The sequence below is a fragment of the Ischnura elegans genome, chromosome 6, assembly GCF_921293095.1.
Source record: "Ischnura elegans chromosome 6, ioIscEleg1.1, whole genome shotgun sequence".
In the NCBI taxonomy this organism is placed as follows: domain Eukaryota; kingdom Metazoa; phylum Arthropoda; class Insecta; order Odonata; family Coenagrionidae; genus Ischnura; species Ischnura elegans.
The window spans coordinates 32,992,715-33,136,893 of NC_060251.1; the positions used below are offsets into that span (position 1 = coordinate 32,992,715).

General features: G+C 37.8%; 3 protein-coding genes across 3 annotated transcripts; 2 read left to right on the top strand and 1 right to left on the bottom strand.

Moving 5' to 3' along the window:
- Positions 1-7,107: 7,107 nt before the first annotated feature.
- Positions 7,108-57,158, top strand: LOC124160230. Its single transcript, XM_046536043.1, has 5 exons — positions 7,108-7,192; positions 23,579-23,701; positions 25,341-25,513; positions 36,011-36,404; positions 56,828-57,158. The coding sequence occupies exons 1-5, from the start codon at positions 7,178-7,180 to the stop codon at positions 57,038-57,040; spliced, it is 918 nt and encodes a 305-aa protein (XP_046391999.1). The 5' UTR covers positions 7,108-7,177; the 3' UTR covers positions 57,041-57,158.
- A 2,443-nt stretch (positions 57,159-59,601) lies between these two features.
- LOC124160288 lies at positions 59,602-87,393 on the bottom strand. The gene is made up of 4 exons (XM_046536117.1): positions 87,198-87,393; positions 84,863-85,180; positions 75,080-75,470; positions 59,602-60,196 (listed from the first exon to the last, which is right to left on the bottom strand). The coding sequence occupies exons 1-4, from the start codon at positions 87,299-87,301 to the stop codon at positions 59,927-59,929; spliced, it is 1,083 nt and encodes a 360-aa protein (XP_046392073.1). The 5' UTR covers positions 87,302-87,393; the 3' UTR covers positions 59,602-59,926.
- A 47,291-nt stretch (positions 87,394-134,684) lies between these two features.
- Positions 134,685-141,490, top strand: LOC124160897 (cuticle protein 7-like). Its single transcript, XM_046537014.1, has 3 exons — positions 134,685-134,833; positions 138,259-138,312; positions 140,624-141,490. Exons 1-3 carry the CDS (start codon positions 134,816-134,818, stop codon positions 141,152-141,154), a joined length of 603 nt encoding a protein of 200 aa, XP_046392970.1. The 5' UTR covers positions 134,685-134,815; the 3' UTR covers positions 141,155-141,490.
- The last annotated feature ends 2,689 nt before the right edge of the window (positions 141,491-144,179 follow it).

A 144,179-nucleotide genomic window follows, 5' to 3' on the forward strand; every position in this document is an offset into this window, starting at 1 on the left:
GTATTTGCCTGAAATGGGTTGAATCAATGAAGAGGATAAAAATACTGAATGGTAAACCGAAAGAGATTGAATGAATCTTTTGGTTCCCCCGACCATCTTATTCAACTGACAATTTATTGATGAGCTATACCAAAATGTATTTTCGCATAGTTTTTTTAACAAAATGAAATTTTCAATTTTTAAACTCCTATTTAAATCACGGCAGTCTTGGGATTGGTTGAAATTTGAATTTTTTAAGGCCAATTAAAATCTAAATTAAAAGAATTCAAGAAGAGTACTGGGATAATGTAATCTATTCAAAATTGGATTACCTATATTATCAATGATATAATTCGAGCAGAAAAATTTGAAATCAGATTCTAGATAAGCATAGCACACTAATTTATAGATGACATTTAGCATGCATCAACAGATAATGCAGAGATTGCAGATGCATAAGATCGATTTGCTGTCTGTTATGGGTAGATATTTAACAGCATCCTTTCTCATGACGGCTTATTGCGGATTGGATATTGATGAGATAAAATATAAGGAAACGAGTCATAGTATATTAAGTCAAGTTGTAGGATAATTTGAGTCCAATTCATACTAATAAATCCGTTTGAGTAAAACAGACCTTTGAAGAACGGGAGAGCCGGGTGCCAAATGGGCTGTCTAAAATACCAGGGAATAATGAATGCTTCCAAATCAGATTTCCGTGTGGAAAGCTTGAATACAAATGTAAGGGTAGAAAGACAAATGAGCTTTCATTCAAATCATCCGAAGAGGAACGTACTCAATGCAGAGGATAATATACTATCGGTTAAAACACAAAGGATCGGAGAAAAAGTTATCAACAACATTCAATATATATCAACAGGTAATACAGAGAATAGAAGATTAATTGCCTGGCTGCTTTGGGTATATTTTTAGTTGCATCCTACAGTAATAATATCATTACTTATGCTCAGGTTGTATTGAATTATATACAGATATTGCTGTACGCTCAAATCACTGGGACTAACAAACAAATTTTTTTTCAATAAGTAGCTAGGTTCAATAATCACACATCTATTAACTCGGGACAGAAATCATCTAAAACTGCAGGCAAAAGGTTATTAAGTAAAATGCAGGGAGAAATCATCGACGGTATTATTTATCGCTAGATCAAATAATAATTTATACTTCACTGGCATTATGAAGTACTCGTAATAGAGAAAACCACTCAAGTTTAGATCTCGCCAAAAACGAAAAATGGATTAGACCATTAAACCATAAGTAATTAAAACATGATATCAAAACTGATAATTTACAAATATATTATCATGCCAGTATCAATCCTTTAGAATAAGGGGAGCATCAAAACAAATAACTTGCATAAGCGTTGGAGGCAGTGAATGATATCTTTGGAAAAAATATAAAATCGAAGGGTAGAAGAAAATCATGCTGATTCTGGAAGAGAACGATTATAAATTTCCCCTTAGATCATTTGTGCGAAAAATACTCACGTAGGAAGCTGAAAACCGGTCAGAATTAGGAATATAACGCAGTTTTTGGATATTTTAGAAATAAAAAAAATCGATTTGAGGAAATACCAAGCGAATGGAGTAGGCAGCGGAAAATGCATAAGACAATGATGTCGGAGAAGATTTAAGGAAAAGGACTCCTGAAAGAAGGGTACAGATATTTCTTTTTTAAAGAGATAAATGAAATGGAAAATTAGTTGTTCACAGTCAGCAACTTTCATTACAGGCAAAAAAAATATATACTGCCTTGTCTCTTCCTTTGGTGTAAAATTATTTCACCATCGGATGCAATAAATACCTACAACCAATGTGGGTTAATTTCAAGGTTAAGTTTTGTTTTCACTATGCATCAAAAAATAAAATTGTTTCGCGCATGATTTGAATTTTTTAACATCATAGGAGACAAAACCAAGAAGAAAGTCTCAAGAAATGTTAGATTAATCTCTGAACCGCTTACTGCGGCCATGAAGTTCCATGAAGGTGACTTGAGTTATAATGATAGGAAGTGCAAGTCAATAAAAATCGGGCAAGAACTATTCTGAGGCCAGATTGCACGACAGAGGACAACAGAATGTTTCCCACTTAAGGCCATAGCGTTGAACGAAGCAAAGATGAGGGTGCTTAAGAATGCAAAACGCTGGCCGGTGTATTTGACCGAAATACCACTTCCCAAGGTGTGCATATTCTTAATAGAAGAGTAATTCATCATCTACCACGTATATTGGAAATATACTGAAAGCAAAAACTGATTCTTCGAATTAGGACGTTTCAAATTGATAAACATCTTATAATTTCTGTTGTTAAAAATGTACTGATTGTGCATCGGAAGAGAACTTTGATGAATTTCAGGGAAAAAAACTACTACTTCGTAAACGTCTCTTCGATTGAAATTGGGTAAAAGAGTCACTGAGGGAAATTAGTACATCAAAATTAAGAGTAAAAAAGGAGCACTACTGCCACAAAAAATGCAATAATAAACAACAAAAGAACTTCCGTACCCAAAATTATTTGCTCCCTCACCAACATAAACTAATGTGAGCAGAGCCTGTCGAAAGAAGAATAAATTTGCATACAATAGAGTAGTATTCAAATTGAGAACCTCAAACTATTGGTAGAAATGTTTGCACTGAAATACTATAAAAAACTACGCAAAGAGTATGCGATTGCCCAAAAGTTTAGGCATTTTCTTAGGGGATAATAATGGCACTATAGTTTATTCAAATTCATGTAAGAGAATTCATTTTACAATTAGAAAACAATATTACGTCTAATATTATCTCCAAGTTAATGCTACCATTATTACTTATGACTTCAGCGATAGCAGAATATTATTTGAGTAATAGCTATCCATTGGTTATAACTGGAAAATTTTGGATAAATAATTATTTTTTTTAACCGACAACTGAATGCAATGAGTATAACAAATGTAAGTCAACTGCCGAGGTTGCATTTGTTTACAATATGTACCTCGGAAAAGTTATCCTTTACATCCAATTCAACCTGTGACTCACTTATGCGCCCAATATTTCTATTTCACAAAGGGTTTCATAATTAGAATATCATTTTCAGAATGCAAGTAGCGGGGTAGAAATTAGGGTGAGGTTTTATTTTCATATGCTAATATTCTTCCTTAAGTAATTGTACTATTAAGGAAGGTTTAAACCAACGGTCGTATATTAGAACGGTACAGAAGTCTTGATCGAGAATCAAACTTCTCCGTTGCTTTTTCGTAATTTTGGTGTTACAAGAGCTCAACCGAACCTCAAATCTCGCTGAAACTATACTCTGCAGTTGACAAGTTGAGTGCCACCTCAAACTGAGGCAAGTTACAATATATCCTCGACCGCCGTGTTGCCTTACGTATTTAAATGAGCTGCCTCTCGTAAAAACACTTTCACGTGTTGTAATGCACTCCAACAATGCTAATTTTTTGATGGATGGATGACAATGAATGAAAAGAGTTAAGGTTAATGAATTTTTTTTATTTTTACCACCGAACTTTTTCACAGTTACTCTTGCTCAATTGAGTTGAGTTGTAGCTAGTTTCTGTAATAATAATTCTTACTCAAATTCATCTTGAGTCTGAGATCCGAACTACCGCGGAAATGGAAAAGCAAATCAATTATAACTGGGGAGACTTGGTTGCTTACATGTTGGCTTCTTTAGTGCAAGGACTATTTATCGAGTCAGGTTATAGAAAACGGTTTAAAAAATTCGATGGATAAATTAGCCGTACTTGAGAATTAGAATAAAAATCATTTATCGTCGAAAAATGAGAATTTATATATATAAAGTTACCTCCACATTTCCTGTCAAAAAAGGGGATTCTTAAAGATTTTCAACCAAATTTAATTTTTCCTTTGACGAACTCCTTGTTTCATTGAACTATCTAGGCCAAGCTTATCACGGATTTTACAGAAAATTACTTTCTACCAATAAGGTTGCTTAAATGCTTCATTTTCTAAAAACGAATTCCACACACCTTATTCAACATGTACTCAAGACATTAGGATTGAGCTTTATGCCTTACATCAAACCATATGGATATGGAATGCAATGATCACGTAAAAAAAGACATTATTACACAATTTTCATCATCCTTTATTGGCAAAAATGGTCGTGACTCGACAACTCATCATCATTGAAAATAATGAGAGCAAGGTCGACACATGATTTTTAAAGCAATCTTCAATCAGCTAGATTGGATCAATAAAAAGTTGGCCTAATTTATAAAAGGAGTTATGAAATGTGAAAATAACCAACACACGACTCAAAATAGAGATGATGTACTATCTTTTGGTAATAGCCCAATAATGACATCTTTACAACACCTCTAATATGAAGTCCTCATGAGCATTCATTTATTCTGTGCTATTTTAAACTGCAAAAACCTTGACGTAATAGGATCTATTCTAATGAAAAAAGCGCCCTAATGCTGTTCACCAGGCAAATAGAAACAGTTTACATTCTCCTTAAAGGTCATATTGATTAGCAGCATTTAGGGGTAGGAAACTATCTCGGGAGAAATGAGCATAATAATTAAAGTGCGATGCAATTTTATTTGACTTGGAAACCGTTATTCGTCTCTAAATTATTTCTCATTTCAATCTGTTACCATACTCCGGAAAGGGAATTTTCACTTGAATTGTGAAATAAACCTAAAATATGCCATTTGAATTTGCTGATTTGCAAGTTTTTGGAATGCTAACCACATGAGAGATAGAATAAAAAAATGTGCCCAAATATTTGCGGCTATCCATAGAGCAGGGCCCAAAATCCAACCAAAGACAAAAAGATGAGACTCACGATGAAAGAATAAAACGCCCAGAAAGCGGCCAAATGCGGAAATGCGGAAGAAGAAGAGAGACAAGAAATTTAGAAAGGAGGAAGTGGACATAGGAGACGTTTAAAACGCGTGAGAAGATGACGTTTGGGATCGGGAGGAGTAATACAACATTTGGAAGCGAAGAGGCGAGAATGAGACAAGCGAAAGGTGGAGATATTTAGATTGTAGGAGAGAAGGGGAATGGAATCCCCTTAAAAATCGGAGAAAGGCTGAGGCGAAGCAGATGAAGCGACCATAATCTTAGGTGTCACATCAAATAAATGTCGCGTCGAATTTCCAAACGGATGAAGAAGCCAACCCACTCATGTTCTTAGTGGTAGAGCTTCTCCGATCGCCACCCTAATTTTATGTGTGCATAATTTCGGCCAAAAATTATTATTTTACCGTTTTGATAGCAGGTTTTACCATTGCACCCAGGAAATGTATCCTCTAGAGTAATTTTAAGATAAAACTACCGCTGCACGTGAGGGATAGAATCCAGATCAGAGAGTCCGGAGTTTAACTCCCAGGTATCCAAATGAAAAAAAATGGCGAAAAGCCTTGCGTTGGATATTTTATATTAGGATAAACTTCAATCTCATGTGTCCAGGTATTCTTTGAAGGCGTGAAGTGCCGTCGTTTTACAAGCATAGAAGACCTAAAAAGAAATCGCTGACAGAGAAAAGGGCTATCCCAAAGATGGATTTAATGAAGCGTTTCGAGGATTGAAAGATGGTTCTCAAGTGTTAACTGGAGGAATTCGTTGGATTTAGACTCAAATTGGAAAAAAACCGTTTGCGTTTAGCAAAAGCCTGGAAAAGACTGGACTGGAAGATATGGAAAAGTAAAAGCATTGAATGCAATTTTTTAGATGATGATAGAAATTTATTTTACGCAAAGGAAGAATAGGGCAAGATCCAATGTTTTCCGGCAGATATAAGCCATTTAATTTAGAATGTTTTTCCATTAAAAGGCTATTGCCGTCGGTTTAAGGGTGTTGGTTTATTATTTATATGGCCATAGTGCGGTCTTAAATTATTAGGATATAATTCAACTTAGGAACAGATAATATGTTCCTTAATTTGTAACTAAGATTGAAATGGTCCTAAAAAGTACCATTGAACTTGTAAGGGAGTGAATTTTCGCAATAAATCTTTCATTAAATTATACTAAGAAACGCTCACCACCAGTAAGTCGATTGGTGGCAAGATTGAAGCAATAGAAAAAAAAAATGAAACCGATTGATATTCCTCAAACAGAAATAGCAAGTGTACAGAAGGTGAGACTTGGCAGGTATTTACGTGGGGGTAATTTCGGATAAGGGGGCCAGATAGGAACATGGCGCAGTCAGAAATAATTCACGATACAAAACAATTATCCAGCCGTTTAAAAAAAAATAATTTCCTTTAAAATATTCCAAAACTACATCATTCAAACTTATCAACTAAATCAACGAAAATATGATGAATTCACTTCCATATGGTTAAAAAATACGAAAAGTTAATTAAGTAGATAGATATCCAGCATGGCAAGAGGTAAATTACCATCTAATATTTATAAATATCACCCCACCTACGATAATGCGTAAAATCACGCAATTATTGCCGGATAGGGATTTTCTAATTGGCTCCATATGTTTTGGCAAGAATGATAACAATAATGGAATTTGCTTTTCCTAGTGAGCACTTATTTTGATATGGAACAACGACTTTCAATGAAGCCCAACATATTTTTATCATGATCAGAGAAAAATCGAGAAAGATACATTCGCCACTGCGAATTAAATGGTGGCTTTACAGATATCCGCAAACATGTAATTTGCATATCCTGGACAAAATGTTGGATTTTTTTCAGATCGCCGCCCAACGCCGCCCGGGTAACGAGAGCAATTAGGTTCATGGGAATCGATGACAAGGTCAAACCTCTGTGAACACGTAATAAAGTACCGGAGCCAAGGGCGATCCCTCCTTGAGGCATGGCCATTGAAGAGAGGCGGTGATACGGGAGGTATTCGCGGGGACTCCTGCACATAGGCGGGCCGGATAAAGTGCTCCGCGTATCTATATGGGGTGTGAGGTGAACTCGAGTTCAAGTGGGTGGTTAGGGTGGACGCGGATTGGAACACTACAACCCATCCCACCACCATTCCCCCTTTACACCCCACACTCCTTACCCTACGAACCTCACCCCACTGCACCCTGCCCTCAGGAAGAGTACCCCACACCCCTATAAAAACACGTGTCCTTCCCCCTCCATGCAGGCAGACCACCACCCACGAGCATCAACTCGTCCTAACCACGGCGTTCCGTCGCTCCAACAGACAGTCTTCCGCCGAACATCCCGCGAGATGCAGTTTCCCAAGGTGAGTCTCTCCCTAGGGTCACAGGGTGTCCCGCTACTATTCTATCTAACCGCACTAATAGCTCTCATATCTAGCATCTAGCCTCGCGTATCTGGGAGTCTTGCCTGAATAAAACCTGTAATGTTTCCATACTGAAAGAAACACTTTTCCACGATGATAAACTAATATTCCAGCCTAGGTTTAAATGCTCCTACACCATCTTCAAAAAATCGGAATCATTTAGAACCTTGAAGATGATGGAATAACATCATAACCTAGGTTGGAATGAAAGTTTATGATCGTTGAAAATTGCAATTTTTTCTTTCAATCTGGATGAATAGTTAGCTCACTACGGTGAGCTCTTCCCAAATTTTCTGCCATACTGACATCAAGGAAGCCGAATTGTTAGTGATATTATCAGTAATCCTTTTTTCTTCGTTTTTGTTTTTATATAACGATTAAATCATTTTCAAAAGTACTTCTCTCCCTCGACGGGCCGTGCTTTGTCATTTTTGGTAGCTTATCATTGTGATCTCCTTAGTAGTTATTTCCTTGAGTATTACAAGGCAAGGGTCAGTTTTTACAATATTGCTGATATTTTTCCGGATAATTTTCTAGCTGGTTAAGGGTAGAACGCAATTTTATTTTCCGCCAAATCACCAAAAGGAATATTTCTCTCCATGCAATATTTTGCTGATTTCTTACTGCTCCATTCCTCTGCGACAGCTAAAGAATAACAACTTTAGAGAAATATGCAAGTAACGTTAAGGAACTTCAGTGAAATAGCAGTTATAATATCAGTTATAAAAGCTGTAAGATTGCCGAATATTTTTTCCGTATACTACCTACAGGGAAATAATCGATCTAGAATCGATTGATCAAAGCCATTGAACCAGCATCATATATCATGAATACTAGAATTCAACGCGGAGTTACCAGTAATTTAACCTATAGGTCGCTGTGAAGTTAAACAAAAATATCCAGTAGATTGAACGCTCCATTGCCTTTTGACTCTATGTGAATAAAAAAGGAAAAAAAGTGATGGAAACGTTAAATTCAAATTAACGCAGTAATTTCATGGGAAGGACAAATCTCTCCAACTCTCCTATGCGTGATGTGCGATAGTAAAGTATTGCCAGTTTCAATGGAAAGTCATCGAAATAATATCTCAAACTCACTCACAGAAGTTTGGAATATATCCGATGTTTAACGAACCGTGTTTACCCGTTTGCAATTCATCGATTTTATTTCACGAATAATTAACTTTCCACCCATCTTCTTTGCGACCGCTTGTGGTATGACTCTTTATATTTTACACTACTTGATTCTTTTCCCTGAATTTGAATCGGTTCTTGATAGAAATACCGATACCAAACATTAGTATTCTATTTCTTTGCCATAGAAACATTTATTTTCTCAGGAAAAATCATTTTTCAGCAATATTGTTTCCTATCTTTAGTATGCAATCCTTCTTCACGCCTTAGAATGGGTTCCATACTTTTACTTTCACGTACGCATAACCTATTTTTTATGGTAATCAGAGTATGTAAATGCGCACCTACCCTCATATTCAATTACATCGTTTCCTGGCCTCCAAACACTTTTTACCCACCTTCTTTCTTGAAATTATCTTTTTTCGCCAGACCCCATCGAATATGCTTTTAATCCAATCATATTTTCAATCGTTCTCTACGCACTCCGCCAAAATGCAGATAGCATCGTCATCTCTTCTCACAATATAAGCCAATAGTTCGCTTCCAATTCCAAATCCCCATCACACCCTTATGCCTCCACATCGACACGTATGAGAAGCTAAAAATTAGGGTGTATTGCAGTGCATCTCACATTAAAAGGCAATAATTATGAAGTATTTTACAAAATTTAATTTAAATTATCAGCCATACTTCATCCAATTCACCATATGAGGCGTACAAAAGTATTTCTCGTAGCAGGCATTGGCTATATCCATCTAAATAATAAAATAAGCGAAATTAATTTTCAAGGAAATTTGATTTCTTTACAGACCAATTTCTTGATAGTCCTTATAAATACCGTGGTCGCCTAAAAAAATAATTTTTGTGTGAAGTAAAGTTTAAAATTTTTGTGAAGTTTTTTATTTCGAGATAGCCACTGTTTTACCAGGTTCTAATATGGATCTTTTGTCAGCAATATCACAAGTATTCTCAATATTTGACTTCAATTTGAATATTAAATGCTCATCATGTAAGGTAAATGCAAATATTTGCATTCAACAAGGCATATTTCTGACGTTTCACTTCGGTACACAATTTTATCCCTGATAATTAACTCGTTAATTATTTTCACACTTCCTGTTTTTAATGTCTACGTATCCATTTTACATTGTACTTTTCGATCCTTTAATTTTCCGGAATAATTTTTGGTTTTGGCACCTCCACTACATGACATGTATACCATTTCACATAATACTGAATGACATCTATTTTCTATCATTATTTTCAAAAAAAATTTATTAATAACAATATTTAATAGTTTCGTCACGTATTAAACTTAAGACCCCAAATTATTCTTTGCTTTTTTATTTCCTACGATGAAGACTAATATCAAAATAATTATGGATTAAAAACCACAGAGTTATGTCGTAAGTTAGATGAGGTCTGATCTTTCATTGATTCCAGGCGTAATACAGTCTTAAAATTGGCTCTGGGATGAAGCGAAACTTTCATACCTTTTCGAGGGGGATACAAAATGTAAATGGCTTTGATATATAATGTAATAGTTATTTCGACGATACTACTAAAATATTTCTTTCAAGTTGCTCTGTGACTATATTCCATAGGAACTGATATATATTATAATTTTTTCATAAAAAAATGTTATATCTCACAAATATTCTAAAGCCCACGGGATCAAATTCAGTTTGCGTCAAGGCCTACATTTGAACAAAATTCAATTATATTCGCAGGTACTTGAAACACAAATTAAACTCGATATGTTCTCAATCTCACGGAATGCACATTGCAAGACGGAGAAGATAACAATGCAGTTCCCTCAGCATTGCTTGGGCAGGATTTCCCATCAACAAATGTGTTATTGCTGTTTGACGTTTGCAGTGGGCGTAAATTAAATTAAACACTCCATAAAAGCAATCAAGGACAGCAATCGCTGCTGTAATGCACCACCATCGCAAATCACCACACCCATTTGGTTGTATTTACCAATTCTTGACTCGTTCAGGGCCTCGGTCACATAAATTTCCTATCGCGCGGAAGACAAGTCATTAAAGTGGGCTGTGGCCTCACCCCTTTAGTTTCATATGACCACATGAAATGAAGGTGGGAAGCTGTTATTATTATTAATATCATGCGTGGCATGCTTATCAAGTTTCCACAAAAAATATTTAATGGTACCTTACAGGTAAAAATGTATTAAATATGAAAGAGACAGTATTGTTGGGCTATACAGAATATCCATTTATTTTGCCACAGAGGTAAATGAATACAATCATCCGGTAATAAACATTGAGAAATATTTCGTCTCAAAACAAACGTAGAGTAACTCACCGAGGAGCAGCGAGGATTAATTATAAGTTTTTTTATTTAAATACTTGATTTTTTTCTCTTGACCTCAATTTTTAACGTTTATTAGTGGCTTGGCGTGTAGGTTTTACCTTGTCTGTCAACAGCATATGTTAGTATGAGTGATGTTCAGAAAAATTTGCTTAAAAATCAGAAAATTTAAACTATCATCTGAAAAGACGCTTATTGCATATTGAAGCCCGAAATAAGGTATAAGAATGTAGCCAAACTTTGGCCAAATATTTTGCATTTAATTATTAAGGGGGTACACTTCAAAATACTAATGAATATTATTAATATCATGAAAATATGGCTTCTAGCTACCTTCATTATTACAAAATCTTGCGGTGACTTTTAAAACACACGACGTATGAAGAAACAAGTATTTTGGTACCGAAAGTTCCTCAATGTGCTGAAAACCGTGGCAAAAAATGCGATCACCTTTTGATGATTGCCACAAAATATATACGTCCTTAAAACGTCCGTATGGTAGTAGCGAATACAGAATCGAAAACCTTAAGTAAACAACTCAAAAGCCAATGTGGTCGTATTTCTTCATCGCCATAAAAATCCACTTTCCTCGCGAATAGCATATATGACAGATACTAAGGAGAAAGCATAATTCATTCACGCCTTCTTCGGACCTTGAAAAAACGATACAACATTGGATGGATCCATATGGCCAACAGAAAGCAAAACGATGTTCGGGAAATTCATTCTTAACTGATATTGCGAAACCTTCCAACTGTCGAGATTATTGGGACAAACGTTCTTAATTTTCGATTCATTATCATTCATTAAGGAAGCGATTTCATTGAGAAAATATAGGAACTAACTTCGTTCTATCGGTCGAGGCACACCATGCTGGGATCCATTTGCGAAAAATAAATAAATTATATTTCGAAAAAAATGAAAAATCGGAATAAAATATATTCCAATCGGGTTTGAGAGAATGGAATGGTGAAGGCGGAACGGTCCCTCATGTGGGCGCGAGGATAATGAACTTGGGCGAAAAAACACCTGTGTGCCGAAAACCAAGTTGGATGAATGATATTCGCTAAAAGTTTGAACACGGGGACCGCTAAAACACGCTAGCTACGCGGTTGAGACTGCGTTACATCTCTCAGAAGAACAGCTTTCCTCAAAGTGGGAGATTAGGATAGAAATTAATTGCAAAGTGTGGGATGTGATCGCGCTCCATTCAATAATTGGTCTTCATTTCTAGTGATGAAACTTATTTTTTCACTACCACACGAGACAGCCACAGCCTTCCGCTTGATCGGGCTTTTTTCATCTCTTCAACTAGATTAAATCGAAATTTGAAGCACGTATTGGGGTGGAAGGGCTCCATATTAATAATGAAAGACACTTTGTTTCTCCCACAAGTTTGTAAAAATTTCTATTTTATTACCGGTTTCGGCTGTTACACCATTATCATTAACAGCCGAAAACGGCAATAAAATAGAAATTTTTACAAACTTGTGGAAGAAACAAGGTGTCTTTCATTATTAATCTTCAACTAGATATTAAATATTGGTTAATTTCTATATCAATGGCTTAAGCTTCTCATGAAGTCCCACCTTCCATATAGTTCTGAATTAAGTGATAAAAATCACGAATCACGAAATAAATATGCACAATGATAGCTGAGAGATTTTATTCTTTGCCAATGATATGGCGTAACTCTATTCCTTCCTGGTTCACTACACCTAATGAGAATGTTTCTCACTATAAGTAAATTTATTATTCTATCTCCCTCAAAAATTTATTGTCAATATGATACTCCATTTTTCATCCCATCCGCTTAATAATTCTTACTCAACTTAGCAAAATAAACATAGATCAATGCTCTACAAGAGACCAAGAAGAAAAATTTTATTATGATATCAATGAGACCCCAATGATTCTTCTCGAATTGATAATTCTAAACAGTGTCATAGGGTCATTTATATGATATTTTAAATTTTCGTTGGTACCTTAGCGAATGAAAATGGGAAAATTATTAAAAAATTAAGTACCGTAAACCGATTTATTCCAGGAAAGTATCCATCTAGTATTACAATCGCAATACCGTTATTTTTTTGCGAATCTGCATGTAAGTCATCATAAAAGTCTTTAGTTAAATTAAATTAACCTAACTATACTTGGATTTAGCCTTCCCGCCTCCCCTCAGGAAATAAACTATGCTGGCCACCGCTTTGGCATCCCAAATCAAACAACGAGACTTTATTGAAGACTTTTCGGCTATCGTCCATCTGAGCTGACGGTGCTACAAAGACGTAGGTCTCCTGATTTGGAGTCCGACGCGATATAAAAAGAGAAAAAACCAAAGTAAAATAAATCGAGCAAAATACAGAACAGCTTGGACTCGGCGTGGGGCCACCAGTCGGGGAAGAACAAGTGCCCTTGGATGTCCGTGTAAAGAATGACAAGCTGTTGGACGAAGGCGGGGTCACTTTTCCGAAGCTCTTTCGGAACTTTTTGCCTATATAATTTTGCGCAAACCCGAATTGAACAGGCTTAAGTTTCCTTCGCGAGGTAATTGCTCATAACTGTTTCGCAAATAACAATAATTAGTATGGGCGGATGATCACCTACCAAATCCCTGTCCCATATAATTCTTATCAACGACATCAAGTGTTGGAAACTCAAAACATCCATTACACCGATCTAAAATAAAATTGTTTGCGTCGAAAATATAGATAATAATTACACGAGTCGCCAAGGATTTATACCACGTACCTTTTTATTATCAAAGTCAATCCATTTACCGGCGATTGTAGGTTCACATGGAATGTTTTGAGAATCATTCCAACCAGCCCTTCCTTCCTCATCGGCCTTCCGTCATCAACTCATTAAAGATTCCATCATCCATCTCATTTCATCTATGAACGTCATTATCTTTCTCCCCCTTCCCGCCTCTTTTTAGTCTCACATTTTTCTCTCTAACAATGTTGTTAGCATCTCTTTCCGGATTTACCTTGCTTCATCCTAACCCTGCCTTCTCTCTTTCCCCAAGATGTGGAAAAATTCCTCTTTTCCACCTTTAGCTATTATCCCGAAATAATATCCTGAACACTATAAGGTAGCAAGATATTTTGATCGAGAGCGTAACGACTTAATGTTTTATTGGAGATAAGTTCTACTGGCCGAGCGGTACAACATAATGAAGCCGTTAAGCATTATTTAGTGATTTGATCATAGGTTTGTTTACTCTGCGATTATCTTTTCCTTCGGTCGATTCGGAAGCAAATCCATAGCGTGAAACACTATTATTTGCTTCAATTTCTAAATTTTCTACCTCACAACAAAAATGGTGCTTGTATATCGTGATATTTTTCATTTGGAGTTGTAAGAGGGAGGAATAGTATTAAAAAAGCTCAGGCAGATTGAAAATCTTCCTTTCAAAGTTTTGTAGACTAAGAAGGGGTTTTACACTGTCAGCAGAGATTCATTAAATAGCCCAAAAAGGTGGCGGCGATTGGCTGCCAAATTAGAGATCGCGCATTCGAGTCCCTCCGGGGCGTATCCAGCGCATGGTTGTTCGTGTAAGTGTAGCTGTTTACTTTGTAGGGTACTCCGATATAAAATGGCCAATATGAGCTGTATTCGATGTTTCGGAATAAAATAAATAACATGATATTGAAATTGCTGGGTTTGTGTTGAGCGTCGAGCAGTTTTTGAATAGACATTCCCGAATTCCTCGACACACCTCATTCAAGGAAGGGCAAGGTCAACGAAAAGAGCCACTCCCGTTTGTATTTTACCCTCGAAACTCCCAAGACAATGCTAATATTAATATTTCATTACTTAACCAAGTCTAATATATTTCTCTCAAATAATGATAATCACCTTCACCAAGGCAATTTAATTTACTCTTGCCCTACATTCCTTTTAGTTCCACGAAATAATACGTCTGCTGACTTCTCTTGGGTGAATTTTCCTGTTTGAAATCTATGATGTCTCATTGCGTACATGCTGTCTCAAGTGATGTGCTAAACCAACTGTATTTTTCATCAGCGCTACTCTTCCCTAATATTTACATGCAATAGGCTACTTCTTTCCTGCGCCGTTCCGCACGGAAAAGATTTTATTATGGATTTTCCATAGAATTCACGCGGAATTTAAACCCGAAACCATTTAACTTAAAGTTAACATCCTAAAAATCGCAGATTTCCAAATTAGAATTTTGGATCACAAATTTCCAGAATGTCAATTTAAATCAAGAATAGAAAATTTGACCATTTCCGTGATATCGATATATTTGCCGTGCAAAGTCTTTTCCAACTGTTATTTCTTTTCGCAAACGCTTTAGCATCCATCACTGTACTTAAACGTCCTCAGGACAGCAGGGAAAGAAACTGACCAACCTACCCCGGATGTGAGGAATTCACACGCCAGTGGTCAAATTCGGGGACGGCCCTGAATGAGTTACATAGGACACGTTATAAAGGATGTATAAGAGATGAAATACGTAGCTATGAAAAGGTTAGCGGATAGGAGAGAGATATGAAGAGCTGCGTCAAACCAGTCTCACGATTGTTGACGAATGATGATGAGTGGTCAAATACGGTGTGACCTCAACCTTCACAATGAATCATAAACTCGGATAATTCTAATCTACGTCTTTGTTATATAAGTCAAGCTTCCCATATGGATGTTTTTTTTTAAGTTTCCAGTCTCATACACTGTGAGCCAATTAGTGACCTTTCCGCTTAGAAGGCCTTGTAAGGCTATTTTTAACTTCACCCTTATTCCATTCCATGCGATGATGCCAACAAGAAATGTTGATGATTATCAACCAATTCCATATAAAAATTATCCATATACCTAATTCATATCAAAAAGCATGGATTAACCGCGAACCAATGACACTGGTAGGAGTTATAAACCCGGAAAGGAGGGAGCCCAACTACCTTCGGTGTCCAACATAATGCGGAATCCCCTCTGGGAATGGTCGAAAAAGGTTGGTCCTGAGAGTGTGCTATTATCCGCGAGTCCCTTCTTAACGAATTTCTAGCAAAAATGCTCTGTACAGATGAGACGGAAGATTCTCCTGGGGCTTAGTCCACCAGTCGTGCTAAGGAGAGAACTCCATCGTCTAGAAAGGGTTAATTGGTAACAGATGTTTCAACCCGAAATTTGGTATAGAAAAGTGAGGATAAAGATCACCTCAGGCTAAGCCACGGTCGCATAAATTACACACAGCTCAGTAGGTAGGCTAATTTCTATCCCTAGGGCCACCTCACAGGGAAAGGATTTTTATGCCATGAAAATTATTTCATTTTTCGTTAATCGGTTTATAATTACCTAGATGATCGTAAATTCATTATTTTTTATACAATCGTTAATATTTGGCGTATTGCACCTCGAAAATATATTATTCATCCGAATGACTCACGGGAAATTTTCATCCATTCTTCTCATGTAGCTGAGAATATAATGGGACTAGATGTAAAACATTAAGACGAAATTATTACTTAAAAGCATCTGAATTAAGAAAACCAACATAAGACAATCAGAAAAAAATAAATTTTAACCTAAAAAATACTCTTATTTACTTTCAACTTTAATCAAGGGGTTTTAAAGAAAATTTTGTATGCATTTCAACTAGTATTCATTTCTAGAGACAACCTTAAATTTAACTCAGTTAATTTTTTTTTGACCCAAAGTATTGAAGCCAAACGCCGTACTAATTGCTAGTCTACTGTGCTTCCCAAGTTGATGTGATAAAAAAGTAAAAATTAGTACGCGCCGACAACACTTGCATTTCGGACTGCGAAAGCAAAACCGCAACTGATTGACACCTACTAATTGTTCCTGTTGTCGGCTCATCGGAGAGAAGCAGTTAATTGTTCCCACGACGCCCTCAATGTGTACTCAATGCGTGTATTGGTGCAACGCCCACATAATTCGGAGTGTGGAGGCCATCCACCGCCGTGAGGCTCGAGACGAGACAGTTCAGCGTTTCGTGGGTGACCTAATATCCACCAGTCGGTGACGTCGAGGAACGATTATCACAGTCCACATGCACACCTGTCTCGCTACGTTCACGCGACGCAGGTTTTTGCACGGGTGAGCTCTCAACAGAGGAAATGATCGCAGAAATATCCTAAGGAAAAAAAGTATTTATTCAATCATTCTATCGGTCAAACACGGGCGCGGGTAGAAAAAAATGCTAGAGGAGTGCATTAAGTGCCGCTCCTGGGGCGTTATGTTGGAAAGTTTGGCGATTGATCAAAATCCTTGAATCAGAATCCTTTAATTTCTGAATCAGCACTTCAGTGGACCTGGACAATATTGAGGAGTTCTCTCTTTAGCTTACAATTATGCCCACCCTTTCACACCATCTAAAAATTCTGTTACCTTCTTTCCTCTCCCACACTTACTAAACAAACTTCTAATATTTTTTCAACATCACCTACTCCTCATTTTTTCAACATCATCACAAAACTTGCTTCATCAAAACCTTCTGTCGCCTCCGTATCTCATCTTGAAGCTTCCGCTCCTAAGCCACCTTGTGCAGTACTTCACCTTCTCCATTCAACTGGAACGTTGGCGAAATATGGTCCACAAAAATGTATAAACGCGGTAGAAAACCCAGAGAAATTACTGCCTACAGTCAAAATCTCCGCGGAAGCCTACTTGGAAACTTGGCAATTTATTTTCGATTCGATTATTACTCTCTCTTGATTCTGACTTGGTGATAAACTCATCATATACTTTATTCACCGGTTACTTTTTGGTGTTTTGAGGTTACAAAAGCACTTCCCGTACTTAACAGGGAGGGTGCAAGTGCACCCCCTTACCCCGCTCTTCCGGCGCCATGCAAACCTGGTCAAGATAGGTATACATGAAGCATTTTTCCAGTCACTCCTTCCCCTCTCCCCTCCTGACTTGGATTTCTCTATTTAATTTACTATTAGACCCATTCTTACCCTCTATCGAAAAATTCTGCAGTCTTCTTTCCCCTCCCACGCTTACTAAACATTCTTCTCACATTTTTTCAACATGTGGTTGAAAGCTTGTGGTTGAAAACCATAGAAATAAGAATATTCGTCAAATTCAGTTCATTGGTAATTCGACGCTTCTATTTTGCCCTCTCACGCGCACCCTATTTAGCAATAACTCAAGATAATACAATATCTCGTCGCACAAAACTCGCTGCATCGTAACCTTCTATCTCATCTTGAAGCTAGCGCTCCTCAGCCACCATTCTCGCAGCACTTTACATTCTCCATTCTTCCTCACATCCACATTTCAAACGCCTCCAATCATCTCTATTCCTCCGTCCTAAATGTCCACATTTCCATACCGTAAAGCGCTACACTCCTCTCCATTCTTCTCCATTGGATAAATATCAGAAAGCACGATTTTTCGCTTCCGTGAATTCATCTAGTATTGAATTTGAAAACCCTTTTATCATGTAACCCTCAACCCTCTCCCTCTCCACCCTTTCTCTATCTGGTAAGATTTCAGCTTGGCTGGTTTCAACGACGATATTGTTTGAATGGCTTTGAAGCAGCGAGTTTGCTTATATGTTGATTACTTCGATTGAAAATACCACTCCAATATAATATGACATTCACAATGGAGGAGATAAATCTGGGTTTTAATTAAATTTAACTTTATGCAATTAACTTTCCAACTTGCTTCCATTTCCCAGCGTACATTTAAATGCAAGGTTTCAATATTGCCCACAGTCTGGTCATACAACTTGACCGGTCTGCTTGCATTTATCTTATTATGATACAACCACCTCGGAGGCTATTGTAACCCTTTGTGGAGTCTATTGCAAGGTGCACTACAATTGCTAAAATTCAATAGAGGAACCTATTATTGCTGAAGTTTTTTCGGGTTTCCGACCGGATGAGGTTCTCCATCTCGGCAGAGATGGAGAACCTCATCTAGGCAGAGATGGAGAATCTCATCCGGCGGGAAACCCAAAACAACTTCAACATCATCATTCGCCGTGAAAACCTCAAAACCTTCGAACCTATTATTGATTCTGAACGGGATTTGAACCAGGATCCCTTGAGATAGCACCGCTTGCCTTAATCGCTTCAACTTACTAAGGTGCTATCTAAACAGGTGGATTTTTGTGTGACTTTAGAGGAGGCAGTTGACGCAAATTCGAAGGAAATACGACTACCATGCGTTCGATACGGTTTCGAGACAAGGTGGCCGAAATGGTTAATGCGTCATGGAATTTCCTTAATTTAAGTGTACTCAGTAAGAGTGTTCTTGCGGGCAACTTCGTAAAGATTATCCGGTGACTAGTCCACAGTTTTGTTTGCCAAGTGTATGAGAGATATCATTACGTATGTAGCATCTGAGCAGAGGTTCTGTGTGTACAGTTCAACTGCCTAGTGGCAGTTAATGTACATCAGCATATACAACCTTCTTTCCTAAGGCTGTCAAAAAACCTAAGCGACCACATCTTCATCGGTAGAATGTTCGCAATAACGCATTATTTTATATTAATCATTTTCTATAATTTTTACGCTCCCGAATTCGATAAAAATACATCTTTCTCAAGTGTATCTATTACATGAAGTAAAAATACTATTTCATTGCCACCGATATCGATATCGTAGGCACTGCTAAATATACACTGCTCTCAGACTCCTATAATCAGCAAAACTTCAATCTTACTTTAAAGCAAGAACTGCTTAGTATCTTACACTCACTCAATTTCTGGTCACAATTTAGAAATTATATCATTTTCCCATTCATACTTGCTCCACGTTAGGATATTTCTGCTTGCAAACAATTGAGAGAATATTGTACCAAAAATATTGTAGTAGAAATAAATTTCAGATAAACCGCTGTAATTACCCATATATACCGGTAGGTTCAGTGGCAGCAGAGTAAGTAAATATATTTTCTCTTTACTTCGCCTTTCATATAAACGATTCATTTATACTATAGGAATTTAGAATTCATTAAGCCATGAGTAAATATAATGTGCAACATGTAAAATTTCACGGTTGAATTTTTCGTAAATGGTTTTGGCCGCACACCATCTTCGTGCTATTCACGGGGCGTGCCTCTTGTCCATCACAGCGTGAACACTTAGAAGAAGGCGTGCCTCTAAGATAACGCCTCCTTGCCACCGCGAGACTATTTGCATTCGTTGCAGGCGCTCCGTGCCATCCCTAGCTGTTGACGCCGCCGCCAAATGACATGCTATCCGCTTTCAATCTCGTATAAATATGTTGGACGGCGATCAAAGCGTAACACCAGCTCGTGGGAAGTAATCCACTTAAATTGTCATTTATCGTGACAGGAATTCGACCTCTAACCTCTTAATTGCTAGATTTTTCTGTCAACTTGCTTCATAATGACGTATCTTTAGTTATTGTGAACTACAGAAAAATTGGTGTTATCGCCTAGTCGTAGCATGGATAAGATGGCTTCGCTGCTATAAAATTTGATTATAGTCATGCGTAGCCATTTAAACATGGAAATTTTTACCAAATATACATTTAACATCCCTAATACTAATGGATAAAATAAAAAGATTACAATTATTAATTTTCCCTATAATCATAAGATGGAAAAAATCCGGTTAGTTATATATCCATTATGCATATGTAGTGAACCCTATCAACAGTAGGTGTAATACTTTCATTTTCCATGATGGAAATATACTATAATTTAAAGCCAGAAGTAAATATTAAATATTTAGACTAAAAATGTTTGGTTTGATCAAAAAATATTTTTACGCCTTTGTAAGTGATATCAACATAGAAGTAATAATATTTCGCAATTCTCAAATTGATGATTAACTGCAAACGAACATTTTATTCAATGCATTTAAGGCTGCACGATAAATACGTAGATAGCAGGTAGTGCAGTAAAAAGATATCCTCTAGGAATGTATATCCTAAAATGCAGCTGTAACTGCAGTTTAATTTGGATTATTACATATTCAACTACATTCACTATCTCTCGTTTAAAATTTCTGGGAAATCGAAATTATGATGACAAGTACTACTAAACTAAAATAGTCTTTTATCGCAACGTTAATGTTTAAATGGCTCAATCTTTTTCATGTATTCAATTCTCACAAGACAGATAAACCGTACTTACGGTCTAACATACAAATATCTCTCCAAAATTGAAAAATAAGATCTTTTAAATGAATCGCGGAGTGAGATGCCAACGAAATAAAATGTAATAACCATCCATTAAGTACTGTAATAAACTCGAGGATGCAATGCGAAATACCTATGATGATACAAAATTATTTTAGAACAAGGTATTTTAAAATCAAATATTAGAAAATTATTTGCATTTCCATAGTATTACTAATATTATTTTTTTTACATAGATTCATATTCAAAATAATCGATAGCTAAAATGAGACAACATTTATGGCGAATATTTGTAGGTGAAATGAGCCACAAAAAAAGTTCCTCGTAAGCTCATAGGAATGAATCTGTGAGGGTTTCTTTGGTTCGCGGCATTTTTAGTACATCAAAAATCATATTCTATCGTGGAAAGAGCTGTAATCCTGAGTAAGAGCAGCTTCCGAGACGTTTAGTGATTCGTAAAAAATAAACAGATTGTTAAATGACTTGAGAAATGAATGTAGCGTTATTTACGGACAGTGATTAATGCAAATTAATTCAAGACACCGTTTTAAATAGAAGCACGATGAATGAGTAAACATCGGAGGCCAAAGACGGCTTTCACTGCTTCACAGTTGTCTGAGAAGTATGCCCAAATCTTGAAATGCGCTAATGCACTTCCGGATGACAAAAGGGATTCAAACCCTCGTATAAAACCGAGGCGTCATTTCAAACACGCTGATTCATGATGTCACGCAAGGCGTCTTTTGATACAGGGGATATGGTTGGCAATCAAAGTGCTTAGGTACAGTTAGTTTTCTTATGAGCTGCACTTAAGTTTTCGAAGTAGTCGTACAGCTAAGCTTTCAAGAAATGAGGAATGAAATTGTTTTCTAACAAACAGCTGGACCATAAATATGGCATTGGATTTGAGATAATAAATAATGAGTTGGTGTAATTTGGCCAAATAAAAATAAAGGCTATTTAGATATCTCTATCTAGCAATGATTTTGAGCCTATATAATAACAGGTGGTCAATAAAATTAAGACTAAATAATTTATTTTTGGATTGTTGGATCAATCTTCTACCGAATTTAAAACTTCCTTCATAAGCGCGTTTTAATCGAGATAATTATTGTAGCGCAACGTGAGTACAACGTTCTTGTTAATAAAATTCAAGAAAAACTTGATCAACTTGAACATCATTTATGGGAGATAGTAGACAGATCAATTGGCTTCAGGAAAGTATTCTTAGCCTTCAGGATAGAAGCGATAAATTAAAATTTTAACAAAGCTCACATTATTAAAGTAGGGGAGGCAAGGTAGATCATTCAAATGGCATGAATGCGCGTCTTAAAAATCACTACTCTTATTTTCGAAAATTTATAGACTAATATCAGTTATGGAAATTGCTTCTAGTGATACATTACGTGATATATATAGAATCAATAGAATGTAAATATTTAAAATGCAGTCGTTCCATTTGTATCGGACATATATCTTAAAATTGCAAAATTAAAATGACAATGCAAAAAAGAGACTGATTAAGATATAAGTCACAAATGAAGAAACAGCTCATTTGATGTTTAGGTGTATAGTACACCCATTGTTTTCATTTTTACGCAACCGATAACAATTTATAATTTATGAAGACAGTGAAACTATTTGTATTTGAAGACCATATATTATGATCAGTTATTAATAATTATATTATTTCCGCATTTATACATTCAAAGCCCACGACCATTCATGGAAAGCACATTCATGGACATATACATACCGATATCTAACATATGATGCAAAAGTCAATACAGGCATTATGAACGTTCTCCGAGACTGGAAACTAAAAGTTTTCTGATCACAGAATTTGAACTAATAAAATAATTCGATGCATCAAGAGACTTCATTATAATTTTCGGTCATATCGTCTTCCTTCGCTTTCATTTGGCTCCGTGATTAATGGGTCAAAGAAGCCTCTCGCGTTGAGATATCATAAATTAGCGAAGCCCACGTACTCACTCTTTTGACTTATTAACCTCAACGACTTTCCCGTCATCAATAGCCATAGCCGTAAAAACCCTTCCTCAATTATTAACAAATAATTGACAGATGTCTCGAAGGAAGATTTTCAGACATTAATTAGTCTTACTCACTCTGCGAATTTTTCTCAGCCAGCCTGACCACGAACAGCTCACCACAACATTAAAGGTTGGCGTGAGGTTGAAATTATCTCACCTTGATATATGAGCCAAGTCATTGAATACTGGAATTAATTTTAATGAACAGTTCAATAAAGTAGGGGAATGGAAAAAATACTTCATAAAGCCTTCGAGATATTTCGAAATACTGAAATGTTTGAAGTGGTCAATATTTTTCTCAATCGTTACTACTGCAATTTGGTAAGCATCCGAAAAATTGTGTGATTGTAAAAATGATTATGTTGTACTGGTGGATACATTAAAATTGGCAGCAAGGGTATAATTTATGACTGCTAAAAATGTTTCAAAAGATAATAGTACGCCATACCATGCTTTAATATTATCTTCTATTTGGTACGTATTGTTTGATCGTCCGATATGCTTGGGTAAAAACATTGCAGAACATTCTGAAATAGCGGTAAGAATCCACAGAAATGTTTTAGTATTTTTATTCTTCACAATCGTGGTAAGAATCAGTAAAAATAATAATTACTGAGTGATAAAATTTGAAAAGGCAATTTTTAAATTTTATGAAGGTTTCCGATCTAATGATAACCAATTCATTTCCATTTTCAGAGATATTACACTAAGCACTTCATCGCATTCGTTGTTTTGCTGCAAACCACCAACTCGGCGCCAAGGAGGCCTCGACTATCGCTCGCAGACTGGGGACAGGCATACCACGAACATGGCCATGAGGTAAGTTTCATTCTTTGTCAGTATACTCAGTATACGCAGTGTGTACTCAGTGTTTCAAACGGAAGGTAGTTTTGTACAGGTGATGTAACAGCTCACTCCAGAACAAGCCATAGGCACGTGAATCCCTTTCTACCCTTTCGATGGAGGGGCAGTTTCTTTCCCTGGGAATACGTCGCATTTCAATAATTATATTGCTTACCAGATCAGCCTAAACTGTCGCCTCAAATTGACAGGCTTTTTCGTAGAAAATAACTTTTCTTTAATATAAACACGTTTGATCACAACCTATAACTCCAGTTGCTGCTAAAAAGCTAATGGTATTTGATTATTTTTCGCTCTCTGAGCATCTTTTGATGATCTCTCTTTTCCATTCCAATATTATTTTCGTCGAACATATGCAGGTAAGGATCAAACGTTGAACTCCTCAAGGGGTCCAGAAGAGCAAAGTTTGCTAAAACCTGCGGATCTCAAACAGTGCATGGGCAGCTCATTACAACTCGGATTTTTTAATGCATGCTTGCATTGCATAAATAACGTGATATGCTTCATGTTATTCCAATTTCACACTCAAGTGATTGAAAAATGTAAAAAGAGATGTGAAAGTGAAAACTATTTGCAGTACAAACTTTCGCGATTAAAAAAACCACCAGCATTAGACATTAGAATCGGGTTCCCGGGGCGGGTCCACTAAGGCTAAACTCGTGATTCCCGGAATCCAAGTCCAAATCCTTTAAACCCGCGCTACCTCAGGAGGGGAAGGACAGACGAAGAAAAATAAGGAAAGTAGGCGCCGCGCTGCGCCGCCGCCGCGATGAGAGCCCGACGACGTCTCCAGGGTAAGGATAGGGAAGGAAGAATAGAACCTACGCCGTCATTAAGGCCTACACATGCGAAAGCAAGCTTTGATGTTTCTACAGATATAAAAGAATATTCTATGATTAAGAATACGCCACAGATTTTTCCGTCGATACCAGCATAAGATATGTGGAACGAGACACCAGGGCGGGATCGAAGGGTTACACTCTCGGGGCACTGTCTTTAAGCTTTCGCTTTTCACTCCTGCACCGCGGAAGGAAGAAGACGAGGAAGGAAAAATAGGATGAAAGCGATAGGAGCCCTACCACCCCCCTAGGAGTGGATAGGGATGGAACGGAGGGGATGAGGAATCCCGACATTGGGACGGTGGGGCCCACTACTAGCGAAACCATTACTTGCGGATCGTAAAAAAATCCCTATGCGGAACGAAATTTCTAAGATTTTACGTAGATTACCAGCATAAGACAGTAAAAAAGAGTAAAGAGACAATAGTTCGTAAATCGACGAGAGAATTTCTTCGGTCCATTCCAATACCAACGCTACGTTAAGCAGTCACCGTAACCTTCCACGCAGAAATCTATGAGTAATATATCTGGCCACTCATTATCAGTGAATAAAATTGATGTAAAACATATTGTATTGTTTAAGATGTAGGCGGCGCGGCGGATCGATAAACGTAAAAATATTGGTGCCTATTTTTGAAACATTATCACAACCGGTAATAAAATAAAATTAGTGAACGATTCGATTGCTCGCAAGACGGAAAACAACGGTAGATTCTTCCAAAATACCGCGATCAAACAATCTCACTGTAAATTTTCAGGGTCAAGGTACTTACGCTTTCGGCTACGACGTGGATGATCCAGAGACGGGAAACACGCAGTTCCGGGACGAGCAGAGGCACGCCAATGGCACGGTGACCGGATCCTACGGCCTCCTGGAACCGGACGGAAACGTTAGGGTGGTCCACTACATAGCCGACGAAAAAGGATTCAGGTAAGGATCAAAATAATTAAGCTGAGCCACTAATTGGCTAAATAGTACACGTCCGAAGACAGGGAATAAAAGTTATACCAGTTACACTTAGAATGAAAAAATACCTCCGAAATAGGTTTTTCGATAGCCTCAGGCAATCATCAATGGGGAGAACAGGCTCTTTAGTCTATAGCTCGACGGGTTTATATCACTTCTCCTCCCTGTTAATGGCTGCCTGAGACCATCGAAAAACTTGTTACGGAGATATTATTACCTTCCAACTGTCATTAGGATTTGGATTTCCTATCTTCGGACATCTTCAGGTAAGGATCAAACATCGGCCTGCACATGGGCCCCGGAAGACCAAAGTTTGCTAAAATCTTCGTATCTCAAACAGTACAGGGGCTGCTCATGACATCTCGGATTTTTAATGCATGATTGTATTCTATAAATAACGTGATATGCCTTACGCTGTTCCAGTTTCACTCTCAAGTGAAAAAAATGTTAAAAGAGATGTTTAAGTGAAAATTATTTACAGTAAAATGATGGCCATACGAAAAAATCACAACTTTAATGATGAAGGTATCCCTGTATCAAATACTCCCATATTGATAACACTACAGCTGACAATAAGAATAATATTCTCAATTATGAAATAGTCCATGAAATGTGCTGCTCTAACTACTGTATTTGTTCAACCAACTGAGTATTAAACCGGTTTTATGGAAAGAAATTGCTTAATATCTAGAATAGCCAGTACTCATGAAATAACATTCTTTGTCAATCATTGACGTATTTTTGAGATTATCAGCATAAATACTAACTTTATAATGTAAAGGATGTTAATTGAAAGATCAAAATTTCAAAACTAAAGCAAACAAATAGAGACAAGACTTGACAAAAATAATTTGAAATAAGTATCATGTCAGGTGAAAAAATCTAAATTTTGAATATGTCTAATCTTAAACATGAAAAATATGGGAAATGTTGTCGAATCAACTTTGTTAACGCCTTTTGCATAGACTTTTTCTTACAATTTTATTTCTTTTTTTAAAAGAATAGAAAGGATTTTTTTATTACAATGGTCGACACTCCCCTTTAAATTACCCAACTCAAGGATAGTTATTATTCTTAAAGCCCTGAACGCAAACAACGCAGCTAGTATATCAATATTTTGCCAATATTTCACTACTCAGTTTTGAGAGAACCACAGACTGCAGTGTATCAATAATTTAAGCGAAGGTAAAGGGAGCTTTTTATATTGGTATTGGAGTCATATTAGAACTACGCTATTTATAAAAATGTTAGTTTCAAACCTCGTTTCTAAGTAACTTCGTCTCTGAATTTTTTGGAAAGTAATGAAACTCAAGAAATATTCTCAGAGAAGTGGAAAACTAAGAACTTGAAATTCATGGTCATATGGAAGGTTTTTTTTAGGTAAAGGAGCAAAGCAGGTATGATGGTGGTACACATGTAACAGCAAATAATGGAAAAAATGATTTTCTTATACCGCGCACGGGATAAGCTTACGCCCCGCTCCATATAGTAATGGGTGCAGAAAAAAACAAGGGGATGCACAAAAGATACTTTGAGCTACCTATACCTTTATCGTAATGAAAAATAATCAAGTTACATACAAAATTTAAGAGTTTTTGAAAACAGATTATACGCATATCCAAGACAATGCTATCTTATAACATAAAAAAGATACAATGGGGAAAATGGATGAAATTTGTTCATCATGCTAGTTAGTCTCATTGCATAGAATATTTTCTCACGAGTCCAAATATGTAAACCAAAACTCTCCCAGTACTCCACAAACGTCAATAAATGCTAATTAAAAATGCTCGAATATCGCTTGAAGTCACGTGACCTGAAACGCCTTCTGACGTCATCGCACGATACGCTATTCACTTCGCTAAGAGAGAAGAGTGGTAGAGCTTTCAATGGAAGACATCGAAGTAAAAATCTTCGTCGAGCTTTTAGTAGATCTCAAAAGGACAAATTGACTTAGAAGGGATTTAAGAAAGCAAAATACCTCAGTTTACTTTCGGTCGACTTCCTTATGGCGGCTGATTTTCTGAAAAACAGTGATTGCTTTGTCACTAGCGCGATGCGGGAGTAAAATAAGGCAGGCAAATAATTATGCGATTAATGAAAATTATTTTACAAATGTTTTTAAATGTTTATTTATTGTCCATTAATATTTATTACACCCATTGCTAGCTGAAAATCTTCCTAATGTATTCACTCAGTTACCTACCATGCGGAACTTAGATAGTTTTTTTCCCTAAACGGCCGAAGTTGAGATCCAAATAATCGTGAAAAGGTAAAAAAAAGTATTTGATAGACACAGAAATAAGTTTCAAGTACTATTTACGCTGTACTTACTCAAGTTCCTGTTTTTGAACAGAAATCCCTGCAGAAACGAGACGAAATTTTAGATTTGGCGTTGACATGCAGCGAACTTTATGGGCATCACAACAGAGAGTACTTAGTTTACCTTACCAAAAGCCACATATTTCTCGTATACTCCTTATTTTTCCCCGTAGTTTAATCGTAATCAGTATTTATTCTCATGAACACCTTACCTTATGTATATTACCACCTTACTTTATGTATATAATCCTAAAATCGGTGGACTAATAGGTACATGTCTAGGGTTATTTACAAGGTGAAATGAGTGATACATCTTAAATTTTGTGGGCAACTGCGAAATACTGGCGATTTGATAAAACCCTATACGGTAACCCTGATTCAAGAGTGTACTTACGTTGAAAAATATCCCGTTGACAATGTAAATAAAGTATTTAACTCCGTTCCGTAGGTCATCAACCATTTTTTTCTCTTCTTTTTGTCCTTTGGGGCACAAGCAAAAACCTTTTCCGGTGAGAAAATAGAGGCACTAGAGTGGCGGGGCACTAAATACGATACATATGGTTTTCACACGTTTGTCTATTGAATATGCATGCTGCAATGCACTTATTCCACTAACCAAATGATGTGGGTGTCCAACGTAGATCACAATCTGCAACCAACCTCTTTAATATTTTCATTTAATCTTTCCAAATCTCCCCAAACAATCCCCTTTATTTGTTTCAACAACGCCTTTGCAACCCAAAATATTCACAGTCTGCATTTTGTCATTAAAACAGCAATTATTTTCGCCAAATTTGCATTTGAGCCCTCGCAGATCGATTTTCTATCCACTTCCTCAGTCTGTCATCAGTGGATACCGTGCCGTGACGTCACGACCCGATGACGTCGTGTTTTCAAGCAACCAAGAACATTTGAGGTAGAGGCCTTCTTATTTCAGTATTTAAAAAAAAATTGTGCATGTTCCCCATTGCGGTTCTACTATGTTCAGCAATGTTGGCAGCCCCGCAAGGGGGGGGGGGGGGCGCCCCCCATATGTATCCACATCTGGCTCCACAAAATTTATCGTGAAGTGTGTCGGTACTTGCGTAGGTCAAAAACTTCGTGTGACCGCATACCCCAGCAAAAAGATTTTAGCCAAGTAGATTAATAGTTAAGGGTAGATTCCCATTGTTTTTCTTTTGAGCTTGTGAATGTGTGTGCCTACGCGGCAGGATGTCCTACCACAGAAGTTTTATGACGTGACGTAACAAACGGTAATGAGAAAACAACGAGAAGGACGCGTAGGACACAACCAAAAGTAGTAATACGTACTTTATGAGCATTAAATGCACCTACGTACCAACTTTGGTTGCAATCCGTACAGCCGTATGGAAATACATAGCGGACAGACAAACATACATCCTCTTATATGTATACATACCGCTGTATACATATAGGGGGATATAGAAAGAAGAAAAATAGAGAGGCGAAATCAACGAAGCAAGGTTCTGATGTGTTTTCAGTCGACTTATGATTAACTTTCACAGGTTCTCTCATTTTGAATTTTATAGGGCCATTGGCCGATTCCTGAACGCGAAGGACAGCTGTATTAAAGACTTAAATATAGCAGACAGATGATTGCGAGGAAAGGTGTGGGGAACGACCGAAATTAAATGACGGGCAATTAAGGTCAAGATCAATCATTGAAATTCACGCTGACGGTCAATTTCGCAATTGGCGAATTTCGGATTTCGATTTCCTAGCGACACGGCAGCAAGCGATTCTTCGTGGCCTATTGACCCAGTTCTGAAATCATGTATACCTCATCATAATAGTTAATGACCAATCCTAAGATTGTTTGGACGCACTTCTACGCTCAATTATCCACTTCCTCTCGACCATCTTTTCTTTTCCTTTCTATGGCTTTCTATTCTTTTAAATCTTTAATATTCCTCATCTTCTTGGGATCTTCTTTGAATCTAGCTCAGAGAATTATTATTGCAACATTTTAAATTTTAATTTGACATAATTTAAACATTCCTCTGGAATTTATTTACGCATTGACCTCATTTTTAAAGTATGTTTTTCCCCTAAATTCTTTAAAAATGTAAATATTTGCCCAGGGTCACTTTCAGTGGGCTGTGCAGTACTAAATCTTTTCCGAACATGCTTCAGTTCTGGCAGAATTACATCCATCTTTCGCTCGTTACATTTGAATTATCAAGGTCCTTCTGGGCATAATTAAGAGAAAAAAATATAGGGACAAATGAAAAAACGTTCTTCGAATAAAACAGAAAGTTTTACGTGAGAATGGTAAAAGGAAAGCATAGTCCTGTATTGTGATCTTTGCGGGAATACAGCCGATTAGCACAGTAACATTACGTTAATAATATAATTAACGACTTTGCGTATCACGTTTAACGTTGTGACAGTGAAGGGACGGATTTGGAGTGTAGCACTTTATCGTGTGGAAAAGTGGACGCTGAGAAAGAAAGACAAGAAACGACAGGAAGCACTTGTGATGAGAGTTGGGAGGAGAATAGGCAGGGTAACACGGAGGAACGAGTAAGAGTGATAGGTTGCAATGGCAGGCGAGGAAAAGACATCTCAGGCAAAAAAATCTGTACTCTAAATAAGCTAAAGCTATACTCTAACTGCACTTAATATCTGGACTGGGAATGCACTTAAGACTGCACTTAATTGAAACAATACAGCACAGTTGCCATAGTACAGTAAAGTACAGTTACCAAAGCACAGTCAGAGTGCAGTGGCCACAGCACAGTCAGAGTGCAGTGGCCATAGCACGGTCAGAGTGCAGTGGCCACAGCACAGTCAGAGTGCAGTGGCCATAGCACGGTCAGAGTGCAGTCGCCTCAGCACAGTCAGAGTGCAGTCACCACAGTACAGTCTAAGTGATTTCTTTGGGTCTTCTTCCGTTTTATCCATGGCTCTATGAAAAATCACCAACATTCCAGCTGGCTTCATCAGATCCACTGAAGTAGCGATGCAGATTTGGCCAGACTGATATTTATGTCCAACCGAATCCTCTTTGACACTTCAATGCATAGGCGGATCCAGGGGGGGGGGCACGGGGGCACGTGCCCCCCCCCCCAGACCCTTAAAAATATGCTAGATTTTTAATACGGTCCCATTATCATTTCGTTCATTTTGTATAACAAGGTATCCTTGTGCCCCCCCCCCCCCTGAACAAAATCCTGGATACGGCCTTGCTTATGCCCCTCCCAGAAAGAAATCCTGGATCCGCCCCTGCTTCAATGAACACAAAGAAGCTGACTGGAAGTTTGACTAAATTTCATCCAAAGCAATGGATAAACTCTGAACAAGACCCAAAAAACTAGCTGGAAAAGGGAATGATCTAAACCCTGTTTTGATATTGGATACAAATGACATGAAAGCCAATTCAGATATAAAATCATTTAATATAAAGTGTAATATCTTACAATGAAATTCAATAATACATGGTGAATTTTACATGGTGTTTCATTTTACATAAATTCATGGTGTTACATTTCGCGGAGGTTTTCCGTAAAGTGGCCGAGTGGGACTTTAACGTATCATCCTCTGTTGGCCTAAGGGCCTGCAGTGTCTCTCACCTGCCTACACCGTCTTTAGCTCACCGGTGCACTGTCGTGCGTGGAGTGAGGTAGTGTCCTTCAATCTGGTACGCTATGGTGAGCAAAAACAAGTCACCAGCAACGGGGTCGGACAGGAGTCGATTCGCGGGTTCTGAGTAGTGAGGACGGAGGTCCACAGCAGCAAGTTCAACTCAAAAATCACTAAAATTTGAAAAATGATTTGTCGGCCTCCTAATAAACACAAAACGTTCGGAATAACACCAGCAGGGTTATTCCACTAATCGTATGGCCGGGCCATAAGTCGAAATCGACCATAACTACGGCCTCGAGACATACGTATGGCTTCGAGCGATTCTACTCTGAGCGAAAGGCCATAAGTCGGGCGGTAGCTATGACCTAAAGGCCGTAATAATATGGCCTGCCTAAGAGGCGGTCATAACTCGGGCCATACGAAATAACATTGCTCGCCTAAGGTGTTATAAAAGAAACTTACGAAGTGTCATCGATTACATAGCGATTGTTTCAAGAAATATATGAATATTGTGGGTGAGCACATACGGATTCAATGGGCATTGGCTAGATATATTCAAAAAAGACGTCGATTTCATAAGAGGATACGGGATACGTGTAGGCAATCCGTTCGCATACGATGACGATATTTTCATTAACTATTTCCGTGCGTCAAAAGTTGTTACTTAATTTTTAAGTAGATATAGCGGATGAGCTAAAAGTTCGCTTGTAGTTAAAAAGTTAGGAATACTTTTAACGGATGCTCTGCTAAAGTGAACGGAGGAACGGACCCGTTCCTCTTCCCGGAGCCGGCTTTTATTTGCTTTCTGTGCTACATTTGCTAGCAGATTCCTTACTTGTTTCGAAAAGCTGTAGGTAGTTTGAAATATCCGCTATTAAATGTTTTATATTTTAAGATTTTCGTAGCATAACGGTTCATGAGGGAGGATATCTAAGAAACATAGGGCAAGAAATTTTTTTGGCAGTAAGGCAATCTTCACAGTAAGTCGATGCGTAAAGGACAAATGTCGTCCACAAATCAAGGAAAGAATGATAGTCTCATATTGATGTTTTAACTTTATACAGCTACCGAAACATAAGCCTCTGATAATAAAATTAATGAAACTTAAAGTTTCAATTTCATCTTTAGATTTCGTGCATTGGCTGGATTTATAAGGCTTTTGGGGGCAAATGATTGCAGCCATGAGACAATAGTTACACCATTGGAAGGAGAGGAAGGGGGTTAGAACTACAATAGGATGTCATGTTCTAACTCTATCCATTACATGCACAATTCACGAATATTATAATACTGTACGGTACAAATTTCTTCTGCTTCTTCTCGCCCGTGATTTGCGTTCTTCACTTGTTTTAAAGATCTTCAGAGTCTGCCGCTAGATTAGTGTTTAAAGAAAATCCAAATTTATCCTTTAATAAGAGTCCATTTCGGTTAAGGAACATATAATTAATTTTTTATTCACGTTGGAACAAACTTCCTTCTCAAAAAAATGACTAGTATATAAAAAAGTGAACCAAACTTATAGTACCAATTATAATTCTCATACTCGCCTGCAGAAAGGGCGTTAAGACTTTTGGCCGGGCCATACGATATGGCCCCTCGAGAGTGGAATCGGTTTAGGCCGTAATTTCGGGTCAGACCATAAGAAACTTACGGCCGGCCATACGTATGGCCCCGTTTAGTAGAATAGCCCTGCAGGACCTTGACAATCCGATCCGGAACACAATTTTTGGGTTCTAAAGGGAGGTTATAAGGAGACACCAGTCGACAAAAACAAAGGACGATCGCCTTCACTACGAAAAACATCAAAAAATAACCCCAGAATTTCACTTTTCGAGATAAAAGGCACACAGAATAGTATAATTAGATAATATTGATATTCTACACTGGATATAAACACTTGGAAATGCACTGATAAGAAATAATAACGTATTATTGGAACACGATCGACAACTCGTCACATGTTCAAGCGTGAAACACAAAACTTCAACTTCAAAAATAACTAAAAATAAGGCATAGAATGTCACTGAAGGGGTGAAATATAAAGGAAAAGTAACTCCGAAACACTGATTAACCTCAATCAGGACGGATTTTCAATAACACAGGGAATTATAACACAAAAACCAACTCGGTATAACTGAAAACTTAAAACACTTGTAATTGAAAGAAAAATGCACGTAGGGAAACGAAACTTTCACAGGAGCAGTAGAATAAATGGCACTAGAAGCACATAGAATCACAAGGTGGGCAAAGCCACCCCCTAAGATTGGTGGGACTTTGAAATTTCTCGGCAGCGGCTAGATTGAGGCAAACACTAAAAACGCCACAAAAAAGCCAAAATTGGTTCGATCTTGAATATTTTCACAGTAGGCGGCAGCGGGAACATTCACGGACGTTACTGACATGATCAGCGTCAGTTAATCAATGATTTAGCCACTAAAACTGAGGTTATACGGGAGCGGCACATAGACACGTGTCCTGCTGTGGACCCCCGTCCTCCATACTAAATATAGGAAATACTTTCTCCCGTCAATGACTAGTTTAAGTCCAGCCCTGTCAGAGTGCAGTTTGAGCCATAGTACAGTTCCAGTCCAGTTACCCAGCCCAGTAACAGTCCACTTTTAGCCACAGTACACTTCCAGTCATGTTTTCTAGCCCTGTCACAGTCCAGTTTGAGCTATAGTACAGTTCCAGTCCAGTTACCCAGCCCAGTCACAGTCCACTTTTTGCCACAGTACACTTCCAGTCATGTTTTCTAGCCCTGTCACAGTCCAGTTTGAGCTATAGTACAGTTCCAGTCATGTTACCCAGCCCAGTCACAGTGCAGTCTGAGCTCTAGCACAGTTCAAGCACAGTGATCCAGCACTGTTACAGTACAGTTCTTCTCAAATTCTAGCTGCCATAGTACAGTCTAGTACAGAAGAGTGTACTGTGACTGTGCTAAACGCAAAGTTTAGTCCAGTTACAGTGCAGATTTAGTGCAGTCACAGCACAGATTTTTTTGCCTGTAATTTGTAAAAGCTGAAGATCTGCACTTATAGAGGAGATACATAGGATTTAGTGGGGATGGATCCAGTTCTGATCGAAATGGGTGCTGAAAACCGTGTCTAGAAGGAAAAGCAAGGTATCGAGTTAGGTAAGCGAGGAAGGAAGAGGAATAAACTAGGATTGATAAACAGAATGAAAACAAGCAGACGTAATTGTGAATCTAAGGGAGATATTCAATCTTGGAGGGGGGACGGATCTGAGAGATTCTTATAAATTCTAAATTATTCTATTATTTTTCCTTGAAAGCAGGGGCGCAGCTAGGAAATAAGGCTTGGGGGAGTTTAAAAAGCAACTAATACTGGGGGGTGTCTGGGGGTATGGAATACCCGCCAGGGTAAGTGGGAGGTACGGGGGCCCTCCCCCAGAAAAAGTTTAAGATAAATGGTTCCAAATGGTGAGTTTTACGGCTTTCGGAGGGATATTTTATTTATATTTCCACTATTCTGTAAGCAATATAAATTCAATTACGTAAAATAATATAACTTAAAAATTTCTCTGAGGCATTTGGGGGGGGGGGGGGGGGGAGTTAATCCTCAAAAATCCCCCTTGCTGCGCCACTATCAGGGAGATTTTATTTTAATAAATACAATTATAATTCAAGACCCATTGAAGTCGTTGATATTATGCTTAATAGAAATCTCAAGTTTTCTAAATCTTACATTTTATGCAAGAAAGTATCTGTCCAGCCACACAAGTGTGTAGCGAAAGATACTATTCTGGAGGTAGTAATACTGCAACATGGAGACGTCAAAACCTGCTAACTGAGCATGTTGAAAAATTGGTTTTTCTCCATTAGAATTTGATAGGATCACATATTACATGATTTATTACGTATGCAATCTTAATTACGATTGTGAAAATCCCTTTACTTGGGGCTCTTCCTAGCAGTTTGGATACATGTATTAATTAAATTGAAGATATATTATAGAGGGTTAATTCATTTCAATGTTACTTATGGATTTGTTTAAAACAGATTAATTAATTTTCATTAATCTCCTGATTCTGACCCAGCTACCATCAGCATTCCTCATTATCTTTTCCTCTACACATCAAGCTAAGGATTCAAAATAGAAAATTTACAAGGGGATTGGAGAAATGAGAATATATTGGAGCAAGCATGGTTGTATTGCCTGGCCCAGAATTTACCATACTCGACTCGATACTCGCGAGTAGTTTTCAACTTGACTCGAGGTCAAAATGTACCTACTGCTCGCATATCCCTTTTACGTGACCTTTATCGACGATAATTTTTGTTATTAATTTGGTGATCTACCTTTTTTCACATTTTAAGCAGTAGAAAGAGTTGGCGTCAATATCTGTCATTCATTGCAAAATCGTACCATAAAATTTATTTTTTTCAATGTGTTTCTTTCCTATACGTTTCCAATAATCCGCCATTTTCTATAATCCGGCTTTTCCACGTCTGCGTACGCGTCGGATTACCGAATTCGCACTGTATACAGATTAATTCGTTTATTTGCCCTGCAGAGTTCGCATCGTCAACAGCGAGAAACCCAACGCGGAGTTCCCCGCCACTCCGACCGCACCGCTAGTCGTCGCCTCGGAGAGCGAGGACCTCGAACAACAGCAACAGCTGCAAGGGGAACTGGAGACGGAGCTTCTGGAGGAGAACGCGGATCTGCCGCCTCGTCCTTCGCAGCGTCCGCCCGCAGCGACGCCCGGTGACGCCGACAACGGTCCCGTGCTGTTCGTGGAGGGCGACAGCGCCGTGGTGGCCGAGGCGCCAGACCCACCGTCCGCTCCTCCGCCCACGCCGGCAAATACCGTCGTCATCCCCGGCGGCTTCGTCATCGAGATACCCCCGGATGACCCAGAGGACGATGGAGGCTACGATCCCGGGACAGGGTATAGCGGCAATGAGGTGAGTTAACACTAAACGTAGGACCTCATGCTAGGGGGGGCCGAGATTCTTTCCCCCTGAAATGAGGAAAATCAAGTACCGTCCTATTCAGTAGCGTAACTTGGAATATGCTTTGGGGTATAAGAGGGGCAACCCCCTACATGGCTACTTGGGTGTGGGGTTAGTCACCAGTTGGTATCAAGTGACTCGTCTCTCTGGCATGATATTAATAAATAATCTTTAGCTTTAAGCAGATCTTCAGCTTTTAGCTTGAGGTACTAACAAGAAATGCAGAGGGTATTTTCAAAAAATTTAACAACTACGAAAAAAAAAACAATACAAAGCTATTTTATTGCATATCCATAAGCCGTTTTTTATAAATAGAGGTGAAACTCGTTAATACTGACAAAATATGTCTATGTTTCCTGAAATGAAATATATCAATGTAATAAGTTATAGCATATTAAATAATTTACTACACATATAAGAGCCGATATATTGGCCCACCACACTTTTTGGCCGAGCCGCAACAGCCGATATATTGGCCTGCCGCACTAAAAGGGATACATTTTTTTTTCTCTGAGGCTTTGGGGGGATCTATCCCATCATCCCTCCCATAGTTATGCCATTGGTACCATCTATATACAGTAAAACCTCTATGTAGTGAACCTCTTTATATCATAAACCTCCATACATCATACCATCCCTACGGTCCCCTCTGATTTACATGTAAATTTATAGCCAAACCTCTTTGTAGTGAACCTCTTTATGTCGTAAAACCTCCACTTATCATACCAAGGAGATACCCCCGAGACGGCCTAACTACCTCCGCAAATTGTACCGAGACAACAAGAGACCATTAATGCAGCCGTGATTACGTATGTGGAATGACATTTTCAGCAATAAATGTTGCACTCTTTTTTTTCTTATATACCTTATTATGCTGTAATTTTCACGTTAATCATTAAATGTGGCCATTTTGTCCAATATGAGAGCATACCTAACAGTAAATAAGAAAAAAGGTATCCAACTATCCCAATCATTTTAAGTGACTGTTAATTGAGAGAGATCACATCATTTTCTCTCGAATCATGGTAAAAAGTCATGTGATAGGGCTTGCTTTCTGTAATTATTAAATAATAAATATATGTTCACTGATGCATGCATGTGTGTTTAGACACATAAATATAATGCTTTAAAAGACAACATTTCCGAAGGATATGAAAAAATGGTGTCTATCACTAAAACCTCTCCTGTAGTAATCCTGTAGTATTCACAGGAACGACTTAAAGAAGGAAAGCACAAGACTTAATGCCATTTAGAGCAGGAGTTGGGATCTCCTGATTGAAAGTGAAGACTAACTGATGAGATAGAAGGAGTACCTTTAGGATTTATACAAGAGAATTAATCTCGCACCACTAACACGTAATAGAAATGGGAAAGTAAAGTTAAAAGAGATGGTGTAGGAACTTCAATTTTAAATTCAAAACATAACACTCTAATTAAGGATCAACAGAAAATAAAAGCAGCTGGAATTAAAAATATTCTGGCAGAGTTTATTAAAAATGAAGGGGAAAAGACAATTAGCTCATTTGCTGAGGAACCATTTTTGAGGAAAGTTGTCAGAATCAGATAATTTTTTTTTTGGAAACGGTATATCAAATGGCTTGGTCGATAAATCAGCTTGGACAGACCTGCATTGATTTACATTCTCCCAGGTAAATGAGTTAACTCAGCTCTGTAAAACTATCTGTGGCATTTACAATCCAACGATTTGATTGATGGGTTTTTCTTTTTTATAATAAAAGCCTCCAAAATCATTGGCACATTAATGGCTGAACCAGGTTTCACTTATAGTGGGTCCTGGTCGCTTCTATAGCAGTGAGGGTATTCCCTGTCCCTCCCTTCCTTCCCTTTCCGTATCCCAAAGGTGTCATTGGGCTCCTATCACACCAGTGCATCTTTCCTTCCTTTCTCCTGCCTTTCCAAACCCCTCCCTGGGAGTACGGTCATATCAGTTACGTTACTAGGTCCCGGCCCTGGTGTGTTGTAACCCTCATATGACCCCCCTTAGGTTCTGATCTCTGTGGCATTTACACATCAGGAACATAGCAAGAGATTTCAAGAAGAACATCATCATTCCTATAACCATGTGGAGGTGATGCACATTGGTGTAGCCAGGAATTTTCTTCCAAAACCAGGGAGTCCAAAACCAGGGTGGAATATTTTTTTAAAAACAGGGCACTAAATAGGGGGTTTTAAACTAATTTTTCATGATCAAAACAATTTCATTTTTCAAAGAAATCTTTTGTAAAGCCACGATTTTTCAATATTTGGTTTCCTTTTGTTATGCAAAGTAAGCGTGCTTTTACGTTTTGGAGTTTGTTGGGGGTCCGACCCCCCCCCTCCCTACGCCACTGGTGATGGAGTTCTGCTACTTGAATAACCTAGTGACCAGTAATGGACAAATCAAAAAGGAAATAGTTGTTATAATAGCCTAAGCAGAGAGGGAATTTCTTATAAAAAGGAGTCTCTTAATAGCTGAAATACATATAGGTTTTGAAATAAAGAAGCAATTCATTAGAATCAACATTTGGAGCATGATTTTTTGTGCAAGTGGGGCATGGATATGTAATGACCGGATTGGAGAAGTCAAGATGGAAGATTTTGAAAAATTACATGTTTGAATAATGATGTGGAGCACCTGGATAGGTCATGAGGGTAATGTAAAAGTTTTAAGAGCAGCAGGATAGAACTCTTTTGAAAATGGATCCATGGAAAGGAGATGGGACAAAATTCTTTGCCACATCATGAGAACCAATAAAGTTATCCTTGGAGAACAGGTGGAATGAAAGAAAGACAGAGGAAGACGTCAGATAGATGTGTAAAGTAGGTGATGAAGGATGTAAAGCAGAAGAATGCAAATGTTAAAAGACTGACTGATATGAAAACTGAGTGGAGAGCAGCATCAAACTAATCTTTGTACTGATGACTGATGGTGATGATGGACAACACCACAGATCCAAAAAATGGCAAAGGTATATTAGAGGAAAAGGAGTTTAATTTTCCATACCTATTCTTGAAAAAAAAAAGTTGTTAACACGATAACTACGGAAAGGATATTTCTTACAACCTCACACCATCCTTTTTATGTAATTGTAGATTGTTACAATATATTTTTGACGCATTAATGGTGCACTACCTGTACCTCCCAAGCACAAAGGTACGAATGGGGCCTGGTGAATACCAAATGATAACAAGACTTTAGTGTTCACTGCCATACCCTGCAATACAAAAGGAAAAGAATATATATGTAGTAAATTATGCACCTAACAAATGATGTTACGATGCAGGCCCAATGCAGAGTAAGATTCAAAAAGGCAGAAATAGACTGGACTCAATGGGATGGTTGAATAATATACCAACTTGGCTTGAAGTTAGGTACATTTAGGAAGGATCAGACTGACCATGGATCAGACAATCTTGGGGCCACAGGAAAAAGTCAAAGGTTGTCATGAGAGAGGGATGTCAAAAGGTTGTCATACTGATAAATTTGGGAAAAGAGAGAAGGAAGAAGTTAGGTATGGAAAACTGGACTATTAAATGGGCTAAGCATTTTGTGAAATAAAAGAAAGGAAAGATGCTGAGATTTATAACATCCCTGTAGAAGTATATAACTAACAGATTTGGACAAGAATTCTAAAAATGAATGAGTAAATATGTAAGAATGGCTGAGGCACATACTAAAGCAGCTATTTATAACCCTTCAGCTTTGGGAAACATATTTGTAAGACTGAACCACGGTATGTGGGAAAAACATAATTGGATGGTTGACCCCCTCTTTTTAACTGCTCTCTCAAGCCCTACTTGGTATCTCAACGGCCAAAAATCTGTCTTTCATGAATGGAGCAATTGGCTATGTGCCCTCCTTACCCAAACTATTTCCTCCCTACCCGGATTCTATTCCGTTGTCATACTAGCCTGCCCTCCCATTATCCTCTCAATGTGCTCTGAAGACTGGATGCAAGGAATAAGGTGCACATAAGAGTTTTAACCAATGAGAGTACATAGTTATTGTTTCATTTTATGCTAGGCAGGTAATATTAAATAGATAAGCAAGCCGGAACTGGATGGCTGTGCATTTATTAATAGCTCATTCTATTCAAGGCACTACCGCAATGGAGAACAACGTAAGTAACCACCAGTAACAACTTGGCTTTTTCACTATTTACCATGGACCAGAAGTCCATGGATACCAACCCAAGGGTAGTTAATTCTTGCTAAGTTTTCCCGGTTTCTTTGTGTTAAATATTAAAGTCAACAGAAATAAAGATCAAACTTTATGTAAGATTTGTTTCTGTCAATTTTGGCCTATGAAATGTTTTCATCAAATTATCTGATAATACACTAATGGGTAGGGTGGTCCTCCCTTCAAATCCCTCAGAAAAGGAAGAGGAGGAGATTGTAAGAGTATTTTACCTGCCCTGTCCCTTCTGTCAGAAAAAGGCTCTGGCCTCCTTGGAAAATTTTCATGCGCAGAGAAGAAGACTAGTGATCTAACTACCACTGCTGATGCATTTATCCAATATTCCAAGAATAAGAAGTTTTATAAATTATAAATATAAGAGAAAAATTAGATTATTCTTTAACTAAGCCAAAAAATTAAAGCTTTTGGGTAGTGTACTATCCTCAGTAATGCAGAAGTCACAACTGATTCGGATATCAAAGAAAATCCTTGTGCTTAAGAAACAGAATTAACCCTTCCACTGCTGTGAACATACCTAGTACGTTCACACAGCAGACTGCTGTGAACATACTTTTCTTTCTTACTGCCAAGCACTTTTGCTAAAGCACTTTGAAGGGTTCCAAATCCAAGACTCTTTCCTCGACCAGCTCACCCACACAGGACTGTCTCATCAACCCTACCAGCCTCCCTACCGAAAGTGACCGTTCTGACTGCAATTTGAAAATCAACCAATCAATCCAATATTCAAAAAATGATTGTTTGCATCGCACTCCTGCCAATCAAGCAATCAAGTATGTCTTTGAATCTGCAATGAAAAATAATGATTTTGTTAACTTTGCTAAAAACATGACTGTGGACCACCGGAAAATTGCCATTTTAGCAAAGTTAACAAAATCATTATTTTCCATCGCAGTAACACTGCTCAAATACGTACTTGATTGGCAGGAGTGCGATGCAAACAATCATTTTTTGATGATCGGATTGATTAGTTGATTTTCAAATTGCAGTCAGAGCGGTCACTTTTCAGGAGGGAGGCCCCCCCGTTGGTAGGGTTGATGAGACGGTCCTCCGTGGGTGAGCTCGTCGAGGATAGGGTCTCGGAGTAGCGACCCTTTGGAGGGTGTACCACGCCCGTTACAGTGGCGGATACAGATGGAGGGCGCAGGGGGCGCACGCCCCCCCTTGCGGGTCCGGCTGTATTGCCGAACATTGCAAAACCACAATTGTAACTATTTTATATCATAAGATGGCATTGTCTTTTACATGTTTATAATCATCTCTTATTACGATAAAAGTAGAGACAACTCAAGATATGTTGCGCCCCCCCCTTGAGTTTTTTCTGTATCCGTCACTGGCCCGTTATTGAAGTACCTGCTCTATGGGCCCACGAAACGCATTTTAACCTTATCACCGCATGTGAGGAGAAGGTTTTCGGAGATTGAACAGCAGAGAAAGGGTTAATGAAGCAAGCCAGGATTATCAAGGAAAATGCGGAGTTAAAACTAGGAACACAGGACTAGCACCTACTCAGAAAAGTTTTAGCCAAGAACGAACAAATTCCTTGTCTATCATCCTTTTGTGCTAGGGGAGAAGGAAGTCACAGAATTTGTAACTTCTGTGTGGAGAAACATAATAGGAAGGGGAATGTATTATAGGAAGAATTTAAAACCTAAGAGAATGAGAATAGATTGGAGGGAGAGAGACAGCAGTTTCAATTTACATACTGCTTAAGGGATCAGGGAATTAGAGTGTAGATAGCCATGAGACAAGGCTTTAGCCAAGTCATCTTTGATTTTTTACACTTTCCTCACTATTGATCTCATACACATCTCGGCCCACTGCCAAGGTGTTTTGGGAATTGATTAAGCCAGTAACAATACAATAAATATTCTTGCATATTTCTGAAATATCAACTTAAAAATGTCTAACATGTCAGTACAGCCAGCCATTGGAATAAAGGTAAACTCAGTACCAGCGGTGCCCATGCAGATACATAATCTAATGTGAAGGAGTTAGAGTTAAATCCAGCAGAGGTACTAAACCATTATGAATCAAAATCCAGCAGCAAAAGGGTGAAGCTAGATAAAATGGATTTGCCAGTAAAAAGAGATAATTTCAGGTCACTTTCACTAAAAAATGACGATAAAATAAGTAGATCCAAAAGAAAGGGCAACATGAGAGCTGCAGTATCCATGAACCCCATCCAATAACATTCTCAGTCAGCACTCAAGCCCAGCAATTTTCCCGTGCACAAAGCTCCAGCTTCACTTGATCATCACATGAAAAATCCTAATAGATATACTCAAGAAATGGAGGGGGAGGTGAAGGTGTGGGAGTAGCTGTACATAGGAGTCATTGTAGGAGTCCAAATGATAAAAGTTGCATGATCTTCTTATGAGTAAATGTAACCAATGTATCCCCTCATAGCTCCTCAATATTTGTTGGCAGAATTTGGAAAATAAAACAGCAAATGTTGTGTGGATATTTACTATACTAACATTAATTTGCAAATCCAATGACTGAGGTTAGTAGGTACCATCAATGGAAGAGAGATAATCGGTAAAAAACAGTCGTATGTGTGGACAACTGGTTCCTTTTAATTTAAGTTCAGTCATGCCCTAAATAATTGTAGTCCTTGCGCTAATGTTATTCTCATGCTACCGGTAGCATGAGAATAACATTAGCATATAAAACATTTTCCTTTCACAGGCAGTGGCAGGAAATGGTTAAAGAAATAGAGTAGGTACAAGGTCAGAGCTTGTTGATTCCAATGCCATGAGCACTTTTTTTGAATCCCAACAAAAAAAAATACTCAGGTGCATCCTCATATATGATGCACATCTCATTTTTGGTGCTGCTAAGAAAAACTAAGCAAAAAGGCTTGCAGAAAACCAAGTGAATTCGGTACATGAGAAAATATTGTAATGGATACACCCAAATGTTTTTTTGGGTTCACTATACATGGAAAAGGATGATGATATTCTTCATTTGTAGACCATTACAAAAAGACTATGGTAAGAGCTATCCTCCCACCAATCCTGCCAGTGGCGAATACACATGGGTGGTGCAGGAGGTGCTCGCCCCCTCTTGCGGGACTGCCCGCATCGCCAAACATTGCATATACACAATTTCGACTATTTTATGGCATGAGATAGCATTGTCTCATATGTGTATGCATATAATCAGTTGAAGTGAAACTATTTTAAATTTTGCATGTAACATGATTATTTTTCATAGGATACCTTTTGCATAGGCGGATCCAGGGGGGGGCACGGGGGCACGTGCCCCCCCCAGACCCTTAAAAATATGATAGATTTTTAATACGGTCCCATTATAATTTCGTTCGTTTTGTATAACAAGGTATCCTTGTGCCCCTCCCAGAAAGAAATCCTGGATCCGCCCCTGACCTTTTGCACCCCCATTTAGTTTTTTTCTGTATCTGTTACTGCATCCTGTGAGGTTCATAGATGAAGTGGCAAAAGCCATGTAAACATAATGAGGTGCTACTAGCCAGAACATATTATAAAAACCAACCTTCTTAAATCAAATTCCTTGTTGAAGATCTTTTCAGGTTGGATGACTTCCATTTCTGAGAACCATGGGATAAAGGTTGTTGGTTGGGGCTGCAATGAACAGAAAATCTTGAGTGATAAGCTTAGAGAAGGAAATCACACAACTGGGCCTGAAAATGGCAAATGAAAAGACAGAATTTTAGGGTAATAATTCAGACAAAAATAGGATAAAAATACATAGTTATGTAAAAATGAAGGATTTAATGTAATACATTTATCTTGGTCAACAGGAATATGGGAAAAGTAATTGATATAAATGCATATATTCACAGATTAATTTGAAGATTAAAATTGCTCATTAACTTATAAGGAATGCTGTCTTCACCTATCTCTTTCCTTTTCTCCACATGGTCATGGTCTTTAATTTCATCCTTAATCCCTATCTCAGTGGAACCTTCTTACTCTGAACTTGTCTTTTATATTGCGTGCTCTCTTACTTCTACCTATTACCATTTTTTATGTTGGCGTACAGCATTTGAACACAATATACCTTCTAATAAGTCTCCCTCTCACTCTAAGAATATTTTCCACAGTCTATTAACAGCCTATGTTGACTCAATCTTTCACTTCCGTTGATGGATGGCATAATATACCTTGAACAGTCACCTTCAACATTCAAATTTCTATCTTCTAACCTCCTCTCCTTCCTGGAGGTAATGAACAGCAAAATAGGTATTACCAGAAATTATATAATAGGGTGGTTTCCTATTATTTTTTTATTGCCTAAATCAGAAGATAAAAACTCCTGGCATACATACAGGGTTTGTATGAAAAGTAACCATATTGAGCTCGGAAAACATATTAATTGGCAATATTTCTACACCTTTCCTCGAGAAATCTTCAAAGTAGTCCCCATCGGAGTCGATAACCCTTTGGTACCGGATTTTCCAGTGCTCCAATGCCCCCCGGAAGTCCACAACCTGTATGGCATCTAGAGCCCTTGTTGTAGTGAGTTGAACAGCTTCCAGAGTCCCAAACCGCATTCCGTTCAGTACTTTCTTGATCTTGGGGAATAGGAGGAAGTCCAGTGGTGCCATATCCGGGCTGTCAAAAATATCTGGTTCGGTTTGCAGGCGATCAAGAATTTTCAAAGCGACAGCATCACGATGCTCCTTGCTCCTCCATCAGGTGTTTTGACACCAGCTTCACACAGATCCTCCTTGTTCCCAGATCGTTCTTAACATATCGTGAACAGTCTTCTTATCAATTCCGACCTCTTCCGACCTTGTTTGGATGCTCAGACAACAGTCAGTGTTCAATACACCACGCACCTTTTGAACATTTGGGTCTGTGTGACTGGTTGATGGACGTCTGGCGTGCTGTTCATTGTGTATGCCATCGCGGCCCTCTAGAAAATTCTTGTTCCACTGGAAGACTTGAGTTCTGGATACAGTATCCTCACCGTAAACTTCATTGATCATTTGAAGAGTTTTTATAAGCGTTTTTTCGAGTTTGACACAAAATTTGATGTAAACACGTTGCTCGATGGTACACTCCATTTTCACTCCGACGAGGTCACTGAACACACACTGCACCTTCGCATGATGCTAACCCTCCAAGCATCTGCAGGCAATTGCCTCAGGCCCAGTACCCTTCCCTGGATCCCCCGCCATCACCATAGTCCCAACCATCATTTTGCATATGCTTTACCTGAGCGTTACAAGCTCAGTCCGGTTACTTTTTATACAAACCCTGTATTTCACGCTTTTAGATTTTTTAAAGACAGTATCTATTTTTCGCGATTAAATGAAAAGTGAAGATTTTCAAGCACGTGAAAACATGAAGGCTAAGTATAAATGCTGGGAAAAGCCCGTGTGACATCTGACTGTTGTTGTGTGAGCCCACCTGGGTGCGAGGCTATGAATGGTGCTAAGATGCAGGCTGCTTGCTGCCGAGCATGGCGGTAGCATAGAGTACCCTGCTAGCAGGAAGTGCTTGGCTCAAATAAGGATTATTAATACCCTATCAAACAAAGGAAAACTTCCGACAATAGGCAATTTTAATAATTGATTATTAAGAATTGTTTCCCTAAGCTCTGTGCCTCATGCATACATTGGTAATCTCAAGCAATGTAGGTAATACTCCTATCTACTAGTATAGAAACTAGGTCCCTGTGATGTATCGCATGGCCACCAATCTGGCCTTTTTCAAATGAGGTTAAAATTGACCATTAACATTCGTCTAAACTGGGATTTGTAAAACCAAATAATTTATATTTTATGAATACACTAATGGTGGGTAATGAATCGCAATCAATGCCTTTCGTTTTCTTTGATGAAGGAAACTACCCTATTCTAAGGTAATAAAAAAGCTGTATACGACATGGTGGAAAAACTGCACCAAAAATGATACCAATACAATGGCGTTGATCAATAGTCATTGTAACAGTTTATTATGTACAGTACAAATAAATTCTCTAAATTTTCGGGTGTGAAAATATGTCCTCTGTATATCCCATGGCATTGAAAATTTTCCATGGGCCTCAGGCCATGTCCAGTGCCACTTCTGCATTAGAACTGTGGCATTATTATTGTAAACATTGCTTCACTAGGAGTGGAGAGATTTGAAATCTGCAAAATGTGAACTCATATGATAGGACCCTAACAGATATTGGGATTTTGAATTCAAGAGACTTTTTTCTGCCAATGTAGGACGGCACAGCTTTTTTTGATCCTGAGTTCCACATGAATTAATGTAATAAAATTAGACTGCTTCTAGGCAAGGGACTGATGAATACAAATTCCATTAGGTTCTATAAACCGCACAAATCCTTATTCCTATCATGAGCTGAATTAATATCAAATGGTCCACGAGCAAAGGCAAATTATCAATATTATATAACAGTGTTATAATATGCCATTGGTATAGTTATTAAAGATCACTTTAGTATAATTTCAGAAGATTCACATTCCCAGTTTGATTTAGGGGATTAGCTTTGGGATCAGCTGAGAATTATTTATGGGGAGTTAGATTAAAGGGATGGATTTGGGTGGGAAGGGAACAAATAGCCATTATTCAAAAATCAAAGGGTTGAAAACATACAATTAATATCATGCAAATATACAAGAATTGCCATGAGAAACAAAAAAACCTAGTATCATGAGGCACGGTATAATTGCCATGGGAATTAACCCTCATATGGATTCGCTGCGCCTTAGCGGCGCTCGTGGTTTTAAAAGTGGTGTAAAAATTTTCCATTCCAATGAATCATTTTGAAATTTTCAGTAGTCTATTTTTTCTGCTTTGTGCGCCTAAATATAAAATTTTGTAACCGTAGTGTCTATAGTTTACATTTTATTTGCCTCTAATGGAAAAAGTTACGTCGTTGGATTTTCGGCGCCGCTGTGGCGCTCAGTATTTCCTCGTCGCTACGTCGTTGACTGCACTCTCAATGTTAATGTCAAAGCAATTATGTTTCGTATGAAATGCTATAATATATTTATAATCATATTACTTATATTTCTAAACATTATAAACAAAATAAAATTGTTAAACAAAAGGAAAATATTACCATACCAATTTTGCTTTCTATTTTTGCCAAGAATCAATCTATTTGCCTCGTTATGATGTTCATAGACAAAACTTCATCTTTTTACGAGAATTATTCATAAAAACTCATGGCTAGTCAAAGTTGTTTTTTCATGGGCCTCCGACTTAGTTTTGCTTGGGCCGAGAATTTCCTCGTCGCTACGTCAGGGTCTGCACTCTCAACGCTAATGTCAAAGCAATTATGTTTCATATGAAATGCAATAATACATTTATAATCCTATTATTTATTTTTTTTAACTTATAAACCAAGTGAAATTGTTTAACAAAAGAAAAATATTACAATACCAATTGTGCTTCCTCTTTTAGCTAAGAATCGTTATGTTTGCTTCGTTGTAATGTTCATTGACAAAACTTCATCTTTTCGCAAGAATTATTCATAGAAACTCATGGCTAGCCAAGTTTTCCTTGTTTTTTCCGTGGCTTCCGACTTAGTTTTGCTTGGGCACCTTCTCCGCTCCGCGCCCACGTACCTGCCGTGGTGATAGTCACCTTTGGGTACATCCTAGGGTGACTCTGTTTAGAATTACTCCAAGCCGCAATTCTAAGAAAAATTTATCACAATGCATTATCCGAATTCGTAGAATAATGCTTCCTCACCGTTGTGTGAATATTTCTCGCTGAATGAGTAACTGTAACTTGCCAGGAGATTCAATTTCACCGACTACCGTGAAGAACACATCGCACAGTTATTGTTATATGTCTTGTACCTTTCATTCGAAAAAAAATGCCTTTGCGTCTAAGATAGTCTATACAAAATTGAAAGCGTTTATATAGTTACTGATGACGTGACAGTTTACCATTGGGGTGAAATCCAGATAACTACCCAACTAATTGTGTGATAGAAAATAATTTCTCTTTCCTGACGATGAGTTTAGACTTTACATGGTAAAAATCGTTTCATTATGAATAGGTGAAAAGACAATTTACCGTGAGGTGAAAATTTGTGAACATATTTCTCGTTTCTTTGTGTACTGAAATGCACAGATGTTTTATGCATTGGGGGTGTTACTAACGTAAAGGGGTGAGTGAGGAGGAGAAAGGAGAAGGAATGCCAAGAGGTTGTTTTGAGGTGAAGTGGTGGTAGTGTGTCGACTGCCAAGGATCGGGGAATACCCAGATCGTTAGGACAGGTAGGAGTAGAAAATCCTTATTGCGGAAAAGGTTGGGAGTGCAAGGAGGCAATTAGATACAAAAGCATGCTTTTTCTTCTTCCTTCCATCGCTGCATGAGGGACAGGGAACAAAAGCCTTGTCAAAACGCCCCGCGGTGGCCCTCCCTTCATTCCGAGAAGGTCTAGCTCGGGTGGGTCATTAGGGTGGAGAGAAGTTCAATCAAGTTTTGTGGGAGGGGGGAAGAAGGTGGTGAATGACGAATAAGGGAGCTTAGTGGGAAGGTATGGACAGTCTCAATGTTTGGGTCAGTGAAACGCTAAGAAAGAAAACGGAAAGAAAATGTAAGGGAAGTCCTTCCAAAGTGAGGGTATTTTTGTCACCTCAGAGCATTCTTTCATTGGTTTCTCACGCAGAGCTGGACGAAAAAAAGGCAGCTGCTCCTACTCCCCTACCACCAATAACACATACTTCTAAGAATTTATTTTTTTTGGATTTCCCACCAATCCAGGAGTAAAACCTAATCTGATGCACTCCCACGCAAAACATTTACCCGTCCATATCTAAGGAAACCTTTCCCTTGGGCTACACGTCCCCAGTGGGGGAATAGGGCTCCGTGGTAGGAAAAGAGTACCGACTCTTCTAGCTTCAACTCCAAAGAAGCGTAGGGTTCTTTGACACGTCGCTTGTCATCCCATATTATTTATATTTCAAAAACCCATAAGACTTGATTTTTTTAATGCAGGACATAAGCTCCCAGAATATTCGTAAGATTTGTCTTGATCGCCAGAATCTTGTAAAAATCACGAAAGTAACACTCGTCTCTTCTCACTTAACCTACAGCTGTTCCATTATTAACGTTTAATAACTTTTCCTTCTATATACACTGCAAAGATATAACAAATGGGTGGACGTAGTGAAGCAAAATTATGTCATATGGGCATAAACGACTTTTATTCGGTCATCATTTTTAGTATTTAGATACATAAAATTATAAACAATATAAACATTAAAAAGCGGAGTTTGTCGAGCTCTGCATATCAGAAAAATATTTCAAACAACAATAACACATGAAATTAAAACTTTCATTCAAAAATAACAAACAAAGGGAGCTGAAATAAAGAGCATTACGGCAAGAAATGGAAAAGAATGCAGCGTTCAAGATTTTTTGTTATAACTTCAACAATAAGGGTTTAAATCTAGCAAAACACGGTAAGAAATAAAGATAATAGATGTATTTACCATTATCAATCGGAAAACTTGTAAATTCCGGCTAACTTTGAAAGATAATAGCAAAAAATGACGCGGCGCCGCTGTGGCGCCAAAAATCCAACGACGTAACTAATTTTGTAAATCCATATGAGGGTTAAAGAACCTGGATAGGGTAGTGGTCTGCGCATTGGCCTGAAAAGCCAATGGTCCGTGGTTTGATTCCCGGTCCAGGGGAATCTTTTTTCATGGCAATTCTTGTATGATATATGATATAAAAAAATAGAAATGCCCTTAAAATAAGTTTTACTTAGAGCTGCAATTGTGAGGAATGATGCAATGCAGAATCTGGTGACACAAGCGTGTATTTTGGTTCCTTATCTCTCAGTCCCCGCCTAAGTGATCGGTCTGCAACAATCAGCATTGGCTTGGCAACCATTAAAGATAGAGCTTGCTTCTCCCACCAGGTGTGAATCACATACAGAGATACAATTTTCTGGGCAAAAAACAATTTGCTGGTCGAAAGTCATTCCCAAGTAGGTGAAGTCTGTGAATATACTGTATACTGTAAGCTTGAATAAGACTTCCTCAAATCTCACAGTGCTCTTAAAACGTCACACCTGGAGCTCTCATCATTGTGTTTTTCACTTTTGCAATTGCTTCACCCGAAGACATCCAGTACTCTGTTTGCAATGGACATCTGTCTATGAATTGTCAGTGCTATTTTGCTGATTGATCAGTTATTGGAATTATAAATCGGCTTTATTTCTGTTGAAAAATGAGGGATAACAGCTTTAAAAGGGAAAGTATGAGGCTGGACCTTAAAAATACTGGAACCATTAGGTCATACCTTATTCTTTTTAGTCACTTAATGAGCTTCTGACAATGTATGCCACTACTAAGACAAAAGCATCCATGATCCATCTCACTATTTATGCATATTTGTGGTTTACTTGTTTGGTATGAAGCTAGCAATGTAATAATACTTTCACCTTAGTGCAATGGAATGAATCATGTTTTGAAACATGGTCATGGTACAAAGTTACACTCCCAAACTTGTACGATAATTTTCAGCATCACTATGTCCTTTGAAAAAGAAAAGCACAGAGCGCACTCTTATAGCGATAAGAGATACTATTTCTAATGTAATAAGAAGTATCTGATTTGCCTCGAACTGCTTGGCTTTTTTATGCCACTCATATTTATGTCACACTATGTATATTTCAGAATAAAGGTACAACCAATGCTTCCTAACAACTCATTCACTTTTGTGCACTTAATACTCTGGCTATGTGATCTGGAAATGTTGCCTCCCCTCTTTCTCTATAATGCTAGCTTTCATTGCACTTCTGTTACTATATTTTGAGGACATTCTAAGCATTCCATCTTCATTTCTATAGCTATGATTTACATAAGGCACTCTCCAGGGGGGAGACTAGAAATCCTGGGTCTGGTCCAGTCCAACAGACTTGGATTCAGTTATTCATATGATCTTTCCATTGGGCATGCTTTTTGCTATCACATGAGCAAGGTTACTGTTCTGTTTAAAAAGCAATCATGCAAGTAATAGGCAAGAGTAGCACATATCATTGAGTCTCTTTTAGAGTAACTCATGTAGGCTAAGGTGGATTTAGGGGGGCTAAAACTTTTTTACTTTTGAAACAGCTTATGATACTGCCACTTTCTATGCAGAACTTCAATTGAGGTAGCTTTGAGGAAAGCCCTCATGTATCTCAATTCCTAAAGCTTAAAAAAACTGGACTAGACATTTCCATTAAAAAATTTACATTATTAGAAAAAATAGCGTTAGCAAAAATATTTTCCACTCTTCCCATGGCACTCATTTTCACTGTTCCCGTTATATTGGAGCTAATTTTGGGCAATTCTACAGATGGATATTAGAGGTATTGCTTCTTTTATTTATGTGAATTTGTCATTTTTCAAAGCTCTAAAGCACATTTAACTGAACCACAATATGACAGATGTAAAAAAATCACATTGCAAAAACTATTTATAACAATGCAACATATGAAGCTGAAATTTGTTCTTAGATCACATATCATGGCAGTAATACAAATTGCCAAAGATGATGCAAGGCTGAGCCTTATGCCCATATGACACTTCCCAATTTATTAGCCAATTCATTGGATATTTGATTATGGTCAAACTGACACACACCAATTTCTAGTCCAACATCCATTTTACAATATTGGACACACTTTCTCGGCCAATAGTTTCCTTCAACAAACAAAACAAAAGGCATTGATTGCAATTCATTACCCAACATTAGTGTATTCATAATATAAAAATTTCTTGGTTTTGGAAAACCCAGTTTAGACGAACGTTAATGGTCAATTTTAACCTCATTTGAAAGGAGGCCTCATTGAAGGCCAGAATAGCACCCATGCGATGCCACTCCACGTGACGTCATAGGGACCTAGATCCTATACGAGTAGTCAGAAGTTTTACACCGCTTGATTACTAATGCATGCATGTGGTGCAGAGCTCAGGGAAACATCTGTTAATAATCACTTATTGAAATTGCCAATTTTAGGACAGTTTCCTTCATTTGATAGGGTATTAATAATCCTTATTCAAGCAAAGGGCTACCTGCAAGCAGCCGCCATCGTAGTGGCGCTTATAGCTTCGCACTAAGGTGGCCTCACATGGCGGCAGCCAGAACAAAAATGATGTCACACAGGCTTTTCCCAGTATTTTTACTTATTGGTCGTGTTTTCGCATGCTTGAAAATTTTCACTTTTCATTTAATCGCGAAAAATAGATATCGTCATTTAAAAATCTAAAAGCGTGAAATACGTACTCCAGGAGCAATAATCTTTCGACTTAGGCAATAAAAAAATAATAGGAAACCACCCTATTTGGAATTTAGAACAGCTTCTATTTTCTCACCGCCGATCTCCAATCAGAAGTAAGTTTTGTTGACTCCTAGTGGCCAAAACAAGGAGCTATTTCCTAAACATTCGATTTAGCTGTAAAAAATTGATTTGTTCCTAGAATTTGCTTGAAATTTCCTAAAATGTGGACAAAAGAAGTCTTTTCACTATCGACTGAAGTGTACAAATCACGTGAATGCTTATGCAACATAAAATCATCAAAATACAGTGGCCTTCTGTAGCGGGTAATTAGAACACTATTATGGCCAATATTGGTGTAAATATTGATTTGCCGGCCTTGGTGGCAGCGGGGTAACGTTCTCGCCTGCCATACAAGAGGTTGCAGGTTCCAATCCCGCCTGGGTAGATTTCCCCGGTCCAGGGCATGGTTGTTTGTGTACGTTTACTTGTTACATTTGTTGAACACCCCGGTGTAAAATGGCCAATAAGAGCTGTATCCGGTGGTTTGAGAATAAAATAAAAAATAAATAAATAAAAAATGTGTCATATGGTCTGTGATGGCCAGTATTTTAAACAATATTGCGTGCCGATTTATTGGTCAATAAATTGGAAAGTGTCACATGGGCCTCAGACGGCGGGAAAATTTTTAAACATTTTCTATGCTAACTGTAGGAAATACAGTTTTAGCATTTGATCACTGCTCGACTACCTAAGGCAGTTTCCCAAATTTTAATTGCTACCCGAGTAGGGCCCAAGTGCATTTTCCCTCACAGTAACGATTACTAATGCCATTTATCTCTCCCCGGCCATAGGTACCTCACAGCAGTGGGTTTCATATCGTAATGCCCATTTTGTACTGTTTCCTCCCTGCTCCATGCTATTAATTTGCTCACAACAAGTGCCCAAATGTAGGCATGTGTGCCTAAATGTAGAAGGATTGCCCCAGATTATAAGAATTCACTCATTGCAAGACATTCAGCCAGGCTAGAGGGAAAATATTTCTTGGCTCTCTACTGCACAGACTGGTACATAGTACTCATAATCATGAACTCCCTGCAGCCAAAGGGTTAATAAATTAGAAGGCCCATCTGTTGGTAAGAAAGAAAGAACGGTTGCGCTGGATTATAAGGATTCACTCCTTGCGAGACTGCTGGCCAGTCGAGAGGGAAAAATATTTCTTGGTTCTCTACTGTGCAGGCTGGTACATAGTACTCATAATCGTGAATTCCCTGCAGCCAAAGGGTTAAACAATTGTGAAACTTACATCTAGATTTCAATACAACTTAAAATGTATTTAACCCCATTGTAATAGACCTCTTTAAAATTACTTTCCAAATAATGCACATTTAAAATGTAAATATATGTACTTGTATACTTTTTTCACCGCTGCTTTCCTGAATGGATGTTCCCGTGGTTCTTCAAATAGCTGTAACTTTATGAAATACTTACTTAGCATCCTAAGGAAGTTAATTTGTATATCACTCCTAATTGACATTTAAATTATATTTTTATATACTTTTAAGGCATATTTTCAAATACTTTGGATGGTGACTCCAAACGTCTCTACCATTTGGATAGAAATGCTTAACTAACTATAAGAAATATGACAAAACAGTCTAACAAAAGCTGCTGAAGCAGGGTACCTTTAGCTACTCTAGACTCCTGGAGAGAATGTGAAGTTAGACTAATATCTGATACTTGTTGAGATGGAAAAATTTTTCAAAGTAATCTTGCACTGTCTTTAATTGTGTCTATATGATGCTGCTGGCATAAAAATTAAGATATTTTAACTATCGTTGAGGCAAACAAATATTATTGAGCTGTCAAAGATAAACAATTCATAGTGAAAATTTTGTGGCAACTGATGTGGTTGAGAAACAGTGGCAAATTAACAGTCTTGAAATCTATGTACCACCATTAACATAAGTATGCATATGGTGGGTATATTGTGCTATATATCCATTGCAGGGGCTCCAAGGATCCAATCCCAGTGGGAGTGGAAAATTTTTAACAGAAAGTGTGATTTATACTGAATACATACTTGGGTATTAAAATAACAATAGCTAATTATATGAGCAGCACTGCTATACATACCATTAATCATTAGATAAAGCGATGTATTGTTTTCTAGGAACCAACCGTAATGAGCAGGCTAGACTTCTCCTTTAGGCTTCCACAGCCATTCTTCATGAAGCAAACGAACTCAGCTTACAAAAAAGGCTCCATGCCACAATGGAAGTAAAGTGGGTTGCATCTTAACGTCTAGCAGGATAAAACGAAACATGCTTGGCGATATTTTTGGCTAAAAATCGAGCAGAAAAAAAGAAACAACACTGATTTCTATATCAATTAATGGCATAAAAATTAATCTTATGTCAACATCTAATCTGCCAAAATTTTAGTGAGGATAAATGCTAATGGTTGGATACAAAGTAATAGCTGTGAAAGGAAAATAAATTATATCCAGGATTTTGAAAAAAAATTATGTCATTACGAGATAAATTTTCGCTATAAAGTTTCGTATCTCAGAGTATGTATCTTATTTATTTTGCAAGTATTCCATTTAGTAATTGTAAGACTGCCGCGTGAACTGTGTCAGGTTGATAGACTTGATGTTCTGACTTTAAGGAATGATAGCGACCTGCAAATGTTTCTGATTAACCACAGATTAATGGAAAATTTACGTTTGGTTGCGAATGTGATTACGTGAACCCTGCCGTAAAAGCGGCGATGAATTTTTTAGGAATTAGCAGACAAATTGTGGGATTGATCCTAGAATTCCAATTGGCAGGAAAACAGAAATTTTTTTCTATCCAAAATTGTAATTTAAAGATTTATTTCGTGTAAGGATAATGAAGAATTTATTTTTACGGAAACTTGATCCAGCCAGTTTTATGAGAACATTTCTTGGGTGCAATAGGAACGGCGCTGAATTTCACCAATCAATACTGTATGGGATGTTATTTCCATTACAATGGAGCAACAAATCCACGACATTTTAGGGTAACGCATTTATCACTGCAACATCCAGCAACTTCCCTAGCATTCATAGCCTTATGAATTTGCATAGGAACAATATAAACGGTATCAGTTAGCTTAAAGGTTTGCACCGTGCCCAAGTAAGCCCGTGGAGTAATTTCTTGACCAGGGGATTTACCTATAATGGGTTTTCTAATGGATTTCCAGGGGTAACTAATGTAAATCTTCGACTTACAGCTTCCACAGGCCTTATTTATTCTGATACCTGTACTACTTCGCAGAGTATTTATTTGCGTACCACCGGTTTAGCATAGTAAATAGGGGACTTTTAGATTCAGTGTAATGTTCGTCATATTTTGATTACACAGTCTTACCGGGTAATGCCCCAATAATTCCTTCGCGTTATATATTTCCGTTAAATTAATACCCACGAGAATTTTCCCTGAAAATCAACGGTAGATATTAGTTTGCACATTGGTAAAACAAAAAAAGGTATCATACCTGAAGATGCCGCTATGCAGCAAGGGAAGTTGTGCGCAAAATAAATTGCGAAATATTACCAAGGGATCCAGATCTTTTTTGTGGTTTGAAAGGAAAACGGTTCTCTCGTATTTTGTATTGAGAACAATACGCAACAATTAATGCGAGAAATGTATTTTTCATCTCCATACTCCGTAATCCAAAGCAAAACGAAAAAAAATTATAACCTTGTCTATTTCTCAAGCGTTGGGGGAAGGAGGTGACTCGTGCCCCCGTGTCCCCCAGAAAATTTGCCCATGAACATCCCCACACATACGAGATAAGAAACTTTCAAATGACGCTTCAAATAATAAACTACAAAACTAATCAATAATCATTACGTTCTCAATTGAGTATGCACATTTTTTATATATTTTGATGTTCTTCTTGTTGCTTTTATCCACAGGTTTCACCAACATCTTTCCATACTCGGCCACCAACGCATCCAATACCAAACGCGCACGAGTACGGGCCCATTCTCTTCCACTCACCGACAAAGTCGCAGAGTGCCTATGAACAGCAGTACAGGCAGCCTCGGCCAACGAGTGTCTACTTGGTGCCAGCTTATAACCCTCAATACTCTGCCGTACAGCCCACTGGATACTATGAATTCTACTGAGGGCATCTAACGGACAATATTGATAGACTATTTATTCCCCTGTTATTAACACATATTTTTGAAAGAAATACTGTTGTATTTTGAAAAAAACTGATATTTATTAAACATTTTAAATAAATCCTTTTGAGTTAGTTGTTCTTAAGCGTTGTGAAATGAATACAGCAATTCAGATACCACATTTTTAAACTGCTATTGCAATAAGCATTTGGAAAACTATGAGCAGAGTTTATTTTTTTAGTTCTCTGGGCGTATTCTTTTATAACTTCTTAATTTCTTGTATCAATTTCCACACGCTTTTAGTTAAAAAAAATCTTCGCAAACCACTCCCATTGATATACTTGAACTGAATAAAATACAAAGGAGGGCTGCGCGGTTCGTCAAAAACTGCTACGGACGTAAAGACAGCGTTACCCAGATGTTGAGCAAATGAGGCTGGGAGCCGCTGGAGACTCGGAGGATGCGCGCTATGCTCAGATTGCTTGAACATTTGAGAATGGATATCTTTAAGAGCGACACGGAGAAAATAATACTAGAGCTCCAGGCCTCCATATTTCCAGGCCTGACGGAAGCGATAAATTAAGAGAGATGTTTTGCCGAACGGATAGATATGGGAATTCGTTTTTCCCACGAACCATAAAGGACTTTAAAAAATGCTAACCGCTATTTCGTTTGAGCATTTCCTTTTTATGTGTAACTGGTAAGTGTCCTTACTCTCCCTGCCACACGCCTTTTAGGCGGCTTGCGGGGTAGTATTTAGATGTAGATGAATTAGTACAAGAAAATTATAAAATAGCCTCCAAGGCATAGAAACAAATTATTAAATCAATCATTGACCCATAGAATAGAGCTGGAATTTAACCCCAGAGTTTATGTTCAAATCTGAAGTATAAATAAGTGTATTTCCACCTCTAAAGGTATCCGGTCATTTCAAGTAGTGAGACTGAACGAAATCTAACTGTACGATCAAGGCGTCGTAAAAGATGAGTTCCATATCAATATAAGCAGCCTTGGTAAATTAGCCTTGGAGAATTCTCAAGGAAAAATGAGTGTAAGAACAAGAAAAATCAGGTAAATTCTGGGCTGGGCAGGCAGGTAAGATCATGGCCAGAAATGCATTTCGTGGGGGATTTGGAGCGAAGTCAAATGAAAATGAAACATGCCCTTTAAATAGACAAACAATTTCATTGAGAGATTTGCGCAAAAGTTTTTTGTTGAAGTTTGTATTCACACAAAATTTTCCATACAGACGATCATGTGCTAACAAACTTGGTGTTTAGTCGGTCGCACACGACATTTTTTGGGAAAGCTGAAAAAGCTTCAGAGGGTGCTTTTATCCCTGTTCCACCCTCCGCTGGTACATGTGTTTTCAATGTTATATGTGAATGTGTTGATGCCAGTACTTAACATGAGTGCCGCAATTTTTTAAAACTGCTGCCAATCAACAATCATGGACATTAATGAGAGTACAGTTTTTTTTTCGAGGTAAATATACCCGCAAGAATCACAACATAATTTTTATTCCATTATAGTGGTTGGATAAACTATAATGCATTTCCATAATCAAAAAACTTTCTTAGTTTCTCGGATAATTTCATCAGACTCTTTTTATTTTACATAATATTTAATTACCAACTGAATAACTTTCATGGATGATTCCACGATTAGTTTCATTTTCAAACGCAAAATTGATGGAGCATCCGCAAACCTACGCACGGGCGTACAGACAGTGTTACCCAGATGTTAAGCGAATTAGGCTGGGAGTCGTTGGAGACTCGGAGGCTGCGCGCTAGGCTTAGATTGCTTGAACAATTGAGAATGTATATCTTTAAGAGCGCCACAGAGAACACAATATTAGAGCCACACTATATTTCCAGGTCCGATAGAAGCGATAAATTACGAGAGATGTTTTGCCGAACGGATAGATATGGGAATTCGTTTTTCCCTCGAACCATAAAGGACTTTAATAAACGCTAGTCCAAACCTCGTTAGATCACTTCATTTATGTTAAGCTGTAAATGGCTGGTGTCCTAACACTCGTGCCACACACCTTTTAGGTGGCTTGCGGGGTATTATATAGATGTAGATGAAACCTCCAAGATATAAGTGCATGTATACATAGGTGGATCGATGGGGATGGGGGGAGGGCACGGGGGCAAATATTTTTAATACGGTCCCATTAGCATTGCGTTCGCTTTGTATTACGAGGTATCCTTGTGCCCCCCCAGAACAAAATCTTGGATACAGCCTTGCTTCAGCCACCCCCCAGAAAGAAATTCTGGATCCGCCCCTGCATGTATACTTGCATCCTCTGACTCAAAATTTAACAGATCAATAGCTCTCAACGAACTGAATAAAAGGATTTGCCTTCTATAATAAATGGTTTTTTGCGCATAGTGTACTCTTGTGGGTTACTCCGTTAAGATTTGCCATCGGCTATTATGCAGTTTTTATTTGCTTTATTTTGCAAATAAAGCCCGAATAAATAACAATGAACCTAAATTAATACTTCTGGTTTAAAATGAAGAAAGTACTAAAGTTATTATAAAGAGAGAGAACAGCCATCATGAGGAGATCCTTTAATTAGAATGACGGCCACGATACAATTTCACAATGCAAGACGTTGATAAAATTGGCATCAACCCATAATCACAGTTCAAATTTTCACGCCACGTTCACAAATTTATCACAAAAATTTATGAAATTAAAGACAAATAGGTATATGTAGCAGAATAACTTTGGTAATTCACCCACTTCGTTTTTCCTCTTATAATTGGCCACGTTCAATTTTTGCAGAGAAAATATGCAAATTTTATGCTCTTGAAAGTTTGGAGTCAAAAAGTTGCAAGCAATTCAATTTTGAACAAAACGGGACGAAACTTTTGCTTCTCAAAATATGAAGGTCACTTGAATGAAGGCTCCTTGCGGTGCCGACGTAAACAAAGCGGCCAGCCCTGGCGTCAGGTAAAGACAATCACCGCGGGCGAGTATGTTCTGCGCTTCCTGAAGTTCCCGCAATGGCACCACCGGTCCCATGTAGGACGCGGACCGGCCCAGGAAAGTGGACGAAGTCTCGCTACCTTCCTTGCAAAACAGATCGTAGGCAGACATGTTTCCTGCGTCGACCGCGCCCGCGGATTCTCCGGAAATCCAAGTGGACTGGCGGGAAAAAAGTCAATTAATTCGGCTGACTTTGTAAAAGCAACGATCGCTCATTTCCATTAGAATTATTTTTCACTACAGAGGTGTACAAGTAAAAAGTACTAAGCGCGTAAGGGTCCCAAAATATTTCTGTATTCCATTATCAATCTAGTCATGCATCTATGCATAATGACCTTGGTGAGTATATCATAATTTAATATTAGTACTTAATATTAAATTAGGAGATGCCCACCAAGAAGGGGCAAGCAATAATTTTGAAATTTGGCCGAAATGTGAAACAGTTCATAAAATGTTTAATGCGTCAATATTAATGCCTAAAGAGACTAATGTAGGAGTAGTTAAGCTTATCTATGCACTGATAGATGCGTACATATTCTTACTAAAGATACTACGGAGAGCCGAGTTTCGAAGAGATACAAAGAAAATCAATTAAGTAAATCAAGTAATCTCACACGATGTATAACTCCTATCTTCTCGTATAGAAACTAGGTCCCTGTGACGTCACGTGGAGTGGCATCGCATGGGCGCCAATCTGGCCCTTTTCAAATGAGGATAAAAATGGACCATTGCCATTCGTCTAAACCGGTTATTTCTAAAACGAAATAATTTGTATATTATGAATACAGTAATGGTGGGTAATGAATCGCAATCAATGCCTTTCGTTTTCTTTGATGAAGGAAACTACCCTATTGGTTCAGAAAAGCCCGCCGGAGCTAATGCTTGAAATGCCGTAGATATTTTCATAGCAAACTGATATTTAGTGAAGCTTATGTGCCCTTTCTGCTTATTTGGTCTTAATAATATTTATTATTAGGTTTCATTTGCACCTGCCTCGTGTTAAACAATAAAGGAACAATTTTCATTACACCAATGCGAATACTGAAGATCCTATGGATACTTAAAATTGCAAATATTGATAGAAACAATTAATATACATCATCATATGACATGCCAGTAAAATATCGTATGGTTTGTTTATCGAGAATAATTTCCGACTGTTAGAAATACGGGACATTTATGGTAGCATTTTCATTTCGAAAAATAAATAATCAAAAAACTTTTCATTACAATTTTATCCATAAATAGAAAATACGTAAAAACATCATTTCTTGTCCATCCCCTGAAAACCCAAAGGAAGGAAAATAATATTGGACGAAAAGACTATCTATCTATTTTTTGATTTTAAGGCTTTTTAATTTCATGAATGACAATCGAAAAATTATACGAATAGAACTGAAAAAGGGAATGTTCATATTTCAAAACATTCACGAAAGATCAGGCTCTCTTGGAAATTATTATTTTCTAGATGATTAACACTACTTATAAAGCCACCAAATCCTCGTAAGCATTACATAGTTCATTACGTTACTGTGTGAGAGACACGGCCGCAATATCACAAATGAATGTCACATCCGCCGCAATATCACATACTTTTCGCGTATGCTATTACGAAAAGTTTTCGGCACCACGATATTATTCGGACCTTCAAAGGAATTAAAGAGAAGATATTGATGTGAAAAGTTGAGAGTGAGAGATTTAAAAATATTTAAAATAATAATCAAGGAAAAATACTATGTACCTATCTGCTAAAAAGTATCCATACTTGCTACAACAAATCTTCATATTGCATTCATTAAGACTTGCAAAACCAGAATTCAATGATTTAAAAAGGGGTGATATTCCCCTATAACTAAATCATTTTTGGAGAGAGATGGATCTTCCGTGAATATTTTGAACATTCCCTTTAGCTTTCAATTTCTAGCATTTTTCTCTGCCTTGAAATTGTTTTAAATCTTTTATGTGTATTTTTTAAATTTAAAATACTTAGAATCAAAACAATAGGAAGTTTATGTTCCATCCCAAAATTATTTCCTTCTTTAGAGTTTTCCCTAAATTATTGAGAAAACCATTTTGTACAGAGTAAGTATGAATAAAAATTTTGATAAAAATATGTTTTTGATATACTTGTGTAGGCTTTCGCGGTGAGGTGAGGATTCAGCGTGGAGGTTTTTGGGGTTACCACAGCGTAGATTCATCTCTGCTGACGACAGTTTCGCCGGCATTGCACCAGGCTTCTTCATTCAGGTCAATGAAGTAATTGACCTGAAGAAGCCTGCTGCAATGCCGGTGAAACTATCATCTGCAGAGATGAATCTACGCGGTAGTAACCCCGAAAACATCCACGCTGAATATGTTTTTATCCATAACTTTTCAACACGAAAACGTAAAGTGCAAATGTTCCATGTTTTTAATAAATGTTTAAGCCCTCAAAGCTGCTAAAACATTGCACAGATTTGTTTTTTCGGTCTAAGTCTTAGCTTAATTGAAATCGTAGTAAAAAAGCGATGCACAGATACCTATAAATATTTTGGTTCGAAGCCAAGAACAATCCCATCGCGTGAGGGGACGACACCTGCGCAAGACCTCGTAAAACGGGGAGCAGCCCTTCCTTTCCGTCTTCCTTCCCTTCACTAAGGCGCCCAACATGCCCCAGTTTTCACTCTCGATACTACATGCACATCCACTTCCCCGCCATCCTCCCTCCCTTCCCGCCCGAAGTAGCGAGACCACGTTCCCTTTCGCCCGCGTGCACGACACCAGCGCCACTTTCACTCTCGATTGGCCGATCCAGTTATTCCATTTCCCCCCTTCCCCCCACACACACTGCCCTCTTCCGTCGAATTCACCACCCACAGCGGGTAGCTGTAGCTGCCTTTTCCGCCATCCCACCACCCTATTGACCCACCCACGTCCGCTCGGTGAAAAAAATGACGCTTCACGGAGTGTGCATTAATGTATTACGCGTGTTAGGTTTGGTGAATAAGTGGTGTACCTAAATATGGCGGTAATAATTCAAAATCTAGGAAATAAACAAGAATTGAAAACGGCTTTGGGACAAAGATTTTGACAAAGCAGCGGCTTTATTCCATCGAATGAGATTTAAGGAAAATGTGAATAGAATTCATTGAATATAAAATACCCTTTTTTCTAAAAATAGTTTAAATTCACTAAAAGTAAAAAAAATAACTATCGAATTATCTTTAGGTAGAAGAATTTTTGCATACTAGTTATAAGCAGAACTGGCGACTTCTATGTATGTATATTAGTGCTTGTATAAAGAGATAAAGCTTAGAAGCACTGACGGGAGAGTCATACTCTTGATAAACGTATTCGTTGATTTTACATCAATATAATTAATCCTTACATACTCATGAAATGGTTTTGATTGTCTTAAGATTGTTGCTGCGATTAATAATTGTTCTCTATATTCATACACAGATATGGGATCACCGATTGCTAGGCTCACCTCGGGTAGAACATATTAGCAGAGAGATAGCCTCATTCCACTCATGAGACCAGTGGCGTAGCCGGGGGGGGGGGGGGTGGGAGGGGGTCTGGGGGGTCCGGACCCCTCCCCCCGAAATATAAAGGGACAGTTATTTTCCTTCATAAAAGAAAACAAAATATTGAAAAATCATGAATTTACAAAATATTTTGTTAACAAATGAAGATTTTTGATCACGAAAAGTGTTAAAATAGTTGATTATCCATTACTTAGTACCCTGTTTTTCAAAACATTTTCCCCCTTGTTTTGGACCCCCCCCCCCCCCCCGAACGAAATACCTGGCTACGCCACTGCATGACACCATAAGACCATTGCTGGCTCGCAAAGTCATTTAAAAATGAGGTATTGATTTTTACAGTTATTTCTCATTTTTACCCGTCAGAGCATAGAAAATATTTTGCTGAATTCTATAATTAGTCCTCTAATTATCTTAGAAAATTAAATTTACACTTGAGGGAAGTTTGAATTCACTACCACACAACAATAATCAACTATGTCTGAATAGTGCTGCCAACTTAAAAGTTTGGTTTGGAATTTGTTGGTGAAGAGCATATAAACTACTAATCCTCCACGGAAATGCTACTTGACGTCACTCCCCGCACATCTGTTAACTGCCTTTCCCTCTTTCGCACCATAATGACCCACCCACGTCCACGAGGTGAAAAAATTGACGCTCCGCTGAGTGTGTTCCTGTATTACGTTCATCACGATCGGCAGATAAGAAGTCGTGGAAATCCAGCGGAAGGAAAAAATACAGGAATTACATGTCGGATATGGCCGAGGAATAATAATTGGATGATGGTCAAACAACAGAATTAATTTGTTTTGTTATCAATAATATCAGAAACACAATCCTGTACTGAAGAATGATTGGGACTCTGTACGTAGTTATATAACGAGGAGGGTAAGCAAAAACTCCTGTTCTTAAAAATATCGTTAGTTTTTAAAATGAAGTACACATGCATTAGCATTGTTTAAGAGCTGGTTTTCCGTTTAAAGCTATGAAATCCAAACCTCATTTAAAATGCGTATCAGAATATTAAATGGAATAATTTCAATTATTATTTCACCAAAAGTAGCTCCTAGACATTAGATCATACATCCATTAAATAGGCAGCAAATCGGTGAACCATTGGAGTAGCATAGATAAAGTGGGGAGAGGCAACAAGGGACCACTCATGAAAAAATATGCGGGCATTTGCTTACATTAGGTGATTGGATCAACATCGATAACTTTTTTATTATTGAGAATAATTGCATATTTTTCCAATATTTTGCTGATAAATTACAGAGGAAATCAACTCTGCATTCTTCCGCTACAAAACTCCTTTATATTCCGATTAAGATCTTTTGCAGACACCGGCCTTTGAAATGGAATATATATTTGCATATATATTTATATAGCGTAATGTTTTTCGCTTTATCTCTCGTGGTTGCTCTTTTATGACAATTCATATTGATTTTAGTTTAGCGTGTTTAGCCATTGGTTATGGATTTTCTTCCTTAGATTGTCGTAAGAATAATGAAATCACTTCTGATGGAATGGATATGATCACAAGTACCATCAAGGATTATTATTACATCTTCAATGATTTTTGTCGACATAGTACAAATTGGAATGTACAAATCCCGTACTTTTTTACCTACTTGACATCATTGTACAATAAATGCGACAAAAAACGCGGAATTTATTTTATAAAACGGAAGTAGTGCTTTGCGGAGGTGATTTACGCTGTCATAAAGCATGTCTTACATAGATATTGGATTAATCATCTTCTACAAGTTTATGTGAATTTGTAATTCTAAGTAAAGTTCATTTTATAAAGAATGATTGAAACATACAAGTAAAATAACCACTCATCGTACTCTATATGTTTTGACAGCAGCGTAAGCTCCAGATGATAACTGTTATTTGAAGATGATGACGGCGTACTTTCTGCTAACAATAGACATTTTACTGTTAATTTTAGGCATAGAAATAAGAATATGGGTTTGAAATGTGCCAGTAAGTATCACAACTTTGTAGCTATCAACCTTATTCTACTACCACGTTACCTTTCCAAAAAAATCAGCTCAACGATACAATTTTCCTTATCCATCTTCCTGTCCTAATGATACACCTATGTCTAGATAGTGTGGATTGACGCCTGTTAGAATTTCATGATTTATCATGTCGGTGACAAATCGTTGCAAATCCATAGGAAGCAAAATTTTGGGAAAAATTCAAAGGCAATACTCAGGAATCTGAGTTATTAAAAACAAGTTGGTTGTGCGTCACAGTGAAATAATGAAAGAAAAATTCTATTTCTAAATGCAGACAGTGGCCATGGAATCCAACAGTCGATGGGCTTGTATTCACAATCAGAGAATTAAAAGTAAGTAATGATTTACCATTTACTGGAACTATTTGCATATTCAGCAGAATCATTTGAATATCAGAATTTAGATTTATGACAGGAACCATTCGTATCGCCTCGATTCGAATTCGACGTTGGATACACCAAATTTTGTTATCATGTATGTAATTGATGCTTTAAGCTGTTTATCGCCACCATTACTCGTTTTTGCAGGCTTTATGATGCATTTTGTCACTGCCGATGATTAACTCCGTGTTTAAATCTAAATGCTTATTTTGTAAGAGAACATGAAGCGGAGTCAGTATTTAGCGATCTACGCAAACCTTTAATTAACGTTACCTCTCCCGAGGCAGCTATCCGAAGACAGCGTTCCTCTTTATCCTCACTCTAATCTTAGTGACCTACACAAGAAAGGTGGGAAGTAAGACACAAGAGCGATCATATTAGTAAAATTCGTCGATTATGAAAGATGGGTAAAGGACGACAATCTTCAAATTAAGAAACCAGGAAAAAGATTCGTGATTTAGGGTGATAATTAATAAAATAATAAAATAGGAAAGATCTTTTGAGCAATAATTCCTGATACCGAAAAGGGGGCAGGATTCAGTCGTATACCCAAGTTATGTTCATGCTATCTAACACCTAAGATCAAAAACTAATAATGATTCGCCAAATATCTTTTAATATGCTTTGATATTTTATGAAGAAGGTTCTCGCTCGAGTATTCAAATAATATATTTATTTATATTTATTCCACTACTGGCAGAGAATAGGGACCTACCCTATGTACCCTTCCGTATGTCCCAATTCTGCGCTATTGGTCCTCTTAAATTGGCATTGAAATTAAATTATGGGAGTTTAATTTCGTTCAAGAACAACAATCACTCAACAATTTGTGGTAGTTCTCGATCAGATGACTTTCTAAATTCAATACAAAGGTTTTTTTGGGACTAAATAGACAATGGACAACACCACACTGCAGTGGATAAAAAAGGCTGGAGAGGGAGAAGGCAGCGCGAATTGGGGGATGGTGAAGTACGGACGCAACGGGAGGAGGATTGTAAATCGAACTAGGAAGAGAAAAAGGTTTATGAAAGAGATGAAAGGTACTACGGAGAAAAAATTGCGTCAGAGTAAGGGTCACAGGGAGATAATTCAACTAATTAGGAGATAAACGTTTTGATGAAGGGAATTAAGTTCCAGCAGTAGATGGCATTGTCAAGTACAGTAGAACCTCGTTTATCCGGACCTCAATGATCCGGTTCTCCGCTTTATCCGGATCTAAGACCTAGGCTTATATTCCATGAAAAGTACCGTGTAGTCATGACTCCTAAGACTGCAGCGGATGAACTTTTCGCCATCCAGCAATTACGCGATCTCACAGTATCTAAACGTCGTGCAAAATTTAAAAAAGTAAGATAGATGATTTCTTTGTAAGCAAAAACTAAATACATTTTTTCTATTTATATAATTTATTGTGCTGTGAGTTGTGACAATGGTCATATAATTATAAATAAATGGTAAGTTTTTCTTTTATAGCATAGCACTTTTTTTATTGATATTCCTATTGGCTCCGGCTTATCCGGATTTTAGTTTACCTGGATCATGTCCGATCCCAGTTACTCCGGATAAAGGAAGTTTTATTGTACATGCAATTTAGCTGGTAACCAACCTGCCTATGCAATTTAGCTGGTTTGCCAACTAACATTAATTTTTAATTTTCACATATTGTATTCTTAAAGCATAAAAAGCGTAAATATTAAAAAAAAAAACTTTTGAGATTGACATTTGAATGAAAGGTTCTTAAAAGTAAAAGACTTCTGTCGAGCAGTAACCATTTGTACCTTGCCACTATCTCTTACGACGCGACAGTTCAAACCATTAGGTGATGAAAGAATATGTCATCAATGGCAGAATTTCCTAAGAAAATCAGGTAAAGCTATTAAAGAAAAAAGCCTGCCTGCGAGGAATTGCTAAACTCAAATGTACTGCGATAGAAATGCAGGTAATATTTTATTTTCATAATGGAGCGTGGGTAATGGAAAGTGCTCATTAATATTTCCAACCCACATTATTGGAGCATAAACTCGGAAGTGATCGCATTTTTCCATCCACCATGGGTTATATTTAGATCAGATGGAAAGATTACATTCATATTATCCCGTTAATGGCTGAGGCTTGCCTATCAGGAAGTAAAGTCTAATTTCTCCCGCGGAGTAACTATTTGGAACACTGAAGAAACATAGGTAAAGGGTACATATAAAACGTCAAAACAGTACTAGTCATTATATATGCCACGTTAAATGATAAAAAGCATAGATTTTCAAATTAATCAGGCCTAAAATATTATCGCATGGCAGTAATTGAATATCTGGGCAGAGCTTCATAGAAAAGCGGTGGCATGAGTAAATGAATATCAAACACAACGTGAATATACTACTAAATACCAATAGCTCCTTGATAAATCGATGAGTCCATTTTTATTAAACTCAGTCAATTTTCATTCATCCAGCCAGTTGGAATCTCTCAATTCTCATTAATCATTTACAAAGACCCTCCACAATAGATTTATGTATGTTCTCAGTTAAACTTAAATTATGAACCATGGACTGTGTAATGATACTAAAACCTTCCACATGGTTTCAAATTGCCCTAGCTTAATATATTCCAACAAATTACGTTTATGATTGTTTTAAAAGTTCAACTGTATTTCAATAGGTATATTAATTAATGGGTCAACCATAAATGCGGGAAAAAATTTGTTAAACATAAATTTGAAATTCTTAGCAACATTACTACTTCTACGCTTGTCTTATTCTTGCTCCTTCTTGCCCGTCCTTTTCTATTCCAAAGAATCGCCTCTGTATGCACTTAAATTTACATATATTGATATCCTAAAACGTGAGATAAAAATAAATACTCCTTAAAAAGCAATAGAGTAGTTTCCTTAGGTAGACGACGACGATCCACAAAAATTACCGGGTTATATACCCGTGGATGGTCCAGCTGCTGGTGAGAATTTATACCACCTCTTCAGCGGCGATGATTATACGCAAAGTGCGTACGCGGGACAATAGGGTAGTTTCCTTCATCAAAGAAAACGAAAGGCATTGATTGCGATTCGTTACCCACCATAAGTGTATTCATCATACACAAATTATTTGGTTTTTGAAATACCGGTTTAGACGAATGGCAAGGGTCAAATTTTAACCTCATTTGAAAAAGGCCAGATTGGCGCCCATGCGATTCCACTCTACGTGACGTCACAGGGACCTAGTTTCTACACGAGAGGATAGGAGTTATACATCGTCTGAGGTTACCAATGCATGCGTGAGGCACAGAGCTCAGGGAAACATCTCTTAATAATCACCTATTAAAACTGGCTAAGGTCGGAAAGTTTTCTTCGTTTGATAAGGTATTAATAATCCTTATTTAAGCCAAGCGCTACCAGCCAGCAAGGTACTCAGCTACCCGCTAGCATCCTGCGTCCTATCAGCGCTCAGAGCCTCGATCAAGGTCACCTCACAAGGCGGGAGGGGGAACCAGAAATGCGTCGCACGAACTTTTTCCCATCATTCCTACTTACGCGTCGCGTTTTCGCGCGCTTGAAAATTTTCACTTTTCATTTAATCGCGAAAAATAGATATCGTCATTTAAAAATCTAAAAGCGTAAAATACGTACCTACTCAAGGAGTAATAATCTTTCGATTTAGGCAATAAAAAAATAATAGGAAACCACCCTATTACCGCCGCATTTAATTCAATAAAATTATAAACAGAGATAAAACTTGAGTACACGTATTCGTTTTATGGCCTGGTACAAAGACAATCAGTCACAGCGGTGACAAAATAAGAAAGTCCATAATGATGCCTACAAGTTACCATCCAAGAGACCCAATGCGGCGGGAACCACTATTTTACCGAAGTTAATTGGGCTCAAATCCTTATTATAATTCAGCTAAGGCAACATATTGAGAAATTTCCAAGCCTCAAAACAGCCGCAAAAACTTGATCAATCCGTTCCCAAGAAAAAAATATGCATGCAACTTCGACTGGTCAAGGTGGTTTGTGGTAATGATAGCCCTCACCTTACCAAGAATTCGTTTCACTTTTCGTCACTGCGTTATCTTTGAGGTAAAGGAGAATGTTACCAAAAACAGAGGGACTCAATTGGTTTGAATGGAACAATAGAGGTACTTCTACATAAAGAATGATTCAGCGAGAAGCATGCTCAATCTTACACTGTGGACCATGGAAATGTCCAATTGTTCACTTGAAATTGCTCTCTATTCAAGAGTTTTCAGTGATTCAGTCATTTCTCAACAATAATTTGCAGTCACATCGATGGATGCAAAAACTGTATCTGAAATGCTATAGATAATGACTTTTCAATTTCATCTCAGAGACTTCGTTCGCGCGAAAAGGAGGATTTATTGAGAAAAAAAGTGTTTCAATATGACGAAATCCTATCAAGGGCTTCGAATGTTGTGGTTCACAAAGAATAAGCAAGCATCACAACTACCCTCAATTTCTATGGTCAACCTATGATGCAACATCCATCTTACAGCAGATTTCGCTCTTGCTTCCAAAAAAAAAGTAATTTCTTTTAGCTCGATAGAGTGAGTCGCATGCGAGGAGGCCAATGTTATATAAAGTTCCCACTGAATTCCTCCCTGTAATAGATGCATTCACTACTTTTATTCCGGGATGGCAATCGAAACTAAAGGAAAGCCAAAACCAGTAAACTTTCAATAGTTTCGTTCCCGGGAGTGAAATTTTTTTAGAAACGAAACAAAATGGGGAGCTATACTCACGGTCGAAACGAAATCGGAGTCAAAACTACCTCGGGTTGAAACCTAACTAAACCTCTAGGACGAAACAGATTAAGTTTCGCACCGTAAGAGATCACGTGATTCACCTTCAAGCAGTTTAGTTTCGACCCACACACCGAGTACGAAGTATGGTTGAATGAAGTAGAGGTTCGGCTTACCGTAATTAGGTACATGGGGAACTCATATTTTTACCAAAAACAGGAGAGCGGTGAACAAAAAATTCGCCATTTGATTTTTAAGCTCGATGTTTTAACCTCTCCACACGTATGTCAAACGTAATGGGTTAACACTATTCTTCCTTACCACCCTCCACTCAACTTCTAGGATCGAAACTAAAGTATGAGTAGCGGAGTTTCGATTAATTTAGTTTCGTTCCCGGGAGTGAAGTTTTGTCCCGGGTCGAAATAAAACGCCTCGGTGATTTTAATATCGAGCGGGAACGAAACTAAACCTAGGCCTCGTATTTTCGTTTCGCTCCGGGTCGAAACGAAACATTATCGTTTCGTTTCACTTGCCATCCCTGCTTTTATGACTGCACACATTTTAGAACAACCATCATAGTTGTGTAGCATTTATTTTTAAATTGAAACTTCTCTGCCGTAAAATCAGAACTCATTCAAATGGTGAAATATTAGAAAGAATGAAAGAGAGAGAGTAGACCTTTTTGTTAAATGAGGAGGAAAGTCAAGAAGTTATGAATGCGTTGTTAATGTTAAGAATGAATGAACACAGTTACATTTCTCACAACGCACCCCTTATATTAGAGCTGTACGCTGGAAACGGTGAAACAAATATAGAACCGCAATGCCCCCACTAATTTAGCCACGAGCGAGAGACGAAGCTTTATGTTTTCCTCCCGCGCTTTGCCCCACGGCTGAGGTCATTGCCACTGCCGCGGTTTTGGAGTTAATTAGGGCAGACGAACGACGGATGAGGAAGAAAGAGCGGAGAAATCACAGTTTCCGCGATTAAAGCCGGAGTCAATGGCATGGAACGACTTGCAGTCGCGTACACGAGCAATTCCTTCTCGTTTCTTCTATTGGATAGGGAGAAAACAGGCCTCTCAATCGACCCTTGATCCCTACATTATGCACCTAATTCTGCCGCCATTTATACTTGAACATACATATTAAAAAGGAGCCGAGAAAGGGAATTGGGTTGGTTTGTTGGCTTTCCATCCCATAGGGTCGAGTTCAAATCCCAGCGGTGGCAGAGAATTTTAAGACTGCCCGATCCCTACTTGAATTATGCGTGGAGGACATTTCATGCGCAACACTCCGTTCGTCGGATGGTGTCTACGCCGGGTTTCTCTCCATCCTTCCTTACCTACCCTTCTCTCATGGCGCACATTATCTCAGCTTTCGGTCGCCTCCTCTAATTAACATACCATAAAGGCCGTGTTACACGGGGCACGAACTTGCACAATCTGACGTGTGTACGAAGGTGAAGTCAAAATTACGTCTTGTAAAGCGGTGAATTTCTAGAACACATGCGATAATGCGTGGACGTGAGATGGAAAAATAGCCCCTGCTCTAATTTCGCTCATGCATTCATGCAATTCCACGTAATTTTAGAAATTAATGCAGTTCTAACCTGCGCAATTCCGTGCCCCGTGTAAAACGGCCTTAAGAATCCATAATGAAATTTATCGAGAATTGCGGCTTACCATTCTTCATCGTCTGATATCTTGTCGTTTCACTGTTTTTCAAAAATGTTCAACCCTGGTTTTGGACCCCCGAATAAAATTCCTGGCTACCCCACTGCCTATTAACATTAAGGAGACCACTATTAGTAACAATAAATATCGGTTACCTCATTAACGAGAGGCGATCGCGCCTATCAAGAGTACCTATTAGTCAAATTCGAGAGGCAATTTCGGCCCTTCGGGTTTGCCCCTATCACTTGTACGAAGGTACTTGGTTTATAAAAAGGATCAATAATTTTGGGAACAGCCAAGATCTATGCAGGATAACTCATTTTGAATCAGTCAACCCCATTATATTACTTTGTTTTATCATGTGAAATAATGATATTTATGACGGCAATAAAATTTTATGACGATTGATTGTTTTGCGATGGATTAATATTGATTCGTAATAAGGAGCGATCAATTAGCATGTAAAATACGTCTTGTAGAGTTTTAGTAGGCCCAAGTTTTCGGTAAAGACGTTCCTGAATTTGAATCTAGGCAAACAGACGTTTTAAAGCTTTTGGTAGAGGACGCTAGAGTTATCCTAGAGACCTCCTCTTCGAAAGTGGCTCAATTCAAATAAGCGAGCCTCTTGCAAGGTTTTTGAGGTGACTCATGAGGACGTTACACTTCCCAGAAACTTATAATAATGTAGAATGGCCTGATGATGCAAATTGGAAGATGCATCCTTAATTCCGGAGTAAAAATTTATTTTTTTTACTCCTGGCTGAGCGATCATACCAGGTATGTTTTTTTTACAAATATAAAATTACGAGGCGAACTGCAAGAACCCGTACGGTAGGGTTACTGCCGATTAAACTTCTGACATTTTGGTTCCACCTTCCAATTTTACCCTAAATGGACGTAAACCTCCAGAGTTTTTCTGGTGAAAGTTTGGCGGTTAAATTTTCTTGCAGGGATTTTTTAGTCCTATTATTCTCATTCTCCCCAAAAGATATCTCATATGAGAGCTAACTGCAGTGGCGGATGCATATGGGGGGCAGAGGGAGGCGCGCCCCACCCCCCTTTTTTATGGGGCTGCCCGCATTGCCGAACATTGTAGAACCACAGTTGTAACTTACTTATTTCATAAGATGGCATTGTCTTCTAAAAGTGTACAATCGGTTCAAATAAAACTTAAGCTTCAATCTTAAGCTTTGAATGTGACTTGATTATTTTTTCATTATGATAAAAGTATAAGTAGCTCAAGATATCTTTTGTGCTCCCCCCCCTTGAGTTTGTTCTGCATCCGCCGCTGGCTATCTCTTACCAAGAAATATAACATAATGAAGTTGAAAATTGATTCTTTTCCTGAAAAAAATTTACCTCTCCCTATTGAAGTATGCTTAAAATATGCGTGTAGCGCAAAAAATCTTTTTGAAGTTATGGTCGGAGAACTGATACAGCTTTCCAATAGACGTCTCTTATGAATAAAATCGATGTACATTATTTAATCGTTCCACCCCCACACGAGAGCTTTAGCAAAGTAAAGGATTTTTTCTTTGATTTTAAGGGAAGTATTATGTCCTCGTGTCCGCCAATGATGCAAGAGGCGGAAAGTTTGCGATTCCACCGTCTCCTACCCACGAACAACCCGATACCGACGAAAATCTAAAAAAATGATCTTTTTAGTTGGACATTTCTCATAGTTGAGAAGTAATAAAATATTAAATTTTCGAAGTAAAAATAATAAAAAATAGAATTTGCGTTTCAAGTTACCTTTCGGGTGGTGGTTTCTTAATCTTAATATTTGTGTCTAATTGTAAACACACTCTAAAAATAAATCAAATTTAATTTAAATTCACTTGCTGGGTATGTTGATCGCATCAATGTGATCAGGTCAGCAATCCCTAAAACCACCAAAGAAAACTACACAAGGTAATGGTGAGCGGTTAATGAATAGTTAAAAGTCAAACGCATACCTTCCTATAAGTAAGGATCAGAATACCTAGTAGAGTAGAATACTGACGAATAACTTTTCATCGATAAACATTCAAGCAAAAGGAGATTGTATGAGGCAGCATCATAAAAGGCCGGGTTGAAGTGTGGGGTTGCGTCCCTTCCATTTTAGGGTCCGTCCGTAAGAGAATTACAATAGCGGGGACCTCGTCGACACGGCCTAAAATAATAGGAGGGCACCCTCCCTGATTCACAATCAACAATTCTATAATGCTGCATCAAGTAATTTCCTCAAGTCATTTTTAAATGATAACCCAATGCATTGCCAACGGAACTATAACATTAGGAGGGACCTGCAAGTAAAGGCTCCAAAGAATGCGGTATCCCACACCACTTGCACGTAATACACTTCCCTAGGATGCGGTACCACCAAATTATCAATAGCTAGTATTCAACTCTTTACTTATATGCAGTGGCGTAGCCAGGAATTCCGTTCGGGGAGGGGGGAAGGGAGGTCCAAAACCAAGGGGGAAATTTTTTGAAAAATAGGGTACTAAGTAATGGGTTTTAAACTAATTTTAACATTTTTCACAATCGAAAAATCTTCATTTGTAAATTCATGATTTTTCAATAATTTGTTTTCTTATACCTATTGAAGAAAATAATTGTACTTTCATATTTCGGGGGAGGGGGGTCCGCACCCCCCCGGACCCTCACCCAGGCTACGCCACTGCTTCAATTCATGTCATTCCTCACCATTTCCAGTTTGGCCATGATCTCCTGGTCGCCTTCGAGGAGACCAAACACCCACGCGGCGAGCCCGCCATCGGGCATGACGGCGTACGCGAGAACTAGCTTCCAGGCGTCCAGTTGAACCTTGTCGTCGTCGTCCTTCCAGGAGACCCGCAGGATGGCAGCACACTCGGTGTCGAGCGGCGACAGGTAGTGCATCGGCGCGAGAGGGATCGTGGCGGTGGGCGAGTCAGGCGAAAGGACGATCATGGGGACCTCTGGGTGCTCGAAGCGGAAGTGCGAGACGAGCGTGTGCACGGCGATGTGTCGACTGCACGGCTTCATGGGGCAGATGACCGGGCGGCGTGAGGCCGCGGGGTCAGAGGCCAGCAGGGAGTATGTGCTCGGGATCACCCTGGAGATATGCAAATAATGAAATTAAATAATGTTCAACGAAGGTACTGAAGAGCCGCACTACGATTAAACTATTTGGGAAGCACATTAACACTAGAAGGACGGCAGGGGTCATTTGACCCATTTTCAGAATTCAAATTTATTTTTCTCTTATTAAAATATTTTTCTAAATTTTGAAAAATTTTGACTTTGTTCATTTTGGTCTATATTTTGATAAATTAGTGAAAATTCAACAATAATGTTTTGTTTTAAATTTTTATGACGTGTTACTTATACCTAGAAGGACGGCTAGGGGTCATTTGACCCACAACTGGTTTTCGCGCTGTTTTCTTGCCCGTGGGCTCTTTTGTGCCATGCATATCATATAATCAGCAAGAGGCTAGTGTGGTAGATGATTTGCTTCATTTTGAATATGGAAGTACCCGGTTCAATGTCAGTTTCGTCCCAAGGGCTCCTATCTGTATTCGAAAACCTAGGCATAGCGACTTGTCGTGCACAATCTTTCGATATTTTTTGGGTAGCAAAGGGAAATAAAACCTTTTCAATCCACGATTTGCGTAAATTCATGTAATTATGATATTTTAATTTTGTTTTATTTATTTTTCAATGATTATTGTATTACCCACACCGGAAAATCGTCACGTATCCCAAGAATTGTTTTCCGTCGTCCAAGATTCAGAGCTCTTAGAGACATTATTTTCAATATCGACTCATCAGGTTTACGAATAACTTACATTTTTCTGGCCTGACCGCAGTGTCGCTTGACCCTTTGCCGTGTGTCCAGCATTAGTGCCACCTGACCCCGTCGGGGTTTGGGGCGGGTTGTCTGCACGTTGCGTCCTGGGGAAAAATCCTGTCTCTTTTTGAGAGAGCGGAGGAATTGGGTGGACTGTAAAATTCTACTGTAAATTTTACCCTTGGAATCCGCACGTAGGTCGGAAAAGAAGCATTATTGCAAGTTCCTGGAAGATACAAATCAGGATACGGTTGGCGGTTGAGTCCCTGCCTTTCGAACGGCAATTAGCGTTACTTCTGAAAATTTTGTCCTTTTGTATGAATTTCTAATGCCCTCCAACTCTCTATACTTCCAATGCAACTAGAGAAGATTCTACCATAATGCGCTTTCGTTTGTAGATTTTTTTGCATGCATATCAGTGGTGAGTTGAGGAAGAAAGTAAGAAGTCGAGAAATATATCAAGAGAAGAGAATCGTCGCGATTCAAATAGCTGTAGGGAATATTGAAGATCAGTCTGGAAGTGAATCGTAAACATCAGTTCAAGGACATTCTGACCAATCCATCAACATCTGCGTGTGATGGAAGCGACGAAGTCCAAGATAGTAAATCCGATGGCGACTTTGGCGTGATAGCAAATGCACAGCTCTATCCCACAAAATGCAGCTGTCCTTTTATGAGGTAAATTCCAAATAAACCAGACAAATTTGGAATCGAGTACTGGGTTTTGACAGGAGTGAAATGAAAATACAGCCTAAATGAATTTCCATATTGTGGCAAAGATGATGATTGGCCATCAAATCAAGCGTTAGGGAAATAAATAGTTACTAAAGTGACCGTAACATACAAGAAATCAGGAATAAATGTAACTTGTAACAATTATTTTACATCCATCCTGCTGGCAGGAAGTCATTAAAAAATGGTAAACTTCTCTTGCATGGACGATCTAAAAAAACATGCGTGACGCACAAATATCCATGACCCCTAAAAAAGCCATGTAATCCATTCAACGCGAGTATTCAAAAATACCTTAGGCCATACTCTTACGTAGGATCAGGCAAACTAGAACAATAATGTTCTTTCACTCAGCAGCATGATCTCAGACGACACTATTTCCGAAACGAATAAAAGAATATCAGAGATCATCCTATTTCATAATAAAAACAAAGTGGGAGTAGATATGATGGATAGTACGTATCAATTTATATGCACGTCTCCAAATCCAGCAGCCATATCTCCACGGGCACAAAAAAGAAAAAGGTGCCAAATACCATCAAATTGAATCATTGCACGAATTTCCTTTCCATTTTCCAAATTCATTTTCATGTGCAAAAGGCTGGTGTGCTAACACCCCCTGCCACACGCTTTTAAGTGGTTTGCGGGTTAGTGTATAGATTTAGATGTAGATGAATAAATCGTCCAATGAACGCATTCTGCGCAAAAAATATTTGGTGGAAACAGTGCTGAAAAAATACTGTCTGTCTGAGATTTACAACAAAGTAATAAGTTTTAAAAATTTTAATGCAAATTTTGGAAACCCAGTACGCCTTTTGTTTAAACATGTAACACAACTTTCGTATTGAGTGTATGTATTTTCATTATTTGATTTGCAATCGACTACTACATATGGTTTAATTCATGATTATTTAAAATAATTGTTATTAACTTTTGACGATGGAAATAATATTTAATACTATTAAATAGTGTTTTTAATGAACTGATTCAACAAGTAATACGATTAAACTTAATATTGGTTGAAAATTAGGCGTTCTATTCCAAAATACATTTTAGGGGTCAAATGACCCCTAGCCGTCCTTCTAGGTAGCGCGAAACTCCCGTCCTCCTAGTGTTAAAGGGAAGAGGATATTGTAGCATTGATATCAAGAAGAGAATTTTGAGAGCAAATGAGGTGTTCATGAACAAGGGCTTCAGGGAAACCAGAAAGAAAGTTCTGACTATTTTTTAGGTATCGAGCATTTCACAAGCGTGAGATCACATCTTGTAAAAAAATTACCATTCGAAATCACATAATTATCTAATTGCCTCAAAGCAGTCGCAAAAGGTGAAAAAAGGTGTATATTATAGTTTTTTCAAAATTTCAACCACATCCACGTACCTCATGAGTAGCGCTGCGCATGCGCAAGCAGGGAAATCAAGCTGAAAATATATCATGAATGAACTCCTCGTGCAAACACTAACAGTCCGATGTCAATTATCTGGGTTGATATTTGGGCTAATTGCCTCAATGGTGACGGCTGTACTGCGCAGCAATGAATAAATGAGTATCACGTATACAAATTATTTGGTTTTAGAAATACCGGTTTAGACGAATGGCAATGGTCAATTTTATCCTCATTTGAAAAAGGCCAGATTGGCGCCCATGCGATGCCACTCCACGTGACGTCACAGGGACCTAGTTTCTATACGAGTAGATAGGAGTTATACATCGTCTGAGGTTACCAATGCATGAATGAGGCTCAGAGCTCAGGGAAACATGTCTTCATAATCACCTATTAAAACTGGCTAAGGTCGGAAAGTTTTCTTCGCTTGATAAGGTCTTAATAATCCTTATATAAGCCAAGCGCTACCAGCTAGCAGGGTACTCTGCTACCTGCTAGCATCCTGCGTCGTATCAGCGCTCAAAGCCTCGCCCCAAGGTCACCTAACTTGCGGCAGCGGGAACCAGAATGACGTCACACGGGAGTTTTCCCGGCATTCATACTTACCCATCGCGTTTTCGCGCGCTTGTCAATTTTCACTTTTCATTTAATCGCGAAAAATAGATATTGTAATTTAAAAATCTAAAAGCGTAAAATACGTACCCCAGGAGTAATAATCTTTCGATTTAGGTGATAAAAAAATAATAGGAAACCACCTCATTATAGATGGGACGCTCGAATAATCAAATCACCGAATACCTAAAATAATGAGTATTTTTTACGCCATTCGAAATTCGATGACACGAAGCTATCAGTTATTCGCATTACAAATACAAAGGAGAGGTCGTCTGTGATTTCTTGAAATCCGTAGAAAATGTTTGGGTCTTTTTGGAAAAAGAACCCAAGGGATTTTCTTTCAGGGTTACAACCACCGGGGCCGGGAACCAGTAATGCAACTGAATCGCCCGCACTCCCGGGGAGGGGAGTGAAATAAGAAGGGAAAAGGGAAAGAGACGTCGCCGCGATAGGAGCCCGACGACGCCTCTGGGGTAGGGATGGGGATGGAAGGGCGGGAAGGGAAAACCCTCGCCGCAATAGAAGCGACCAGGGCCCACTACTAGCGAAACCTGGCTCAGCCATTAATGTGCCAAGGATTTTGGAAGATTTTCCTATAAATGAGAAAAAAACCCGTCGATGAAATCGTTGGATGGTTGGGTCTTACATTAAACTTTGCACATTTATTGGGTTTAATTTTCAAATAATAATTTTTTTACGAAAACTTATCAAGTATGAACTAAAATATGTAAAATGCCGATGACTCCACGAGAACAACACAAAGAAGAGTGAACGCATATGTTCAAATGCACGCTAGATGGCTATTTATTTTCGGACTCCCTGTTGCATTACGGAATTTACGTCTACATGTTCTTATTTCAAAGTAATTGCCGATTTTTAATTTAATTTAAGTTTTGCAATGAACGCGATAAAGCATTACTAATAATTTAACCTTATATATGCATGTAATAAAAAGACAAAAGAATTGCGGTGCTCCACGCGCGCACGTTTTGTATAATCGTGGGTGACAGTTGCGTCAGGATTTAGGAGTCATATTAAAGTAGATTGAGTTGCAAAGTGTTCAGCAATCTTTAGAATTTTAATTTTATTTGTGCTCAAAATTGGTGAAAAAAGTGCATGTTCAGTATTCAGTAATGAAGTATCGGATATTCGAGTGAGATACTCGGAAATCATTTAAGTATTGGCATACGATATTCAAGTTCGAGAAAAATGCTATTCGACCCATCTCTAAAAAATTCATAATGATGCAATTAAAAAATATTAATGTTTCAGTATCACGCTCCTCTAATATAGGAATGGATCAATTTCTTCTAACAATAAGAGGAATCATGTTCGCAAGCATATTTTATCACGGGTTTCATTCACTGGAACTCCATAATTTGAAATTATAATAATGAACACAGGAATTCACTGGCCGAGGCTGTTTCTCGGAAGTAATTATCGATTCATACATAGCTATACGAATATTACGCATTCTAGTAAGTTTTACCGAGTAATATATTGGCAGGAGAAAGCTAGAATACCAACGCATAGTCTCAATGAGATAGTTCACCCTTTCCACGTCTATTCCTCAGAAGGAATGCGTTAAGCTCGTGAAATCCACAGCTGAGTTGACTTAAATAATATAAATGGCATATTTCACGCTGCGTAATCAATATATGAATAGTACAGAAAACAAGAAACTATTAATGAATACTTATCGGCGTATAAATTCCTCAGCCTGGAGGCATTACTGTACTCCATTGCAAACTTGTGTGTCTAGAAAATCGACTAGTTAAAGTGAAAACAGCTAAAAAGTAATAATCTTGGAATTGCTGCTTTTTACTTAATTTTTTATAGTTAATATTCCAAGCAGAAAATTTGAGATTTCCCAATGCAATGTATTTAATGTTTCTAAACGGTACTGCAATTCTACAGATGACAGTTCCATTGAGGCACTTGCGAGTTTTGTTGCGGAAAAAAACTGCTTAATTTGCAACAATGAGTTTGAATTCCTGAATTATAATTACATAAAAAATTTAAATAAACCATACTATGTCATCGCGAAATTTCTCCGTGAAACATTTTTGAAGCATAACAATAATTTGGTTCTTTAAGCTTAATCAAAGATTCATTTCTAAATCTAAACGAACTCAACTCGAAGTTTTTTAAAACTGATTTTTAGCAATTCTATCGAGCAGCAAGCCAAATCATTCACAAGTTAGAGGATTTTACGACGACGATAGTTACTGCGGCTTTTTTCAGGAATCTCATTTTCTTCAGGAAAAAGGAAAGGAAAAAAACTTCGCGGGCACTTGCATCCGAAAAAGTTTTAAGATTCTATTTTTCCACATGCCATTTTTTATACCTTATTGGAACCACAAAATTCAATCTTCAGATTAAATTATATTTGTTCTCTTTTAACAATACGAAATTTATACTTCCCTTGGAGAACCCAGAGGTAACTGTCGCAAAGACTGGATTTTTTAAGAGTATTTTTTTTTTGCAACAAATATTCTCCACAGTTTCCAAATTTGTGAATCATTCACTACCACGCACGTCATTCTGCTCTGCTCCAAATTTACACTTAAGCAGAAATATTCTCAATTATATTTCACGACTTTTTAAAATCAGAAGACGCAAGGTTCATAGACTTCTTATTCTCGCGTTTATAGAGGCCTTTCTTGGTCACACTACTATGGAGGAGAGCGTGAAGTCTAGTTCAAAACGACTTAAATTCACGAAACCATGGATACTGATTTACAACAGCATAAACTGGCCAAATTTGACTTGGAGTGATCATTAGTTCAAAAATAGACCAGATATATATCTCTTAGAAAGATCCAGTATCAAGGAAGTCAAAAATATATATTGATAGTCGTACGAACTGATCAAAGTTCTCATAAATAACGATTCAGTGTTCACGACTGATACACAGTCAGTAACTTTATTGATGGATTATTTTACCAATAGGTCTGGGTAATAGGTATTAATTGAAGTTACTCACGTTAAGTTTTGTGAACGGGGATTGACACTTGAAATATAACAGCAGCAACCGGTCCTCAACGCTTCAGCCATGGCGTACCGGGGAATTTCGTACAATCACTCATTCTTTCACCCAAACCCATTAATCACGAACATGTATCAATTAACATTAACTGAAGGGATTGGGAAACACAACACAAAATGGATAAGAACCACGGTGAAGTGGACCACGGAAGAAGCCGAAAATCTGAGAGGCAAATGAGGATTGACTGGGACTGGCCTTATTTCTACGCACTGATTTTCGGCATCAAGAATGTATAAATATTTTACTCGGGACACTTTCTTGCAAAATCTGACGTGTGCACGAAGGCGCAGTCAAAATTTCATCGTGTAAAGCTGTGTATTGCTAAAACACATGCGAGAATTCGTGGACGTGAGATGGCAAAATAGCCAAACTTTCGTTCATGCGTTCGCGCAATTCCACGCTATTTTAGAAATTAATGCAGTTCTAACCTGCGCAATTCCGTTCCCCGTGTAAAACGGCCTTAACGGCCCTCGGCTGGGGCTCATTATGGGGTATTCGGGGGTACTCCCCCGGAAACTTTTAGGAAATTGCATCCTCGGAAATATACTTTGACGCTATTCTAGCTCTTGAAAACTAGATAAAATTTAATAAAATAAAGCAATTTCGTAGGAAAAAATACGAAAAGTGATAATTTCACAGATTTCACAGCCAGGTCAATCTTCTATTTAGTGAATTCGTTCTTTGAAACAGCAGTGAAATCTAAAAATCTCTAATAGACCCTCAAAATAGTCCTTTCAAAAAAGCTTTTCCTTCTGACAGATTTACTTTATTTATTTTTCAAATTATCTCTTTACACTGAGTGTGCTTAAAATAAAGAAACTAATGTAAACGTAGAATTTTATGAATAAATGTTCAACGAAGATGTCGTATTGCCCGCAAATTTTATGAACACCAAATATAAAAATATTTAAATTTCATGACAAACGTAGAGGGTACACAGTAAATAAAATTTGTGGGCAATACGATATCTTAGTTGATCATTAGACATGTTGTTCCACGACATCTCTCTCCGCAACAAGTTCAAATTTGACTTCTTTTGTATAATATTATAACCGAAGAAATATTTGGTTCCAGAATTCTGAATCTTTCTTTTTGTTGCACCTTTCATATACGCTGGGCGACAGACGCAAGCGTTGTGGGGGGGCATGTGCCCTAAGCCCTCGGCCATTGCCGACCAGCCGACCTGGTCAGACCGCCCCTGACGCAGACACTACGATGACAAATTTCGCTTTTTCTCAGAGTCCTGGAAACGTTCCTGCTCACACTAAGTTCTTGAGCACAGAAAATATGACTTCTTGCAAAGTTATTGCCCGTATGGGTGCAGTATTTTACGTACTAACTTGCAGCTGCTGGTGCATTTTCTTATGAACAAATAATGGGCATCATCGACAACTCGCAAGCTGGACCTCTCGATTAAGTACTTGCTCACGGAAGGCCGCCGATGACACTTTCGGATCGATCGCGTTATTTGGGGCAATTAAACCAGTTACTTTGAAACAGATCCGGATGCACTTTCCCTGATAAACAGGTCAGGTAATCCCTGTAGACTTCATTAGCGACCCATAACTATCGAACGGAGTTCACCAATCAACGAAGGTTCCAATGGCGGTCAACACATCCCTGGTTTCATTGCTACATTAGATCAAGCTCAGTGAGTTGAAGGTGAATGAGAATTTATGTAAAATAAAATATTGAATGTACAATTCAACTTGACGTGGACCTTCGAGGCAGTAGCCGGCCCTTCCCCGACTTTCCTTCCGCCAGCTCCGTCAAAGACTGGACAATATCCGTCTCCATTTTACTTTGGTGAATAGCTGGGGGAATTTAAATTCATTCAAGGAGTACGACATATTCCAAACTTGCCAACGAATGTCGTACAGGTATTGCATATACAAATGTGTAAGCCGCCCACTTGCAAAAACCACCAATATGAAAAGAAGGCTTTTCCAGTAGCAAAATAGTTACATCCGTGAACCGTGTGACGCCATGGCAATTAACTGAGGCAGATAACGGTGTGACAGTCTTGAAGGTTCGAGCGTTTGATTTTTGGGTCCAATTGCTAAATATAGATAAATGGATTGTTATTTCTTCTTACCGAACCGTAAAAAATGAAATATCGATTCTCCTTAACAAGGGGAAGCCATGAAATTTTGCATCTCGTCATCTAGCCAAGGGATTCGAAACTCTCTTTAGCCATGTTCTAAAGGGTGACAGACTTCCACTCCTAATGATCGTCGGCCAAGATGATTCCGCCACCGAGCCAGGCCGTGCCAAGTAGTAGGACTAGGGGTACCAAAATTCTTGGAAGATTTTATGTACCTATACCCGAAAATTCCGAAGGCATCTTCAAGTCAGAAGTGAACTTCAAACGTGCATTTTCTAGTGGGATTTTCGGCGAAACTGTCGCCATCATACATAAAACAACGCGGCGGAATCCCGAAAAATATAATAGCATCAACTACCAACATCGGAAGCCTTCGCATAGATTTTAAGCGTGCCCCCTCCAACTGAACCCCCTGAAATGTAACTATAATCTACATCTACATAATACCCCGCAAGCTGCCTAAAAGGCGTGTGGCAGGGAGTATTGGGACACCAGCCGTTTACACATAAAACTGAGTTTTTTTTTACGAAGTGAGGACTAGCATTTATTTAAGTCCCTTATGGTTTTGGGGAAAAACGAATTCCCACATCTATCTGTTTGGCAAAACATCTCTCTTAATTTATCGCTTCTACCGGACCTCGAAATACAGTGGGGCTCCAATATTATGTTCTCCGTGTCGTTCTTAAAGATATCCATTCTCAATTGTTCAGGCAATATAAGCCTAGCGCGCAGCCTCCAAGTCTCCAGCACTATATTGGGTAGTTGCCCTCACCTCAGCTCATTGTGTCCGTCCGTTTCGTCTTCCTCCTCGTCCTCAGGTTCCTCAAGGAAGTCGTTGCCCATTTCATCGGGGTCCTCCACTTCTTCGCTGGCGTGCGAAGCGTATCTCTCGATGTCGTCTCCTCCGGAATTGGACGACAGTGGCGCCGCCACCGGCGGAGGGCCCTCACTGACGCCCGTCACCAGTTGCTGTCGGACTTCGCTGCACGACTGGCAGTGGCAGTGGTCCGCGTACGGTTTGATGGGCTCTCCTCCAGCTGCAGCTGGTCGAATGGCACGCATGGCTTGCGGCTTGTATCCGCCGCGATTCCTAGAAGTAGATTATTTCCGTCGTGAACCTAACTCTGTATTAGAACGAATGCACCATATCGAAGGCTACGTTCTATGAACACGCATCTCAAACATAGTAACTTTTCAGGAGAGCGAAAAAACAATTATTTTTTTAATTGCATATAATTTTAATTGAAACCCGTCAGCGCCCAAAGTTTTTTTTTTAAATTCACACATATTTCACTTTTAAAAAATATGATACATATGAACTTGATACAAAGAACACAATTCAAACTGACTGAATAATAGAGGAAACCTTCTACTAAGTATGTGCACCGAAATGTACGCTAAAATTCACATATTAAATGCATTGCCGGAGTATTGGCTCAGCACTGCACTGGAACCCGTGGGCTTTGACGGGTTAAAATCCAACAATGTATAAGACTGAAAAAGAAGCATAAATTTCCAAACATAGAGTTGTTTTTTGCTTGAATTATATTTCATATTATGAATATAAGCATGTTTAACTCTGAACGGCCAAATTTTGAGATACGTGTTGTTAGAACTTAGTCATCGATATACGCTATACACTCCGGTGAATTCGCGGTGGGCCTGACACCGTGGGATGTGAGCATTCAATTTTATCTCTGAAGGCCCTGGGGTGTCTTATCTCTGGGGTGCGGTTATCACAGCCTGGGGTACGATTGACCGTGGAAAACGCTACCCATGAAGGCTACCAAGGTCCAGCCAAATGGTTTTTCCTATGCGGAATTCCCTCAACTCTCTAAATGAGGGCTTAGCCAGTGATACAGCGCTCGATCATAATTGAAGAAAAATTGGAAAGCGAAAAATTAAATTTGACCAACTTTTGAAACTTTTCGGAGCTTCCAAATAATTGTTTTAGGCATTATACATGCATGCATAGAAAATATTTGCATATATTTACATTCACTCCAGAAGAGAAGGTATCAGATAATTGTATTATAATTTTCCTGCGTGCCAAGACCACCTACTTATATAGAAAAGATATTCATGACCACAACAAATGGAGATCGGGTTGGTGTGGTGGCTAGAGTGTTGGCTTCCCACCCGGTGGTCTCGGGTTCAAGTCCCGGCAGTGGCAGAGAACTTTCAGAGACTGCCCGATCCATGCTTGAATGTTGTTTGGAGGACATTTCAAGCGCAACACTCCGTCCGTCGGATGGGACGTTAAGCCGTGGTCCCCTTGGCGCCTTTCGTTAAGAGCAGGCTAACGCCGACGCCGGGTTTCTCTCCGCCCTTCCTTCCACATCCTTCCCTCATGGCGCAAATGACCTCAGCTGTCGGTCACCTCCTCCAAATACCATACCATACCATACCATCACAACAAATTTGTCTGTACTTTCGGGCAACGTCGTGATAAGAAAAATTTCCAGGGCTCTTTTAAAGGTGCACATGAAACCAACTCTTCTAAATATTTCTGGAGGGATATTATGCGACCCATTACCACCTGCGGTAGCTCGCAATGGCCTCGCTTGCGGTAACAGGTTGAAAACTATTCGGGCGATGTAAATATAATTTAAGAAGAATATACGGTAAAAATAATCAAATGAGCAATTTTAAATTCATAAACACCAACACATAGTTCCCATGTAGAACTCTGAAAATGTGCGCAAACTTCAATCAATGATTTGTACCTGAAGACGGACATAGAAAAAAAATCTACAAAAGACAAATAATACGTTAGATTCGTCAGTAATAGCTGGCGCAGGCATTTACTATAAAATATCAGACAAAAAATGAGAAAATGTAGATTCACAACCATCGAACATGTTAAATTGCAATTTTTTTACGTTTCTATTTCAGTAAAAGCCTCCGTAAATGACAAAGTAAAAATAAACTTGAGGTATACACATAATAGGTTGAATAAATAATTGATTAACAATCCGTGCTATGCATATAAAATTTTACATTATCAGTGTCCAATATTCATCGTTAAGTTTTCATTACACAAAAAATGGTGTCATTATTGATATATTATGCATGCCCGTGAAAAAAAAAAACAAATCAAAACTAACCTTAAGCATTCCATCCCGAGATATATCACAGCAATAACACAGCAGCGTAATAGCAGAAGAGCATAACTTCTGAGGTTGTCGAGTAAATAGAGAATTTCCAACATGCAATGAAGTAGTCTTTTATCGGAAGAGGGCCTGATATCTTCTAGCGGGAAATGAAATCAAAATTGGCGTTCATTTCAACACGTTGAGTATTCCGCGGCCATAACAGTCAAGCATAAAACCGCTGCCCTAGCAACGCAACTATTAGACTCCAACAATGGCTTTACGGCGAACTCGAGAACGTGGGAAGGGGTATTCTGCGCTATTGAACACGAAACTTCCCATTTATTGGCAATTTCGTGTTCAATTGCGTAGAGTTTAAATTAATTATTTAGACCCAGTTTAAATTAATCTTTTAGATTCTTCTAAACTAGGGAGAAATAAATTAGAATTGAAAGTCTTGTACAATGAAGACTTTATCCTTCGGAGCAGACAGATATTCAAATTTCGAATTTACGTTCATCATTTAGTTATATCGAGAAATTATTTCCTTTTTATTGCATTACCATTATTAAGTGAAATTTATTTCCCAAAACATGCTACGTGGAAGCAAAATTTGTGGACACGATGAACGAAACAAATAACCAGCAGCCTAATTTTCTCTTCCTTTATATTTTTACTTTCAGCGTAATTATGGATTTTATGTGAAACTTATGGCTTATTAAAAAAGGATGCTGGAGAATTTAGACAGAAAAAAGATGAAATAGCTCAAATTCTTATTGCTCATTTACTTCAAGGCTGCACTAAACTTTTCAATTTATTTCCTTCAGAAATTTCTCACTGTTTTTATTAAACGTTTTCCAATAGTGATATCTCATCTAGTAATAAAAAGCACCATTCTTAATAACATAAAAATTATAGAATTACCTCAAAGCAATTGCAGGAGGTGCATGTTTTCATAACCTCAAGATTTCTTGCCGGAAAGAGCATGTGAATTACTTCTATATTAGCCCTAATAGCACGGTTTATATAGCCTATATTTAGATATGGGCCCTACGATTACATGGAATTCCTGTTTCTCTAGCCTGGCAATGTAAAAGATGCAGAAATGGCCTCGGGTGTAGAATTGATTTTATAATTAGAAGAATACAATAAATTGAAGTAGTCCGAGAAGAAAATGAACTTCACGACACGGGTTTTACATGCTATTAAATAAAGTGATACATACAAAACAGCATGGATGAGCTTCATAATCATCAGAGAGTGATATAATTCAAGGAAATCAACGCATACTCAGGGAAAAATATCAATTCCAAAATAAAGATGTAATTAAATTTTGGTTGCTTTTGAATAAGGAATGCCACGCTTAACGGAGGAGGGTGACTTTATTTCTAAAAATTGCAATAGTAGATCCAAAGAAAAATGGAAAGAGATACGTTATTCTAATTGCGATACTTTATAAGGAAACCGCAGGTTCAGTACTAACTGTACGTGTAATCAAACCTAATACAACAAAGCAGGGATAGCCGAAGACAAAGACTTTGAGAACATAGGTCCAAAGACAAAAGGAGGAATAAATACGCGATAAATCATTTCTTCTGGTAATTATGCAAATCAATACGCACGTAAAACCACGCCTATCAACTATTGTGGTAAGTATGCAGTCACTATATACATGGCCTGTTTTTTTTAAGTAAGAGCCGTTTTTCTGTACTATGTAGCAAAAGGTGCGGAAAAACCCTTGGACCCGGCTGGAAACCCGAGAACTCTTCCTCCAGTCTATTCGCCGGGAAAACCTTAGATCCTTCATGTAGCATTTCGCACGCCGCCCGTTTGTAACGAATGTGCGCGCTGCCTCCCGGCATTCCTTACGAACAACCACATGTTGCAGTTCCGTATCCAACCTTTACGCTTTACCGTGGATTTTCAAATGTTTAAGATTATTGACTCGCCCGCCGCGTGTGGGATTCGGTCAGTTATTCGATTTTTGACTTCAAGAAGCATGTCGGCTGCAGACATTCACCCTCAACTTTGTGAAGTGTATGCTGCTAATGCAATGAGCGAAGTTAAAGTGCGGAAATGGTTCGGAAAATTCAAAGATGGCCGCCAAACTGTTCACGATGACGATGTTGATCGCTCAGGACGGCCATCTTTGATCACAACCGTTGTCGTGCTGCAAAATCAAGGCAAAGGTGTTCTGGGACAGGCGCGGTGTTTTGGTAGTTGACTTCATGACACGAGGAATGACGATCAACTCAGAAGCCTACTGTGCAACCTTGGCCGGACTCCGACGCGCCATTCAGAGCAAAAGACGCGGCATCTCGCGTGAACTCCTGGTTGTCAGGGCAGGCGGCAAACTTCTTTAAAGAGTGGATTCAAAACATAATTTTAAGGTATAATAGGTGTCTAAACAAACAAGGTAACTATGCGGAAATATAAAGAAAATTATGAAAATTCTAAAAATATAAGAATTCCGTAAAAAATAATTTTGGTCTATTTTTTATAAAAAACTACTTAGAAAACAACCCACGTACATAAATCGCAAGGAATTTAAACTCCAACAGCGCCAGAGACCGAAAAAATGAGATTTTCGGATCACCACTACAAAACGCGTCATGCCTTGTAGATAGTCCAGAATTAACTGGAAAAACACCTTCGTGCCTTTTGACACAAAGCGCTTGCGGTGTTCGTTGACTCAAGAAAAATTACCAAGAGCAACATAGGTATCCAACCAAAATTCGTTATTTTACGCATGATATTTAAATGGTAACCACTATCAACTCGGGGAATACTTCTAAAAGGAGCCGTTGATATCAAAAGTTCGCTTATTCGGGAAAAATATGTAGTTTATTTGGACCTAAAAAACAAACTACAAAAGTTGGCGGAAAATTAAAAAGCTATCTACAAGACTATTCAGGTATTCAATGCAGGTTGTTCTCGTAGAAAACAAAAGCCACTATTCAAGGTGGATGATAAGGCATCTGGTAATATACTAAACTATTTCAGATTTATTAAGGAAAGAGGAATTAAACCTGGAAGAATTCCTTCAGCAGCTAAGCAGGCGGAAAAATACATAAAGACGGTCGCCACAAGGTTCAAAGAAGTATATCGCGGAAGAAGACGCAGGTAAAAAATTAAGTATCGCTTTTCGCCCAGTGACTGTCTCATCTGTCGAGTTTTTTTTATCTAGTTCGAGGAATCTCTTGAGCGATGACGCTAAGGCCGACGGAGTGGAATTTCTACGCGGAGACTTAGGTAAATGTTAAATGTGCGAGGGAGGACGTGGAGCAAATTTCAACGGAAGGCCGGTCGGTAAAAGGGCAAGGTCGTCTCGAGGAAGAACGAAGATGTTGCTGCGGAGTAAATAGGTCGAAAGGGGCGTATATCAGTGAGCCTCTCAACTTTCAACTGTTTTTTTATTCCGGGATGAGGACAGTCATAAAAGCGTCACATAGATGAGCGTCTCCTGGACAAATGGGGAGGACGAAAGCGATAAAGGATATTCTGGGAAACCAAAATCCCGGGAAGGTAACTAAGGTCTTGAGATATCAAAATCTTTACGATTTTTCCGGTCAAGATAAAGAGATATATATCTATTCGTTCTTCTCCTGGTGGAGTGTCAGTTTCCCGGAAGAGTTGGCATTTATAAAATACGCATTCCATGGATCTATCGCTTTATTAAATACCATGTAAAATGCATGCCAGGAATTTTATTATTCCTCGGAATGTGAGTGTAATGAAAAACACCAACAGAAGAATTCGGAGTGGTTCACTGCATCATAATTACCTTCCTCGAGCTGCATCTTAATGGAACACACTGAAATCCTCTGTCGTTTCACAATATACATGAACATAAAATGCAAAAAGAGTTTAAACCTTTATCCCAAAGAGTATACATGCACTAATGTGTATAAGATAAGCTTTTCATTTCTCAGAGAATAGGGTGTAGTTGCTAACCATTAGAAATGAATGTAAAAGAGCCAATCTACATCTACATCTAGATAATACCCCGCAAGCCTCTTAAAAGGCGTGTGGCAGGCGGTGTTAGGACACCAGCCATTTACGCATAAAAGTCAAGTGCTCTAACGAAGTTCGGACTAGCGTTTATAAAAGTCCTTCATGATTCGGGGGAAAAACGAATTCTCACATCTATCCATTCGGCAAAACATCTCTCTTAATTTATCGCTTCTATCGGACCTGAGAATATAGTGCGGCTCTAATATTATGTTCTCCGTGTCGCTCTTAAAGATATCCATTCTCAATTGTTCAAGCAATCTAAGCCTAGCGCGCAGACTGAGTCTCCAGCGGCTCCCAACCTAATTCACTTGACATCTGGGTTGGTGCGTCAGGATTGGCAGGTAATATTAAATTTATATCTAAACCATATTAGGACCCACGAATTTGTCTCCGGGAGGTGAAAAGCGCTTTTTTTTATCTTTCAGTGCCTTTAAACATTAGAACCTCTGAATTTTCCAACCTTACCAAAACCGCGGCATGGGACTTTTTTGTCCCATTGACATAATACGTTGACCCTGTCATTTTGAGGTATAATTGACGGTTTTTTTGTGGTTTGTGTGAACAAAACAAGTGTTTAGGTAATGTTTAAACGTTTTATTAAGTATAATTAGGAATACAGTAAACTTATTTTGGCAGCAAAAGTGTTGTTTGTCAAGAGGGGCGCAGCGCCGGGCAGAGGTGACGCGGCCGGCGCAGTGCACAGATTATTCCCTTCTGCGCTTCTAACTGGCAGAATAACGGTATCTGTGCATCTGTGAAAAAAATGACAAAAATTTCCATGGAATGGCGGTTTCAGCATTCTTCTAAATTCCAACAGGTACACTGTAGCTGAAATATTGGAATATATTCAAGGAATAAACATTTGTATCATGTAATAACATCTATTGATAATGCTGTTTTATTATACTGTAGTTTCCAAGATGCCAAATAATAATTGACTTTGAGATAGACATCTTTTCAATCTATGAAAAATTGAAAATAAAGAAACGCTCATTTTTCATACTCAAGGAATAAAAATGAGAGATTTCGGAGGAACCACTAACATCCATTGGGAGTAAAAAAGTATGTCATTCATTAAAGGAGAAGAAAAAATACACTAAATAGCATGGTGTCGATGAATTGATACGTAATCCGAATATCAATCAACTATGATCGTAACAAACTTTAACTAAGAAATCATGAGGTTTTCCTTCCCTTCAAATATGTCAGTTTTAACCCAATTATTATCAGAAAGCAATAGTTTAAGCAATTAAAATATTATGTTTGTTCAAAGAGTTAATGTTATGATGCATATTATATGTAACTATTTTACCACAAAAATAAATAATAAATTCCAAATTTATCCGAAGCATGTCTATGGAACATTAATTTTATTTTCACCAGCAGTAGTAAGATACTTTGATGTCATGAATGCAAAATCAGCATTAAATAAAAATACGAAAAGAAAATAACTAAATATTCGCCAATAGCACCAGCACCCTTTAGGTGCTGATGAAAATACTGTAGGATTTCATAATTATTTCTGGTGTGGACGGAATTGTAAAAAAACGCAGATTCATGCCTTCGTTTTCTTCTCACTGACGACCTACTGTGGGGATTTTTGGGAAAACGCTTTCGCGCTTCGGAAAAAAATAATATATTTTGAAATTTTATGATTCTTACGGCCATGATGGGTACAAGAGGAATTATGTATTTTGGCCCCATTTGCCTTCATTTTAAGTTGCTGTTTAACGTTTTGGTACAGATTAAATGGTGGTATAACGCAGAAAGCGCGCATTCCATTCACAGTGGACGATCAAAATTCCTCTCAAAGCTCATAAATTTTGAGGTTAATATCTCCGTCTGAAGGCGTTCCGCGGTTCCTCCACGGTAAGATCGTAGGTTTGCGGGTGTATAATGTTTTCAGAAACTTGTTTTTGGAGGGAAGTGAACATGTACTGCATTCGTGCGAGATTAGTTTCTGGATATATCCGGAAAACCAAAAATGTGCCGCTCTGACCTTCGCAAAAGTTGCAAAACAGTGATATAGGTCCGAATGGTGATTGAATTCCCATTTTTTCACTCACTAACCAGTCAGCACAAAATATAAACTACCCCACACGCGTAAAATATGGCAAAAGATAGCAAACCTGTGTGTAAACGGGTAAACTATTTATACATTTAAGTGGTAAAATTTGGGTAATTTTGTAATAAAATTCATAATTTTTCCACAAGTAAAACCTCCCCATACGGCATCAGAGCCATCTGTGGAGCTTGATGAGAAACATGACGCCATCCCCTCCGTTGGTACAAATGTGAACAAACAGTACATCGACTTAATGCGTTATAGGAATTATTACACGATAATAAACGAAATCGCCATTGATATCGACGAATAATTGTTTTTTAAACGACGGAAAGTTACTAAATACACAAATACGACATCTTTATAAGGAAATAACCACTTGGTGAAAGAGAAATAATTACAAAAATAAAACAAGCGCACACGTACTCGTTGAAAGAGAAATGACCGAAATAAATAAAAGCTATGTTTTAAAAGGAATAGGGTAGTTTCCTTCATCAGAGAAAACGAAAGGCATTGATTGCGATTCGTTACCCACCATATTGTATTCATAATATACAAATTATTTCGTTTTAGAAATACCGGTTTAGACGAAAGGCAATGGTCCATTTTTATCCTCATTTGAAAACGGCCAGATTGGCGCCCACGCGATGCCACTCCACGTGACGTCACAGGGACCTAGTATACGAGTAGATAGGAGTTATACATCGTCTGAGATTACCAATGCATCCATGAGGTACAGAGCTCAGGGAAACATGTCTTAATAATCACCCATTAAAACTGGCTAAGGTCGGAAAGTTTTCTTCGTTTGATAAGGTAGATATTAATAATCCTTATTTAGGCCAAGCTCTACCAGCTAGCAGGGTACTCAGCTACCCGCTAGCAGCCTGCGTCGTATCAGTGCTCAAGCCTCTCCCAAGGTCACCTCACAGGACGACAGCGGGAACGAGAAATACGTCACACGGAGAGATTTCCCGGCATTCATACTTACCCGACGCGTTTTCGCGCGCTTGAAAATTTTCACTTTTCATTTAATCGCGAAAAATAGATATCGTCATTTAAAAATCTAAATGCGTGAAATACGTACTCCAGGAGTAATAATCTTTCGATTTAGGCAATAAAAAAATAATAGGAAACCACCCTATTGCCGATTAAATTTCTTCAAACATGTAAACAATGTTAGACTTGAAACTAATTTTCTTCCTTTGAGCACTCGGTGACAAAATCTTCCACATCAAACGCCTCTGGACATGATTACGAGGAAACAAATTCACCTAAATAAGAATCCAATAAACAACGTGCTTTCCAAATTTTTTTCACCTAAAATTTTCAATGAAATCACTGTAAATAAAATCGCTATACTTTTCCAGAAGTTGAAGGAACCAAATTACACCAATGAAGGTTACTAAAAAGTATTGCCTCACCATGGCGTCACAACAAAAAGCGATGAAACTCTCTCGTTAAATTTTCCACTAAAATAAATTAACAATTTTCAGCATTATATCAGATAAAATAGCCTACTTAAATCATGCTCCAGTAATAGTTAGTAATTATAATTGCGAGGCACGTTACTTCGGCACTCGCGTTCATGTTTCTTCCTCATTATTTATATGTCAACTCGCAGCCAACGTTACGGTCCACCATTGGCAAATCGATATTGAGGATAAAAATAACTAACCCTCGAGATGTCCTCCATCTTTCAACTTTCGTATAGTTATTTTAGCGAAAATAATTAACCATTGAAAATTAGTATTCATCTATATGTGCTTAATAAAATAATCAGGCAATTTTTAAGTACTTTTTTTCTGTTAATGACCTCAGCCTTTCATCGATAGCGTGTATATATATAATGGAAGATCTGCGAAATGAAATCGTAAATAATTTATCTCTGCAAATTTTGCTGTGGATATATTGCCATTAATTTTCTACTTAAAACGTTTTTTAAGCACATACAATTAAGTAAATGCCTCACTATATATTTTTTATACTTTACTGCTGGAAATTCTGCACGCGAGTAATTATTGGGTAAAGAAATTGAAAAGGGTAAAGACTAATGATGAAAAGGGTAAAGCTGCCCCAAATTGCTCAAAAAATGTCCTTCTAAATCATCTTTTGTGCTGACTAAGTAGGAATTCTTTTCTAATTTTAACATGGAAAAACAAAATTTCATTCGTGGTGTCGATAGAAATTGGCGGACACAGTAATTGGAGGTAGGATTACTCGGTAATTATGAGGATGGCATAGAAATATCGACATATTAATTCAAATTTACAGTTATATGAAAACATAAATAATAAATGAAATCAAAGTAATCAATCTACTGACATGCATTGTGTCCTTATTGTGACGCCCAAAACATTTCAAATCCAATAAGAATGTATAAAAAGTATTGCAAAATGCATTCAAACTTTATCGGATACATACTTCTGGTTTCATCAATTCATTATTCAAAGACTCGAACGATTTGAATCGCTTAATATAGGTTCACAAATAATATAGGGTAAATTTTAACTAGAGTGTAGACATTTCCAGATTTGACAATGTAATTTGTGCCAAAACTAAAAGCATTTTAAGAGAAGTCGTCTGATACATTTGCTGATTAAAAACATATTACACAATTTGTATAAATCCTACAAGTTTGAGAAAAATTACTCGCGAGAAGTAAAAAAAAGCATAATATCTTCTTCAAATTTAATTATTCCCGAAACAAGCTGGCGATCTGTCAGAAGATCAAAAATGTTTTTATAAAATCAATTAAGTATTAAAAAGGGAACACTATTCATTTATTTTAAGCAAGGACTTATTAATTCTTTTCGGCCAGGCCTAAGATTATTTTCCAACCATTAACGACTATCACACATGGACATATACTTTGAGCAATAAATGCTGACCTCTATAGAACTACGCAAGGAAATATGAAGGTCAAGAAACGATTGTTTACACCCATTTACTGTTGTTTTATAAAAGTCTCAATGGAACGAAAGCCATTCCCATAATTCTGGCTCAATGCAACGTAATCTGCTCTTGAAGAAGAACTTTGATATTACGAATAATTGAAGTTTTTTGAAAAGGCTATACTGATTGTATTATGAAAGGAGATATTGTAAGGAGCATAAAAGCCGTTGGATTCCAGAATAACCAGCATCGGTATCCCTAAGCGCATTAAGAATGAATGCGTAACGTGGAGTATGCTATGGGTGATTACGGTTTCCACTGCTTCAAATCGTAAGATTTTATGAAGGAGGACCATCTTACGGTTACTGTGACACATTTACGCTCGCGCACGTCCAAAAAAAAAACATCTTAGGGATATAATTGGGAAGGCGGAATTCTCACCGATGCTCCCGGCTTGAACTGTCATTTTGTCTTGACGAAGGCTATTTGGACATCATAGACGTCATGGACAAAGTTGTTTATCTTTATACGACATTTAATTAAATAACTTACATATTCAAAGATTTAACGATTAAAGTTTTTAACCCCGAAAATGCTTGTTAAATAAGAAGTATGATGAGCTCATGCATGATGCATGCCGAGTAAACTCATGCATTCGTGGAATTAGGATAAAATATGATAACTGACGTTTTTTTCAATATTTTCTCTCCTGACCGCATGTCTAACCTAAAATTTTTAAAGAAAACAATAGTTATGTTAAATGTAAAAAAATTGCGAGACACTGATTTGACTACTAATATGTAAAAAGGAAAAAAATCCCTAAAATGAATGTATTTAATTTGCAGTACCTGCATGATGAAATCCGCCGAAATTGACATAATAAGCCGTCTAAAACTCCAAAACTGATCACTTCTAATATCAGAAAGTCAAATGATTTTAATTATTTTTATCGTTGAATATCCACGCTGCTGGACAAAAAATCGTCCACACTGCTGGACAGAAAATTATTTTTTTTCTATTCGTAGATTGTTAAGGACGAAAAAAATTACTCAAAAATTGGTTCCATTCTCTCCCTGTGAAATTGAGGTAAAACAATTTTTTTCCCTTTAGAGAAAAAGACAAAATTAAAAATTACAAAAATGTATACATAGTCATTATCAATGAATAATTTGAAGGTTTCCATGGAATAAACATTATTTTTTTACCTCACCAAGTAACGAGAAAACTCACTTTTCGTATTTATCGAGGGTAATTGGGATTATTAGTTTCTCCTTCGAAGATATTCATAGGCGTATCTAGAGGGGGGAGGCGGGGGCACGTACCCCCCCAGACCCTTAAAAAATATGCAAGGTGTTTAATACGGTCCCGTTGTAATTGCGTTCGTTTTTGTATTAAGAGGTGTCCTTTTGCCCCCCCCCCCAGAACAAAATCCTGGATACGGTCTTGCTTGTGCCCCCTCCAGAAAGAATTCCTGGATCTGCCCCTGTAGATATTTATATTTCCCTAACTCTAAGGCTGTTTATCAAGTGGTCTCCGGTCGATTCCACAGCTAATTAAGTAATAAGGAGTGAAGGAGTGAACAACTGCGCTAACTAATTACAAGATTGGATTGTCACCAGAAATAATTGCCAAAGGAAAACGACAGCTCGATTCTAAATCCTTCATCTTGAGCTTCTGGGCTTTAATAGACAGTCCCCACGAGAGATAAATCACATTGAAAGAAACTTGACGACTAAGCGTCCGCTACTTATAACGTCTCCCGCTACGTATAAACGCCACCTGTGAAGAGTGACGTGCGAGAAGAAAAAGATATGTTCCGCGGATGAAGACGAAACATGGCGCACGACAAGGTTGGCTGCGTTGTCCAGAGTTGTAAGCCATAAGAATCCGTAAAGGACTACCTTTCTTTGGTTCCCGGGACATTTTAACGTTTGTGCGCGTCTTGGATAACATCCTCTTGAGGAATGAATGGCCGTGGACCGAAATTTCACTGGAGAGCTGAGTTTTGAAATTTTCGCTGAGCATTGGCGGAAGAATTGTACCTCGGATACGGTCGATCTGCTGGTTAAAACATTAGGTTCGCATTGCAAGAGCCTGAGTTCAAATCGTGGTTTTGCGCACGAAGTTCAAGCTCATTGAAACGTTATTTCGATAACGACATGCAATTTTTTGCATTTTCTCATAGCTACTTTGGTTTTACTACTAAACTTAGCTCAACAAGGCACATTGTAATGGACGACATGCGTTGCTCAAGATGGATTTTTTTCTGCATAGCGATGCATCCAGTTTTTTTATATCCCTATTCTCAGTCTACTATTTGACGTATCCTATATTTTGACAGTTTTACAAACTAGCCAGAATTATAAATATAGGATATCGGATACTTAGTCAACCTTGGTAGCCACATAGCCCTACGCGGGTGCCTAATGTAATAAATGTCAATAACGTAGTAAAATTTCGCCAACATTTTACAAACTAGCCAGAGTTATAAATATAGGATATCGGATACTTAGGTATCCGCATTGGTACTATCCACCTTGGTAACCACATAACCCTACGCGGGTACCTAACGTAATGAATGATGCTAAAGTAACTTGTACGCACTTTGGGATAGTCCATTCATTTCTAAAAACACAGTCGCCCCTCCATGGATCACTATCAGTACGTATTGCATCTTATGCATTACTGCTTCTTACACCTGTGAAGTGCATTCATACATTGAATTAAAATTCATTACTCTTGCCATATAATCATGCTAGTTTTAGATATAACATTAATTTTTGGAAGATATTATCTTTTTCACGCCAGCAAACCAACTATTTTTCTAGCCTCCATACAGCGGCCACTTTTCCTCTACCCATTTAGTCCCACATCTGACAAGTTTCATTATATCTAAAACATCAGGTGTATAAAAGGTATATGGATGTATTAATCGTTAAGTATTACTCATATTATTGCCATGAGAAACAATTTCCCCCAGCCCGCGAGGTAACTACAGGCCTATGACATTCCGTAGTGGCTTTTTGGAAGCCCATATTATGCCTTGAACACTTCGATGAACCGCGATAGCCTAATACCAATCACACCACGGCCCTTGTTATATTTCCATGGGAATCCAGGAACTTGGAAATGATCATGGAGAAGTCCATGGTTCGATTCCCGGTCCAAGAGAGTATTTTCCCATAACAATTTATGTTAATTTCACCTTCATCACGCGGAATTATTGATATAAACCACATTACCGGGTATTGATGGAGTCCCCCTGGCCATGAAAAATGCCAAAATAATACACTGTTTTCCTTGAGCGGAGATATGCTCACTGCAGAGACGACAGGTGAATCATTTCATGTCTGACCTTTGCCTCCGGATGGGTGGGACGTGATATGTGAACATGCTCGTTTCTTTGGCGGTATATCAATGCCCACCTATTCCTACATTTCTCAACTATTTCCGCGATAAATCTTTCCGTAGAAAACCAGGAAGAGAAACGACAGGGCCAAGCCAAAGAAACGGCTGGAAAGCTGAAAGACTAGTAATCCAGACTGTTGAAGGTTTGCGAAAAAACCACCTGTCTCCGGAACAGTCTTCGTCGAAGCTATTCATAGAGTTTCCTTTTTATTTTCCTAGTTCTCCTCAGGAAATAAATCATGGAGAAGGTCGGTGACGGACCACTTTGCTAGCGATCAATTTTGCCATCATTGAGTTGAAGACCTATAAGTGGGATTAGACCTGTATAAATGCATAATATCAGAGAAAATTGACGAGAAGTTTTTAGAAAAGGTGCTACCTTCTCATGAAAACACATGCAGGTGTTATGAAATGAAAAACAAAGAAATAAAGATGATTTTTGTGACATAACACTCAGGAGAATGTAAAAAAAGATAGCTTTAAACGCTAAGGATATTAAAGGGGCCGTAGATACAAGAATTAGGATTACGAAATAACAAAGCAATTCTAGTCAATGGATTTTACAGTAATAATGGCTTCTTGTATAATATCAAGTGAAATCTTCAGATATCTCAAAACAAATAGATGAATTGGATGGATGAGGCAGATACTTTGTGGAGATCCTTTATGAGATATGAAGTGAAACACTTTGCACTTTCCACATAAAATTTATTAAGCTACAGTGGACATGTTCCGATAATTGATTTTTTAAATGATAATGCTGCAGTGCAGCGAAACATGTCGACTTTAGTTTATTAAATTTTTATGTGGAAAGTGCAAAGTGTTTCACTTCATCTCTAAAAATATAGCCTTAAAGGTGAATTCACTCTGAATGTGTGTTATTCACATGCCTATGAAAAGTATCATTTAAAGTCGTTGATTCCCCGCTTTTAATGTTCTTTTTTATGCATACAACTAATTAGACTGAAGCACTTAATATTCCGGGCTATAGAATGGATTTACTTCATAATCTACCTTCTAGTGACTATGGGATTTTTTAAATATTTTATGTCTTGCATTTTGTGAGACATTTTTATCTTATACAGTCTTATACATACAAAATTTAAATATGATTTACAACTTACAAATTGGAACCAATTATTAGGCGTTCATTCCTAGAGAGACCTAGCACTCTACTTCTTTATCCAACATGCCTCTTAAGTGCGGCACAATCTAGGAATGAATTGATTTCATTGGAAGTTTGGAATGTTTTAGACTCACTTTAGGGACGCATATTTTATTTTTTCCTTACTTTTCAAAACAAGAGCCATGTTTTGGGTCTTTTCTAAAAAAATGGGCATGTATATCTATTAAAAAATCTACTTCTAGAGCATTTCTTCTCAACAGAGAGAGATAATATGAAAAAGCATCGAGTTTGACGAAGCACATGACACGTATCCTTTTCTGAATACGCTTATATCTAAATCAGCGAATACAATCTGATTAACCTTTTATAAACGAACCTACTAATAATTCCATTCATTAAGATTCATTCATTCATTCCATTCATTCATACCTTTCACACATTATGAGAGCTTCTGGAAATTAAAAATTAGTCATCATTCCTTTTCCAGAATCACAACCTAAAACCCATATGAAAGGGATACTCTCTGTGAATAAATGACATCTCTAATTTAAAAAATGAGCTCCGTGGAATTACTTTTTTAAAGAAATCTCTCTGTATATTAATCTCATATTCCATATCACTATAACACAATACGTGTCCTGCCGAGAACACACGTAATATTACACCTGCGCGAAAGCTCCTAATTGGCATTTGGTGACAACTCCATAAAGGAGAGCCAAGGAAACATTTAGTCGGACAGTATTTCATGGGATGAGCCATTGGGGAAATGGCACCGTATCAGATGACACTATCATGGCTCACCAGCGAGGGTGACGAAAGAATTCACAGAATGCGCAAGGACGACTGAGGATCCACGGATCGTCCATACTCCTGATATTTCTTCTCGCTAAGATATGATCAGATTCAACAGATAGATAATTACGAGAAATGTTGTACACGAAAAGACATGATAACTTGATATCGGCTTATAGATAATGTTCATGCATCTGGATGATCAGGATCATAAAGAATGAGAATAAAATATCTTCATTTAATTTTATTAACGCATGATCTAGTTTTTGTTGCACATATTTACTGACAAGTGCACAATGAACAATAAGTAGTTCTATAAATATGATCATTGCAGATGTAAGCCACTACATTCTACAGTTTTTGTTTCGAAAATACCGTTATTTCCTACTGAACTTCTGGAATTTAATAACGCAATCCTTACTGTGGCATTTATTTTATAATTTGTAATCATAAAAGGGACTTATTAACAACAATTACAGCTATTTATAACAGCCTATTTTGTCTAAATACGTAAAATAATTTGAGTGTCATCTACGCTTTCATTTTCTTACTAAAAGAAAGGATACCGATGAAGTAATACAAAGTGCTGGAAAAAGGGTGCTACTATTCACAAGTAGGTATTAGATGATCACAATGTCATAAAACTATTTCGTATGCTAAGACGGGTGATATTACACATTAAGAAAGGCTCATAGAGAGAGACATGTATGTTTTATACGGCCTCAAGCTAGAGGGAAATAGGGAGAAGATTTTGATTCAAAAAACGAAAAAGAGGGGATAGCGGAAATGAAAGAGAATACGTTTGTCGGAGATGGATTATAACAGAAGTAAGTGTGAATAAACATTCCTTATGCCAGTTTCAATTGGAATAACACTTTAATATAATAACGAATATGATGTATGAAAAATGAATATGATACTCAAAATAACTATAACTGAATAAATAGGCTCATAACTATTTTAGGTTTAATAAATTGCAACATAAGGCATCATTAATGCGGACTGGACATTAATGATGGTAGCTGAAATACATTTTAACGAAAACGATTTTTTTGCATGCATTATGTCCTCAGCAGTCACTTTTACTACGAATAAACATTCATACATGTGTAGGGATAAAAATATAAAAACCAAAACAAAGGGAAAAAAAGGAATAGATAATTGCTGTAAACCCTTTATTCCAGAATGCATACGAAGCCTTAGAAGGTCCATGACATTGGATTTCAATGAAAAAGAGGCCTGAATGAATAATTCGCTTCAGAGAGTGCAGTGATATTTCTTGTCCAAGCTTACAAGTAAAATGAAGAGATGATCTTTAAACAAATTGCTTCCTTAAGAGTATATTATGTTAATGCCGTGAACGGAGAATGAAACAGGAAAAGGACGCATACAAATCAGCAACATTCTTATGAAAAGCTATGTTATTTTCAGAGGACATCTTCATATGTAAGACAATGTTTCTATAGACACAAAACTCTTTCAATAAATGCTCGTAGAGTTGATAAATACTGATGCATGATTCATAGATAAAACCTTATTCACATTTTAAGTAAAAGAAAAATTTTCACTCAAAGAAAACTGACATTTGAATGAAAATAGCGTACTTAATATGTAATAATTATAACCTTTTTTGTCTTACCTCTTTATATAACCTCTTTTTTTTCTTATTATTACAGGTTAAAAAATAACTTTATCTTTTTTGGCCGCGATAAGGAGTGTCATTTCATTTTTTAGTATTTTTATTAATTTATGAATGTTCTCTTAGTATTTATTCGCGGCTAGAGTGATTATAGCACAAATTAATTTGTATCAATTGAAAACGAAGACTTTCGTGCATTATTTTTATGAGATACTCATTTATTGTAATATTATTGAATACTTCAATTCCAAATATTATTTGCAAGATATCATTTTCGGCGTTAATTAGCCCTTTGTGTTTTTATTTCAGGCTCATATATATTTTATTTAACTAAGCTTTCTTAAATTTCAGATTTGAAATTAGTAAAATTAGCTGCAGATGGCTTAATAAAAACAAACTGTCTTTGTTGCCTAAGTATTATGTATGAGTTTTAAATTAATTCTACCATCTACAATTGTTAGGGCTGAAAAAAATGACGCTTATCAGCGCATGATTTTACCTCGATATTTGCTCAAATATAGACGACAAGACGGATTGAAAGGGAGTCATAAGCCATATTAAGCCAGTGTCACTTAAAATTCTTTTATCTGCTTGAAAATCGGTTGGTCCACCTCCATTACGAGCCTAAAGAGCAAGGGAAAGAGCGGAAATCACGGACAAGAATGTAAGCCAAGTGTGAACAGCATCACTGAATTTCCTTCGCAATGGACTTCTTTTTTTTTTAAGGTTAGAGGTAAGCCGTCTGGAAGTCAACTTCGTGACATCGCCCAATGATTTAGTCTCCGTGGGTACAAGATCAAACACGGGGCATTACACAACGCCCTCGACCCCTGACCCAAATCAGGTGACCCACTAATCTCGGACCTGCGAAGATTTTAACGCCCGCTGAGTGCGTAGCGAGTAGGAATCCCCGCCCACACACATTTTACGACATCGCCGTCACGATGGTTCTAAAAGTATCGCAGTGGATAGATTATTTAGCGTCAAAATATTCTCGCTCGCCTCCCTCCTCCCACTACATGAGGGAATTCGGCTAATATATTTTCTTAAGAGCAAGTTTCGACATTGTTGCCCACCCAAAAAGCCGCACAAGGGGGGAATTTCTTTGCAGAAATTTCGAATTTAGGGGACTCGATGTTACAAATACGTGCATAAAAAGACAAAAGAAACCTTTAAACTACTGGTCATGAATTAATTATACTGGCCTTACATCTCTGATAATGTCCCAAAGAGATAAAATCCGGAAGTGTGTCTAAAATAATTTTTTGGAATGAAAAAAAAAGTTTTTCCATTGCTAAAACGCCGTCATGATTCCAAAAAAAGCTGTTGACAACTAACGTTACTGATTTCAAAATTGAACTTTAGGGTAACATGTACGTAAGCGATCTAATTAGCGCCATAAATGAGGATATCCTGGAAACAAGATTTGGAGGTAAGATGATTAGATTATGTCGCGACAAATGAGTCTCCCAAAAGAGCAATGTATCCAAGTCTACGTTCTCAATGATTGCAAGTTACTTATTCATATACTTACTGTAGCCGCAAAAATATAGCAATAGAATATTCTTAAATTTGTTAAAAAGCATAAAAAGTTAAATGACTCTCCTTATTGTCGGTATAAATTTCGATGGTAAACTAGGAACATTAAATAAATAGCCTTTCATGTCCAGAGAAAGGAGGCACAAGGGTGAATTTTGGAATATATATTAAGTCAGTTAAAATGCATGTGTAATAAAAAGTTTCTATTTATGCCGGGTCATAATTTAAAATTGCATTTTAAGAGAAAGGGAACATGAAACACGTTACATGTATGACTCCTCGCCCAAGCGAAAAAACACGAAAAATTCCACTGCTCAAGGAGAACAAAAATTTTGGCATTACGGTAATGACACATTTCTTTGCCACATTTTTTAAAACGTGAAGGCACTCCCCCACACAATGGTATGTGGCGATGCGGTGCGAACTGAACACTGGAGGATGAGGGAAAGCTATATCAACATTTCACTCATGGGAGCTTAAGTGGTGCTTACGCTTCGGCATTTATCGCACTCGTTCTGAGAACGATGTGGAAGGTGCGAGAGAATTTAGAGGCGATAAATATAACCGCCGAATATGGAAGAAGTCCATAAGCAAATAAAGACGCGAAACGTGTGAAATATGAAGACGGAGATTAAATTGAATATGAAAAATTAAATGAGGGAGACACTTGGGAAAACGCAATGGCACTAAAGAAACGAGTTAATGCCTTACTTAAAATATTCTAACACCCAACACGCCGGGCTTCGCTGCGGTCGGTCGACCAATTTGGGAACAAGGAGTGGTAATCATCTTGCAGCAGTTCCTACAGGTGTACGTGCCAGAGTAATTCAAAATATTGTCACTGAGGGTTATAACCTTCATTAGTCCATTACCACAATTACACTAAACCATTGTTCATGAGCATAATTTCCTAATATTGGCGAAAGTGATTATGGGAAATGGATAGAGTACTGCTTGGTTGAGGGTAATTTTGAATGGATGCTAAGTCAAGGGTAGATTGACGCATAAGAGAAGATGTACAATAATATGAAATTGATTAACTTTAACAAGAATCGAGTAATCTCTAATGTCACAGGCTCAGCTTTGTAGAAGTTCATTTTGAGCAAATGAAAAGAAAAGCTTTGCACTTTTCCACTAATTTATTTTCACGGAATTACTAGTTGCGACGCAGCGGTGTCATGTGTGCTGGAACCCTCAGTGCTTGATTGGACGCCTGTGCGCCGTGACTAGTAATACCGTGAAAGCAAATGGGTGGACAAGAACATTTTTTTCTTTTCATTTGCTCAAGAATCGAGCAAATAAAAGGTAATCGTAGCATTAAAATCAGGATTTTCTTGATGAAGTGCATCGACGAATATGATAATTTCCTCCTTACTCTTTTTTATCAATTTTTCTTGAATATAATTTTATTGAAAAATATATTTTAGCAAATATCCACTCTCAATGTTAATGCTCATTGGAAGGAAACATTTTAGTTCATTAAAAAGATTAGAGATTCGTAGAAAACTTAATATAAGTGTCTATACGCTCTGAGCAATCATCTGAAACCTGATTGATACGTGTGTTCCCTCAGAGTAAAACCAATGTTACAAACTTTTTTTGGCGTCCTGTGAAATTTTTCCTCACAGTCTTCTATTCAATGACAAAAATAAAGGAATTCTGAACGATATATCAGGTTGCATCATATATCCTACGTTAAAAGTGAAAGTATGAAACAAATTTATTGTAGGATTATCAAAAATATACTATTTTTTGCCATGGTGTGGCTAAGGATTATTACAACTACGAAATAATAGTTCCAATGATTTGATAAAGATATCCAGAATTTATATTGTAAATAGGATAGGCAATCCCCGAGCGTGCAACCTTTAGCACCTTTAAATTTGTCTGATAAAAATTGAGAAAAAAAGTTTGTCCATCATATCTATTATGGCTAAACACGTTTTGATCCGACTAGAATTCTCGCAGCTCTAGGTTTTATGAGCTGAGCTATAAAAGATAGAGCCTTAACTTCCTTGGCACATAGAATTTCACGCCTACTTTTAGCAGGGATTACTTCACTTCTTTGTTAAGGGATGGACTAGACGCTGATTAAAGGTGCCAAGAGATAAGCATCATAAAACGAAATAGGATGCATAGACGTTGATGCGTACTTTTGTCAATATTTACCTCAATGAAAATTTTGAATAGGAATTCTTAAAGAGTTTGCTCTCTGAATTCACTGATAAAGGTCTCCATAGTGCCAATACAAAGTCTCTTCAATGCATTGATTTCATTTTAATCTTGAGAATAAGCTAATATCGTGGCTGGAGAGGTACGGTAAAGGCTTATATTTATTGATAAATACTTTTACAGCTTATATTTTCACTTTGCAAGATGGTCCAGGGAAATAAACTTAAAAGAAAGACACCATTTCTACTTAAAAATCTAGCGAGCATATTGGATCCGGAGGAAAAAGATTTAATCTGGGAACTAAATAATATGCTAAAGAATGCTGTGCAATTCTTGAAAAGCAACTTCGGGCGTACACAATGCGTTACAATGATGTTTAGCGAATTAGGCTGGGTTAAGCGGGGAGTGATTGCGATAATTAACTCTCATTCTGTCTAATGCTAAGCACATGAAGGCACGAAAGGGATTTTCGCGTGCATTAGAAAACCTTTACATCCATAATAAATACTTAAATGCAAGTCTGATCATTGCTGATGACGGATATGGGATACATCGATTAATTTTAGACGATTCACTGGAATAAATGAATTCAAAATTTAGATCTGCCAAACAAATACTTAAATAAAGTAATAAACAGTTTTGCAAGGAAGCAAATGGAAGAAATTAACAAATCCTTATTCATGTTAAATTTTCCTTGCGCAAAACTTTTAATTTCGACACAGGGAACCTCTTACCTCTATATTAAAGGCGTGCAATTGTATTTACAAGGATATCGTGAAATATTATATCGATCCAAGAGAAACTATTAACATAAATAATCCATAGGTTTCAGCAAAACTCTGAATTACCCAAATAATTGAGATTTCATCCTCATGACTGGATCAACAGGAACCTTCAAACATATTATTTTATTAGAAGCAAATTTGTTTTGATACATTAGTTTTGCATGCAGAGAACGAACATACAAATAATGCCTAATAGCAGATTACTTATTCTGTAGCCGTGCCTCCATAAGAGTTGTGTAAATGCGTATGAATTCTACAGCTTATCTCTTCGAATTCTGAACACGCAAGAATTGATAATTCATAAAAATGTGAGACTTTAAGATTAACAACCTCCGACTGGTTACTATTACGGAAAATTGATTACAAAATAAGAATGGAACTTACACGTAAGTCGTGATTAGGCATTAAGCGTTCAAGCACACTTAAAAATGACACATTCGAAGGATAAATAAAACAAAACAAATATACAAAATTGAATAAATGGCTTCTACACACCTACTAACGTTAATAAATGCACTAATCGACATACCAACAAAATATGAAGCGGAGATAAACTTCAAAGTGTAATTCTTACTGTCGGCGATAATTTCCTCGGAATGCAAAATAAGTCGACGTAATTCGCTATCGCATTGGAAAGAGAAAGTAATTCATTATGTATATATTTGCCCTTGAAACATGAAGAATAAAAAAAATGAGGCCTACCCTAAGTCGTAGTGCAAAATAACAGCCTTAAAAGACGCCTTAATTGTATATTACTTTGGAAAGGGAAAGTAAATTCGTTATGTATAATTGCCCTTGAAACAGGAAAAATATAAAAAAAATGGACGCCTTTACTTAATCGCAATATAAAATAACAGTCTTAACGGACGACTTAATTCGATATTGCTTTGGAAAGGGAAAGTTAATTCGTTATATATAAATGCCCTTGGAACAGAAAAAAATTGGAGGCCTATAGTGAATCGCAGGAGCAGCAAAATGAAACATCGCGAAAATGTCACCACATAAATCGAAAATATACGACCCCGACTGCGGTGGACATCCATTTTTCGTCTCGACAGGAGAATGAACGGGAGCACGTCGCCAAAGTGCGTGTGTCCTGGTAGCCAGGAGTCGTTCGGCAGTGCACACAATCGCATCGGGTAAAAAAATTAAGGCATAAATTTACACGGAGGCAACCAGGAGCCGCGTGCGCAAGGATGCTTTGGCTATTTATATACGATCTGCAGAAGGAGATCAACAGAAAAAAATGAGAAGTGTAGGTGGAGCAGACAGCGCTAAGCTAAAGGGCAGGAGAGCGTAGCATCTTAAAGGTCGGTCTGGATCGGGAGATAAAAATAGCATCGCTTTAAATTACTTTGCGATAGTATAAATTAATGGACGTGATATCAATAGAAAAGGAGATAAGCTCATGCACGCTGAACCAAAGGCTTCCCGAGAAAAAAATATAACATATTCCTCATGAATCAACCTTTTTCTTTTCCTTCTTGCTGCAACACTTAATGTAGTTACTTCGCGAAAGAGGTGTAAAGTCAGATCAATTTGAAATAACCGTTTCCATTGTGAATATACTTTACGTTGTCATATTTTTATTTAGTTTTTATAACTGTTTTATCATGGAAGTAATTTTGGTTGTGAAGGAATTGTATTTCAGTGTTTTAGGTTGATTCATGGAATTAGGGGAATGAAAACATAGGATTAGAATAAAATCTTTGACATGTAAAATATAGATGCATCGCCCTTTCTTTTTTCTGTAATATTGATAATTATTTGAAGTTTAAATTGAAATTTCTCAAATACTTGATCCCATAATTATATTTGGCTGAAGATTTTATCTTATTATATAGACTTATCACCCAAAAAAGTTTATTTGCGGAAGTGACACCCATGCCATCTGATGATAAATGGCATAGCACTTTTTTCACCAATGATAACTCTCTTTAAAACTCCTGTCATGCTAACGAATATCTATTGACTTGAATCTCCTCTATAACTAATCTACATCAGTTCTTGACTCAAGATATTCTAGCTGCTTGCTTAAATAAGAGAATTATCGTGGGTGACACTAATAGTTTATTAATAACCCCACCCTTACTTCGCATTTTCAATCGTCTGATCGGAGCCCGGCATTTGCAATAAAATACTTGACCATCTGCCCGAAAAGTATGTAATACAGAACACATGTTCAATCAAAATGGATGTATGCGACGTACGCTAGCCATTGAAAATTCCTGAAAAAAAAGTGTTTCCCAAACGATGAATTTCAGATACTAAGTACAAAGGCAGTAGAATATCTGGAAATAGCTGGAAAATGTTTTTTTTTAATTTGGAATTCCAGTTAATTAAAAACTTTAAGAGAGGGGAATATAAAAATGTAGAGATCATTTGCAAAGTATTTTCCACTGCTACAACGCACCCATTGAGAATGAGCAATGAATAGAGTCCAGAACCTGTTCTTGTCGATAGGTACATTGGATTTTTAGCGTGAAAAATCCGAGTGATTTTTTTAAAACGTACCTTCAATGGAACGATGGAGAAAAAATACGAATTTCCACCGCTCGAATGATAAGAAATTTGCAATGGTATTTTAATCTTAATTTACTAGGCAAAACTATGAAAGGAAATTAATCATCACTTTAATTATTGTTAGATATCAGTAATATATATAACATAATACAAATATCCCCAAAAATGCTTGCCAGTCAACGTTCTGAAATTCTCAAATAAGCTGATACTATAATCTATTTCGCTTATTTTATCTACAAATGAATAACATCGCATTAGCTAAACAATAATGGTACCTACCAGTAAAGTTAGTTGAAGTAAGATGATCATAGCCGTTACTGTACAGAAATATATCCATGGCTTGTTCCGGGTTATACTTGTGGAGTATAGGTATTATCTTTTCATAATATTCCTTCCAAAAACAAATTAAAACTTGCTGAAATAATATTTTCTTTTTTTAATTTTTAGATCTCAAGCGTGGAGAATTTTTCTCAGTGCTCACGTGTCGACAAAATTCCGTCACAAAACTCACATTATATTCATTCTGTTTCTCCTTCGTAACCATTAATGGAGATCAAAACTGCAGCCACATTACTTTTCCTTCTTGGAACTTAAAACTGGAATCTGGTTCTGCTACCCATTCCCATAGCACGGTATTTTTACCCGCCTGATAACTCATGCGTGAATTCTTTCCACAAATGAAAAAATGAATAACTGGATTCACGGAAAGCATTGTCAACTCATATAGTTAGCTCAGAGATGGTTAATTATTGTATTTTCTGTGCACAATATGGTTGCCGGAACTGGTTTTGGTTCAGATATCTATTTTCTGTTACATTCGTATTTAATAAATGCAAGTCTACTCACCAGACCTTAGAGATATTTAAAATGAGAAAAACTTATTTTCAAAGTGAAAATATTTGATTCTTATTTATCTAAATTTTCAGTTTTTTGGATGGTTATAATAGATTCCTGTTTAGTTTATATGGCAAACCCAATAATTACTTAGAAACATGCATTTTAATATAGTAAAATAAGGAAATTCTTATAAATCCATAGAAAGAGACCGAAATCGTATAAATACACTACGTGGAAATAATTATATTGCTGAAAACCCTAAGGTTAAAAAATGTTACACCTCGTACATTTGCAAGGGCGATTTTTTTTCAATTCCGATGGGTCATTAACAGAGGACGAAGTGATAGATTAAAAATTATTTTACTGCTAATTATTGAGCACACTTGTGGTGCCCTTTCGACATAGTGGCCTCGGCGATTGATGGATTGGTCGTGCCTATGGCCAAGCTTTACTATACCTTCTTCATCGGATGTTGCCACCAATGACTTCCAATGAATTTTGCCTTTGTCCTGAAGCTCATTGTCCGTTTATAAAGGCTTCCCTTCTAACCAAATCTTCATTTTAGCGTGTATTTGGAAGGATGAAGGCTTCTCGGGTTTCCAACCGGGTCAGGGTCTGCATGGTGTAGGCCGACGTTTCGTTGGGAGACTTTCCCAACATCCTCAGGGCTGATGATGCCGATGTCGCGGTGTTTCGATATTTATACCCTCCTCCTTCACCTAGGTGGTCTCTGATTGGTCCGGGATTTTTCCTCCTTCCTCGTCCTATTTAATGCCAGGTTCCAAGCGCTACTTACCTGCAGTCCTCGATCTCTATTGATGTTTTTGGGGTGAAGACGGATCTCTACATCGTGCAAATAAGTAGCGCTTGGAACCTGGCATTAAATAGGACGAGGAAGGAGGAAAAATCCCGGACCAATCAGAGACCACCTAGGTGAAGGAGGAGGGTATAAATATCGAAACACCGCGACATCGGCATCATCAGCCCTGAGGATGTTGGGAAAGTCTCCCAACGAAACGTCGGCCTACACCATGCAGACCCTGACCCGGTTGGAAACCCGAGAAGCCTTCATCCACGCAATTCACCGGGAAAAGCTCAGATTTTTCGTGTATTTGGAAGTCACACGGCACTAGGTTGGCATAGCACGGCGGGTGACCGAAAATGTCCCATTGAAATTGCCCAAGGAGCGGTTGGGCTGCATCAGCGCTGAGATGATGGGCGTTGCTATGGATCGGTACACTTCCTGAAGCCAGCATGTCTCCTATTTTGTTTTGAATGGGAACGGGTGTAATGTTTCACACTCTTGCCACAGTGCATTCGAAAAAATTCTCTTCAACCGGCATTAAGGTCAATGCTGAAACCATTCTGCAAGTTTTCTGGCTGTCGCTCCGCAGTGCACATTTGGCGAAAGAATCAATCGAGACAGAATAGTTAATGAGATAGATACCAACCTTAAACTATCAACTTAAGATCAGAAATGAATTTAGCGTGTGGTACATAGGATGCGCGGTTGCCCTATGCGCGCAGTACCCGCCTGTCGTTTGTATGGTGCATATGCTGAGCGGTCGGAGGTTGAAAAAAACCGCCCTCCTATTTAAATGATAACAGGGTACAGTTACTCATGATAAATACATGAATCAGATGAATATACTCGGGATCTTTGGCAGCCAATCTGAAATAAGTCGAGTGTTATGTCCAATCGCCTTAACACTTTCGAACCCAGATCTGCTTCTGGGGGAAATCAAATGTTAGGATTTTTCATTTTGAAAAATAGGAAAATTTTGCACTCAATCATAATTATCCTGGCAGCTAAATATATTGTCATTAAATTTACAACAGAAAAATAATACGTAGTTTAGATATTCAGTAAATAGTGCAGAAAATTTCAACATTTTTGATGTTGCTTGTAAGTATTTAAAGCATTTGACACTCCTAAGCCAAAGTACAAAAACAATAAAAGTTCAATCTTCGATGGTAAAACCCGTGTTCTAAGAACGGATCAAAAGTTATTTTTTCTTGCAGAAAATTTCAACATTTTTGATGTCGCTTATAAGTATTCAGAGCATAACACTCCTAAGCCAACTTACTTAATATCTAAACTACGTATTATTTCTAATGACCGTGGTGACCCAACGGGTAGCAACGTTGCGTTATGAAACAGAGGATATTGGTTTCAATACCGCATTAACTCTCCAAAAAATTCTACGCAACTAATTACACTTTCGACGGGATATCATGACGACCATGATTTCGTGTTACGCTTCGTGTTAACCAGAGGAAGGATCTAATCTCCGTATCGGATGCATTTAATGCAAAGCCTAAGCCAGAGAACATAAAAAATAAGTTCAATCTTCGATAGTAAAAACAGTCTTCTAAGAACGGATCGAAAAGTATTTTTTTTCTTTCATCGCAAAGGTTCATTCAAATAAAACGTTACCTGAAATTGTTACGATATATAGGCCACAACATAGTAAAAGATTTCCTGAATACCAAGTAAAACTTTTAGCATCAAAAAATGAACTGAGTGGAAATTTCATTATTAATCAAATTCATATTCACACTACTATGAATAGCTTTTTTTATTTATTTCAATTACACCCAAAAACAATGAGGCCTTTACATCGAGAGTTTAAACGATCAACAACAGACGAACACACACATCCATGTCCTGGAACGAGTAACTATCCAGGCGGGACTCGAACACGCGACCTTCGGTATGGTAGGCGAGGGCTTATCCCCGCCGCCACCTAGTTTTAATATGCCCACAAAATTTCAAGGTGATAATGAGAAACTCAAACAAGTAATTTTTCACAAAAATCTCCGGTCAGGCAGTTATGATATAAGCCTTCAAATCCTTATATTAATGCAAGGAATGGGTATATTTTCGATCACTATTCTCGCTCATTCTGCATAGGATTCATAATTTTATGAGCCGGAATGGTATTAAATATCTTATAAACACAAGAATACGAGGAAGAGAAAATTTATGCATTAGGTGCTCACGAAAGGTTTAATTTGTGCAATAAGATGGAAATTTAAACATTCAAAATTTTTTATATTTGAAGTGCATGTCACAAAAAGTTGCGATTGAGACAATTTTTCAAAGAAATTAAATAAATAAATCTCAAGAATGAGTTTTTAGGTTGGTTTAGTTTTGTGGCCCTTTGATGAAAGGTTTTTGAAAAAAAGCAATTTTGATGGGAACAAAGAAGTAATTTTACGTATCGGAAGCCCTATAAGCGAAATATAATTCTCAGCCCCGCCGTTTATGGTGGTGCAATTGGCAATCCAATGGCGAAAGTGCAATACATACACCCTTCTTTTAGTCCTTAAAACCAAAAAAACTGTTTGAAAACAACGTATAGTGGCTAACATTCGTACCGAACCATTTTCCACAACCAATGCAAGAATATCGTTAGAATTATGTTTTTATTTTCGAACGGGTTTATTTTCCACCCAGATAAATAAATCCGGAATTCCTTGAAAAGGAAGATGCCGTTTCATACCAATACGTAAGGCGGGGTCATTAATGGCCCTTGTAGGGACCAAGGTCAGACTGGGAAGATCGTCTCAGTCGGTGAGTCAGTCGTGGGAAAGGAACGGGGAAAAAACAAGACTCATTACGCATTCTCCAGACGACCGGCGATGCAAACCCTTTAAGGATCAATCCCGTACGCTTCGTGACCCAGAGGAAGTGCCTGAAGTCTGACAAGATGCCTGCTAGCACATCCAAAAGGGTAATGGGTTACCCTATTGTTCCAGTGATTGAGATGTCACCGCAATCAAATAGTCGTACACCAAGGTATTTTGAAAAGCGTTCTCTGTAAGAAGAGTTTTCCTTAGAGTTTCGCGTGAGTACGCGGCGGTAAAAAGATACCCTGAGAAAGATTAAAAGTACCAAGATACAACCAAAACACTTTTTTCAAAGAAAGATAATGCTCAAAAATATAAATTTTTCATGCCATCCATGAAAACCAACCAAAACCTTGCCAATTTAGTTGGCTCGTGGCAACAGAGAGTATCACGTTGCTGAAATAAAATGCTCGTCGAAAGCATGGTGACTGCATAGCGAAGGCCTAATTCGATCCCGTAGAAGGCTGATTTCTCTTGTAACTTTGGTCACATTTTAATCGCTTTTCAAAATTGTCCGCGGCGTGGTGATGGGAACAATGCGATTCACCTTTATCCAATTTTTTGCATAATAGTGTTTTTTATTGCGAGGAATAACATTTAAAAGACATGAATTTGATGTATCACAACGATGATGAACATAAATTTCAGTTGACACTCCTAACTGCACCTTATTTCCCCGTGAAACTTGGGTCACTTCGTCCGCTAGCGACGCGAGTGGCGAACCAATGGCGAACGACGTGGTGGTAAACCAATTTAAATGCACGTTGGGTGACTAAACATTTAGAGACCAATCTGAGGAACCTCTTTTGTAATATTCGCGAATCTGGCTTTCGTTTTCATTGCTAGTGGTAACGCAAAATCGAATGTGTTCCTACGTAGGATGCTGCCTTATCCTTGGGAGGAACGAGGAGTCTGAATTCCAAATCCCATGATTAATGTGGATGATTTAATGGGATGAGGAGGACACTCACGGTCCCATTCCGAAAAACTAAGATGTTTATGGCGCGGCAAACGAGAATGCGAAGGAAATATTTTCATTTCGTCTCTTTAGCGTTTGTCCTTTCCTTCGGGCAGCGCTCGTCCCTCGTGTTCTCGCTCTTCTTTTATGGAGTCATGTGAGATATGCTTCACGGTCGACTCTTCTTTATCCGCTTGTCAAAGAATGCGAAACACGATTTCGGAATGAGCAAAATATTTGCATTCCCGAGAAAAATATAACCACCAGTTTTCTCTAGATTCGCCTGCTTACCCAAATACACATGCTTTTCAAAAGAAATGCACGAGTGAGGTTATCATCCACGTATATAGCACGTTCTAACTACCACAAATGAAAAATGTTGATTGATAATAAATTTTGAATGCCGTTAAGTAATATGAAACCAGAACCGTTAAAGGATCCACGGAAAATATTGAAAGAATTATTATTGGCCTAATGAGAATGCCTGCTGGTTCTCTATTGCTAAAACATAGACGTGATGACTAAAACATAGACTACTTTTCTACCACTAGTAATTGCAATAATTATTGCCGGGTTAATTATCATGAAATGGTTATTATTTATTGATGGTTAAAACAGATGTAAGATTGACCTAAAATCTTTCATGGAAATGACCGATCTTTAAGTTTTAAAGTCACGTTTACAAATATCATATTGTTTACCAACATAAAATAAAAATATTACCTATATTTAATTATCATTCCTAGTAATGAGCGGTAAACCAATGAATACTCAGGTTTGCTTGTAGGGCTAAAAATACGTCCAGGATATCGATATCTTACTTGAGGCGGGAGGATAGATCGTGTGATTGGGATTCATGTTACCTGCTTGATATTATGGTGCAGGTAATTTACTCAGGCGCACGATCATTTCATTAACGTTTTTGCTATCTTCCAAGAAACAAATCTATAGATGAGTAGGTATATGAAGTAGCCATATTGAGCTAATGATACTAAAATAAATACAGAATCTGCTTCATATATGCCACGCAGTGGATTCCATTCTATCTCCTAGTAAACCCGCTTAGTACTTATTTTCTTACTTAAAATCCTTAATGGTAAAGTGACGTCTGTCCAAGGGAGCCCTCATGACCCTCGTGATCTTTCCTTGTATCTATCTAACACTGCTAACTGCGACAAAAATATTTTAATGGTCCTGTTTCACTCTCAACAAATCGATTCTGAGTAATTTAACCATTCATCCGAGTTCATACCTTAGAACGACCTTTAGTGTAAGTACCACGCCCCATCTTTTAACTAATCATTTCCAACGAAACTTGAATGCGATACTGAGATAAGTCGCAATAGCTTGAATGGCAGATGATGAGATACTGAGCAAATACTTACTCAAACCAAGGTGGCGGGCTTGTGTCAGAGGAAGGATATCCAAAATACTACAATTATTAACTTCCTTTGCTGAATTAATTTTCAAAAGATATTTCACGTTCGAGATCCCAAAGTACATCTTGTATTATATAACCTCAAATCGTAAGAATGAAGTCTGTGAAGTATTTTAGGAATTAGCCAAGGTCTTAAATAGGCTTTGAAATCAATTCATTAAAGTAATACGAAGAATATTTTTTACGAACTATAATGGGTGGATCAATTTAATATTTTAGTCCATATAATTTAATTGGTCTACAATATGAGGTAGTTTTACGGGGGAAAACATAATATATCATTTTTCGGCAAACGTTACGACTTCGGAAGACTTAATTTTTCATCTCGAAATACGTCCCACCTCCTTTCATCCCTTTCATAAATTCTATTCTCTTTCCTATTCCCGCCTCGCCGTTTGAATACCTCTCCTTCTTTCACGGACAGCAACATTCGTAAAACCACTCACTCTCCCTATATCTCGAATAGTTTCATCTTTTCGTCGGGTTAATAGATCACTTCGTCGTTATTTTTTATCGTCCTTCATCGTAACCACGCATGTTATTCATATTCCACGAAATTTTTTTTGGGATAATCTGAAGTGCACCCCTTACAAAGACTACCTTAAATATCTCTCTAATATAATCTCGTCATCTATCTCCCGCAAAACAATTTACTGTCAGCTGTCTTGATAACCATAGCGTGGAGGTATTTATAATTTTATGAGGTTTGGCAGAGAGAAGTATTAAATATTTATTCTATAATGGATAAAATGACATTTCATTGGATTGGATCAAATTATATGGATATATTTATCTTACTGAGAATATTTATGGAAGCAGATTCAGTTAAGTTGCCGGATAGATGACAGAGGCTGCAATCATCATCAACTGTTGGAGACCTAAAAATTAGTTTGTTGTAGATATTAACTAAATTTTAACATTAGATAATCTTTAAACAATTCTAGTAGTTTAATTATTTTATCTCCTTCTCCATATAATTGTATCATCCAAGGACTTTGTTTTCCCTCCTTCTCTTCATTTTGCCCTTCATAACACTGAGGAAAGAGAGCATGCTGAGATTGCACCACGATATAGAATATGCTTGTCGATTTCAGATGAAACCATTTCAAAGTATCCGCCAATAAAAAAGTACGGCAGTGACGAAAAAGAAGAAGAAAAGAAAAAGCAGAGGCAGATGAGCCTCGTGACCTCCCAAGCTTTCCCACTCCGCCGGACCCCGCTCCGACATGGGTCACCCACTTTCGCAAAAGGTTGGCCCACGAAGAGAGCCGACAACATAAGATCGCCTTTACACGGACTGGGAGAAGCAGGGAGTCAGCAAAATTCCCAGCGCGACCCGCTTGCTTCCTCCGATGACGCCGGCGATCCCTCGCCCTTTCGCGCAAGGACCTCCACGCCAGAACTGGAAGCTCCACTGTTGCCCTCTTCCAGATTCCAAAATACTGTTATTTATCATTCGGGCGTATAAAATGCCAGAGAAGTGCGTTTCTCCTCAGTGCAAACACTAGTATTCTATCGACTTTTCGAGTGAAAAGAAAGCAGTGAGTGTACAATGGTTTAAAAAAGATGCGAGAACAGAGAGACTTGGAGGTTATGGATTACTTTAAATGAGCTATTTGAAAAAGACGTATTTAATAAAGACAGGATAACACCATCTTTTAGCTATGGCTGAGGTCTGAAGAAATCGATTACATAAGAGAAATATTTTACCGAATGTACAAGTATAGAAAACAGTCTTTCCCTCAAGAAAGAAGGGTTTTTTATAAATATTAGGTGGAGTTGGTTGTCAAATTTTTTAAACGCTGGATTTCACATACAATATTTGACGTTTTAAATTCACGTTGGTTATGAGTCGTCGAAAACCACAATAATAACGGCGGATTCATTGATTTCACTTAAATTTCCATGCATAATTACTAAAAACTTGAAGTTACTTCTGATTGTTAATCGAATGATTATTATTGTATTCCACCGTTCCAATCGTTAATTTGAAATAGAATATTTTGTCACTCAGCCTGGACCGTCATCCTTCACAAACTTAACTTCACTATCCACCCCCAGTAAGGCCCATTTACCACCTGTCTTCATTCTCTATATAATATCCACTATATATAAATATCCACTAATATTTTTCCCCTTTATCGCTTGCCTTGTATATATTTTGGAGATTTATATGCTATAATTGGCCCGTCATTTTAAGTAATTTGATAAGGAGCAGAATATTATGCTATTTTTAGGCAAAAGTTCCGCCCTAGGAAGAGCTCATTTTTCATCTCATCATATGGTATTTTGCAACAATTCCTCACATGGCACTCCCTATGTTCACTTACTCTGCCTCTTCCATATCTCCTCCAGAAATTTGTCTCATAGATGATACTAAAAAATATGCTACAAGTTATATGAATTTAAATTGACTTCAAGGTGGATGAGGTTCCAAAACTTGCCACCCTCCTTGGCTCTACTGAATCTGACTGAATCATACTCCAAAAAATACCAGTACTTCCTTTGAAATTTCGCTTCGACTTCCGGTTTATTTCAACTTCTCTACTTATTATTTTCACTGCATCATGTAATTTTTTTATTAAGCATTTGACGAATTAAGGCATTGAATCATCGGTCTCGATACAGATAGGCATTTTCCTATTTAAATTACAGACAATTAAATGGCCGAAAATTCAATCAATTGGAAACAAACGCTGAATAAAATTTCAGGCTCAACTCAAAAAAGGCGGACATTCAGGCGATAAAAATTATGCCTGAATACATGAAAGCGCTATAAAACACTTCCCTAAAGGTAATCTTGATTAATCAGATCTAATTGGCAGTTCCAAGGTAGAAATATTCCCTAACAGTGGCAGTGTTCCACTAATTCATAGAGAGATATATGAGGATACGAAAGAATTCAGAGGGCAACCTTCCCTTGAAAAATAATGCAATATTAATTCCGTCTAATGTTATAATTTACTTTTGATTTTACAGAATATTTGATCTACCTCGATAACGCTAAGAATAAATACTGAGCGGTGTTAGTATAAGGAGCGTAATTTCGATCCGCAAAATCACGCCGGGAACTAATTGAATAGAATATTAAATTAACCATAAAGAGAAACTTGCATTAAAATTTTAACCTATGTATTATCACACACGAAAATAAAAATAGAACAACATATAACCCCACACAAAGCTAAGAAGCTAATGCCGCAATGGGCCAGGAATGTAGCAGTGGAACGATAGCATTATTCCAGACGCCTTGATTCCCTGGTTCCACACCGGTAAAGAGTATTTTTTTCTCTCGTTTAAATATAAACGGAACATTTAAAAATTAATTGCTCTCCACAGTTTACTGCCTACTGCAATTTATGGCCAATTTTATTTGTAATCATATTAATAATTAAAATGGAACTCATATTTAATCTGAAAAAATATAGACTTTATCCTCATCAGAAAATTTTGAAAAAGACTTGCCGGAGCCATGACTATTAGTCAAAGTTCTTATGCATTGTTAAAAAAAATACAGAGAGATGTCTAGTCTGAAAGAGGTAACGGAAATTTGTACAACAAATTTTAGACGATTTAACTACCATTTCTATTGCTCCCTTCATATTATATATCATAGAAAACAAGAACCAAAAAATAAAAGTGCATTTAAATCACGTAGCATACGTGGAAATGGCAGACAATCCTGCTGCAAAATAAAAACATTTCTGTATAGAGGAGCAATTACAGTCATGAAGAAGTCAAAATGTCCCCCTGCTGTGGGTATCACGCGAAGGTCGGGAATAACAAGCTCGGTCCATTTTAGGACGAGTCACGTTCGAGACCATACCGCCCGTAGCTGGGTTCTAATTAAGATAGCTCTGCCCCTTTTGAAACGTACCCTACCATAAACATCTAGACTAACATGTCGTCAAAAAGCGCGTCTTCTCAATAGCAGCCACAAAAAAGAGACCTATGTCGCATAGTAGTAGTTATTGTTCTGCCTTATCGAAAGGTATGAAAACACAGCGTTGCCAAATTTTGAGTAGAATTAATTTATAATAACAAGCCTCCCCCAGGGATAAGGCCCATTCCTCTGGAAAAATTTTGCGGTGATGAATTGGCCATCACTATTCCTTTCTTTTCAGTGTTTGACCACGGAATCTTCTTGAATAAATAATTAGTAAAGCGTAAATAGCTACATTTGATCCGAGATTGATTCAACAGGCAGTCAAAATAGTGGAACGGCCTTTAAAAGTCAATATAAGTGAAGGCTATTATTATTTGCATTTTCTTTGACCGTTACTAAATGGTGTCTATGAGATGCCGCGCAACAAGGGGCGTTACAAAATGTGACGCGACTGACGGAGGGTTAAATAAATAACGGAAATAAAATCAAAATACTATATAGAGGCGGTTATTGTGCTCTATAATTCACTCAGTCATTCATCGTAAAGGTTGGGTTACACAGTGAGAGAAGAGCTGACCCTATCCTTACCTCTTTGAAAGAAATTCCCACACTCAAATCAGGTGCGGCACTTCATCCCCCACTGCTACGCGTGTTTGTCCGAAAGGTTTGAACCTGGGACCCTTCTAGACAATCTACACACTTTACTGCCACTCTCCTACTCTCTAGGGGACCAGGCTGGTGTGGTGCCTTGGGTGCTGGCTTCCCACCCGACGGTCTCGGGTTCAAATTCCGGCGGTGGTGGAGGATTTTCAGAGACTGTCCGATTCCTATTTGAATGTTGTGTGGGGGAAATTTTAAGCGCAACACTCCGTCCGTCGGATGGGACGTTAAAACGTGGCGCCATTTGTTAAGAGCAGGCTAATGCCGGCGCCGGGTTTCTCTCCCCCCTTCCTTGCCTATCCCTCCCTTGTGGGACTAATGACCTCAGCTATCGGTCCTCCAAATACCATACCACACTCTATATGTATAACACCAGTTATTAGTGAATAGTGGGAAACGGCGAATTGCGAGAGAAGGGCAGCAGAGGACTCTCACTTTTCGATATTTTTTATTTTATTTATTTCCATTCCACCGAAAACAGCACACATTGGCCTTTTACATCGGGGTGTGATAAACATTTCAACAATTACACGTGTACTAACAACCATGCCCTGGATAATGGAAACTTACCCAGGCGGGACTCGAATCCGCGACCTCTTGTTCGGCAGGCGAGGACTTTACCCCGCCCCCACCGAGGCCGGCATATTAATCCGTTTCAAAGAACCACTGAAAAAGCTTATCTCATCACGGATTTGAATCTGAATAGTTTTGGGTGTTGGATCAGTTTAAAAAGCATCAGCGCATATAAATGCTGCAATGTCAGAAAATGTGTTTCGCTTGCATTAAGGCGTAGAATTACATAATCCATGGCATATTTAGCGAGTGGAATTACAGATCAGCGAAATTTTAAATGCATATCAAATCGAGGAAAATCGGGGAAATTGGAAATATTTAATAAATTGCGTAAAATCAGCCGAGAATATAAGCCAAATCCATCGTTATTCGAACCCATCGTTAGTCTGGGGTCTACTGAATATTACTCAAGGCCTTGTAACTGCTACATTTCCAAATAGCGAGCTCTTTTCCCCTAAAAATGCCTTCACCAAGCCTTTTACCCCCGCTCTGTACTCTTACTCGGTGTTATCCAACCAGACGTCCTTGTTCACTCTGCCTTTGTTCTTCCGCCTCCCTTTGCTGCTTAACTCGATGTCTCGCTGCTCGTTTTCAACTCTTCTTTTCACCCTTATTCCTTTTCTCTTCTCTGCCGAAACTAACATGGCGGGCATACCTCGACAGCACTGGTACGAAGGAAAAGACTTGGAAGGTAATCTGTCATTGTTCGTTAGGACACAAGGGCACCGAGATACAATATATTTCTTACCGGTCATCTGCTTGAGGTTAAGGATTCACTACTGCCAATTAGGTACAATCCGGATGCCATTAATTCCACCCTCTACTCAGAATTTCTTGAAAAACAAAATATTTACGCAATTCACTAAAGAAGTTGATAACAAGACTATTGTAGGTATAAAAAGGAGATTTATACGTCATCGTCATGTGACTGAATTTAAAGTTAAGAAAAGAGCGTGATAATTCATAGCATAATCATAAAAAAACTCATTTTTGAGCCTCATGGTGCAATTGAGCGCTAAATGGAGTAATTTAATTTTGAACTTAAAATCAAATGCCTAATAGATTGATTTAATTAAGAACAAAACTGATATCACTGGGAGAGAGAGGAGCTGTATAATATACTATGATGTAAAAAATTGTATCCAGAATATTCTAAATACTACTTGTGATATCAAACACCAGGAAAAAACGGGTTCTGTCCGCCAAAACCTAAAAGTTACATATTTGTTCATAGAAATATGAACAATTGTTGTGTATTATTTCGGCGTTTCAGTAAAGAAAATGGGGTAGGGTAAAAAAATATCGCAGGAAAATATAAGGAAGTGTGAACGATGCAGTGGTCTACTCTGATTACATCGAATGCGCTATCAGGTCGAAAGATGAAAAGATATTCGCCGCCCACGTCGTCGATTACTATAGTGGTTGACTGCTATGCATACAGCCCGCTGAAGCTCCCTGGCCTGGATTAGAAAGCTAATCAATTTTAAAAACGATATTATAACCTGAGTTTCCTGTAGGCAGATTTCTGAACTTACTGACCTCGACAGCTCTGTAACCGAAGGTACCTACTCCACTCGACTCGAAATTCGTAATGCTACTCGGAACACTCGAGTCGAGAACTAACTACTTGACTCGACCCGAATTTTCGAATACTCGCATATCCCTAACCACTGCCTTTTTTAATTCAAATTTAGAACACCTTCGAATGTTCCTCAATGTAAATATGGCTGTAATAGTCACAAAATTTACAATTCGAAGAAGAAGCAAGATGCAGTGACCGTTGAGAGACGAGGAAGAGGACCTTGAAAAAAATAACGAAAGACTTCCTGTCGAGTCTTCTTGCCCATAAAATTTTAGGGATACCATCCAACGCCCGCCAAGATAACAAAAGGAAATATGCCTTCCTCCTCGTCGTCTCGATACCGGACCTCCTTTGGGCATTAATTTATTCTGGGACAGCCAAAGTGTCGTCCCTAAAGCATCTTCTCTTGGAAGGAGGAGGAAACCTATATTTGGTCCGAGGATCGGCGACGCTACGGCTGATGACATTGAACAAATGCACGAAAATAGCAGGACGGATTTAGAAGATGGATCTTTAAAAAGAATTAATTCTTTAGGAGAAAATATATTTCTCAAAGGACCATTATCCCCCATTTTTTTATGAGAAGCTGAAATAGCGGGCATTTTTTGCCATAATTTTAGTACCTACTTAAATAGCCCTCCTCGTATCACGAATGTAGGGGATACGGGAGCACAATAAAAGGGATATGGGTTCGTAACTTTCGTATTTTTTTCTCAAAATGTTTATTGGAAAATAATATAATTTAGCGTAAACAGCAGTATCTTTCCTGCCTTCTGGTTTGCTAATTTTTTAAAATGCATTATTGATAGCTACGAAATATTGCCATTAATTAGTCTAAGCCAACTTTCAACGTGAATGAGGCAATTACCGCAAGGCCTTAATGGTTTAGGCATGGGATATGAACGAGGAACAAAGTGCTGCATATCCGTTGTAAACGATGAAACTTGTAAAGCAGCTGGATATGAAGTAATGAAACTCTTATGTAGGCTTATAAATAGTGCAGATGTGACAATTTTGTTTTAATTTATTCACAAATAAACATTGAACATTCAATTGCATCCATTTTTGTGCAACGATTACGTTAAGATTGTTATAAATGGCAAAAATTAAAATTTCATATTTGAACTTATTTGCATTCGGAAGTTTATAATGATGAATGTTGCATAATAACAGCTAATTTCCCATCAAATTGAAAATATGCTCTGAGGGAAGTGTATTAACGTACTTCATAGTCATTTTTGCTTCTCAAATCAAACTTAATTATGAATACGAATTTCTTAGCTTTTTTCAGTATAATTAACTGGAATTTCTGTCTTCTTTATTATTTGAAATTACAATTACTCACGTATTCTAAGTTATGACTTGCTTAAAGATCTTAAAAAACGGCAAGGATCTTTTACTTTCTTGGCTGAAAAATGTAAATCTTTCCTTCAAGTAGTAGTGAGTATAGTGTGATTATAGCGATGATAAAGTTGGAAAAATGTTCCACTGAAAAAATCATTCGAAGTTTATTTTGTGATGCACTTTTCCTGGGCAGTTATTAATTTGTAATCGTATTAGCGTGAGTTCACGATCCGATACATGTTCTACCCTACCATGAAAGGGCAGTCAGTCCAATTTTGCAGGTAAATTTAAATATAAATGTATTACAGATGTTCGGAAATAGGATATCCTCATGGAAGGGCCTAACGTAAATCTCAAAAACACCTAAATCTCAATTATTCGGAAATGGTTGATTTTATAAAATTTTTTCCTGGTCGGTTCTCCTACGTAGGGCAAAATAATGATGTAAAATAGTTTATATTGTCTACTAAAACGGAATTTGAATGGAAAGCTCTGTGAAACAAATTCTTAGGTTTGCTGACCAGTTGTGATGGTGAGAAACAAAAAAGAAAATATGTAAGATTTTTTTCGTTAAGGAGAAGAAAGATGATAGTCGGAGTATAACAAAATTGTTTCCACAATGGTTCACTGCCTGCTTCAAAAAACCAGCGCGGTTATTTTTTCCTATTTTTCATTAGTCCGAGCCACCTGGAGGTGCTATCTAATTAGAGAGATTCTCAGCTAAGGGTGGGAAGAAATAAGGACACAGGAAGGCGATGTCAGTTCACAGTTGCCTCCCTATCCGGCAACCGCTCCTTTGCCAAGAGAGAGAGACGCCCTCGTCTATCGTTAGCGACCCATCTCTGCGTCTTCACGGACATTCTTGGCGACCCAAGGACATTCGCATCCAGTTACGATCAACACGATTTCGTGAAACGTCTACACTTGCAAGATTTTTGTTAATTTAACGCGAAAAGGAGTTGGAGCTTATCCAATTATTATTATACAAGTATTCTACTGATTAACTCAGGCTTGCAAGGTGAAACTACGAAGTATGCTGGTAGTATCCTTTTCCTTAATGGACTCCCTCTTCAATTCACAACAAAGCCTTTACTTTTGTTATATCTAAATATCCTATTCTATTCCTCCCTCGTACACCAAACTTTCCCCCTGCTTGGAACTCGCTACATCCAAACCTTCTGTCTCCTTCTTATCCTCTATACAAGCTACCTCTTCTCACCATCTCCAGCACTACGTCTTTTCTCGTCCCCTCCGTTCATAACACCTCTTCCATTCTTCGCTATACACACCTCTCAAACGCCGCCTGTCTTTTCTCATCCTTCTTCCTAGGTGTCCATATTTCCGCACCGAAGAGTGCTAAACTCTAGATCAGACTTTTTAATAGCCTTTTCTTAAAATTCTAAGATAACGGTAGAGAAAAAGTGGTAGAAAGCAAAGTTGTTATTCTTCCTAACTTAAAATGGAATTCTACAAGGTTAAGGCCTCAGCAATTCAGTGTATCTTAGATTGCGATCCTAACATTATATCTTTCCTGTGCATGAACGCCTCTTATTCTAACGAAATTTTCATTTTGGTGCACTTATTGCATAATTCCTGTTCCTCTAATGCGTGGTACTCAATTAGTTAAATTACTCTACTTACTCAGAATTTGCCCACCTGCCATAAAATCGAGTCTCGCATTCCTAGCTCACGATGCCATAAAAAAGTACATAGTTTTAATCTTCTTGTGACTCATTCTATATTCACGCCATATTCCTCGTAACGCTTGTCTTACACATCTGCTAGAGGCTGGAGTCCTCTCGCTGACTAGCTACTCATTCGCGAACCATACTGATTTAAACTTAATCTCCCCCCCACTTTTACTCCAGCTTCCAACGTATCCCTCTCTTGCCATCTCCTCAGCGTGCACTGTAATAAAGAATGGCGATAGTGGTCAACCTTGCCTCATCCCGCGGTCAATGCTTGCCCACCCTGATTCCCCGTCTACTACTACCCTCACTTACGCAGTCTGAGCCGGATACAGGTTACGAAGGAGTCGCCTATGTCTCCAATATACGCCTATTTTATTGAGAATGCCCGTTGTCTTTACCCTGTCTCATCTATAAAATGATTTCTCAAAGCAAAGAAGCAGATATGAACGCCCTGCACTTGCTCTAGGTTCTTATTTACTCGGAATCTCATTACCACTATCGCATCTTGACATTTATTTTCTTACGCCAAACCGATCTTTGCCCAAATACCCGTTTGCCAGCGCCTTCATTCGTCTGTTTAAAATATTCACCACCATTTTCGCCACGTGCTATATTAGGCTGAAATACATGTAATATCCGCATTATATATCTCTTTTCTATTCCAGCAACTTAATTAGAACGGTTTTCACAAGTATTTAAAAAAATTATCCAAGAAATTTCCCCATTCCCATGTTAGTTAGTTTCATCCAACATGGCAAATCCATTTTTTTCAAAGAAAAAGGACAAGAATTTAAAGTCGAAAATGTTGTTTTTGTAAGACAATTGCTAAATCAAGAAAAAGCGTAGATAAAAAATGCCAACATAAGTCTGAATTATGGTAGAATTCCCTCTTAATGATTTTTAACAAATCTGGAGCATTTATTTCCTTTGATTTCCGCCTCAGATTTCAAAATAATATATTATATTCAAACAAAAATGGCAAGGTAAAGTCATAGTTTCTTTTGATACTATATTTTTACTAATATAAGGTTACACCACGTCAGGGTATAAAGAAAATAACCCTTTGTTTATCATTGGAGCCATGCCATGACTTCAGAAAATGTCAAAAACTGATAGTCAATATAAATTGTGCTATATTCAGAGAAATATTGACAATAGGTACATTTTAAGCTTGAATTAATTCTATGTACTTTTTTGTACCAAATATCACTATACCATGCATACGTGATATAGGTACTCAAAAAAATCATACCTGATAGAGAATGACTTAAATTATATCAATAGTGCTCTACTAATTTCATACGTATGAAGTCTTTGTGCAAAATTTTCAAGCCTAATCTTATTTTGTGTGATGGAGTATGTTTTTTTACTAGATATTGCTTGGCTTTCGAAAATTGTACTATAAAAATAATCGAACTTCTAGTGCAAAATGCCAACGTATGCCGTTTCAGGCGTTGATGTCTCCGCAGCAGTAGTTGTTACCCTTGTACGTGAACATCGTCAGCTGATAACACAACCTCCAGCAACTCCGCTAACCAAGCATAGAGAGAGTAAGGCATCCGGATTCGCTCTGAGGAGATTCTAGTGGAGGAATCTTCTCCACTCAGCTGACAACCCTTAACGCAACCCAAACGACCTTGCGACACTCGCCCCATCTCTCGACTAAACGACGCTTTTCGAAGAATTCCCCCTTGCGCCCTTAAGCATTAAAAAAAAAAAAGAAATCCGTACACCGCCCGACCTCAATTCCGGATCTCTTCCCTCGTTTCTTTCTGTTGACACGCCTTACCCATCCTCCTGTTATGCACGAGAAACATGATAAAAGGAGAAAAAGCAAAGAAAGAATACGGTTTTACTTTTCTCGGAGGAATTCTTTTTCCTCTCTCGCAAAAATATTTGAAAACTCGCTCTTTCAACTCCGCCTTTTTTTTCGGCAAAAATGTTCCGTAGTATTTCCCTCTCGCTCCCGAGAAAGCGATCTTGAATTTTTTTCACCCCGCACGCTTGCGAGACATTCCAAGACTCCTCCACCCTCGACTACAAAAAAAGATGGAAGAATATAAAGTATCCGTTGACTTTGTGGGATGAGAAAGGACTGGATGACCTGACCCACCCTTTCCACACCCGATTGAAGGTCACTGTAACATGCTCGCGAATCAAGGGAAAAATATTAATCCATAAATCATCCTCAGATATAAGTGCTCAATATAGCGTCGTATATGTCGAAATATAGCAAGAGCTATCCTAATATTTCGAGATTGAATCAACTCGTTGACAGGCGTGATTTGATTCACCCTCAGGGCGAATATTTGATGTCTGTAAAAATATTCCCTATAATTGAAAATATATTGATACATTTTCATGAATAGAATAAAAACATGAAAAACATGATTAATACTATCATGAACTAGAGGAACCTATTCTAAAAAAGAACGTGCAGTTGAGTTTTAGTAATACATAATAAATTTGGAATACTATGCATTCAAAGCATGATTTAATTCTTCTTACTGGTTAATGTAAATATTTGTATGTGAAAAATGCAAATACTTGGAAAAAATGAATTACTATGCATATGTTAGCATTAAAAAAATAATTGAATAATCATGAATCAAATGAGCACATGGCTGTGGGACTGATATAGTTGATTTATTTAAAAAATATAAATTACATAGATTGACATGCAATTCACTTCTTGCCAATTTTTTGTTATCAGTTTCAATATGATATATCCAATTTAAGAGATTCCTATTGCGTACGATATGATCGTGGAGATCATACTTTATTTACCCAGCTATTAGCTGTGTTGATACAATGCACTTACCTGTGAAAGTACGTGGTGGGAAAATGCTTAAAATAGATTAAAGAAATGAGAACTGCGGCGAAGAACCTTAAAGGGCTGCGTCCTGGATAATCATTCGCACTAAAGTACGCTTTAGGGTGTTTTCATGGTGCAATTTCGATTCTGAATGTGTTTACGCATTTACACACGTAGTAGGTAAAATGACATTTCATCACTGCTTTATCAAAAATAAAATAAAAGTGCAAAACCATCATGAAATTTAACTTACCGCGATTCCAGGGTAAGAGAGCGAGAAATATTCATCATTGATTGGCCTTAGTGCCGTTATTTACCATAAAAAATGAAAGATAACTTATTTATAAACACTTAGCCTACCTAAAATATTAAGACAAGCTGAACGGGGTGATCCATAACACATCTATTTTCGTAAAATAATTAATAGAATTGTGCCATATTTAAAAAATGACGTTCTCGCTCTAGTAGATATAAATTTACTGGATTCAGATGCAAATAAATAACGAGGAACTGAGAATGAGCCCGCAAAAATTGCTATTCCAACAATTATTTTTGAAATTTGCACAGAGGGAGGAAACATATCAGGTCAAAACCGCAACTCTTGATTTGAGGTTTGATGAACACAGTATAGCAGAGATGAAGATGCGAAGTCAGTATCAATCAATTTTGTAGGAATCCGATGACAAACTTTTCAAATGAAAATATTTCGGCGCCTACATTTTTTATTAAAGCAAGTTGAACTCGATGCAAACCATAGTTGAATCATATCGAGTTTAGCCTAATGTATTCACTTCATAAACAGATGCGTAAAAAATTCGCAAAACAATGGACATATTCAATTATATTAAAGAAATTCGTCATAACTACAACCTTGTTTTAGATATCAGGTTCCATTTTCTACGAAAAGCTGGATTTAGGAAAGGGAGAAAAAAGTTCTACCCATACCATTAATTGTTTGAGGCGTTGCTTGATGATATTGATTCATTCGAACAACAATGGTTCGCATGAGGCTTGAAGAGGAGATTCTTTAAGCGGTGCAAAAGGTTTGAAGCCCAAATAGAAGAGGTTTTTCACAAGCCTTCAGTGCTGGAACATTGACCTAAAGTGAGAGAACAACGAGCGTGGGTAGGTGTTAAAAGGGATGAGCCAGCAGTGATGAATGAGCCAAAAAGAAGAAATTACTCGTCAACAATGATTCGGACAACACAAAGTGCTCATGACGAATATATTTACATGGTTTTACTCTCTAATGATACGGTGGTCATGTTTTTTTCAGTCATTTATTTTTCTCTTGGTACAAAATATAAATGCCATGGTCGATGGCCTTGATCCAAAAGCCCTCTAAAATAAAAGCTTAAGCTTAAGTATAGACTATTTTAGCTAAAGTCATTCTAACTGCAGCGAATTTAATCACTATTCGTTCGGAGAGAAAATAGAGTACGATTCCCTATGTCTAGCATAGGGGAGAGCGTAGTAGCTTGATGGCTAGTGCGATTGTCGACCCGCGGGTCCCGGATTAGAACTATCAAGGGAAGATACCCAGTACCAATACCAGATCGCACTCAAACTTCGCATTGTGATATTATAAGGTAGTCTTTGCTCAAGAGTTTAATGGTCCTTGGTTTTCTAGTTATTAACAATAGAGAGCACATACTAACAAAAAGGATCTGCATTTATGCAACCCCCGACAAAAAATGGCTGCAAAATATATGCAGGTGATATAGCCCCACAGGCGCCCTTCTTCAGGCTTAGCAACTCACAGACCTAGAACTAAGACGTGTCTCCTAATAAGTGAATCGGGCTCCTTTTTCCTATCAAACTACCAAGTTTGAACGCTAGTGACTATTGGGTACTGAAACTAGTTGGAAGCCTTCAGAAATCCCCAGAAAAATAATCTCGAAGTGCATGGGGGCTCAGGGAATGGAGCAGGCTCCCCTTCCATGGAAGATCAGCGAAATGTTGAAAAAATGATTTTTATGGTAATTTAACTTGATAATGGCAATGCGTGAAACATATATCCCTCCCAACTTTCACGGTTTACTGTGATAGGGGAGTTGGGAGTGGTCAATTCTCCATTCAATGCAATTATAAAATAGAAATCATTTTACAAACTGAGATTTCACAAATGTTTAGGAAATGAAATAAAATATGATATTACAGAAATATAAAGCTTTGACAAAAAATCTACCTTTATGTCAGATCTTTAAGGGGATCTTAAAAACTCAAGATTCTCGTTGCATTATCGCTGATGCATGTTCAACCACGAAAGCATTCAATAATACGTAATTTCCTTTTTGCTGCGTATCCTTCCTTCCTCAATTCTTCATATTCCGCCATCCTTCCATGGCATTCTCAGCTATTAAAAAGTTTTTCCATGCTGAAAATCTCCCATCATCACTATCATTTAGAGCACCATTCAATCATAAATGAACTAAAATAACACTTTTACGACAGCTTAATTGCTACAATTAATTGAATTCACTGAATCTCCACAATAACTACCGAGCATAATTTTTGATGTCAGAATTTTCGGGTTTTGATGTCACAATTTTGATGACAAAAGAGATATCACAATTTTCGGATTAATGAAGCTTGGAATGAATTTTTAAACATTTGTTGCCTAATTCAAACCAGAGTTATACTATATTTGGATCATATCATGATAAGTTGACGTTAAAAAGTAGACCATCTCACCACTCTTTCTCTAACGAAAACTTGACTAATAGTGTATTTAACTAAGAGTGTATTTAAAATGTCATTATTTCCTTATCCTCTGGGAATAGAATCCAACAGTTTCACCACCATCTACCGATTAGTTTCATTTCCGTTTTATCTTGGAGAAATAACCAAAAAAATGCACACCAGGTAAAATAATTCAGGGAAATCCCATCTCATTCTGGTCGGTTCACACCAGACGCCCTAACCCTCCAGAATGAACCATATAAATTGGAAGCATATATTTTGCACGCAATACCATTATCAATTTGAGCTGCATTAAAATTCATTATAAAAACAAATTTCTCCGTTTGGGAGCAAATTTAGCATAATATGACTCATAAACATCATTAGAAAATGTAAACCAGAGACTTTAAAATTCTATGGTGATCATAAAGTGTGGAGAGGCTGTTGAATATTAGAGCAACCCGTCGATTTATCTCAAATACATATTCATTCAAGAAACCATTTAATGACGCAAAGTTTCTCAACTCTGAGACAATTATCCTACAATTCCACCAAAACTTACCAATCTGAGCGTTTTCATTTTTCGCAAAACGAGAAGGAAGAGTAGTGAGTAAAAGGATACTCCAGAGAAATATATACCTCCACCCATCAATTTTGTTTTATATCACAATTTTCACTCTACTGGCTTAATAAAGCGGCTTTTTTTTATCATAAAGGTACTATGTAATTAAACTTTTCTGCAGGCAAAATCACTTACAGTTTTTAATCACTTGTAAATACAAATATTTTATCACTGTAAACTGACATTATCAAGTTAGCATTTTGGCATCAGAGGTATAAATTTTTTTTGGTATATCTATCCTTCAATGATTTTAATAGCAAAATTTACCGAATGAATACCTCAGAAATGTAAAAATAAATAATTTTATGTCCGCTTACAACTCAAGTAGCTTGCGGGTTTATCTCGAATAAAAAATCAATGTAAAAATTAAAAGTCTCTACACCCAGAAAACAATGCCCAAATAATCCACCCCTAATAGCGACCTGTTTGTTTTCTTTTCCTCTCGGAGAAGTAGCAAAAAGATGCATACCGGCTGGTATCTCATCCCATTCTAGCCTACTCGCCAGTCAGAGTGAACTGCACAGATTGGGAGAATATCTTCCCGGTTTGCTATTATCAAATTGAGCTACCATAGAATTCAGTTAGAAAACAAATTCCTCCATTTTTAAGCATAACATCAAATTGTATATAATCACCAGTCCACCATGTAAAGCTAAGACTTCAACAATCTATGGGGATCATTAAATTCCAATGCGCTGTTGGAAGCTATAGCACACTGTCACTTAATTAATCTATAATACGTACACATTCAAGAAAGCATTCAACTGCATCTAATTGTCTTTTATCCGAGAGCAATATTTTACAATTCCACTATTCTTCATCAATATTTTCCTTCATCGTCACGTAGAAGAGTATAAAGCAGAAGTACATTAAACTAAAGGACAAGAAAGAGTAATTAAACTAAAAGAACATTACACTACAGACTAAATATATCTACAACAATCAATACTTTTTCGTATCACAGTTCTCATTCTAGTCATATAAATCGGCTATGAATCGGCTAGGTGGTGAAAATGAAACTCTTTGGCTTGAATAATCAGTAAAATACAAATTAAAAAAATGAAAGAATAAGCCTTTTTTGGTTTGGTATTTGAAAATCTACAACCCGGGATTCATTGCATAGCAGCAGCATCAGGTAACTTTTTTGTGTTTTTATTCAAATATATTAGCATAGTGGAAAGGTTTCATACACTCCCGAAGTCATCAGTTATAATAACAAATATTTTATCACTGCGACAAAAGCAGCATTTTACGAATGCTACCAAATAAATGCAATTATGCAATGCATCGAGCCTGTTTGAACCTCGAGTATCTTGCGGCTTTATCCTGAAAAAATAGTCAAATAATGTACGCAATGAGGTTCTACCTACCCTGTGAAGGGTAACCAACAATTCCACCACCCTTAAGCGACCTGTTTGTTTTCTTTTTCCCAATGAGAAGTAGCCAACAAAAAAAATGCATACCAGCTCGTATAATTCAGGCGAAATCCCATCCCATGCTAGCCGACTCCGACCAGATGCCCTCGCCCGTCAGAGCGGACCGTAAAGTTGGGAGGAGGGGGATGTTGGGATGGGCCAGAGGTCGGTCGGTCGCGGGATGAGCCCTTATGTACCGTCTCCGCGGCGTCCAGCCCAAAGGCTGCTGGAATGGGATGGAATTCAAGACAGACGACACACACATACACACGAGGTGGATATTTTGCCACAAGGTGGCTCAGTAAGGAGCAGAGGAGGTGGGGGTAGGGCCTACTGATGGCCACTTGCGTGTGGGGGCGGGGCAGGCTTGAGGGAGAAGGCGGAATCTTCGGGTATATAAGGCCCGCGGACTGGAGCAGTGGACATCATCGGTCCCACGGCCATCTCAACCAACCGTCTGATCCAGCAGATCGGTGCGAAGGCTCCTCCTTGCCGCAAACTACTCGTCTAGATCCTCTTTGAGAAGAACCACACCGTCCGACATGGCAAAGTTCATTCTGGTGAGTACCACTTGGAAAATACCACTAACCCTAAGGGAATCGTTTGGACTTTGCCCCGCTAAACTTGAAAAGCTCCTTTAAAAATAGATTTTAGAAGCAAAATTCAGTATCTTAAACATATTGCCAGTCTTAGCATCTGAAAGCTAAGTTCATTCTCGTGAGCTCCACGTAGAAAACACCACTAACGCTTAGAGTACCACTTGGGACTGTGCCCCGCTGTAATAGTAACGATCGTTTGTGAAATAGAATTTTGAAGAACAACTCAGTATCTTAAAGATATTGTCCGTACCTGGAAGCTTATTTCATTCCATTGAGTACCACTTGGAAAATACCACTAACCCTAAGGGAATCGTTTGGACTGTGCCCCGCTAAACTTGCAAAGCTCCTTTAAAAATATAATTTGGAAGCAAAACTCAGTATCATAAACATATTGCCAACCTTAGTGCCTGGAAAATCAGTTCATTCTAGTGAGCTCCACGTGGAAAATACCACTAACGCTTACAGTACTACTTGGCACCTTGTCCCGCTAAAATAGCAACGATCATTTGTGAAGTACAAATTGAAGAGCAGCTCAGTATCTTAAAAATATTGTCCATACCTGGAAGCTTAATTCATTCCGTTGAGTACCACTTGGAAAATATCACTAACCCTAACGGAATCGTTTGGACTGTGCCCCGCTAAACTTGCAAATCTCCTTTAAAAATAGAATTTGGAAGCAAAACTCAGTATCTTAAACATATTGCAAGCCTTAGCACCTGGAAGCTTAGTTCATTCTAGTGAGCTCCACGTGGAAAATACCGCTAACGCTTACGAGTACCACTTTGGACTGCGTCCCGCTAAAATAGCAACGATCGTTTGTGAAATAGAATTTGGAAGCTAAACCCGATATCTTAAATATATTGCCCCGCCTTATTACCTGGTAGCTTTGTTCTTTCTAGTAAGAACCACTTGAAAAATATCACGAACGCTTATGGTACTCGTTGAAATGTGCTCAATTGAACGTGCAACGTCGTTTGATGATTCGAATTTGGAAGAATAACTCAGTATCATAAGGATGTTGCCCGCCTTAGTGCCAAGTAGTTACCTTATAATTGTACCTTACAACACCGAAATATCATCGATTTTCCTCTACTGTCACTAAAAAGGTAATTTAGAGAATAGCGTCGATTACCCTAATTCGTAATCTGTAACATTGCCCCAACTAAATTCGCTGGTACTAGTACGCCTAATACGACAGAAAATGCAGCTAAAATGATAGACTAAACTCCACGGACTATATGAATTTTATTAAGAGAACGTCCTATTCGATTCCTCAACCCAGTGTCACAAAGAGTTTTCTCTCTTAAAATAAATGGTGCGATCTACAATTTTTCCAACAAAAATTTCAGCTAGAAATTACACTTTATTTTACTGGTGCTCCAGAGTTCATTATGAGACCATCGAAAAAGAAAACCTAGTCCAGCATCCTGAAGAAATTATCCGACCAAAAATACCTTTGATACTAACTACAATACTTGCGTCCTTTGCGTTTTATCCAGCGATTCTACTGCAATGCAGCAGTGCTTACACATTAGGAGCATTGATTCCTATTTGATATCCGATATTATCCTTAATTAACTTACATAATATAGAAATGTCAAAATATGCAGTTAATTGCTATAATCACGTACTCCAACCTCCATTTTTGGCATTTTGATTGCATATCTTTCCAAAGTTACCTACCTAGTGTCCACCGAAGAACTTTTATTTTTGCTGAAGTCTTATGTTTGGAAACTAAAATTACTCATAGCTCTTGATTAGCCATACTATTTTGTCGGAGTCTCTGCATTGATTTGATGTGTGCATCCCGACTTGAAGTACGAATAGATACCTTAGTGTATCCTGTAGCTTTTCAATCACTAAAGTAATCGTCGTAGTCGATGCATATTAAATTCAATTACTAACTCGCTCAATGCTTCAACCCAAAAATCAGTTCTCAAAATTCTCCGAATTTTCCCTCTATCCCTTTTATTTTCTTTATACCGAGAACCTTACAATGAATATCCAGGGAAAACCACAAATCACACTCCGGGGATGCTGTGTACTCAGTCTCCGAATCGTATGGTTTCACAGAAGAAGATAATGTGGAATTTTAGTCTCCCTCAGCATAAGTCGGCCTTAGAATAACATGCTATGAGAGAGAAAACGTATTTTTCTGGAGACAGGGAGTGGCGGCACAATATTTGTTGGTATAATTTTACCTCATAGTATATATAAGATTTTATACTGTTTATAACGTCTAATAATAATGCATTAGTTTGTCACATAAAAATATTTATGAACTAGTACAAAAATAATTTTAATTAAACACTCTTTGCCAATAAGTTTTCCTTTAACATAATCCGACACCAAAATTTTTCTTTTTTTATAAAATGTACTATGAAATTGAAGTTGTTCTCACAAAATTGAAAAATTTCAGTAATGATCCCATTTTTGCTTCACTTCATTAACTGATCCATCTTTCAACAGAAACTTCTTTTCCCTTAATCACTTTCATCAAGCTATGCAGGCTTATTAAATTTCAAGGCACGTTTGAAACCATATCCATCTGAACTATGTTTTGCATGCATGTTTTTTCATCATTTGAGATACATAGCTTTAACTTCAACCTCTTTGACTGTTTTCGGGCGAAAAACTTTCAAATTCTAGCTTTCACAGTATTTTTCTTCGTAAAATATCAAATGCAGTCATCCACAAAAATCTCAGATTAAATTATTACAAACGGATAAGGATTAAATTTCAAGCTAAGCATTTTAAAACGCTTAGTTATTAAGCTGAAGCCAATCAAAACTCATTGAAATTTAAATCTCCTTTTCTGTGAAAAATGGTGAGTAAATCCATAGTGATTTCTTCAAAAACATCCCGACAAAAGTACGCAGAGACTTCTTCTGATTATGCATAAAATTTCACTTGTAATTGGCTTCTTAAACCTTGGATTGGTTCCATTTGAATAAACCCTGATATCAATGAAACAATCTAATGAATCAGCCTGCCCACTTAAATTCTCTTTTCCATATAAATTAACTGTATATAATAAATCCGCAAAGCTTTTTCAAATTGTAAATGTATTTGTAAATGTTAGAATTGGCATTTAAAAAGGAGCAGAGCGGTTTATAATTTTTAATAACATCCCAATTATTATTTTGTGGCTTTTCGTCATGCAATAACTGTAATTATAGCTTAATGCTCAAACGTCAACGTTCAAACTAATAATTTGTACAGGAAAATAATTATATTCATTTAAATGTTTTTGTTCACCTAAGTAGTACCCGTGTAAATATATTTTAATAACCATTATGAAATTCTCAGAATACCTAAGCCACAAGTTAAATGAAACAGGAGTCTTTTAATGCTGTGATTTTCTAACATCAAACTTTTTCTTACAGATTGCACTGGCCCTCGTCGCCGTCGCTCTTGCACAGGAACCTGACTACCCTCCGGTAAGTTCAATTAAAATAGTACACCTTTTTCATCATGTGTCATAACTTGTATTGCATAAAAATTAGAAATGAGAATCCAATGCAAAATATCAAAGAGCAATTAGCTGTTATAGGTACGCCCAAATGCAGGCGCGTTAGTTTGCACATATCTTGCATTGTTTTTACATTCAATGATGTTCCAAATAATGAAAAACTGATACATTGTGTGGCTACAACAATAAAATGCGCAATTATGCCCAACTCAGATCTAAAGAATTGGAAAGCGCATTATTAAATTATGTAATCGTACTTTTTTAAATAAAAAATTACATAGAGGATATTTACATGCTCAATTGAAGGAAATAAGTGAGTTGATTACTGGAAAAAGTAACTGTGCTGTATTGCAAAATTACATTTTAAAACAAATGTTACGCAAAATTCATCTCACTTCAGATCAGGGGCGCCGACTTATAAAAAATATTGAGGGGGCCCATATCGGAGATTTTGCCCCGGGAAGAGGTTAAATTCAAAGTGTGTCTCAGCACCGAAACACTACCATGATTCACACCACTTCATTCAGTTAACCTGCTTAACCTTATAATTATTTGTTTCAACACTCATTGTTAAATTTATTTTAAAGGTAACTATCGTCAAACATGGGAAATAAAAATTACGAATATATTTTGTGATTTCACAAAGCATAATATAACTTAATTATTTTCTTGAATTATTGAGGGGGCTCCGCCCCCCCAAACGAATCTTTGAGGGGGCTCGGGCCCCCTCAGGCCCCATGGAGTCGGCGTCACTGCTTCAGATTGCCCAGAAGAATTGCAAAGCATTAATCACACGCATTAAAATGCAATAGTACAGGATCCTGACTTTCATCGAAAAAAAAATCATTCAAAAAGTTATATTTTTCAAACATGTACCGTGACTTCCAATGCATAAAAAGAAGCTGATCAAAATATTGTAATATCCCTCATTAATTTCTAAATTGCAGAAAACGATATTGCAAATTTACGAAATTGTACCCTTTTTTTTTAACAAAAATTGACCTATAGTTCAGCAGCACAGTAAACTAAAGGAACTGAATGGCCTTTTTCTGGAAAATTAACTGTACGATATTTCATATTTTCATTTGAAAACAATTTATACGTTAAAATCCGTCTCACTTCAACTTGCTCAAATAGAGCGCAAAGCATTTATTATACTCATGAAATTCGAATAGCATATTAGCAAATATTCTGCTGAAAATCGATGAGATTTTTCAGGGATTACTGGATTTTATTAGTGAGGTCCTCTTAGAGCCATCATGTATGTTAGCAGGAGCATATTTCGTCACACTTGCGTTTCACGAGTCAACCTTTCCGCGGGCATGAAGTTTAAGGCTCAGCGGAGCCACCTTCCGGTTTTTCGAGACATCTGGCCGTCCTTAGCATTTTAGTTTCCCAACTCGAGTCTTAAATCATTGATGCCCTCTTAAGAATGCCAATGGAAACCACCTTATTCACGCGCGCTTGAACTCAATACGATGTAATTCGTACCACATACCTTTTTAAAAATATTTCATGGAATTTCGAAAGAATGACCTCCATCAGTGGCGCAGCGAGGGGGGTTTTTGGGGTTTAAACCCCCCCCCCCAGAGCTCAGAGAAATAGTTAAGTTTAATCCATTTTACTTAATTGGATTGATATTACTAATAGAATAGTGTAAGGATAAATAAAATATCCCTCAGAAAGCCGTAAAACTCGCCATTTTGAATTGTTTATTTTAAAATTCCGCAATTTATTAATCTCGCCCCTACCGCATATCCTGGTGGGCATTTCATACCCCCACACACCCCGGTATTAGTTGCACCTAAATCCCCACCCCCAGCTTTAATTCCTGGCTGCGCCCCTGACCTCCATTGCAGCTTCGGAGAATAACACCAGTGAAAAATAATACGGGCTATCCCTTCAATTTGCTCACTCCGTTTCGCAATCAATGTTTTCCACTTGTTTAATGCTGCCTGTAAATGATTTTCCAAGTCCCTGAAAAATCTAAAAAAAACCTACAGAATCTCCTGATATCCAATTTTGAAGAACTATTACCAACTTCACATTTCGGCCTCGGCGGAGTCGGGGGCAGCCAACCTAGAAGTCGAAGTTCGAATGCCACCTAGATGGATTTACCACCACACAGAGCATGGATATATGTGATTGTCAGACAAATTAACTGTAAGAAAGGGCCATCTAGCCATAAATTTGCTTGTAATAAAGACGATATTATTATTCAAATATTTTAGTCCCTATCCCCACAGCTTATAAAAGTACCATTTACTCTCTTTTTGCAGGTCTACCCTAAGTACTCCTATTCCTATGCCGTTGCCGATCCAGCGACCGGAGACGACAAGCATCAGACTGAGGAACGCGACGGTGATGTTGTCACAGGAGAGTACAGCCTGGTGCAGCCTGATGGCGTCGTGAGGACCGTTCAGTACAGGGCCGACAGCGAGCGTGGATTCGAGGCTGTGGTGACCAACACCGCTGGACGAGCAGCCATTGCACCGGTGCGAGCCATTCCAGCTCCAGTCCCCGTTGTTCCAGTGACTATCGCCAAGGCCGCTGTTGTCCCGGCCGCCAGCAGCGAGGTCGCAGTCGTAGCCAAGGATGAGAAGAAGCTTCCAGCTTCCACCACCAAGCTCGTCGCTCCAGTCGTCCCCACTCCCTACTACAACCCATACTACTATGGTGCTTACCCTTACCACGCTGGTGCTTACCCCTACCACGCCGGAGCCTACCCCTACCACGCTGCTCACCCTTACAGCGTGTACCCCTATGCCCACAACCACCTCCGCTACAGGCACCCATACTACCACTACTAAATTGCGTCTTAGGAAATTCTATCCCATCATCGTCCCTTTCCCATCATTCCAAACTTCCTATAACCCAACCCTAAAAAAATCATCATAAAGGTAGCTCACCTTTTCCTTGATTCTTCCAGCCAATCCGAGATGTACCACCGTGTCCTTTTCCTCTCCCTGATTTTTGAAGCAAGGGCCTTGGTTCTAGACTGGGCCTGAAGCCTGACAAGCTATCTGAACTTTCCGCTCATCTTGTGACTACGAATACTTTGCACAGTAAGATATTCTTTGGTCCCATACGGGGCTTGTACCTTTCTTTCATAAAATATTAATAAAAAAAGACATTGTGCATCTGAATATTGTGTTTCCTTTGATATTGATTTCCCTTTTTCCCACACTCAGTGATTCAGCCTAAAAGTTGGTTTGCACATGCATTGGTAATATGGCACGGTGGTGTGAATTTATTCATAATCGGGGTAATTAGAGTCCAGTTCCTTTCCATGGGTTCCCTCGCAATTTGGAGATTTTTGTCTGAGGGTATCTCACTACTTCAAACGGTGTATCTTGCAGGCTTTTATACTACCCTCATACTTCAAATATCATCCTGAAATTGAACAACATAAAAGTCACAGCCACAGTCGCGTGTAGGTCAGAGGATACACTTCAACATCAATTTCTTTGAAGCTCCGTATCCATAAGCTGAAAGAAATTCAATTGAAGTGAAATGCCCGCTACGAGTGTAGTCTCTTCACTGTGTGTTCTAAAGCGTAGGTACCCTATTTGTTGTTGCCATGCTGTTGTTTTCAGTAAAAGATAAGTTAGAGGTAGCATGACGCTGAGTTCCAAGAATAAATCTAATTTTAAGGGTACTTATACCTCGTTGAAGCTAGTATTTTATAATTTATTCTGCAAGCGTACTCTGGTGAATCACACCACTTGGTGGTTTTAGTGCTCTTATACAAATGACATCGAAATATATGTGATGGTTAAAATGTTACAATACACATCATTATCATCATCCGGGCATATCATTTCTGAATCAGCACTAGATTTAGCGTTGAAATGATTTATCCTTGAGGCAGGTGTCCGGTCATCAAATAGGTTATTCAGTTTTTTTAATTTCAGTAAGTACATAAATAGCAAAAACTCAGTGATCTAAATGTGATATCTTGTAACTCTTTTAGAGCAAAACGATGCCATAAAATCTCACGAGAAGGAAATACCATCTCCAATTATGCAATGTAGTTAAATTAGGCATGCATTATTTCAAATGAATTCATTTTCTCAATGGCTGAAAATATTGCCGTATTACTTATCAAGCATTAATGAATAATTTCTATCTCAAAAAGCCTCATATAACAATATCATTCAAGATATTCCAGTCACACCGTTCCGTAACTTAAAAATACGATATAAGAAAGATGATCGCTCAAACTCTATAAAAAACGTTGCAGTTTAAGTTCTTGAAACACAAAACCATGTTGACGCCTTCACTGGAGGAGATTATCCTCATCATAAAAACCGGCCTAAAACGTGAAACACATCCCACCGGCACCCGCGCGCATTCCTTCAATCTCACAATGAAAAATTTCGCTAAGTTTTTATAAAAATCGAAGGAAAGTGGGTCATAAAATCCATGGGTCCCGGAAATATCCAAATTAATTATTTCATTCACTGTAAGGTAATGTAATAAATTTATAATAAAGCAAATATGCAGATTGGGTTATCCAACCGAAGGTATGAAAGACAATTTTAGGGCGTCGAAGGTACAATTATTAGTACAGTTACCTTCCAAGCAGCTGATCTGAGACTGATTCCTGGATGACGCATTTTTCTTTTGCTTGCTTTTTTTTCGGATATGTACGAAAATTCTTTTCCGCGCTGAATCAAGAACTGAAATAAAAGCTTGGTGTAATTTCTTTGGAGCATTATCTTTTCACTTGTAAAAGGATTTTGTTCAAAGACCCCCCTGCCACACGTCTATTGAGGCCGCTTGCGGAGTAGTATGAAGATCTTATGAGTGTAGCCAGTCCACTGTGCGCCCTTTTAGTAGTGATCTTGCTCTTTTATTCATTAAAAGATAAATTACGGAAACCTATTTGCAGAATTTCAAGACCAAAGCTGTGGATAATAAGGAAATATATCGACTTAAAGATAACTATGTATATGTATTGAAATACCTTAAACTGCAACGTTTTTAATAAAGTTTGAGCGATAATCTTTCTCATTTCGTATTTTTAAAATGGATAATTTCACAAAGGCATAAATCAAGGTAGACCTCATGGTACTTAGCTATTATTGTATACACTGAGTTGATAGATGAAGTGTTTCTATCATTTTTTCCTAGCTTTGAATCGAACATGAGTCTTTCGCGAGTCTAAAATTTGAATCATGAATCCAAAACTATTTTTTAATAATGACAGGATTTTCCTTCACAGTTCCATTATGTTTCAGAAGTTGACATTTAACCCCAAGCTTACCCGAAAAGGGGGCGTTGTGTGAAAAACACTCCTTTTAAAAATCCAATGCATGTAAACAAAACTGTGATGACAATATACAGACAGTTAAAAATAACAAAGGAACAATTCTTCGGCAAAAAGAAAGGATTTACGGGTCATCGCTCTATGCCATTTGAGGGCCGAAAAGACTTTCATGCAAGGCCATTGTAAAGCTCTTCCGTGAAAAGCTTGGTTCATCCTTTCATGAGGAAGATTGACATGCAAGGCGCCGCTCAGACACTTCCACAAAATTGTTTGAAGAACGTTGACCTTAATCAAGGGCTTTTCCTCAAATGAGAGTGAAAATGGGAAGATTCATGTTCTTTTCCATTCACTTCGCATCTGACCTTAGTTGGAACGCCTTCTCACCGGGAGCTTCTTTCTAAAAATACGCAATTCTAGGATGAAAGAAAACTGGATAATTTCTCCCACATTTTAATTTCTCCCACATTTTACTGTCGTTTGAGTCCCCTTATTGCTGGTCACTGATTTGTATGCATTCATTCTAGATAATATTTGGATAAATAGGATACAAGTCACATTTAACA

Excerpts from the sequence above, each read along its gene's own strand:
- LOC124160897 (XM_046537014.1), top strand. Across the intron at positions 138,313-140,623 it reads AGGAACCTGACTACCCTCCG|GTCTACCCTAAGTACTCCTA; the intron begins GTAAGTTCAATT and ends CTCTTTTTGCAG.
- LOC124160230 (XM_046536043.1), top strand. Across the intron at positions 23,702-25,340 it reads ACCACGAACATGGCCATGAG|GGTCAAGGTACTTACGCTTT; the intron begins GTAAGTTTCATT and ends GTAAATTTTCAG. Across the intron at positions 25,514-36,010 it reads GCCGACGAAAAAGGATTCAG|AGTTCGCATCGTCAACAGCG; the intron begins GTAAGGATCAAA and ends TTTGCCCTGCAG.
- LOC124160288 (XM_046536117.1), bottom strand. The coding sequence starts at position 87,301 with ATGTTGGAAATTCTCTATTTACTCGACAACCTCAGAAGTTATGCTCTT. Across the intron at positions 75,471-84,862 it reads GACGGACACAATGAGCTGAG|GGTGATCCCGAGCACATACT; the intron begins GTGAGGGCAACT and ends GCATATCTCCAG. Across the intron at positions 60,197-75,079 it reads TCATGGCCAAACTGGAAATG|TCCACTTGGATTTCCGGAGA; the intron begins GTGAGGAATGAC and ends TTTTCCCGCCAG.